The 144,179-nt window shown below is 50.2% G+C and overlaps 3 protein-coding genes and 1 long non-coding RNA gene across 5 annotated transcripts in view; all 4 read right to left on the bottom strand.

Annotated features, from left to right (window-relative positions):
- PXK (PX domain containing serine/threonine kinase like) overlaps positions 1-43,955 on the bottom strand; it is a 56,868-nt gene extending 12,913 nt beyond the window's left edge. The window contains exons 1-11 of one of the 2 annotated variants that reach the window (XM_075320667.1): positions 43,790-43,955; positions 22,522-22,572; positions 21,907-21,954; positions 10,034-10,220; positions 8,516-8,593; positions 8,358-8,431; positions 7,639-7,713; positions 6,209-6,313; positions 5,218-5,319; positions 4,378-4,539; positions 2,226-2,343 (exon numbers count right to left, since the gene is read on the bottom strand). In XM_075320667.1, coding sequence (XP_075176782.1) covers positions 2,226-2,343; positions 4,378-4,539; positions 5,218-5,319; positions 6,209-6,313; positions 7,639-7,713; positions 8,358-8,431; positions 8,516-8,593; positions 10,034-10,220; positions 21,907-21,954; positions 22,522-22,572; positions 43,790-43,891 — 1,102 coding nt within the window. In that variant the 5' untranslated portion in view covers positions 43,892-43,955. Of the gene's footprint in view, positions 1-2,225; positions 2,344-4,377; positions 4,540-5,217; positions 5,320-6,208; positions 6,314-7,638; positions 7,714-8,357; positions 8,432-8,515; positions 8,594-10,033; positions 10,221-21,906; positions 21,955-22,521; positions 22,573-39,240; positions 39,359-43,789 lie in introns of those variants that run through there. The other variant, XM_075320668.1, reaches the window with a different exon arrangement.
- A 22,562-nt stretch (positions 43,956-66,517) lies between these two features.
- Positions 66,518-67,116, bottom strand: HTD2 (hydroxyacyl-thioester dehydratase type 2). Its single transcript, XM_075320665.1, has one exon. It carries the CDS (start codon positions 67,114-67,116, stop codon positions 66,604-66,606), a length of 513 nt encoding a protein of 170 aa, XP_075176780.1. The 3' UTR covers positions 66,518-66,603.
- On the bottom strand, positions 67,098-114,781 carry RPP14 (ribonuclease P/MRP subunit p14). Its single transcript, XM_075320666.1, has 6 exons — positions 114,695-114,781; positions 101,068-101,173; positions 100,902-100,986; positions 99,279-99,355; positions 76,164-76,242; positions 67,098-67,185 (listed from the first exon to the last, which is right to left on the bottom strand). Exons 2-6 carry the CDS (start codon positions 101,157-101,159, stop codon positions 67,129-67,131), a joined length of 390 nt encoding a protein of 129 aa, XP_075176781.1. The 5' UTR covers positions 101,160-101,173; positions 114,695-114,781; the 3' UTR covers positions 67,098-67,128.
- Positions 114,782-126,681: 11,900 nt separating this feature from the next.
- Positions 126,682-136,694, bottom strand: LOC142249075 (uncharacterized). Its single transcript, XR_012724985.1, has 6 exons — positions 136,609-136,694; positions 136,346-136,367; positions 134,512-134,529; positions 132,729-132,800; positions 131,521-131,543; positions 126,682-126,760 (listed from the first exon to the last, which is right to left on the bottom strand). It is a non-coding gene; the product is annotated as an uncharacterized LOC142249075 (long non-coding RNA).
- Positions 136,695-144,179: the final 7,485 nt, after the last annotated feature.

The raw sequence follows: 144,179 nt of genomic DNA, 5'->3' as shown, positions 1-144,179 counted from the left end.
CTGATCGTTCGGCCGCCGAGAATGTGTGCGGGCGGCGGAGTGTGGGGGGTGGAGCCGTGCGGGGCCATGGCGCTGAGGATGTCAGTGCCGGGGACTGCATGGCTGGGGACAGGTGAGTGTGTGTGTGTCTCTGTGCGTGTGTACATGCGGAGTGCGGGAGGGGGTGGAGCCGAGCGGGGAAGCGTCGGGCTCCCTGCACACGTAGCCAGGGTAAATATCGGGTAACTAAGCAAAGCGCTTTGCTTAGTAACCCGATGTGTACCCTGGTTACGTGTGCAGGAAGCCAGAGAGAGCATGCGCAGCGAAAGCCTGCGGATTGCGCTGCTCAAAAAACTTTACAGGCTGCGTTCCTGCCGCCCGACGGTCAGTCGTTCCACGACTGATCAGTCAGGCAGAGGATACAATGCAGCGTCATCAGTCATAATCCGCCGCTCATACAAGTCTATGGGAACAACGTAATCCGCCAAATGGATTCCGTTGTTTACCAGAGCCGCGGATTGTGACTGATACAAATTGACGGAAATGTGAACCAAGCCTAAGGAGGCTGTTCTAGACAGAGGCGAGGAGACGCACTTTGATTGGGTACAATATTTCTTAAAGAACAAGAACGAGAAGAACAGAGTGAGAGAAGACTATCTCACGGAAAACCGGACACAAGACCACCCCTGCTCAGGTGAAGGTCAGGAAGGACGACAAGACAGGGCTGTTAGTTCTGAACTAAGCCCATAGAAATTCAAGGAAAAATAGGCAAGAAGAGAAGGATGGATTCACAAGGGGTCCGCAATGGAGCGTTAAACCCCAGATGAGGTCCCAGAGATCCACTTGAGCCGATAGAATTTTTCCCCAGTGAGCCCACATCACAGGAATAACCTGATCTGTGAACAGGAACCCCCCAAACACTCCTGATGTGTTGGGGAAGGGGGGTAAAAGGTGCTAACGGACAGACCAGAGAGACAACAAGCAGTCACACAACCCCAATCTGTGTTCCCGATCTCTAGGGGGGACGACGACCGAGAGACACAACCCCACACTGTGCTCCTGGTCTCTAGGGTGGGGGACAGAGCGACACAACCCCACACTGTGCTCCTGGTCTCTAGGGCGGGGGACAGAGCGACAACCCCACACTGTGCTTCCTGGTCTCTAGGGCGGGGGACAGAGCGACAACCCCACACTGTGCTTCCTGGTCTCTAGGGCGGGGGACAGCGACACAACCCCACACTGTGCTTCCTGGTCTCTAGGGCGGGGGACAGCGACACAACCCCACACTGTGACCCCGATCTCTAAGGGGGATGACAGAGCGAAACAACTCAACTTTGCTGCCCAATCACAAGCTGAATGTCAAATAAAAATGGAAACCATTAATAAAACAATAAAATTTAAGGTAGTAATGGGGCCACGTGCGGGACCTGTGTCTGCCTCCTACGGACACTAAGCTGAAGGTGGTCAGTCTGGCTGCGGTCCGTGGGTGAATGCTGCTGAGGAGGAGATAACATTTTTATTGGAGATTGTCAGGTTCATACACCATGATCTGCTGTGTCCCTCAGTGAAGATACGGAAACGGCCTTATAATCTCCGGATGGGTCATACACTGGCTCTGGCAACAGGAAGCTTCAATTCCTTGCCAGAGAATCAGAGGAGGAGGTTCAGAACTGAACACCCACATTTATTTTTCCTAACTCTTCGCTGACGAGTTTTCCTGCACGCAACCTCCCCCTGCACGCAACCTCCCCCTGCACGCAACCTCCCCCTGCACGCAACCTCCCCCTGCACGCAACCTCCCCCTGCACGCAACCTCCCCCTGCACGCAACCTCCTCCTCTGCTGCTGCAACATTCAGCCTCATACATGATGAATAGTTTTAGTTTTTATATATTTGGATTTCATGCATATTTTTATTCCTCCTGTGATAAAGGCTGAGCTGACAGCACAAGTCTCATCATTCAGAGTCTGAACGTTGGACCCCGCTGAGGTCAAAAAGGCAACGTTCACACCTCTATTTGTGTGTTCAGGATAACGTAACAAAAAAAACCAAACAGAACAGTTGCATCATTGTTGTAAACGGACACAAAGAGACCCCCCCAGTCAGCTCGGCCTAATTCAGTACATTGGGGTTGAGCTGCAGTACCAGGCACAGCCTATGGACGAGGGTGGCGCTGTTTCAGGATATTACCTGCCATCTTTTTTTTAAGGTTATTCATGTTGTAAAACTGCAAAAGCCGTACTCACCCACTGACATGGACGGAGCGGGGGGAAACTGGTCCACAGGTATAAAGTCGGGCGGGCGGCCGTACGTCATTTCATATAGTAAATGGCCGAAGCAGTGAACGTCAATACTTTCCAAAGTCTGCAAAACACGAGCAAAGGTCAACGGCGCATACTGGAGATAAGGATTTCCTGCAAACAGGATTGTACGTCTGTTCTCATCTGCATGGCCTGACCCCGTACACAGGAAGATATGTTACATGGGACTGCAGGTGACACCCACTACATTATCTGTACTCAGATATCACTTATGTGTGGTGTTACATGGGACTGCAGGTGACCGTTACTACATTATCTGTACTCAGAGATATCACTGTGTTATCTGTGCTGTTACATAGGACTGCAGGTGACATTATTACATTATCTGTACTCAGAAATATCACTGTGTTATCTGTGGTGTTACATGGGACTGCAGGTGACACCCACTACATTATCTGTACTCAGATATCACTTATGTGTGGTGTTACATAGGACTGCAGGTGACATTTGCTACATTATCTGTACACAGAGAGAGAGATCACTGTTATCTGTGCTGTTACATAGGACTGCAGGTGACATCTACTACATTATCTGTGCTCAGAGATATCACTATGTTATCTGTGCTGTTACATGGGACTGCAGGTGACATTACTACATTATCTGTACTCAGAAATATCACCGTTATCTGTGCTGTTACATAGGACTGCAGTTGACATCACTACATTATTTGTACTCAGAAATATCACCGTTATCTGTGCTGTTACATAGGACTGCAGTTGACATCACTACATTATCTGTACTCAGAGATATCACTGTTATCTGTGGTGTTACATAGGACTGCAGGTGACATCACTACATTATCTGTATTCAGAGAGATATCACTGTGTTATCTGTGGTGTTACATAGGACTGCAGGTGACATCTACTACATTATCTGTACTCAGAGATATCACTGTGTTATCTGTGGTGTTACATAGGACTGCAGGTGACATCTACTACATTATCTGTACTCAGAGATATCACTGTGTTATCTGTGGTGTTACATAGGACTGCAGGTGACATCTACTACATTATCTGTATTCAGAGATCACTGTGTTATCTGTGCTGTTACATAGAGGCCCCGTCACACTAAGCAACATCGCTAGCAACATCGCTGCTAACGAACAACTTTTGTGACGTTGCTAGCGATGTTGCTGTGTGTGACATCCAGCAACAACCTGGCCCCTGCTGTGAGGTCGTTGGTTGTTGCTGAATGTCCTGGGCCATTTTTTAGTTGTTGCTGTCCTGCTGTGAAGCACAGATCGCTGTGTGTGACAGCGAGACAGCAACAACTAATGTGCAGTGAGCAGGGAGCCAGCTTCTGCTGAGGCTGGTAACTAATGTAAACATCGGGTAACCAAGAAGCCCTGTCCTTGGTTACCCGATATTTACCTTTGATACCAGCCTCCGCCGCTCTCACTGTCAGTGCCGGCTCCTGCTCTGTGCACATTTAGCTGCAGCACACATCGGGTAATTAACCCCATGTGTGCTGTAACTAGGAGAGCAAGGAGCCAGCACTAAGCAGTGTGCGCTGCTCCCTGCTCTGTGCACATTTAGCTGCAGCACACATCGGGTAATTAACCCGATGTGTGCTGTAACTAGGAGAGCAGGGAGCCAGCGCTAAGCGGTGTGCGCTGCTCCCTGCACATTTAGCTGCAGCACACATCGGGTTAATTAACCTGATGTGTGCTGTAACTAGGAGACTGGGGGCTGGTCACTGGTTGCTGGTGAGCTCACCAGCAACTCGTGTAGCCACGCTCCAGCGATCCCTGCCAGGTCAGGTTGCTGGTGGGATCGCTGGAGCGTCGCAGTGTGACAGCTCACCAGCAACCTCCTAGCAACTTACCAGCGATCCCTATCGTTGTTGGGATCGCTGGTAAGTTGCTTAGTGTGACTGGACCTTAGGACTGCAGGTGACATCTACTACATTATCTGTACTCAGAGATATCACTGTGTTATCTGTGGTGTTACATAGGACTGCAGGTGACATCTACTACATTATCTGTACTCAGAGAGATATCACTGTTATCTGTGGTGTTACATGGGACTGCAGGTGACATCACTACATTATCTGTAGTCGTCCACAGCCGGGCTCTTACATTGATCTTTCTGAACTGTGTGAAGTAGGACCTGTAGAAGGACGGGAGGCCGAGCAGTGAGTTCTCCAGGTCCATCAGCCGACACGTCTCTCCTTCCAGCATGACATTAGACGCATGGAGGTGACCGTAGGGGAAGCCGCGATCATGGAGAAACTTCAGTACCTGGAGAAGTGGGGGGAAAACGGAACATTTATATTCGGGCGAGACGACGCCTCCATCCAGAGCGTTCCGGAATGATCCATGAATGATACTCGTCACCAAAATCCACCTTCCTCTCCTAAGGACAAGTGATAAATATATGGCGGCTGGGGCCTAAATGCGGTGACCCCGAGCAATTGCGGGATTAGAGCAGCTTTCATTGTCTATGGGACTGATGGAGATGTCTCACCATGCTTTACACTTCAGCTCTGCTCACTTAAAGCCAAACTACTAATGGTTAAAATTTCGACTGTCAGGCAACTACTAGATAAATATTGAGGCAGAATCAGCCTCGGTCACCTACAGGAGAATCTCTACATACAGCATAAATGATTGCAAAACCCATATAACTAAAGAAAGTGTTTATCTTTAGGGGCTTTTCCAATGTGTGGGGGTCCGACTTGCAAAATTCCTGCAATCTACAGAATAAAAATGGCAGAGGTGCTCCCGCTCATCATTTACCGTAGCATAGCGCCTCACAGACGGCTGTGGTCATGTGCGGTACGGCAGCTGGTCCCCAGTCACCAAGGACTGAACTCCACTCCTTATTCTCCTTGATAGGTGAACTAGCGGCCATTCTTTATTTGTTCTGCCCGATCATTTTTCAATCCCCCCAGCTAACCGCAGACTTATGACAAATACCTCTAAAATCTGTCTCCCGAGAGACTTGATTTGATGCAGGTCCAGCCCTTGGATTTTTCGAGGATTACAGTATTTCTTTAGAAAGGGATCTTTAGGTTTGGCCTAGAAGAGAAGACAAGTCCGGTGAATGGAGAGAAGCTAAAAATAAACCAGGAAATGCAGGTACAAAAAAAAAAAACTGAGGTCAGGATCTCGCTGCAGCATCAGCAAATGCTCCTATTCACATTAATGTGACACTCTAGCGTGAAAAACAAAACTGAGGTCAGGGTCTCGCTGCAGCATCGGCCGATCACCCCACCCCCCCCCCCCCATTCACATTAATGTAAAGTGCAGGAGTGAAAAACAAAACTGAGGTCAGGGTCTCACTGCAGCATCAGCAAATGCTCCCATTCACATTAATGTGACACTCCAGCGTGAAATACAAAACTGAGGTCAGGGTCTCACTGCAGCATCGGCCGATCACCCCCCCCCCCATTCACATTAATGTAAAGTGCAGGAGTGAAAAACAAAACTGAGGTCAGGGTCTCACTGCAGCATCAGCAAATGCTCCCATTCACATTAATGTGACACTCCAGCGTGAAAAACAAAACTGAGGTCAGGGTCTCACTGCAGCATAAGCAAATCCTCCAATTCACATTAATGTGACCCTCCAGCGTGAAAAACAAAACAGGTCAGGGTCTCACTGCAGCATCGGCCGATCACCCCCCCCCCCCCCATTCACATTAATGTAAAGTGCAGGAGTGAAAAACAAAACTGAGGTCAGGGTCTCACTGCAGCATTGGCCGATCCCCCCCCATTCACATTAATGTGACACTCCAGCGTGAAAAACAAAACTGAGGTCAGGGTCTCGCTGCAGCATCGGCAGAGTCTCCCATTCACATTAATGTAAAGCTCCAGTGTGAGGTCAGGGTCTCGCTTTTTGGGCACGTACTTTCCAATATGGTTTCTCAGGGCTACTAGGAAATAGAACAGGCGCTCAGCTCAGTGTTACCTTGTAGATCAGATCCTTTAACGTTCCCTTTTCATTGAACGGCCGGATGATGAGGGCGGAGGACTCGCTGGCTGTGGCAAACGTGACGCGGTGGATGTACGGATGCTGCAAACATATAAAAATAAAACAATCTATGAGTTTATGGAAAAATGGGACAAGATGGCAGAGTAATAACAGACGGCGAGACCCCGACCGGGAGAACAGGGAGAGACCCTAAATATGTGAGGAGCCGGAAACCTGGCTTTATGACGTCACCGCGGCTTGCTATGAATGTTCAGTGATGCCGGCGGAGCGCGAGGGTCCGGCGCCAAGAAACACAACACTGAGAATTAAGTCATCGGAAGGAACGAGGCCATTTATGAACGATACGTTCTATTTACGGCTCCTAATAAACTAATGATGTCAATGTTCCCATTCTGTGTATCCAACAAAAAGCGACACTAGACCTAAAGCCCAGGATCAAAGCTTATAAGACCCTCAAAGTCCCAGAAGGTGGTCCGGTACACGTGATGGTAAATGCTTTATATTCATCATTACAATGGAGGAACCATACAGAGCCCAGTAACGCCAACAGGACCATGATGCAGGACTGTAGGGACTGTGCCCCGTCCAGGTACATGCCCCCTGGGCCGGGAATTGTACCCAGAACATCCTTACAGGTTGTAGGGTTTAACCATCACGATGTGAGCTGCAAAGTTATGCAGCACACATGGAGGAGTGTCATGGCGGGAGGGGGAGGGTGGGGGCGGGAGACCTGGCGCGAGGGAGGGAGGGGGCGGGAGACTCGGCGCGAGGGAGGGGGCGGGAGACTCGGCGCGAGGGAGGGGGCGGGAGACCCGGCGCTAGGGAGGGAGGGGGCGGGAGACCCGGCGCTAGGGAGGGAGGGGGCGGGAGACCCGGCGCTAGGGAGGGAGGGGGCGGGAGACCCGGCGCTAGGGAGGGAGGGGGGCGGGAGACTCGGCGCGAGGGAGGGAGGGGGCGGGAGACCCGGCGCTAGGGAGGGGGCGGGAGACCCGGCGCTAGGGAGGGGGCGGGAGACCCGGCGCTAGGGAGGGGGCGGGAGACCCGGCGCTAGGGAGGGGGCGGGAGACCCGGCGCTAGGGAGGGGGCGGGAGCCCGGCACGAGGAGGGGTTTCAGCAAGTTGCGGTGCTGATATAAGGCGCCAGGGACAATAATGGGGACAGCAAGCAGCAGAGGTGCCAGGAGAGGTAATAAGAGGTGTCGATGACCCTGTAGGAGACTGCGAGCAGCGGGGGAGATCAGACCGGTGAGCACTGAGGTGCTAGTTACGTTTATCATGTCTTGGGATCTCTCCAATCCCAACCAACGTTCAATTCAGGATAAATTTGCAACACATTAAATTTGCCGGTAAAATCCGTGCGACGTGAATTGTCCGTTGCGCTCTTCCCCGGCAGCGACGTGCACTCACCGTCCACGAGGGCAGCAGTTTTATCGCGGACTGAAAGTCTTTATCCTGCAGAAACTTATCAGGACCCAAATCAGCCTAAAATGAAGAAGAAAAAAAATGTCAAAAGTTAGGGGAAAAATAACAATGCACACAAAGCAGCGCCACAAGGACGGTTTTGTATGTAAGTGGATTAACGGTGCTGGGAATCCTTTATTAAGCGGCTGAATATATTAATCTGCAGGGTGCAGGGGTCCAGCTTTGTTCCCCTCAACTGAGAACATTGCTGGATGCAACCTGAGAACTTGGACCCAGTCATGGCGAGGTACCAGTAATCATCAGAAAATGATTGGGCATGTCGGATTTCAGCATGCCCAATCCTTAGATATAGACGTTTATAACACTGGCTTATTCCACTCTCCCAATTGGGACATGCTTGTGTATGGTTGGCTTGGGATGAACAGCTAAGGCTTAAAGGGATTGTCCGCTGCTTTCATACTGATGACTGATATATAAGATTCACGTGAATGGGAGATCTCAGCAGCAGCCACTAAATGCACAGAGCTGATCAGACAGGGGGGGGTATTGGACCTGATCTTATCTTGATTGATGACTTGTCCTAAGCAAAGGTCATCAATATCCAAGTCCTGGAAGACCCCTTTAATTACCTACGTAATCCAATATAGAACCCTGTGACCTGCGTCTACCGCAGGGTACACGACGCACGTTTCTGATGCACGTACCCAGCTTAAGACGAGCGGCTCCTTTGGTTGATTCTTACACTTCATTAGGAAATATCTTTTCCGTAATCTCCAACCTACAAGAGACACAAGACGATGCAGTCACTAATGACCGACGCTTCGGGTCACTATTTGGCTCCCGATCACCTTCATGAACTCACCGATGTCCTTCAGGGGCTCAACCACCTCGAATTTGGGATCCGATCGGAAAAACATTGAAACCTGCTGCAAGGCGATTTCTGGAGAGGGAAGAATCAGAAACGTGAGGGACGTCGGCGGTGCCGGACTCTGAAGAGCTCAGCTTCAATGTAGAGAAGAAATTAAAGGGCTTGTCCAGCAGCGCCGCGCACTAGTGATGCCGATGAGGTTACGATGGAGACGAGTGCGCGATCACTGGGTCAATAGAATAGGAGACGTGCGCGGTACACGCAGATTGTGCGGGTGGAAGGAGTCGGAACGTCATCGGCACCGCTCACCTTTAATGCAGAAGTGAGGGGCGGCACACAACCCCTTTAATAAATCTTATTAATGATAATGAAAACAAGATTTGGGCTTCTGGAAGGACCGGTGTGCGGAGCAGCGGAGCCGCATCATCTGCTGCCGTTCTGTAGTTTTCCTGCAGCGCCGTGATGGTAAATCCAGGTCATAAATCGTCACTTAATGAGATGGGAACACCTCTCCCCAAATCACTGATTATATCCACTATTCATAGATAGGGGTCAGCTTGCTGATCAACTGGGGTCCGATTACTGGGATCCTCGGGTTGGAGCTCTGACACCCCCAAAACAAGACTCTGCAGCCCCGTGTTGAATGAGCAGAGACGCACAGGCTCAGCATTAGCTTCATTCATTGTCTATGGGACTGCCAGAAAGTGTCAAGCCTTGTGCTGTGCCAGCAGTCCTATAGACAATGAATGGAGAGAGTGCAGAGCCCCAATCCAGGGATGGCTGGAGGTCAGACCCCTGCAATCTAGAGGATATATTGAGATTTTGGGAATACTCCGCAATAAAAGTGGCGATATTCACATGAATATTACTGACTAATGTTACTAATATTACTATATTACTGGCTCACTCTCCTCTTAAAGAGCTTCTGCAGCAGCTGGTGTTATAAAGTTTGTGCCAAACTCTTTTTCACTACAAATGTTAATGTCAAACACTGATTTGTATCCTCCCCGCTGCCACTAAAAAAGATGTTCTGCAGCAGCTGGGTCGTCTTTTACATCCCATGTTGCTTCTAGACTCCGTGAGTTGTATAAAACCAGGTGGTCTACTGCTACTATTTGGTGAGAGGAGTCCTTAGTGCTCCCAAATCTGGCCCTCAATGATTGGGGGTGAGCTCTGGGACCCCCGCTGATCCAGAGGTGACAGAGGTGACTTCTGCTCACACATCCGCGCCATGATCATTCCTATACTGGACCCGCGCCTCTTTCATACCCTGCCCTCTTCAGTAGAAATCCCGGTGGTCAGACCTCACACATTTGTAACAGATATCCCATTGACAGCTATGGTGGAAAAAGCCTTTAAATATATGTTATCCAGCCCAAACCAAGGTGACCGGTAGGGGGGACACGAAATGAGCAGGGGGGGGGGGCCACAGGACCCCCCATTCTATAACAGATAGATACAAATACAGGACGAGGGGCTTAGAATATCCCGTCCATCGCCCCCATCACATACCAGTGTAATTAGCGGAATAGTTGCTGGGATCCAGGAATTTCTTCACTGGTTCGGAGCCGCTGAGGATGTGGTTGGCGGTGACGTGGCTCAGGTAGTCCTGGAGCCCTCTTTGCCTCTCGGCTATGAATTCGCGGTCCATGTTTCCGATCAGCTTCTTGGGAGGCAGAGGTAGACTTAACCCTGAGATCTGGAAAGAAAAGAATCAAGTTCAGAAGATCAAAATTGATTATTTTTTTTGACCTGCAAATGTTCCAGTATTACAGTACATAGTGCTGAGCTTCACGGAGAGTCAGTAACGCTGGCCTGCCGACTGCGACATGGAAAGAAGGATTGGGCGGGTGATGAGTCTCCAGACGGCCGTCAAGAACGGAGCGAGCGATGCGCTCCCAGACGACCAAGAACTGGGCGGGCGATGCGCTCCCAGACGACCAAGAACTGGGCGGGCGATGCGCTCCCAGACGACCAAGAACTGGGCGGGCGATGCGCTCCCAGACGACCAAGAACTGGGCGGGCGATGCGCTCCCAGACGACCAAGAACTGGGCGGGCGATGCGCTCCCAGACGACCAAGAACTGGGCGGGCGATGCGCTCCCAGACGGCCGTGAAGAACGAGGCGGGCGATGCGCTCCCAGACGACCATCAAGAACGAGGCGGGGGATGCGCTCCCAGACGACCATCAAGAACGGGGCGGGCGATGCGCTCCCAGACGGCCGTGAAGAACGAGGCGGGCGATGCGCTCCCAGACGACCATCAAGAACGGGGCGGGCGATGCGCTCCCAGATGACCATCAAGAACGAGGCGGGCGATGCGCTCCCAGATGACCATCAAGAACGGGGCGGGCGATGCGCTCCCAGATGACCATCAAGAACGGGGCGGGCGATGCGCTCCCAGACGACCATCAAGAACGGGGCGGGCGATGCGCTCCCAGACGACCATCAAGAACGAGGCGGGCGATGCGCTCCCAGACGACCATCAAGAACGAGGCGGGCGATGTGCTCCCAGACGACCATCAAGAACGAGGCGGGCGATGCGCTCCCAGACGACCATCAAGAACGAGGCGGGCGATGCGCTCCCAGACGACCGTGATGAACGAGGCGGGCGATGCGCTCCCAGACGGCCGTGATGAATGAGGCGGGCGATGCGCTCCCAGACTACCATCTAGAACGAGGCGGGCGATGCGCTCCCAGACGACCATCAAGAACGAGGCGGGCGATGCGCTCCCAGACGGCCGTGAAGAACGAGGCGGGCGATGCACTCCCAGACGACCATCAAGAACGAGGCGGGCGATGCGCTCCCAGACGGCCGTGAAGAACGAGGCGGGCGATGCACTCCCAGACGGCCGTGAAGAACGAGGCGGGCGATGCACTCCCAGACGGCCGTGAAGAACGAGGCGGGCGATGCACTCCCAGACGGCCGTGAAGAACGAGGCGGGCGATGCGCTCCCAGACGACCATCAAGAACGAGGCGGGCGATGCGCTCCCAGACGACCATCAAGAACGAGGCGGGCGATGCGCTCCCAGACGGCCGTGAAGAACGAGGCGGGCGATGCACTCCCAGACGGCCGTGAAGAACGAGGCGGGCGATGCGCTCCCAGACGACCATCAAGAACGAGGCGGGCGATGTGCTCCCAGACGGCCGTGAAGAACGAGGCGGGCGATGCGCTCCCAGACGGCCGTGAAGAACGAGGCGGGCGATGCGCTCCCAGACGGCCGTGAAGAACGAGGCGGGCGATGCGCTCCCAGACGGCCGTGAAGAACGAGGCGGGCGATGCGCTCCCAGACGGCCGTGAAGAACGAGGCGGGCGATGCGCTCCCAGACGGCCGTGAAGAACGAGGCGGGCGATGCGCTCCCAGACGGCCGTGAAGAACGAGGCGGGGCGATGCGCTCCCAGACGACCATCAAGAACGAGGCGGGCGATGCGCTCCCAGACGACCATCAAGAACGAGGAGGGCGATGCGCTCCTAGACGGCCGTGAAGAACGAGGCGGGCGATGCGCTCCCAGACGGCCGTGAAGAACGAGGCGGGCGATGCGCTCCCAGACGGCCGTGAAGAACGAGGCGGGCGATGCGCTCCCAGACGTATAACAGCTAATTATTCTTCAGAAAGAGAACACTTTGTGATTAATATATTGACTATAACACATCAGGATTCCCACAGGCTCTGTAGATATTCTGCCCGCCGATTGTGTATGGCCCTGAAAGGGGTCATACATTTTACCAGTATAATGCCCACAGAGGCTGGATGGGGGGGGGGGGGTGAATATTGTATACTATGTCCTGATTCTGCCTCTCACTTTATCTGGAGGAACAATCCTTAGACATCTTATCCCGATAGGGATGACCCAAGTACAGTGAGGGCTTTACAAACCAGGTGATGTCTGCTATAATTAACAATGAACGTAATGACGTACGATGATCCTAACCCAATCATTTGTGGTCAGGTGGGGGGTGAAGCCCGACATGACATACACTGGCCCCAGTGCCGGAAGTGCAGAAGAACAGCTGTGGCAGCCCAGAGCCCAGCAGAGGCCAGGCGAGAGGCCAGCAGAGGCCAGGCGAGAGGCCAGCAGAGGCCAAGCGAGAGGCCAGCAGAGGCCAAGCGAGAGGCCAGCAGAGGCCAGGCCAGAGCCCAGCAGAGGCCAAGCGAGAGGCCAGCAGAGGCCAAGCGAGAGGCCAGCAGAGGCCAGGCGAGAGGCCAGCAGAGGCCAGGCGAGAGGCCAGCAGAGGCCAGGCGAGAGGCCAGCAGAGGCCAGGCGAGAGGCCAGCAGAGGCCAGGCGAGAGGCCAGCAGAGGCCAGGCGAGAGGCCAGCAGAAGCCAGGCGAGAGGCCAGCAGAAGCCAGGCGAGAGGCCAGCAGAGGCCAGGCGAGAGACCAGCAGAGGCCAGGCGAGAGGCCAGGCGAGAGGCCAGCAGAGGCCAGGCGAGAGGCCAGCAGAGGCCAGGCGAGAGGCCAGCAGAGGCCAGGCGAGAGGCCAAGCGAGAGGCCAGCAGAGGCCAAGCGAGAGGCCAGCAGAGGCCAAGCGAGAGGCCAGCAGAGGCCAAGCGAGAGGCCAGCAGAGGCCAAGCGAGAGGCCAGCAGAGGCCAGGCGAGAGGCCAGCAGAGGCCAGGCGAGAGGCCAGCAGAGGCCAGGCGAGAGGCCACAGCAATAGCTTTTATTGCTTTCAACCTCTCTCAGTTCTCAAAAGAAACAAAAAAAAAAAAAAAAAAAAATAATACAGAAAAATGTCAGCCGACGGAATTAATGAGCATCAGCCCTGCCCCAACATTTCGGACATGTTAAATTTGCTCATCTCTAGTCCTTAAACTTTGACACCGTTCAGTAGTTGTGTCCTATAGACACAGGAAACACATGGTCATTGAAATCTTGGTTTTCCAGGAGGAACAACAGAGGAATGTGAGAACAGAAAAAAAAAATCTGAAAAATAAATAACTAGTAATAAAATGTGTTTGTTTTCATAGATTCATTTCAGTATTTAGTTTATTAAAAAAAAGAAAAAAAAAAAACCTGGGTGTGGATGTCAGGAGACCCAAAGGGCAATCACATGTAAATTTGAGGGTTTAATTAGGAAACCGAATCAAATGACTTTGAGAAAAATAAAGTCAGGTTGTTCCTAGTGATAATCATTTGTCCTCATCTAATTTCATAGAGTCACATTTCAATCAGAACCTGGAGCGGCAGAATAAAGCGGCTTTTGATCATCGCGGGACTGAAGCGCGGAGAGTAAATTTCTTTCATACCCGAAGCAAATGAGAGATGTTATCAGCGGCGCAGCTGACGCCGGCTCCGAGACCGCGGCCGAACAGCTGCTTCCAGGCGTGATAAAGAATAAATATCAACGCCCGCATCTGATGAAAGCGCGGCTCCTAATGAGAACGCGTCTGACGGATAACGTTACAGGGACAGACCTTAACATGGGCCGTTCTGCTCCGCACCGGCCCGGCTCTGTAACCTGAGCTCGCAGCGCGGTGGCACCGGCCCGGCTCTGTAACCTGAGCTCGCAGTGCGGTGGCACCGGCCCGGCTCTCTAACCTGAGCTCGCAGTGCGGTGGCACCGGCCCGGCTCTGTAACCTGAGCTCGCAGTGCGGTGGCACCGGCCCGGCTCTCTAACCTGAGCTCGCAGTGCGGTGGCACCGGCCCGGCTCTCTAACCTGAGCTCGCAGTGCGGTGGCACCGGCCCGGCTCGGCTCTGTAACCTGAGCTCGCAGTGCGGTGGCACCGGCCCGGCTCTCTAACCTGAGCTCGCAGTGCGGTGGCACCGGCCCGGCTCTGTAACCTGAGCTCGCAGTGCGGTGGCACCGGCCCGGCTCTCTAACCTGAGCTCGCAGTGCGGTGGCACCGGCCCGGCTCTGTAACCTGAGCTCGCAGTGCGGTGGCACCGGCCCGGCTCTCTAACCTGAGCTCGCAGTGCGGTGGCACCGGCCCGGCTCTGTAACCTGAGCTCGCAGTGCGGTGGCACCGGCCCGGCTCTGCAACCTGAGCTCGCAGTGCGGTGGCAATGGCCCGGCTCTGTATCCTGAGCTCGCAGTGCGGTGGCACCGGCCTGGCTCTGTAACCTGAGCTCGCAGTGCGGTGGCACCGGCCCGGCTCTGTAACCTGAGCTCGCAGTGCGGTGGCACCGGCCCGGCTCTGTAACCTGAGCTCGCAGTGCGGTGGCACCGGCCCGGCTCTGTAACCTGAGCTCGCAGTGCGGTGGCACCGGCCCGGCTCTGTAACCTGAGCTTGCAGCGCGGTGGCACCGGCCCGGCTCTGTAACCTGAGCTCGCAGTGCGGTGGCACCGGCCCGGCTCTACACCTTTGTGCTCTATTTCACAACCATCTGTCTCCAAAATCCATTTATGCAAATTAAAGGGAAGGAAAGCCCGGCCGCTCTAAGGAAGAGGCGATGAAGCGAGGGCGGCGGGATCTGAGCGATGGAAATGATCACTTCTGACAAGTGACTGAAAATCCAATTACACCTGGAACGAGGCGCATTACTGAGCGAAAATGGTGATAATTGAGCCGGCGAGCCGCGGCCGTCCTCAGCCGTGTCACCTTCACGCAGTGTCGCCTCCAGCGCAATGTCACATGGGGGTCATTTTGTAAAAAGCTTAATTAATTTTCAAAAAACAAAAGAAAAAGTGGATTCAAATTTTCTCTTAGGCCCCCTTCACACATCTGTGAAAAAACACGCACGTGTGTTACGTCCGTTTTTCGGGTCCGTTTTCCATTTTTGTGTCCTTTTTTTGTGTCCGTGTGCCATCTGTGTGAATGCCGTATGCTAGCCGTGTGTGCGTGTGGATTGTCCGTTTATGCGTGAGAGAAATAACGGACATGTGTATGTGTTGTCCGTGTGAATTTATGCGTGTTTGTGATGCACAATGTCGTTGATATATACCCGCTGACAGCAGACAGAGTCGCGCGTAGAGAATGAACTCGGGTGAACTTCACCAGACTTCATCGTCATACCGCGGCTCTGTCTGTGCCGCGTCCTGATTAGCGGTCACCCGTGAAGAACTCACCGGTGACCGCTAATCACCAGAGTGACTGAATGGAGTACCCCGCTCTCATACTCACCATTCCCCGATCCCCGGCGCGGCGCTGCACGGCTGTTCTCTAAACTCCGGCGGCTTTTACTATTTTGAAAAAGCCGGTCGCTCATTAAACAATCTCGTATTCCCGGCTTTCCCCGCCCACCGGCAAATATGATTGGTTGCAGTGAGAAACGCCCACACGCTGAGTGACAGCTGTCTAACTGTAACCAATCACAGCCGCCGGTGGGCGTGTCACTATGGAGCAGAGAAATAAATAAATTAAAAAAAAAACGGTGTGCGGTTCCCCCCAATTTTAATACCAGCCAGATAAAGCAATACGGCTGAAGGCTGGTATTCTCAGGATGGGGAGCTCCACGTTATGGGGAGCCCCCCAGCCTAACAATATCAGCCAGCAGCCGCCCAGAATTGCCGCATCCATTTGCTGCGACAGTTCTGGGACTGTACCCGGCTCTTCCCGATTTGCCCTGGTGCGTTGGCAAATCGGGGTAATAAGGAGTTAATGGTAGCCCATAGCTGCCACTAAATCCTAGATTAATCATGTCAGGCGTCTCCCCGAGATTCCTTCCATGATTAATCTGTAAATTACAGTAAATAAACACACACACCCGAAAAATCCTTTATTTGCAATAAAAAAAACACTAACACATACCCTCATTCACCACTTTATTCAGCCCGAAAAAGCCCTCCATGTCCGGCGTAATCCACGGACCTCCAGTGTCGCATCCAGCTCTGCTACATGGAGGTGACAGGAGCAGCAGAATACACCGCCGCTCCTGTCAGCTCCACGCAGCTAATGAAGGGAATAGCGCGATCAGCTGAGCTGTCACTGAGGTTACCCGCGGCCACCGCTGGATCCAGCAGTGGCCGTGAGTTACGTGACTGACAGCAGCTGATCGCGCTACTCACCTCATTTGCTGCGTGGAGCTGACAGGAGCGGCGGTGTATTCTGCTGCTCCTGTCACCTCCATGTAGCAGAGCTGGATGCGACACTGGAGGTCCGTGGATTACGCCGGACATGGAGGGCTTTTTCGGGCTGAATAAAGTGGTGAATGAGGGTACGTGTTAGTGTTTTTTATTTCTAATAAAGGATATTTCGGGTGTGTGTGTTTATTTACTGTAACTTACAGATTAATCATGGAAGGTATCTCGGGGAGACGCCTGACATGATTAATCTAGGATTTAGTGGCAGCTATAGGCTGCCATTAACTCCTTATTACCCCGATTTGCCAACGCACCAGGGCAAATCGGGAAGAGCCGGGTACAGTCCCAGAACTGTCGCATATAATGTATGCGGCAATTCTGGGCGGCTGTTGGCTGATATTGTTAGGCTGGGGGGCTCCCCATAACGTGGGGCTCCCCATCCTGAGAATACCAGCCTGCAGCCGTATGGCTTTATCTGGCTGGTATTAAAATAGGGGGGGGACCGCACGCCGTTTTTTTTAATTATTTATTTCTATGCTCCATAGTGACACGCCCACCGGCGGCTGCGATTGGTTGCAGTTAGACAGCTGTCACTCAGCATGTGGGCGTGTCTTACTGCAACCAATCATATTTGCCGGTGGGCGGGGAAAGCAGGGAATACGAGATTGATTAATAAGCGGCCGGCTTTTTCAAAAGACGAAAAGCCGCCGGAGCTTTTATAACAGCCGTGCAGCGCCGCGCTGGAGATCGGGGAACGGTAAGTATGAGAGAGGGGGGGAACTGACCGACAGACTGTGAGAGAGGGACAGATAAGACAGAGAGACCGACCGACAGACATAGAGACCGACCGACAGACTGAGGGAGAGAACGAAACAGAAAAAGAAAAAAGACCGACATCACATGAAAAAAGCACAAAACGTACAGGGAGCAAACAGATGCGTCCGTGTCACTCGGACGTGCGCACAGACCCATTGACTTTCATTGGGTCCGTGCTGCGTGTTGCGTGCTGAAAACGGACATGCTGCCGTGCAAAACGGAGACACAAACGTAGCACGCACACGGACCTTAATGAAAAACACACGTGTCCTCAGACATTAAATAACATTGGTGCACGTTTGGCCGTGTCTCCGGTATATACGGAAACGGACCAAACACGCACGTGTATCACGGACGTGTGAAGCGGGCCTTAAAGGGATTGTCCATCATCATCAAAAATCCAAACCTCTCCATTAGTTTGAAACCAGGTCCAACAAGCCATGAGGCGTTTACTTTTTAGTCATCAGGCTACTGACAACTGTGATTAGCTGCAGTGGTCAAGGGATTGGAATGGTGCGTGATTGGTCCCGGTCACGTGAGCGCTGCAGAAAATCAGGTCAGTTGATACAGAAAGGCGACTTCTTGGTTTAAGTCCAGGCAATAACCAACGGAGAGACTTGCACTTGATCCACTGGAGAGACGGCAGAGGATTGTACCTCCATCCGTGTCAGCTGGGAAGATTTTATTGTGGTCAGGGAAACCCTTTAAGAGTTGTTGAACACAACTAATGATGAGCGGGCACTACCATGCTCGAGTGCTTGTAACTAGTGATCAGCGGGCACTACCATGCTCGAGTGCTTGTAACTAATGATCAGCGGGCACTACCATGCTCGAGTGCTTGTAACTAGTGATGAGCGGGCACTACCATGCTCAGGTGCTCAGTACTGGTAACTAGTGATGAGCGAGCACTACCATGCTCGGTTGCTCAGTACTGGTAACTAGTGATGAGTGGGCACTACCATGCTCGGGTGCTCAGTACTGGTAACTAGTGATGAGCGGGCACTACCATGCTCAGGTGCTCAGTACTGGTAACTAGTGATGAGCGGGCACTACCATGCTCGGGTGCTCAGTACTGGTAACTAGTGATGAGCGGGCACTACCATGCTCGGGTGCTCAGTACTGGTAACTAGTGATGAGCGGGCACTACCATGCTCAGGTGCTCAGTACTGGTAACTAGTGATGAGCGGGCACTACCATGCTCGGGTGCTCAGTACTGGTAACTAGTGATGAGCGGGCACTACCATGCTCGGGTGCTCAGTACTGGTACCTAGTGATGAGCGGGCACTACCATGCTCGGGTGCTCAGTACTGGTAGCTAGTGATGAGCGGGCACTACCATGCTCAGGTGCTCAGTACTGGTAACTAGTGATGAGCGGGCACTACCATGCTCGGGTGCTCAGTACTGGTAACTAGTGATGAGCGGGCACTACCATGCTCGGGTGCTCAGTACTGGTACCTAGTGATGAGCGGGCACTACCATGCTCGGGTGCTCAGTACTGGTAGCTAGTGATGAGCGGGCACTACCATGCTCGGGTGCTCAGTACTGGTAACTAGTGATGAGCGGGCACTACCATGCTCGGGTGCTCAGTACTGGTACCTAGTGATGAGCGGGCACTACCATGCTCGGGTGCTCAGTACTGGTAGCTAGTGATGAGCGGGCACTACCATGCTCGGGTGCTCAGTACTGGTAGCTAGTGATGAGCGGGCACTACCATGCTCGGGTGCTCAGTACTGGTAGCTAGTGATGAGCGGGCACTACCATGCTCGGGTGCTCAGTACTGGTAGCTAGTGATGAGCGGGCACTACCATGCTCGGGTGCTCAGTACTGGTAACTAGTGATGAGCGGGCACTACCATGCTCGGGTGCTCAGTACTGGTACCTAGTGATGAGCGGGCACTACCATGCTCGGGTGCTCAGTACTGGTAACTAGTGATGAGCGGGCACTACCATGCTCGGGTGCTCAGTACTGGTACCTAGTGATGAGCGGGCACTACCATGCTCGGGTGCTCAGTACTGGTAGCTAGTGATGAGCGGGCACTACCATGCTCGGGTGCTCAGTACTGGTAGCTAGTGATGAGCGGGCACTACCATGCTCGGGTGCTCAGTACTGGTAGCTAGTGATGAGCGGGCACTACCATGCTCGGGTGCTCAGTACTGGTAACTAGTGATGAGCGGGCACTACCATGCTCGGGTGCTCAGTACTGGTAACTAATGATGAGCGGGCACTACCATGCTCGGGTGCTCAGTACTGGTAACTAGTGATGAGCGGGCACTTCCATGCTCGGGTGCTCAGTACTGGTAACTAGTGATGAGCGGGCACTACCATGCTCGGGTGCTCAGTACTGGTAACTAGTGATGAGCGGCACTACCATGCTCAGGTGCTCAGTACTGGTAACTAGTGATGAGCGGGCACTACCATGCTCGGGTGCTCAGTACTGGTAACTAGTGATGAGCGGGCACTACCATGCTCGGGTGCTCAGTACTCGTAACTAGTGATGAGCGGGCACTACCATGCTCGGGTGCTCTGTACTGGTAACTAGTGATGAGCGGACACTACCATGCTCGGGTGCTCTGTACTGGTAACTAGTGATGAGCGGGCACTACCATGCTCGGGTGCTCTGTACTGGTAACTAGTGATGAGCGGGCACTACCATGCTCGGGTGCTCAGTACTGGTAACTAGTGATGAGCGGGCACTACCATGCTCGGGTGCTCAGTACTGGTAACTAGTGATGAGCGGGCACTACCATGCTCGGGTGCTCAGTACTGGTAACTAGTGATGAGCGGGCACTACCATGCTCGGGTGCTCAGTACTGGTAACTAGTGATGAGCGGGCACTACCATGCTCGGGTGCTCAGTACTGGTAACTAGTGATGAGCGGGCACTACCATGCTCGGGTGCTCAGTACTGGTAACTAGTGATGAGCGGGCACTACCATGCTCGGGTGCTCAGTACTGGTAACTAGTGATGAGCGGGCACTACCATGCTCGGGTGCTCAGTACTGGTAACTAGTGATGAGTGGGCACTACCATGCTCGGGTGCTCAGTACTGGTAACTAGTGATGAGCGGGCACTACCATGCTCGGGTGCTCAGTACTGGTAACTAGTGATGAGCGGGCACTACCATGCTCGGGTGCTCAGTACTGGTAACTAATGATGAGCGGGCACTACCATGCTCGGGTGCTCAGTACTGGTAACTAGTGATGAGCGGGCACTACCATGCTCAGGTGCTCAGTACTGGTAACTAATGATGAGCGGGCACTACCATGCTCGGGTGCTCAGTACTGGTAACTAGTGATGAGCGGGCACTACCATGCTCAGGTGCTCAGTACTGGTAACTAGTGATGAGCGGGCACTACCATGCTCAGGTGCTCAGTACTGGTAACTAGTGATGAGCGGGCACTACCATGCTCGGGTGCTCAGTACTGGTAACTAATGATGAGCGGGCACTACCATGCTCGGGTGCTCAGTACTGGTAACTAGTGATGAGCGGGCACTACCATGCTCGGGTGCTCAGTACTGGTAACTAGTGATGAGCGGGCACTACCATGCTCGGGTGCTCAGTACTGGTAACTAGTGATGAGCGGGCACTACCATGCTCGGGTGCTCAGTACTGGTAACTAGTGATGAGCGGGCACTACCATGCTCGGGTGCTCAGTACTGGTAACTAGTGATGAGCGGGCACTACCATGCTCAGGTGCTCAGTACTGGTAACTAGTGATGAGCGGGCACTACCATGCTCAGGTGCTCAGTACTGGTAACTAGTGATGAGCGGGCACTACCATGCTCGGGTGCTCAGTACTGGTAACTAGTGATGAGCGGGCACTACCATGCTCAGGTGCTCAGTACTGGTAACTAGTGATGAGCGGGCACTACCATGCTCAGGTGCTCAGTACTGGTAACTAGTGATGAGCGGGCACTACCATGCTCAGGTGCTCAGTACTGGTAACTAGTGATGAGCGGGCACTACCATGCTCAGGTGCTCAGTACTGGTAACTAGTGATGAGCGGGCACTACCATGCTCAGGTGCTCAGTACTGGTAACTAGTGATGAGCGGGCACTACCATGCTCAGGTGCTCAGTACTGGTAACTAGTGATGAGTGGGCACTACCATGCTCGGGTGCTCAGTACTGGTAACTAGTGATGAGCGGACACTACCATGCTCGGGTGCTCAGTACTGGTAACTAGTGATGAGCGGGCACTACCATGCTCAGGTGCTCAGTACTGGTAACTAGTGATGAGCGGGCACTACCATGCTCAGGTGCTCAGTACTGGTAACTAGTGATGAGCGGGCACTACCATGCTCGGGTGCTCAGTACTGGTAACTAGTGATGAGCGGGAACTACCATGCTCGGGTGCTCAGTACTCGTAACTAGTGATGAGCGGGCACTACCATGCTCGGGTGCTCAGTACTGGTAACTAGTGATGAGCGGGCACTACCATGCTCAGGTGCTCAGCATGGTAGTATTCTAGTAAAATGTGTTCGGATTATGCTTTTTGTCTGCTTGGATTCCCCCCATGCACTTTCCTTAGACCCCTATTCTCCTGGCACAGCCTATAAGGAGAGGGTCTCTCTGTAGCCCCCGGTACTATATGTAGCCCCCGGTACCTGCAGGCTGCTGTTGAGAAGGTCAAAGTCACTGTATCTTCTGATTATCTGCAAGATACAACACAAATCACAGGTGAAGCTGAATGTTCTCTTATACATTGTTAATGTGGGGGGGGGCTGCGCCGCGGATAGGTAAAACGAGGTGGAGACAGACTTTCCCATTCCTGAGATAGGAGATGACAGTTGGTGCCTATGAGATTGTATGGAGGAGCTAGAGGCAGACCCTGACATTCTGCTGATCCGACCACTCTCCATAGAACTTTATAAGCACCAACTGTCCTCTCCTCTCTCAGTAATGGGAGAATCAATATTCACTAACGACAGATGTTACAAATAAACTGAGAATTGTAACACTGATTAGTCCAAGTGCGTCGGGGGCGGGGCTAAGGCCGCTGGACTTTATCGACGCCCCCAATGCACTTTTAGACTAATTTGCTTCTCAAAGCTCGATTTCTCATAGGATGATTTTTACTCGTGTGACGGCCTGCGGAGACAAGCCACTGGGTTTAGTAGCAAAACCGCCCCCACAGCCTCCATCTGAGGCCATAATGGAGTCACAGGGGACAAAGGAGGCTGAAAATGACTTAAGTGAAAAAATATCAATAAATGCCGCACCTGCCAGCTGTTCTCCATGGATATGCCGCGCTGCACACGTATGATGTATTCCTGCAAAACAAGAGCAGAATTGAGCACTTCATCCTGATATCCAACAAACAGCGCCACCTCTGACCGCTGGCCGTGTGCGGTACTGCATCATCTATGGACAATGATGGCGCCATTTCTGATAGAAATCTGCTTGGAATGTTTAATTGTGGACAAATCAGTCACTAGATTTCACAATGCAAACTGCAGCCCTTATTAAATAGATTCAGACCTGATGAGGCTGGAGAACTTACTCTGAAATCCACGCCAGAATGGCTGTAAAGTTCCCTTTTGAAAGCTTTCCTGTGTGATATGGTATGAAGCAATTGTGGCCAGACTCCGATAACGCTCAGCTTACTGCAGCCATTCTAATGTGGATTTCACAGTAAATACACCGGCCTCATCAGGTCTAAGACACGTTTAATAATGTATGCACTTTGTATTGTGACATCAGATGATAAATCAGCTTTACATGGACAATAAAGGGCTAATCCTGGACGGATTGTACCCGGCGCCGGCTGAGAGCGGTCACGGATCACACCTGCTGGCGCGGAATACAAGCTGCAGAATCGCCGTATTATTGTAAAATTATTTTTTTATTATTTTTCCCCCCCATACCATAAACTGTATTAGAAAATAAAAATATAAATTTTCACACCGGCCACTGAGGCTTTTTTTTTTTTTTTTATAAGACTCTTCCTATTATTTCAGGAAACAGCACACGCATATTAGCCACAATGACCAGAATCTGAACCTCTCTTGTTTTTAAGCATCTAATGTGCGTGTACAAATTTGATTGTTAAGAGAGAAGGAGCGGGGGAGCTGTGACATCGTTCATTGTGATTGGTGGATCTGTGTTATCAGATGTGTATAGAACAGGGGTGGGCAATTATTTTCCTGAGGGGCCACATGAGAGACCATGACTGGTGTATACATGCTGATATTCCCCTATATATATCATGTGCCCCCGCACAGCCCCCTCTATACAGTGTGAGCCCCCGCACAGCCCCCTCTATACAGTGTGAGCCCCCGCACAGCCCCCTCTATACAGTGTGAGCCCCCGCACAGCCCCCTCTATACAGTGTGAGCCCCCACACAGCCCCCTCTATACAGTGTGAGCCCCCACACAGCCCCCTCTATACAGTGTGAGCCCCCACACAGCCCCCTCTATACAGTGTGAGCCCCCACACAGCCCCCTCTATACAGTGTGAGCCCCCACACAGCCCCCTCTATACAGTGTGAGCCCCCACACAGCCCCCTCTATACAGTGTGAGCCCCCACACAGCCCCCTCTATACAGTGTGAGCCCCCACACAGCCCCCTCTATACAGTGTGAGCCCCCACACAGCCCCCTCTATACAGTGTGAGCCCCCACACAGCCCCCTCTATACAGTGTGAGCCCCCACACAGCCCCCTCTATACAGTGTGAGCCCCCACACAGCCCCCTCTATACAGTGTGAGCCCCCACACAGCCCCCTCTATACAGTGTGAGCCCCCACACAGCCCCCTCTATACAGTGTGAGCCCCCACACAGCCCCCTCTATACAGTGTGAGCCCCCACACAGCCCCCTCTATACAGTGTGAGCCCCCACACAGCCCCCTCTATACAGTGTGAGCCCCCACACAGCCCCCTCTATACAGTGTGAGCCCCCACACAGCCCCCTCTATACAGTGTGAGCCCCCACACAGCCCCCTCTATACAGTGTGAGCCCCCACACAGCCCCCTCTATACAGTGTGAGCCCCCACACAGCCCCCTCTATACAGTGTGAGCCCCCACACAGCCCCCTCTATACAGTGTGAGCCCCCACACAGCCCCCTCTATACAGTGTGAGCCCCCACACAGCCCCCTCTATACAGTGTGAGCCCCCACACAGCCCCCTCTATACAGTGTGAGCCCCCACACAGCCCCCTCTATACAGTGAGAGCCCCCACACAGCCCCCTCTATACAGTGTGAGCCCCCACACAGCCCCCTCTATACAGTGTGAGCCCCCACACAGCCCCCTCTATACAGTGTGAGCCCCCACACAGCCCCCTCTATACAGTGTGAGCCCCCACACAGCCCCCTCTATACAGTGTGAGCCCCCACACAGCCCCCTCTATACAGTGTGAGCCCCCACACAGCCCCCTCTATACAGTGTGAGCCCCCACACAGCCCCCTCTATACAGTGTGAGCCCCCACACAGCCCCCTCTATACAGTGTGAGCCCCCACACAGCCCCCTCTATACAGTGTGAGCCCCCACACAGCCCCCTCTATACAGTGTGAGCCCCCACACAGCCACCTCTATACAGTATGAGCCCCCACATAGCCTGCTATATACAGTATGAGCCCCCACATAGCCCCCTCTACACAGTATGAGCCCCCACATAGCCTGCTATATACAAACATCCCATACACATGAAACAAGTACATGTAACATAACCTGACAAATGACGTTTTCTGATCACAGTTTCCCCTTAAGCTGAAAAACACAAGCTTAGCTGAATTCCAGCATGTAAGTCTTTTAAGAATACCGGACCCTCCGCAGAGCTTTCCTGCTACACGAGGACGTCCGGGGCCGCAGAGCGCAGCATCCGGGGCCGCAGAGCGCAGCATCCGGGGCCGCAGAGCGCAGCACGCCCCTCGTGTACTCACATCAGATCACGGCCATCGCAGCATCCAGAGCTCAGAGCTGCCGGACGGCAGAACGGGAAGACTCTGGTGTAATTACACATACGGCTCATAGGGTGCAATGATCCAGGACTGCTCTCTGCAGCTGGAAATAGCAGGAGATGACCAGCAGCCCCTCACTGGCTATGAGGGGACCCTGTATGGCCAGTGATAAAAAAAAAACAAAGTCAGGTATCAGCCATTTGTGGCGCGTCATGGATTGGACCAGGGAGCAGTATTGAGAACAGCAGAGGACTGGCCAGGGTATATTTATTATTTTCAGTCATTGTACAGGAGGAGGAGGTGAGCTGTAACACCACCTTGTGTGAATGGTGGATCCTGTGCTATCTACTGTAAATAGCGGTGATATCAGTCATTGTACAGGAAGGGGGAGGAGGTGAGCTGTGACATCACTTATTGTGAATGGTGGATCCTGTGTTACCTCCTGTATATAGAGGTGATATTTATGGTACAGGAGGAGGTGAGCTGTGATATCACCTATGGCGGATCCTGTGTTATCAGCTGTATATAGAGGTGTTATCAGTCATTGTAAAGAAAGAGGAGGTGAGCTGTGATATCACCTATTGTGAATTGTGGATCCTGTTTTATCAGCTGTATATAGAGGTGTTGTGAGGAGGAGGAGGTGGGCTGTGACATCACCTATTGTGACTAATGGATCCTGTGTTATCTACTGTATATAGAGGTGCTATCAGTCATTACAGCTCTCCTCCTCCTTCTGTATGACTGATAGCACCTCTATATACAGCAGATAACACAGAATCCACCATTCACAATAGGGGATATCACAGCTCTCCTCCTCCTTCTGTATATCACCTATTGTGAATGGTGGATTCTGTGTTATCTACTGTATAGAAGCGATATTAGTGATTGGACAGGAAGGGGGAGGAGGTGAGCTGTGTTATCACCTATTGTGAATAATAGCTCTTGTAATACAGAAAAATTGAAAGAAAAATGACATTGATTTCAACAATCAGTGGCAGCTGCCGGTGGTGGTCTCTGGGGGTCCCCATCCTGTACACTTGCACTATAGTGCTCTTTGGCCGCACATCCGGTGTCGCAGCTAATGTCATCTTCTTGTAACCACATCCTGAAGAGTTATTTCCAGTCCTCAGGTAATAAGATGATGATTACCGGGACCCTCCCCTCCGATCCTGAGAGGGGGCTCTGAATTGCCCCCTTGGATTGGTGTTGGCCGAGCTCCTCCGGTCACTGTCAGACGAGAACAGCGCTGCACGGATGAGCGACAACGTGAGGACACGGCACAAGGAAGCCATCGGGGGGCATCGGGGGGCACCGGGGGGCGACTGCAGAGGAAGAGTCGTCCCTCATCAGCCCCACCATCGCTTTAATGTCGCACAATATACACACTGATACTTTACAAGAACGGTTTCCAACTTTTCTATGAACTCTTGGACATTGTTTCCTTAGAATTTGGTGCGGGAGAAGCCGATGTGGGGTCATCAGGTCCCGTCCTCCCGGGGGCGACCGCAGATTGTGAAATCCTGGCGCAGGGAAGGAGCAGGAAACGCCGGATTACAGCGACACTTCTGCTGAATCAGAGAAATGTGGAAACATCGGAAGAGAACGGCCTCGAAAACAGAAGAAGCTTCAACATAGGAAAGTGCAGGAAACGTGAAATCACAGAGCGGCGCGGAGCGTTTCCTGCACAGCACTGCCGGGAACACAACATGCAACCTGCGCAAGAAATTGTGCAAAATAGTAATAAAGCCGTGTAATAAACATTTATCCTGCAGGATCCATGAATTCTATTTATCGTCCATTTCAAACTGATCCCGTAAGAAAAAAAAACAAATGGATGTTACAAACGCAAGAAAAACGGATGACTATAAAACGTCCATCATGTTCTCCCCCCGCCATGTCTGTATGGAGCGTGTGCGCAGAGTATGAGCAGAGAAGGACTTTCCCCAAACTGCTCCCACAAAGCTGAAGCTACAAGTGTCCACAATGTCTTGTGCTGAAGATTTCCCTTCATTAGTGTAGACAGACACCTAAAAATACGCCCCATAACATCCTCCTCCTCCACCATCTGTACAGCGGGCACAATGCAGTCAGGGGGTGACGTCCTCCATCACCGAAACCAGACGCCTCCATCACACGCAGATAGAAAAGTGAGATCCGTCACTGCACAGAACACATCTCCTCCAGAGTCCAGTGGCGGCTTTACATGTCTTTATCCGAGGCTCCGCATTGTGCTTGGTGATGTACGGCTCGGCATTGTGCTTGGTGATGTACGGCTCGGCATTGTGCTTGGTGATGTACGGCTCGGCATTGTGCTTGGTGATGTACGGCTCGGCATTGTGCTTGGTGATGTACGGCTCGGCATTGTGCTTGGTGATGTACGGCTCGGCATTGTGCTTGGTGATGTACGGCTCGGCATTGTGCTTGGTGATGTACGGCTCGGCATTGTGCTTGGTGATGTACGGCTCGGCATTGTGCTTGGTGATGTACGGCTCGGCATTGTGCTTGGTGATGTACGGCTCGGCATTGTGCTTGGTGATGTACGGCTCGGCATTGTGCTTGGTGATGTACGGCTCGGCATTGTGCTTGGTGATGTGCGGCTCGGCATTGTGCTTGGTGATGTACGGCTCGGCATTGTGCTTGGTGATGTATGGCTCGGCATTGTGCTTGGTGATGTACGGCTCAGCATTGTGCTTGGTGATGTACGGCTCAGCATTGTGCTTGGTGATGTACGGCTCAGCATTGTGCTTGGTGATGTACGGCTCGGCATTGTGCTTGGTGATGTACGGCTTGGCATTGTGCTTGGTGATGTATGGCTCGGCATTGTGCTTGGTGATGTATGGCTCGGCATTGTGCTTGGTGATGTATGGCTCAGCATTGTGCTTGGTGATGTACGGCTCGGCATTGTGCTTGGTGATGTACGGCTCGGTATTGTGCTTGGTGATGTATGGCTCAGCATTGTGCTTGGTGATGTACGGCTCGGTATTGTGCTTGGTGATGTATGGCTCGGCATTGTGCTTGGTGATGTGCGGCTCCGCATTGTGCTTGGTGATGTGCGGCTCCGCATTGTGCTTGGTGATGTACGGCTCCGCATTGTGCTTGGTGATGTACGGCTCCGCATTGTGCTTGGTGATGTACGGCTCGGCATTGTGCTTGGTGATGTACGGCTCGGCATTGTGCTTGGTGATGTACGGCTCGGCATTGTGCTTGGTGCTGTACGGCTCGGCATTGTGCTTGGTGCTGTACGGCTCGGCATTGTGCTTGGTGATGTACGGCTCAGCATTGTGCTTGGTGATGTATGGCTCAGCATTGTGCTTGGTGATGTATGGCTCAGCATTGTGCTTGGTGATGTACGGCTCGGCATTGTGCTTGGTGATGTACGGCTCAGCATTGTGCTTGGTGATGTACGGCTCGGCATTGTGCTTGGTGATGTGCGGCTCCGCATTGTGCTTGGTGATGTGCGGCTGCAGTTGCTCCGCCATGAAGCTCATTACAGGTGCAGTGTTTGTGCTGCTGTTACCAGAGGAGATCTGGACTCGGCAGTTATGGGGGCAGCTGTAGGAACGTTTCTGCCCTTTTCTCCTCAGCACTCGGCCCCCCGCTCTGTAACATTACAGGGGTCTGTGGATGTGGCAGAAGGATAAGCACAGTATGTTAATTACTCACTGAAATGACTGATGTCTGTGGTTCTCCAGCCCCGAAATATACGTCAATGAGATATAATAAATGAGCGGTGACTCCATAATATACCTCTATGATCGGGGGGGGGGGGGGCTACTGAGCGAGCGGCAATGGTGACAAGGCCTCTCTCTTCCTCCATATAATGGGACCGTGCAGGGAGGTTTCTCGTCGCTGGCGTCTCAGGGAGATTTTATCTTTACCTGGTGATAAAAATAAGTCAAGAAAACACGACAATAAAAAAAAAAAAAAAAAGCCGTGACCGCGTGATCTCCACCTTGTGATAATGTGACTGTACGTCCTACGACCGGCGGGAGAATCCCCGAAGAGAACTCCACTGGAAACGTAAGACAAATAATTATTTTAGGAAAAAAAAAAAAAAATGTAAAAATCATCGGCAAGAGCCGGCCGCTGGTAATTGGTATTTTTTGGTTTGTTACAGTCACCTGCAGCCTGGATTTAGGATACTATTTGGAGGTGTTTGTGTCGTGCAGATCTTGCACAGCCGTGGTCTATAGTATGAAGCTAGAAGAGAATTGCGGGTCTACTTGCTGACAGTTTCCATTATAAAATTGAAACATAAAGGCCACAAACATGATGAATAATTGGCATCTTATGGAACCGACAGACTGAGCCATACATCACCAAGCACAATGCCGAGCCGCACATCACCAAGCACAGTGCCGAGCCGCACATCACCGAGCACAATGCTGAGCCGTACATCCCCAAGCACAATGCTGAGCCGTACATCACCAAGCACAATGCCGAGCCATACATCACCAAGCACAATGCCGAGCCGTACATCACCAAGCACAATGCCGAGCCGTACATCACCAAGCACAATGCCGAGCCATACATCACCAAGCACAATGCCGAGCCGCACATCACCAAGCACAGTGCCGAGCCGCACATCACCGAGCACAATGCCGAGCCATACATCACCAAGCACAATGCCGAGCCATACATCACCAAGCACAATGCCGAGCCGTACATCACCAAGCACAATGCCGAGCCGTACATCACCAAGCACAATGCCGAGCCGTACATCACCAAGCACAATGCCGAGCCATACATCACCAAGCACAATGCCGAGCCATACATCACCAAGCACAATGCCGAGCCGCACATCACCAAGCACAATGCCGAGCCATACATCACCAAGCACAATGCCGAGCCATACATCACCAAGCACAATGCCGAGCCATACATCACCAAGCACAATGCCGAGCCATACATCACCGAGCACAATGCCGAGCCATACATCACCAAGCACAATGCCGAGCCATACATCACCAAGCACAAGGCCGAGCCGAACATCACCAAGCACAAGGCCGAGCCGTACATCACCAAGCACAATGCCGAGCCGTACATCACCAAGCACAATGCCGAGCCGTACATCACCAAGCACAATGCCGAGCCGTACATCACCAAGCACAATGCCGAGCCGTACATCACCAAGCACAATGCCGAGCCGTACATCACCAAGCACAATGCCGAGCCGTACATCACCAAGCACAATGCCGAGCCGTACATCACCAAGCACAATGCCGAGCCGTACATCACCAAGCACAATGCCGAGCCGTACATCACCAAGCACAATGCCGAGCCGTACATCACCAAGCACAATGCCGAGCCGTACATCACCAAGCACAATGCCGAGCCGTACATCACCAAGCACAATGCCGAGCCGTACATCACCAAGCACAATGCCGAGCCGTACATCACCAAGCACAATGCCGAGCCGTACATCACCAAGCACAATGCCGAGCCGTACATCACCAAGCACAATGCCGAGCCGTACATCACCAAGCACAATGCCGAGCCATACATCACCAAGCACAATGCCGAGCCATACATCACCAAGCACAATGCCGAGCCGTACATCACCATGCACAATGCCGAGCCGTACATCACCAAGCACAATGCCGAGCCGTACATCACCAAGCACAATGCCGAGCCGTACATCACCAAGCACAATGCCGAGCCGTACATCACCAAGCACAATGCCGAGCCGTACATCACCAAGCACAATGCCGAGCCGTACATCACCAAGCACAATGCCGAGCCGTACATCACCAAGCACAATGCCGAGCCGTACATCACCAAGCACAATGCCGAGCCGTACATCACCAAGCACAATGCCGAGCCGTACATCACCAAGCACAATGCCGAGCCATACATCACCAAGCACAATGCCGAGCCATACATCACCAAGCACAATGCCGAGCCATACATCACCAAACACAATGCCGAGCCGTACATCACCAAGCACAATGCCGAGCCATACATCACCAAGCACAATGCCGAGCCATACATCACCAAGCACAATGCCGAGCCATACATCACCAAACACAATGCTGAGCCGTACATCACCAAGCACAATGCCGAGCCATACATCACCAAGCACAATGCCGAGCCATACATCACCAAGCACAATGCTGAGCCATACATCACCAAGCACAATTCCGAGCCGTACATCACCAAGCACAATGCCGAGCCGTACATCACCAAGCACAATGCCGAGCCGTACATCACCAAGCACAATGCCGAGCCGTACATCACCAAGCACAATGCCGAGCCGTACATCACCAAGCACAATGCCGAGCCGTACATCACCAAGCACAATGCCGAGCCGTACATCATCAAGCACAATGCCGAGCCGTACATCACCAAGCACAATGCCGAGCCGTACATCACCAAGCACAATGCCGAGCCGTACATCATCAAGCACAATGCCGAGCCGTACATCACCAAGCACAATGCTGAGCGTCAGATGGGCCACATTTGTAAGTGAAAATGATTCCTCCTTCACAATGCGAATGCGCAGATTCCCTGCTGAACTACAGCAGTGTAATATTTGACATGTGCAATAGTAGATAAAGGTAAAATCTCCCAGGTGGGTGCGCTCCTTATGACAGACAGTTCAGACCGGGGGCACGGTTGTTTCACTGGTCCAAACTGAGCGCTCTGCCAGGTCACTTGCAGAGGTAACTTTTCCTCTGCAGTTCAGGTAAGGCGCAGGGACGCTGCAGCCGACAGATGCAGAACCCACAAGCTCTAAAGGATTGAGCCTGCAAATGGCGCTCGCTCCTTGCCATACTCTGCATAGGAGGCCGATAACCTACTACTCAAAACAGTGCACTGAAAAGTAAAAATGCATCAAAACAATAAGAGGTAAATTGTGAAAGCGGCTGGGTTTATAAGCATTTTGCAATTTTAAACAAAAAATAAACAATAAAACAGCCCATTTAAATTAATCACAGAGGAAAATATGTCCAGCAGCTCGGCTGAAAAGATAAAGGCAAATACAAATAAAATAATAAAATGATGATTCTCGCGATTTTGGCCATTTCTCCTGAATGTTTACAGCTGCGAGAAATCACAACAAGCTGCGGTGAGAATTCACAGCACAGATGTTCCCAATATCAGGGTTTCTTCTCCGCTGATATTACAGGGTATTTCTGAGTATTTCTGGAGGACAGTGTATTCAGAGCACATGTGCCGCCTTCCAGGAACCTCGGCGGAAGCTGCACCCCCGATGAGACGTGACAGGCACCGAGCCCACGTGGTAAACCACGGCCACAGTCACCCACCTCCACGTCACAAGCAATAGAAACTCTGCCGACACCACAACTTCTGCTACTTATTCCTAAAAGTGAAGTTACATTTACACATCCTGGAGGAATCAACTCTCTCTGGGAGAAGTAGAACTACAGAAAGAGACCGGACTGCAGACATTACAGACATCTGCCGACTGGAGAGTATTCACATTGCATCTGTATGGGCACAGAGACGTATACCGTGCATCGCCCACGGGTTCCCTTCTGACAAATGCCCATGTTATACTTTTTCTTTTTGCTGGATGTCTCCGTTTACAATTATACTATACTATTTGCTAAAACAGAGTGAACGGCACAGACCGGAGGCGATGATGCAGCGGAGCAGCACAGACCGGATGCGATGATGCAGCGGAGCAGCACAGACCGGAGGCGATTATGCAGCAGAGCAGCACAGACCGGAGGCGATTATGCAGCAGAGCAGCACAGACCGGAGGCGATTATGCAGCAGAGCAGCACAGACCGGAGGCGATGATGCAGCGGAGCAGCACAGACCGGTGGCGATGATGCAGCGGAGCAGCACAGACCGGTGGCGATTATGCAGCAGAGCAGCACAGACCGGTGGCGATTATGCAGCAGAGCAGCACAGACCGGAGGCGATTATGCAGCAGAGCAGCACAGACCGGAGGCGATGATGCAGCGGAGCAGCACAGACCGGTGGCGATGATGCAGCGGAGCAGCACAGACCGGTGGCGATGATGCAGCGGAGCAGCACAGACCGGAGGCGATGATGCAGCGGAGCAGCACAGACCGGAGGCGATGATGCAGCGGAGCAGCACAGACCGGAGGCGATGATGCAGCGGAGCAGCACAGACCGGAGGCGATGATGCAGCGGAGTAAACCTTTGTATGTGGAGCAGAGAAGACCATTAGAGCCGGATACACAGGACGGGTGGATCAGTGGAGCCGAATGTGCAGATAGAAGTGTGGATAGCACCCAGGAACAGCAGAAGGAGTATGGAACCACACACCATGCTGCTGGAGAATGAAGGTGCTGGTAGCACCTCAGAATAGTAGAGATGAAGAGACTGGCAGATGCCTTGATACAGTAGAGTTGAGAGTGCGAAGAGCAACAGATACTAAAAAATGGTCACTTCATAGAACTTAGGTATCTGAGTGTAACCGAACCAAGTGAGAAATGAGCCTTAACTGTTTCAAAGCTTGTGGTAGCAGCCCTGCACTACTACCTGAATACTCAGGAAATGTACAGCCACCTGAGCTGGCCTTCAATGACATTATAGGTAAGCACTACCACCTTTATACTAAGGCAATGCACAGCCACCTGAGATGGCCTACAATGACAACATTTTTATAGGTAAAAACTACTACATGAATACTCAGGCAATGCAGCGCCACCAGAGCCGGCCTTGAAGGACAACATTATAGGTAAGCACTACTACCTAAATACTCAGGCATTGCACCGTCACTTGAGCCGGCCTTGTAGGAGGACATTATAGATAAGCACTACTACCTGAACACTCATTCATTGCACAGCCACTTGAGTCGGCCTTCAACAACAACATTATAGGTAAGCACTACTACCTGAATACTCAGGCAATGCACAGCCACCTGAACCGGCCGTGAATGAGGGCATTATAGGTAAGCACTACTACCTAAATACTCAGGCATTGCACCGTCACTTGAGCCGGCCTTGTAGGAGGACATTATAGATAAGCACTACTACCTGAACACTCATTCATTGCACAGCCACTTGAGTCGGCCTTCAACAACAACATTATAGGTAAGCACTACTACCTGAATACTCAGGCAATGCACAGCCACCTGAACCGGCCGTGAATGAGGGCATTATAGGTAAGCACTACTACCTGAATACTCAGGCAATGCACAGCCATCTCAGCTGGCCTTCAATAAAATTATAGGTAAGCACTACTACCTGAATACTCAGGCAATGAACAGCCACCTGAGCTGGCCTTCAATGACAACATTATAGGTAAGCACTACTACATGAATACTCAGGCAATGCACAGCCACCTGAACCGGCCGTGAACGAGGACATTATAGGTAAGCACTACTACCTAAATACTCAGGCAATGCACAGCCACCTGAGTCAGCCTTCAATTACAACATTATAGGTAAATGTAGGTTTAACCGAGTACGGACAAGCAGAGAAGGAGCCAGCTATATGGGAAAAAGACGCACTAAGGAAAATCACAAGAAATCTGAAAACCGCCATTACTCAGTGTACAGAGCACTGAACTTCCGACAACCCCTCTCATTTCCCCACGTCCTCCGGCTCCTACAGCCGCTTTGTGTTCCCCGGTTTATGCACAATGTTTAGAGCACAAGTCTCTTCCGCCGTCATCAATGCGGGAAAGCGCCGATCCACAAGTAAAGTCCTGTTATAACAGGAGAACAATCGAGACAAAAGGAGAGCTGTGCGCTTAGCCGAAACGCCGGATCACAAACACGAATATGGACGGGCGCACAAAGAGCTGCTGTCATCAGCGGGGAGAGAAGCAGCTGGAAAACGTGGCCAACGTTGCACCGAGCATCACGGCAGTTCTGGGGGGTTACACCAAGTCAGCTCTGCTCACAGATAAAGCGAAGATGTATCAAGGTCAAGGGCAGAAGTGCGCGCCGAAGAGCAGAAGTGCGCGCCGAAGAGCAGAAGTGCGCGCCGAAGAGCAGAAGAGCGCGCCGAAGAGCAGAAGAGCGCGCCGAAGAGCAGAAGAGCGCGCCGAAGAGCGCAAGCCCGCGCTGAACGGAAGAGCGCGCCGAGCAGAAGGGTGCAGGCCCGCGCCGAGCAGAAGTCCGTGTGGAGTGGACACGTCACAAAATTCACTTTCCACAGCTCTCTGCATTTCTCTTCCAGAAAGTTTCCAAAACAGCGCCACGCGCTTCACTCCATCCTCAGTCTTCCTGGTATATTGCTGTAATATCAGTGCTGTACTACAGGAGGAGATGCCAAGTCTTCACATTATGGCGAGACACATGCATGATCTCATGGGGTCTACCAATCAGAAGAGGTGCTGGGTGGGCCGGCAGGTAGTCAGTGGGCTTTGTTCCAGTGACCACTGACTATTGATGTCTGGGTCCTGTAAATCTAGATACATTTACAAACTAATGGCGATCGGTTCTTATATGCTCAGAATGGAAACTATTCTCCTGCCCACAGCAGGAAGCTCACACTGCGATCCACAAACTGTGCAGGTACCGACCCACAGGATGCACAGGCGCAATATTCTACATGGGCAGGTGGTGACAGGAGTAAAATGCAACGACAGGTGTTGTGAATGTCATCCGAGTGGATGCTGGTGTGGAGCTCCCTCTGGTGGCCAGGAATAGTAATGAAGCGGAGTCTGAATCTGTGACTCAAACAGGTGTTGGAGTTAATTGGGAATCCAGGAAGTCCTATTGCAGATCAGCCTAGAGTATTTAGGAGAGCATTTTCTGCCTGTCGGCCGCCGGTGGTGAATGTTTCCTATTACTTCTGAAGATGGCTGGGAGTTTTCCCTACAGTTTCTACCATTTAATCTGTGCCTGAATCTACTCCAGTTAAGTATACTAGTTTTTGTGCTTAGTTGCTGGAATTGCACTCAATGTTTTTTTTGCTTATTCTATTTGGTTCCATGTTTGGTTTTTTAGTTTGTGAGGATCTGTCTCTCTGCTTTTGTGAGCAGGGTAGTTCCTCCAGCAAGAAAGGAAGCTTGATCCCTGTTCATGTTTCGAGTATTTGCACTTTAGAATATTATTTGTTCTGTGATTTTGTTTCTTACCATTATATCTACAGTTCTGTTTAAAGTGTCTGGCACAAGAGTACCTGATATAGTGGGGGAGAGTCCGTGTGGTCTCAGATCTTTTTTCTATCAGGAGTTTGGTATTTTTTGCAGGTTTTTTTTGCTGGCCGCAATCAGTTATTTGGCCTGTCGTATCTAGTAAGTCGGGCCTCACCTTTGCTGATCTATATTTTCTGTGTATTGTGTTTTCTTACATCACCGTCGTTACATGTTGGGGGCTTGCTATTTCTTTGGGGACTGCTCCGAGGCAAATTAGGATTCCTCATTTCTATCTTTGAGGTGTAGCAAGTTTATCCGGCAGTGACGAGGTGTCTAGGTGTGTTAGGAACATCCCACTGCTACTTCTAGTGTTGTCCGATAGATAGGGGATTGCGGTCAGCTCAGTTTCCAACTACTCTTGTGGTTTTGTTTTTTCCTTATTAATGGGATTTTTTGTGATTGTTCACGGTTACCAGATCATAACAGACCGGATCCCAGATGTCAACAAACACCAATACTTCTATTTTTATTGGCTACGATAAAATTTCTTCGCACTTTGGACCAGTGAAATGCCGAAACCACTGGTACGAACTGTGCTCTCAGCCCCGCGCTGCAAACCTCTGCGGCATCAAAGAAGCGAAGGGACAGTGAAACTGGTCATAAATAACCTGTAAATGCTGCACTCCTTGCCTAGGACACCGGCCACTGCTGCCAGACTGCAGAGGTGGACGGTAACCTAGGCAACGAGTTGTACACCATAGAATTAAAAGTGTCTCCTCTTATTCTCGGCTGTTGCATATTATTTCCTGCACATTTGTTACACCGCCCGTTACTCAGTGTCTGCTGCTATCTATTGTGCTACGTGTTTTCCCGCCCTACATGGAGGATATGTTGCAATATCCATACAGTAACGTCGGCTCGGGGCACGGGTTCAGACACGTTTGTGATCCCAGATTCTGCGTTCTCACATCAGGACAATCAATTGTAACGAGAAACGGCCCGTGATCCGTTCTGACACGACCGACTGGTGCAGAAATAAAAAGAATCATCACTAACGGGGTCATGTTCAAGCCCCTCGTCAATCAATCAACAAGGAGGGGGGCTACAAGGAGGGTCTGTCATTGGAGGATGCGGCACTTCCAAACCTCACAGATCTCCATAGGAATTGTGCAATGCTTTGTGTCACCAGTGGTGGCGCTGCAGGGAAAAATTAACTCTTTACAGTGCATTCCTGCTGATCAGGACGCCTCGACTAACACACAGCTCAGATTTTACTTTCTCAGCCAAATTTATTAAGGGGCGCAATCTTAAAGGGCATCATCGCTTGGCATAAACATGTCATTTGTTTTTACCTGGTGTAAACGCCGCTGTTCTCCTGAATCCGGCGACGTTTTTCTTTTTTTCCTGCGTCTCTCCGTTCCTGAGATATGGCCTCCTCTTCCCGGTATATAAATGAAGTCTTGTGAGCCAAGTGGGCGTTTTATGGAAGACCACACCCCCTTAGTTAACAAGACTAGATTTGCATACAGAGAAGAGTGGGTCATATCTCAGGAATGGAAGGGCGTAGGAAGAAGGGGAAAACATTGTAGGATTCGGGAGAACAGCGGCGTTCACACCAGGTAAAAAAATGACATGTTTATGGCAAGTGATGATCCCCTTTAAGATCATGCCCCTTAAGAAACAAGAAAACATTGCTGAATTATGGAGAACAGCGGGATTTACACTACATAAATAACAAAAATCAATATTTATGGCAGGAGCTGGATCCTTTTTCGCTGGTTTGTGTTACCGAGAAGTCACAGAACTGGTTACTGACATACATGGGTAAAGTCAAGGTTGAGCTCCCCCTAGAGGCTGCAGTCGGTGGCCAGAATCACACCCCAAACTGTCAATTCATGCATACATTTCCAGGAGGAGTAACAGAGGAACAGTACTATCTGGATATAGAAGAACAAACACTCCAAAATGTTTTGGCAAATATTCTCCGACACATAACTGGACACAGAAGACGGCGCAGACCCCCTTTAAAGCTCCTCGGAATCCACCGGCAATTTACTTTGCACACTGAATATATTTCTACCAGCGTTTAGAATTGTCACTTATCACAAATGTACATTAAGGGTTAAAAATCAGGACTGAAGGAGTCACAAAGTTCAGCTCTGTAAGAAAATAATGCACAGGAAGCAAATGGAAGCCCCCCACAGCGTTCACCTCCACAGATTCCAGACCCCTCCACGCTCCGGCCCCATTCACCAGTATTCAATGAGAGATTAACCCTTTCACGTCTGCATTTTTACATCGGAAACTGAGAATTACATTACTGATATTCAAGAATACGAAAACTTAAAAAAATAAGTGAAGAGAAATATAAAAGACTTATGCCACTTATAACATCAGTATGAAGAAATAAGAATATAGCGGGGATCCAGTTTGGAGAGACTGACCTGTCACTTGCCACAAATATGTAATTTTTTTATACCTGATGTAAAAGCCGCTGTTCTCCTGAATCCGGCGATGTTTTTCTTTTTTTCCTGCGCCTCTCCGTTCCCGAGATACGGCCTCCTCTTCCCTGTATATAAATTTAGTCTTGTTCGCCAAGTGGGCGTCTTCTGGAGGACCACACCCCCTTGGCAAGAAGATTGGATTTACATACAGAGAAGAATGGGTCATATCTCAGCAACAGAGGGGCGCAGGAAAAAAAGAAAAACATCGCCGGATTCAGGAGAACGGCGGCTTTCACACCAGATTAAAAAAAATTACAACAGCGTGGCAAATCACAACCCTTCATCGGGTCCAGCGCTGGCTCCGCAACACCGCTCCACTCTGAGTGTTTTGGCTGCATGGGTGACGTCAACAAATGGATTTCATCGATATTTTGGCTTAGTTTATGCCACAAAAAAAAACAAAAAAAAAAAAACCTTTGACAGCAACGACTTCCTAAGCTCCACCCATATTCCAAAATGATGCAACAATGTTAAAAGTTAGAGATTCAGAGGTCGGAGGATGACATACGGGATATCAACCTGAAGGGGGAGGGGCCGTCACACCCCCGATGCACCACGACACTTGTTTGATCCGGACACGCCCACTGGACACTTCTGCACTCATTTGCATAAGACATTAAGCTTTTTGAGCTTCTTTTCTAAGGTCTGCAGGTGCACCAAAAACTAAGCTCTACAGAAGCAAACGGCGAGGACGGATCGTACCCGTGACACCGGCTGATGGCAACTGGTGAAAATGCTGCAAAACCAGAAAACAGATTCAATAATCCAGCACCCCAAACAATAGTCCGGTGCACGCCATCCCACACTGCGGCCCACCCCGTCCCATACTCCAGCAGGCGGGGCGCACGCCATCTCATACTCTGGCACATACTCAGGGTTACACTCCCGTCACCCCCCCCCTCCCCCGGGTCCACACTCAGGGTCACACTCCCGGCACCCCCCCCCCCCGGGTCCACACTCAGGGTCACACTCCCGGCACCCCCCCCCCCGGGTCCACACTCAGGGTCACACTCCCGGCACCCCCCCCCCGGGTCCACACTCAGGGTCACACTCCCGGCACCCCCCCCCCCGGGTCCACACTCAGGGTCACACTCCCGGCACCCCCCCCCCCCCGGGTCCACACTCAGGGTCACACTCCCGGCACCCCCCCCCCCCCGGGTCACAACTCAGGGTCACACTCCCGGCACCCCCCCCCCGGGTCCACACTCAGGGTCACACTCCCGGCACCCCCCCCCCCCCCCCCGGGTCCACACTCAGGGTCACACTCCCGGCAACCCCCCCTGGGTCCACACTCAGGGTAACACTCCCGGCAACCCCCCCTGGGTCCACACTCAGGGTCACACTCCCGGCACCTCCCCCTACCCCGGTCCACACTCAGGGTCACACTCCCGGCACCTCCCCCTACCCCGGTCCACACTCAGGGTCACACTCCCGGCACCTCCCCCTACCCCGGTCCACACTCAGGGTCACCTCCCCCTACACTCAGGGTCACCTCCCCCTACCCCGGTCCACACTCAGGGTCACCTCCCCCTACCCCGGTCCACACTCAGGGTCACCCTCCCGGCACCCCCCCCACCCCGGTCCACACTCAGGGTCACACTCCCGGCACCCCCCCCCTACCCCAGTCCACACTCAGGGTCACACTCCCGGCACCCCTCCCCCCTACCCCGGTCCACACTCAGGTTCACGTCCCCCCTACCCCGGGTCCACACTCAGGGTCACCTCCCCCTACCCCGGGTCCACACTCAGGGTCACCTCCCCCTACCCCGGGTCCACACTCAGGGTCACACTCCCGGCACCCCCCCCGGGTCCACACTCAGGGTCACACTCCCGGCAACCCCCCCGGGTCCACACTCAGGGTCACACTCCCGGCAACCCCCCCTGGGTCCACACTCAGGGTCACACTCCCGGCAACCCCCCCTGGGTCCACACTCAGGGTCACACTCCCGGCACCCCCCCCACCCCGGTCCACACTCAGGGTCACCCTCCCGGCACCCCCCCCACCCCGGTCCACACTCAGGGTCACACTCCCGGCACCCCCCCCCTACCCCGGTCCACACTCAGGGTCACACTCCCGGCACCCCCCCCCCCCCTACCCCGGTCCACACTCAGGTTCACCTCCCCCTACCCCGGGTCCACACTCAGGGTCCACACTCAGGGTCACCTCCCCCTACCCCGGGTCCACACTCAGGGTCACACTCCCGGCACCCCCCCCGGGTCCACACTCAGGGTCACACTCCCGGCAACCCCCCCCGGGTCCACACTCAGGGTCACACTCCCGGCAACCCCCCCCGGGTCCACACTCAGGGTCACACTCCCGGCAACCCCCCCTGGGTCCACACTCAGGGTCACACTCCCGGCACCCCCCCCCACCCCGGTCCACACTCAGGGTCACCCTCCCGGCACCCCCCCCCACCCCGGTCCACACTCAGGGTCACACTCCCGGCACCCCCCCCCTACCCCGGTCCACTCTCAGGGTCACACTCCCGGCACCCCCCCCCCCCTACCCCGGTCCACACTCAGGTTCACCTCCCCCTACCCCGGGTCCACACTCAGGGTCCACACTCAGGGTCACCTCCCCCCCCCCCCGGGTCCACACTCAGGGTCACACTCCCGGCACCCCCCCCCGGGTCCACACTCAGGGTCACACTCCCGGCAACCCCCCCCGGGTCCACACTCAGGGTCACACTCCCGCCACCTCCCCCTACCCCGGTCCACACTCAGGGTCACACTCCCGCCACCTCCCCCTACCCCGGTCCACACTCAGGGTCACACTCCCGCCACCTCCCCCTACCCCGGTCCACACTCAGGGTCACCTCCCCCTACCCCGGTCCACACTCAGGGTCACCTCCCCCTACCCCGGTCCACACTCAGGGTCACCCTCCCGACACCCCCCCACCCCGGTCCACACTCAGGGTCACACTCCCGGCACCCCCCCCCTACCCCGGTCCACACTCAGGGTCACACTCCCGGCACCCCCCCCCTACCCCGGTCCACACTCAGGGTCACACTCCCGGCACCCCCCCCCTACCCCGGTCCACACTCAGGGTCACCTCCCCCTACCCCGGGTCCGCACTCAGGGTCACACTCCCGGCACCCCCCGGGTCCGCACTCAGGGTCACACTCCCGGCACCCCCCGGGTCCGCACTCAGGGTCACACTCCCGGCACCCCCCGGGTCCGCACTCAGGGTCACACTCCCGGCACCCCCCGGGTCCGCACTCAGGGTCACACTCCCGGCACCCCCCGGGTCCGCACTCAGGGTCACACTCCCGGCACCCCCCGGGTCCGCACTCAGGGTCACACTCCCGGCACCCCCCGGGTCCGCACTCAGGGTCACACTCCCGGCACCCCCCGGGTCCGCACTCAGGGTCACACTCCCGGCACCCCCCGGGTCCGCACTCAGGGTCACACTCCCGGCACCCCCCGGGTCCGCACTCAGGGTCACACTCCCGGCACCCCCCGGGTCCGCACTCAGGGTCACACTCCCGGCACCCCCCGGGTCCGCACTCAGGGTCACACTCCCGGCACCCCCCCGGGTCCGCACTCAGGGTCACACTCCCGGCACCCCCCGGGTCCGCACTCAGGGTCACACTCCCGGCACCCCCCGGGTCCGCACTCAGGGTCACACTCCCGGCACCCCCCGGGTCCGCACTCAGGGTCACACTCCCGGCAGCCCCCGGGTCCGCACTCAGGGTCACACTCCCGGCAGCCCCCGGGTCCGCACTCAGGGTCACACTCCCGGCAGCCCCCGGGTCCGCACTCAGGGTCACACTCCCGGCAGCCCCCGGGTCCGCACTCAGGGTCACACTCCCGGCAGCCCCCGGGTCCGCACTCAGGGTCACACTCCCGGCACCCCCCGGGTCCGCACTCAGGGTCACACTCCCGGCACCCCCCGGGTCCGCACTCAGGGTCACACTCCCGGCACCCCCCGGGTCCGCACTCAGGGTCACACTCCCGGCACCCCCCGGGTCCGCACTCAGGGTCACACTCCCGGCACCCCCCGGGTCCGCACTCAGGGTCACCTCCCCCTACCCCGGGTTCGCACTCAGGGTCACCTCCCCCTACCCCGGGTCCGCACTCAGGGTCACCTCCCCCTACCCCGGGTCCGCACTCAGGGTCACCTCCCCCTACCCCGGGTCCGCACTCAGGGTCACCTCCCCCTACCCCGGGTCCGCACTCAGGGTCACCTCCCCCTACCCCGGGTCCGCACTCAGGGTCACCTCCCCCTACCCCGGGTCCGCACTCAGGGTCACCTCCCCCTACCCCGGGTCCGCACTCAGGGTCACCTCCCCCTACCCCGGTCCACACTCAGGGTCACCTCCCCCTACCCCGGTCCACACTCAGGGTCACCTCCCCCTACCCCGGTCCACACTCAGGGTCACACTCCCGCCACCCCCCCTACCCCGGTCCACACTCAGGGACACCTCCCCCTACCCCGGTCCACACTCAGGTTCACCTCCCCCTACCCCGGGTCCACACTCAGGTTCACCTCCCCCTACCCCGGGTCCACACTCAGGTTCACCTCCCCCTACCCCGGGTCCACACTCAGGTTCACCTCCCCCTACCCCGGGTCCACACTCAGGTTCACCTCCCCCTACCCCGGGTCCACACTCAGGTTCACCTCCCCCTACCCCGGGTCCACACTCAGGTTCACCTCCCCCTACCCCGGGTCCACACTCAGGTTCACCTCCCCCTACCCCGGGTCCACACTCAGGGACACCTCCCCCTACCCCGGGTCCACACTCAGGGTCACCTCCCCCTACCCCGGGTCCACACTCAGGGTTACCTCCCCCTACCCCGGGTCCACACTCAGGGTCACACTCCCGGCACCCCCCGGGTCCACACTCAGGGTCACACTCGTACACACCGGGCTCCTGCAGTGTCGCACTCTGTCTATAATGCGCACACGGTGACGTCACTCGGCTCTGACACTTCCTATATCCAGGTCACATGTCCGCGCTCTCCGCCGTCTCCCGGTGACCGTCGCACACTGTACACACCGGACGGTGCGGGGCGCAGATACACAGCACGGCCGGGGGTCTCCGCAGGCTCCTACCGTGTGTGACTGCAGGCTCTGGCTGGCCTCTATGGCGGCGGTGAGCGGCACCGTGTCATCCAGGAGCAGCTTGTTGGCCGCCGGTTTCTCCATGAACGCCATCCCGGCGGCGGCAGGCGGACTACTGAGCGCAGGCCCGGCAGTGCCGCGGGGCGGGGCCAGGCGCGCGGGGCGGAGCAGCGGCGACAAAGTGGGTGGAGAGAGGTGTGACTGTCACGAGGGAAAGGCGTGGCACTTGCGGGATGGGGCGTGGTTTAAAGGGATAAATGACAGCGAGCGAGTGACGGCGCGGAGGAGACGTGCGGGGTCCGGGAAGGAGGAGTGTGACCACCTGGAAGGGTGACTGTGACTGTGCCCACCTGGGAGTGTGACTGTGACTGTGCCCACCTGGGAGTGTGACTGTGACTGTGCCCACCTGGGAGGGTGACTGTGACTGTGCCCACCTGGGAGGGTGACTGTGACTGTGCCCACCTGGGAGGGTGACTGTGACTGTGCCCACCTGGGAGGGTGACTGTGACTGTGCCCACCTGGGAGGGTGACTGTGACTGTGCCCACCTGGGAGTGTGACTGTGACTGTGCCCACCTGGGAGGGTGACTGTGACTGTGCCCACCTGGGAGGGTGACTGTGACTGTGCCCACCTGGGAGGGTGACTGTGACTGTGCCCACCTGGGAGGGTGACTGTGCCCACCTGGGAGGGTGACTGTGACTGTGACCACCTGGGAGGGTGACTGTGACTGTGACTGTGCCCACCTGGGAGGGTGACTGTGACTGTGCCCACCTGGGAGGGTGACTGTGACTGTGCCCACCTGGGAGGGTGACTGTGACTGTGCCCACCTGGGAGGGTGACTGTGACTGTGCCCACCTGGGAGGGTGACTGTGACTGTGCCTGTGCCCACCTGGGAGGGTGACTGTGACACATGTATCCACTATTTTCTGCATCTGTGATTTATAGATCCGATATATGGCTCCCATAGAAGCCAATGGATTCAAACGGAGGCGCAAATAAAGGTCTGCTGGACTGAGATGGCATCAATCTCCTGCTCTGGCACATTACATGGTGAGGAAAGGTGTACCCTTCATGGCCGCCGTCATTTGCCTTGGTGGTCACAGTCGCCGTCATTTGCCCCGGTGGTCACAGTCCCCGTCGTTTGCCCCGGTGGTCACAGTCCCCGTCGTTTGCCCCGGTGTTCACAGTCCCCGTCGTTTGCCCCGGTGGTCACAGTCCCCGTCGTTTGCCCCGGTGGTCACAGTCCCCGTCGTTTGCCCCGGTGGTCACAGTCCCCGTCGTTTGCCCCGGTGGTCACAGTCTTATTCCATCAGTTTTGACATTAATTCAACAATAGAAACCCTCAATCCCCGTTTGTTTGGGACGTGTTCTGCAACGTATACAGCAATATAAAGCCAAATCCCGGATTATTATATAGGACCACAATGTTGTCTTTGGTGACCACCATTTTTTTATCTTCATTTACTTCTTTTGCTTGTTGCCATTTTGTAGGTTATATACAGAGTAACTCCTAAATATCTATAGATGCAGTTCCCCTTTAAGAGGCATTGTGTTTTACAATCAGCCGGGAGATCCAGGATATAAATGTACGGTTTTATCACTGGTCACTTCGAAGTTTACAGGTAAATGTACAGTGCTAACCACTGAGCAACTATACAGTGCTAACCACTGAGCAACTGTACAGTGCTAACCACTGAGCAACAGTATAGTGATAACCACCGAGCTATGGTACAGTGATAACCACCGAGCCATCATACAGTGCTAACCACAACACCACCGTACAGTTCTAAGCACCGAGACACTGTACAGTAATAACCACAAAGCCACCATACAGTGCTAACCACTGAGCCACCCTATAGTGCTAACTACTGACCGCTGTACAGTGCTACCCATGCGGCCACTGTTTAATGGTAACCACTGAGCCACAGTCCAGTGAAAACAATATGTGAATTTTTGTTCATTATACGTCTGAAAAATCCAAATAAAATGTGACCAAAAAATGTTATTTGCCCCAAAATTGTACCAAAAAAATCTCCAATAACGACATGAAAATAAAGTGATGGCTCGTGGAGAAGGGGAGGAAAATGCTCACCTGCTTCTCTCCAGTGCTGCATAGCCCACACCACACCACCAGCAGGCAGCATGTTCTTCATAGTATGGACACAATACAGAACCATAACATTAGTGGGCTAAAGTATATGTCTGCAACATTCCCTTTCAGCAGAGACGTGAGGGGAAGACGTCTGCCAGGCGCCGCAGCAGAGAGACAAGAGGCACACAACCAGGCGCCGCAGCAGAGAGGCAAGAGGCACACAACCTGGTACAACAGCAGAGAGACAAGAGGCACACAACCTGGTACAACAGCAGAGAGACAAGAGGCACACAACCTGGTACAACAGCAGAGACAAGAGGCACACAACCTGGTACAACAGCAGAGAAACAAGAGGCACACAACCTGGTACAACAGCAGAGAGACAAGAGGCACACAACCTGGTACAACAGCAGAGAGACAAGAGACACACAACCTGGTACAACAGCAGAGAAACAAGAGGCACACAACCAGGTACAACAGCAGAGACAAGAGGCACACAACCTGGTACAACAGCAGAGAAACAAGAGGCACACAACCTGGTACAACAGCAGAGAGACAAGAGGCACACAACCTGGTACAACAGCAGAGACAAGAGGCACACAACCTGGTACAACAGCAGAGAAACAAGAGGCACACAACCTGGTACAACAGCAGAGAGACAAGAGGCACACAACCTGGTACAACAGCAGAGACAAGAGGCACACAACCTGGTACAACAGCAGAGAAACAAGAGGCACACAACCTGGTACAACAGCAGAGAGACAAGAGGCACACAACCTGGTGCAACAGCAGAGAGACAAGAGGCACACAACCTGGTACAACAGCAGAGAGACAAGAGGCACACAACCAGGTACAACAGCAGAGAGACAAGAGGCACACAACCAGGTACAACAGCAGAGACAAGAGGCACACAACCTGGTACAACAGCAGAGAGACAAGAGGCACACAACCAGGTACAACAGCAGAGAAACAAGAGGCACACAACCAGGTACAACAGCAGAGACAAGAGGCACACAACCTGGTACAACAGCAGAGAGACAAGAGGCACACAACCTGGTGCAACAGCAGAGAGACAAGAGGTACACAACCTGGTACAACAGCAGAGAGACAAGAGGCACACAACCAGGCACCACAGCAGAGAGACAAGAGGCACACAACCAGGTACCACAGCAGAGAGACAAGAGGCACACAACCAGGTACAACAGCAGAGAGACAAGAGGCACACAACCTGGTACAACAGCAGAGAGACAAGAGGCACACAACCAGAGAGACAAGAGGCACACAACCTGGTACAACAGCAGAGAGACAAGAGGCACACAACCTGGTACAACAGCAGAGAGACAAGAGGCACACAACCAGGTACCACAGCAGAGAGACAAGAGGCACACAACCAGGTACAACAGCAGAGAGACAAGAGGCACACAACCTGGTACAACAGCAGAGAGACAAGAGGCACACAACCAGAGAGACAAGAGGCACACAACCTGGTACCACAGCAGAGAGACAAGAGGCACACAACCAGGTACCACAGCAGAGAGACAAGAGGCACACAACCAGGTACCACAGCAGAGAGACAAGAGGCACACAACCAGGTACCACAGCAGAGAGACAAGAGGCACACAACCAGGTACCACAGCAGAGAGACAAGAGGCACACAACCTGGTACCACAGCAGAGAGACAAGAGGCACACAACCTGGTACCACAGCAGAGAGAAGAGGCACACAACCTGGTACCACAGCAGAGAGACAAGAGGCACACAACCTGGTACAACAGCAGAGAGACAAGAGGCACACAACCTGGTACCACAGCAGAGAGACAAGAGGCACACGACCAGGTACCACAGCAGAGAGACAAGAGGCACACAACCAGGTACCACAGCAGAGAGACAAGAGGCACACAACCTGGTACAACAGCAGAGAGACAAGAGGCACACAACCAGGTACCACAGCAGAGAGACAAGAGGCACACAACCTGGTACCACAGCAGAGAGACAAGAGGCACACAACCAGGTACAACAGCAGAGAGACAAGAGGCACACAACCTGGTACAACAGCAGAGAGACAAGAGGCACACAACCAGGTACAACAGCAGAGAGACAAGAGGCACACAACCTGGTACAACAGCAGAGAGACAAGAGGCACACAACCTGGTACCACAGCAGAGAGACAAGAGGCACACAACCTGGTACAACAGCAGAGAGACAAGAGGCACACAACCAGGTACCACAGCAGAGAGACAAGAGGCACACAACCAGGTACCACAGCAGAGAGACAAGAGGCACACAACCAGGTACAACAGCAGAGAGACAAGAGGCACACAACCAGGTACCACAGCAGAGAGACAAGAGGCACACAACCAGGTACCACAGCAGAGAGACAAGAGGCACACAACCAGGTACCACAGCAGAGAGACAAGAGGCACACAACCAGGTACCACAGCAGAGAGACAAGAGGCACACAACCAGGTACCACAGCAGAGAGACAAGAGGCACACAACCAGGTACCACAGCAGAGAGACAAGAGGCACACAACCAGGTACCACAGCAGAGAGACAAGAGGCACACAACCTGGTACAACAGCAGAGAGACAAGAGGCACACAACCAGGTACCACAGCAGAGAGACAAGAGGCACACAACCTGGTACCACAGCAGAGAGACAAGAGGCACACAACCTGGTACAACAGCAGAGAGACAAGAGGCACACAACCAGGTACCACAGCAGAGGGACAAGAGGCACACAACCTGGTACCACAGCAGAGAGACAAGAGGCACACAACCTGGTACAACAGCAGAGAGACAAGAGGCACACAACCTGGTACCACAGCAGAGAGACAAGAGGCACACAACCAGGTACCACAGCAGAGAGACAAGAGGCACACAACCTGGTACCACAGCAGAGAGACAAGAGGCACACAACCTGGTACAACAGCAGAGAGACAAGAGGCACACAACCAGGTACCACAGCAGAGAGACAAGAGGCACACAACCAGGTACAACAGCAGAGAGACCAGAGGCACACAACCAGGTACCACAGCAGAGAGACAAGAGGCACACAACCAGGTACCACAGCAGAGAGACAAGAGGCACACAACCAGGTACCACAGCAGAGAGACAAGAGGCACACAACCAGGTACCACAGCAGAGAGACAAGAGGCACACAACCTGGTACAACAGCAGAGAGACAAGAGGCACACAACCAGGTACAACAGCAGAGAGACAAGAGGCACACAACCTGGTACAACAGCAGAGAGACAAGAGGCACACAACCAGGTACCACAGCAGAGAGACAAGAGGCACACAACCTGGTACCACAGCAGAGAGACAAGAGGCACACAACCTGGTACAACAGCAGAGAGACAAGAGGCACACAACCAGGTACAACAGCAGAGAGACAAGAGGCACACAACCTGGTACAACAGCAGAGAGACAAGAGGCACACAACCTGGTACCACAGCAGAGAGACAAGAGGCACACAACCAGGTACAACAGCAGAGAGACAAGAGGCACACAACCTGGTACAACAGCAGAGAGACAAGAGGCACACAACCTGGTACCACAGCAGAGAGACAAGAGGCACACAACCAGGTACAACAGCAGAGAGACAAGAGGCACACAACCTGGTACAACAGCAGAGAGACAAGAGGCACACAACCTGGTACCACAGCAGAGAGACAAGAGGCACACAACCAGGTACAACAGCAGAGAGACAAGAGGCACACAACCTGGTACAACAGCAGAGAGACGAGGCACACAACCAGGTACAACAGTACAGAGACGAGGCACACAACCAGGTACAACAGCAGAGAGACAAGAGGCACACAACCTGGTACAACAGCAGAGAGACAAGAGGCACACAACCTGGTACCACAGCAGAGAGACAAGAGGCACACAACCAGGTACCACAGCAGAGAGACAAGAGGCACACAACCAGGTACAACAGCAGAGAGACAAGAGGCACACAACCTGGTACAACAGCAGAGAGACGAGGCACACAACCAGGTACAACAGTACAGAGACGAGGCACACAACCAGGTACAACAGCAGAGAGACAAGAGGCACACAACCTGGTACAACAGCAGAGAGACGAGGCACACAACCAGGTACAACAGCAGAGAGACAAGAGGCACACAACCTGGTACAACAGCAGAGAGACGAGGCACACAACCAGGTACAACAGCAGAGAGATGAGGCACACAACCAGGTACAACAGCAGAGAGACAAGAGGCACACAACCTGGTACCACAGCAGAGAAACAAGAGGCACACAACCTGGTACCATAGCAGAGAGACAAGAGGCACACAACCTGGTACAACAGCAGAGAGACAAGAGGCACACAACCAGGCACCACAGCAGAGAGACAAGAGGCACACGACCAGATACCACAGCAGAGAGACAAGAGGCACACAACCAGGCACCATAGCAGAGAGACAAGAGGCACACAACCAGGTACAACAGCAGAGAGATGAGGCACACAACCAGGTACAACAGCAGAGAGACAAGAGGCACACAACCAGGTACAACAGCAGAGAAACAAGAGGCACACAACCTGGTACCATAGCAGAGAGACAAGAGGCACACAACCTGGTACAACAGCAGAGAGACAAGAGGCACACAACCAGGCACCACAGCAGAGAGACAAGAGGCACACGACCAGATACCACAGCAGAGAGACAAGAGGCACACAACCAGGCACCATAGCAGAGAGACAAGAGGCACACAACCAGGCACCACAGCAGAGAGACAAGAGGCACACAACCTGGTACAACAGCAGAGAGAAGAGGCACACAACCAGGTACCATAGCAGAGAGACAAGAGGCACACAACCAGGCACCACAGCAGAGAGACAAGAGGCACACAACCTGGTACCACAGCAGAGAGACAAGAGGCACACAACCTGGTACCACAGCAGAGAGACAAGAGGCACACAACCTGGTATAACAGCAGAGAGACAAGAGGCACACAACCAGGTACCACAGCAGAGAGACAAGAGGCACACAACCTGGTACCACAGCAGAGAGACAAGAGGCACACAACCTGGTACAACAGCAGAGAGACAAGAGGCACACAACCTGGTACCACAGCAGAGAGACAAGAGGCAGACAACCTGGTACCACAGCAGAGAGACAAGAGGCAGACAACCTGGTACAACAGCAGAGAGACAAGAGGCACACAACCTGGTACAACAGCAGAGAGACAAGAGGCAGACAACCTGGTACAACAGCAGAGAGACAAGAGGCACACAACCAGGTACCACAGCAGAAAGACAAGAGGCACACAACCTGGTACAACAGCAGAGAGACAAGAGGCACACAACCTGGTACCACAGCAGAGAGACAAGAGGCACACAACCAGGTACCACAGCAGAAAGACAAGAGGCACACAACCTGGTACAACAGCAGAGAGACAAGAGGCACACAACCAGGTACCACAGCAGAAAGACAAGAGGCACACAACCTGGTACCACAGCAGAGAGACAAGAGGCACACAACCAGGTACCACAGCAGAAAGACAAGAGGCACACAACCTGGTACAACAGCAGAGAGACAAGAGGCACACAACCAGGTACCACAGCAGAAAGACAAGAGGCACACAACCTGGTACCACAGCAGAGAGACAAGAGGCACACAACCTGGTACAACAGCAGAGAGACAAGAGGCAGACAACCTGGTACAACAGCAGAGAGAAGAGGCACACAACCAGGTACAACAGCAGAGAGACAAGATGCACACAACCTGGTACAACAGCAGAGAGACAAGAGGCAGACAACCTGGTACAACAGCAGAGAGAAGAGGCACACAACCAGGTACAACAGCAGAGAGACAAGAGGCACACAACCTGGTACAACAGCAGAGAGACAAGAGGCAGAAACCTGGTACAACAGCAGAGAGACAAGAGGCACACAACCAGGTACAACAGCAGAGAGACAAGAGGCACACAACCTGGTACAACAGCAGAGAGACAAGAGGCAGACAACCTGGTACAACAGCAGAGAGAAGAGGCACACAACCTGGTACCACAGCAGAGAGACAAGAGGCACACAACCTGGTACAACAGCAGAGAGAAGAGGCACACAACCTGGTACAACAGCAGAGAGACAAGAGGCACACAACCTGGTACAACAGCAGAGAGAAGAGGCACACAACCAGGTACAACAGCAGAGAGACAAGAGGCACACAACCTGGTACAACAGCAGAGAGACAAGAGGCAGACAACCTGGTACAACAGCAGAGAGAAGAGGCACACAACCTGGTACCACAGCAGAGAGACAAGAGGCACACAACCAGGTACAACAGCAGAGAGAAGAGGCACACAACCTGGTACAACAGCAGAGAGACAAGAGGCACACAACCTGGTACAACAGCAGAGAGACAAGAGGCACACAACCTGGTACAACAGCAGAGAGACAAGAGGCACACAACCTGGTACAACAGCAGAGAGACAAGAGGCACACAACCTGGTACAACAGCAGAGAGACAAGAGGCACACAACCTGGTACAACAGCAGAGAGATAAGAGGCACACAACCTGGTACAACAGCAGAGAGACAAGAGGCACACAACCTGGTACAACAGCAGAGAAAAGAGGCACACAACCTGGTACAACAGCAGAGAGACAAGAGGCACACAACCTGGTACAACAACAGAGAGACAAGAGGCACACAACCTGGTTCCACAGCAGAGAGACAAGAGGCACACAACCTGGTACAACAGCAGAGAGACAAGAGGCACACAACCAGGTACCATAGCAGAGAGACAAGAGGCACACAACCAGGTACCACAGCAGAGAAACAAGATGCACACAACCTGGTACAACAGCAGAGAAACAAGATGCACACAACCTGGTACCACAGCAGAAAGACAAGAGGCACACGGCCAGGTACCACAGCAGAGAGACAAGAGGCACACAACCTGGTACAACAGCAGAGAGATAAGAGGCACACAACCTGGTACAACAGCAGAGAGACAAGAGGCACACAACCTGGTACAACAGCAGAGAGACAAGAGGCACACAACCTGGTACAACAGCAGAGAGACGAGGCACACAACCAGGTACAACAGCAGAGAGACAAGAGGCACACAACCAGGTACCACAGCAGAGAGACAAGAGGCACACAACCTGGTACCACAGCAGAGAGACAAGAGGCACACAACCTGGTACAACAGCAGAGAGACAAGAGGCACACAACCAGGTACCATAGCAGAGAGACAAGAGGCACACAACCAGGTACCACAGCAGAGAGACAAGAGGCACACAACCTGGTACAACAGCAGAGAGACAAGAGGCACACAACCTGGTACCACAGCAGAAAGACAAGAGGCACACGGCCAGGTACCACAGCAGTGAGACAAGAGGCACACAACCTGGTACAACAGCAGAGAGATAAGAGGCACACAACCTGGTACAACAGCAGAGAGACAAGAGGCACACAACCTGGTACAACAGCAGAGAGACAAGAGGCACACAACCTGGTACAACAGCAGAGAGACAAGAGGCACACAACCTGGTACAACAGCAGAGAGATAAGAGGCACACAACCTGGTACAACAGCAGAGAAACAAGACGCACACAACCTGGTACCACAGCAGAAAGACAAGAGGCACACGGCCAGGTACCACAGCAGAGAGACAAGAGGCACACAACCTGGTACAACAGCAGAGAGACAAGAGGCACACAACCTGGTACCACAGCAGAAAGACAAGAGGCACACGGCCAGGTACCACAGCAGTGAGACAAGAGGCACACAACCTGGTACAACAGCAGAGAGATAAGAGGCACACAACCTGGTACAACAGCAGAGAGGCAAGAGGCACACAACCTGGTACAACAGCAGAGAGACAAGAGGCACACAACCTGGTACAACAGCAGAGAGACAAGAGGCACACAACCTGGTACAACAGCAGAGAGATAAGAGGCACACAACCTGGTACAACAGCAGAGAAACAAGACGCACACAACCTGGTACCACAGCAGAAAGACAAGAGGCACACGGCCAGGTACCACAGCAGAGAGACAAGAGGCACACAACCTGGTACAACAGCAGAGAGACAAGAGGCACACAACCTGGTACAACAGCAGAGAGACAAGAGGCACACAACCTGGTACAACAGCAGAGAGACAAGAGGCACACAACCTGGTACAACAGCAGAGAGACAAGAGGCACACAACCTGGTACAACAGCAGAGAGACAAGAGGCACACAACCTGGTACAACTGCAGAGAGACAAGAGGCACACAACCTGGTACCACAGCAGAGAGACAAGAGGCACACAACCTGGTACAACAGCAGAGAGAAGAGGCACACAACCAGGTACCACAGCAGAGAGACAAGAGGCACACAACCAGGCACCACAGCAGAGAGACAAGAGGCACACAACCTGGTATAACAGCAGAGAGACAAGAGGCACACAACCTGGTACAACAGCAGAGATACAAGAGGCACACAACCTGGTACAACAGCAGAGAGACAAGAGGCACACAACCTGGTACAACAGCAGAGAGAGAAGAGGCACACAACCAGGTACCACATCAGAGAGACAAGAGGCACACAACCTGGTACAACAGCAGAGACAAGAGGCACACAACCAGGCACCACAGCAGAGAGACAAGAGGCACACAACCTGGTACCACAGCAGAGAGACAAGAGGCACACAACCAGGTACAACAGCAGAGAGAAGAGGCACACAACCAGGTACAACAGCAGAGAGAAGAGGCACACAACCAGGTACAACAGCAGAGAGACAAGAGGCACACAACCAGGTACAACAGCAGAGAGAAGAGGCACACAACCAGGTACAACAGCAGAGAGAAGAGGCACACAACCTGGTACAACAGCAGAGAGACAAGAGGCACACAACCTGGTACCACAGCAGAGAGAAGAGGCAGACAACCTGGTACAACAGCAGAGAGAAGAGGCACACAACCAGGTGCTGCAGCAGAAAGGCGAGGGGATCGCTACAAAGTGCCGAAGCAAAGAGACAAGAGGCACTTGACCAGGCACCACAACACAGGGACCAAGGACACACTACCATGTGCTGCATGAGAAAGGCGAGGGGATCGCTGTTAGGCGTCACAGCAGAGGGGGCTCGATGCCAGGCGCCGGAGCTGAAGGTGGGCCGAAGAAGCAGTTGCTGAAAAACGCTGCTAGGCGCTGCAATATAGGCAAGGGGATCGCTGCTAGGCGCTGCAATAGAGAGGCGTGGGGACCGCTGCCTGGCACTGCAATAGAGAGGCGAGGAGACCGCTGCCAGGCGCTGCAATAGAGAGGCGAGGGGACCGCTGCCAGGCGCTGCAATAGAGAAGCGAGGAGACCGCTGCCAGGCGCTGCAATAGAGAGGCGAGGGGACCGCTGCCAGGCGCTGCAATAGAGAGGCGTGGGGACCGCTGCCAGGCGCTGCAATAGAGAGGCGAGGGGACTCCTGCCAGGCGCTGCAATAGAGAGGCGAGGGGACTGCTGCCAGGCGCTGCAATAGAGAGGCGAGGAGACTGCTGCCAGGCGCTGCAATAGAGAGGCGAGGGGACTGCTGCCAGGCGCTGCAATAGAGAGGCGAGGGGACTGCTGCCAGGCGCTGCAATAGAGAGGCGAGGGGACTGCTGGCAGGCGCTGCAATAGAGAGGCGAGGAGACTGCTGCCAGGCGCTGCAATAGAGAGGCGAGGGAACTGCTGCCAGGCGCTGCAATAGAGAGGTGTGGGGACCGCTGCCAGGCGCTGCAATAGAGAGGCGAGGGGACAGCTGCCAGGCGCTGCAATAGAGAGGCGAGGGGACAGCTGCCAGGCGCTGCAATAGAGAGGTGTGGGGACCGCTGCCAGGCGCTGCAATAGAGAGGCGTGGGGACCGCTGCCCGGCGCTGCAATAGAGAGGCGAGGAGACTGCTGCCAGGTGCTGCAATAGAGAGGCGTGGGGACCGCTGCCAGGCGCTGCAATAGAGAGGCGAGGGGACCGCTGCCAGGCGCTGCAATAGAGAGGCGTGGGGACCGCTGCCCGGCGCTGCAATAGAGAGGCGAGGAGACTGCTGCCAGGTGCTGCAATAGAGAGGCGAGGGGACCGCTGCCAGGCGCTGCAATAGAGAGGCGAGGGGACCGCTGCCAGGCGCTGCAATAGAGAGGCGAGGGGACTGCTGCCAGGCGCTGCAATAGAGAGGCGAGGGGACCGCTGCCAGGCGCTGCAATAGAGAGGTGTGGGGACCTCTGCCAGGCGCTGCAATAGAGAGGCGAGGGGACAGCTGCCAGGCGCTGCAATAGAGAGGCGTGGGGACCGCTGCCCGGCGCTGCAATAGAGAGGCGAGGAGACTGCTGCCAGGCGCTGCAATAGAGAGGCGTGGGGACCGCTGCCAGGCGCTGCAATAGAGAGGCGAGGGGACTGGTGCCAGACGCTGCAATAGAGAGGCGAGGGGACTGCTTCCAGGCGCTGCAATAGAGAGGCGAGGGGACCGCTGCCAGGCGCTGCAATAGAGAGGCGAGGGGACCGCTGCCAGTTGCCACAGCAGAGGCAGAAGTGACAGTTGGCAGGCGCTTCAGCTGAGCGATGTGCTTCCAGGCACCGCAGGAGAGGAGCGCACTACAGGTGCCACAGCAGAGCTGCGCCCAGCCAGAAACATGCAGAGCAGTATGCTGCAGACACCACAGGAGAGGGACACGAAGAACACTGCCAGGTGCAGTATGTGACAGTATGTACAACTCCATGTTAGGCCTCTTTCACACGTCCGTGCCTCTGGTACGTGTTTGGCAGTTTCCGCACGTACCGGAGACACGTACACACGTAGACCTAGGTATTCCTATGGTTTTGGACAAACGTAAGTATTTGCGCACGGAACGTGTGTCCGTTCCGTACTGACGTGTGTGCGTGTGTTTCTCACATCGATATGTCCGTTTTCTCTCCGGCATCACGGGTGTCACACGGAACACACACGGACCACACGGACGACATGTGTCTGTGAGAAAAAAAAACAAAACTTTACTCACCTTCTCCTGCCCTCCTGTCTCTGCCGCTGCTGTCACTTGCTTCCGACCCCCGCTCATTATGCTCATTGCATATTCACTTCACTGCGGCCGGAAGCAGCAGCAGCAGCAGCGGGGAGTCGGCAGGACCGGAGACCGAAGCTCAGCACCACGGACAGTGACGCCAGGGGCAGGTGAGCAGAAAGATCCCGTTCTCCGTGTGTTATCACGGATAACACACGGAGAACACACGTGTGCCATACACACAGCACACCGAGGGCAATCCGCACCTATGACACGTCCATGAAACACGTGCGTGAGAAAAGAATGGACACCACACAGACGGACACAGACCATCCTAGTGACGTCCATTTTTCTGGATACAATTATATCATGTATACGGGTGGAACACTGACAAAACACGGGTGGCACACTGACAGCACACAGGTGGCACACTGACAGCACACAGGTGTCACACTGACAGCACACGGGTGGCACACTGACAGCACACGGATGGCACACTGACAGCACACGGGTGGCACACTGACAGCACACGGGTGGCACACTGACAGCACACAGGTGGCACGTGAGAAAACAGCACCCACTCGCATAGCACTCACATGACACATGGATACCACTCAACCTACTTTCCTAGAAGGGAATGGGACGATCGTGTGACTCCAGCCTGACATTGGGCCGAGTGCGGTGAGAAATTTTCTCGCATTGCACTCGTCTGAGTCACACACTCGTCTGAGCGTACCCTTAGGTTGTATAACACGAGACACGGCCGCCATCACATCCCCAGGGGTCTCTCTTGGGTTCTAAACATTCTGAGTTTTTATTTAGTTCAAAATCTGTCACTCAATTTTTCCAGAATTTCTATTGGCCGATCTGCCGGCTCCAGAGCTGTGAATTGGGGGCGGCCATTGATTGCATATTTGCCTTTTATAGGACTATGGGGTACTTTGCACGTTGCGACATCGCTACTGCGATCTCGTCGGGGTCAAATCGAAAGTGACGCACATCTGGCGCCGGTAACGATGTCACAACGTGTAGAGCCTAGATGCGCCAATAAACGATCGCAAAAGCGTCGTAAATCGGCGATCTGTGTAGTGTCGGTCATTTTCATAATGTCGCACCAATAGGAGATACGATGTTGTTCCTCGTTCCTGCGGCAGCGCACATCGCTGTGTATGAAGCCGCAGGAGCGAGGAACATCTCCTTACCTGCTTCCACCGCCAATGTGGAAGGAAGGAGGTGGGCGGGATGTTTACGTCCCGCTCATCTCCGCCCCTCCGCTTCTATTGGCCGCCTGCCGTATGGCGTCGCTGTGACGCCACACGACGCGCCCCCTTAGGAAGGAGGCGGGTCGCCGGCCAGAGCGACGTCGCAGGGCAGGTAAGTGCGTGTGAAGCTGCCGTAGCGATAATGTTCGCTACGGCAGCTATCACAAGATATCGCATATGCGACGGGGGCGGGTACTATGGCTAGCGATGTCGCAACGTGCAAAGTACCCCTAAGTCCTCTACTTTGTAACTAGACAAGGAAACTGAGCGCCGACATCTGTGCACGGTGGGCTCAGAATGGAATGTTCATGTCTGTTCTCACTGTGGTGACATCATGGGTTTATGACATCATAGAATATGCAAATTGCAGCTGACCACACCCAATGACTAAATAAAGATGTCACGCCCACTTGCCTATGTCATCACTTTGTGATGTCACAATGATCAAAGGATGTAAAACTCCGCTCCCGGGAGCTTAGCGGCCATTTTTCCCTTTACAAAGGAACAGGATGATGGAGCAGAACTATACTGGCAAGAAGGAAGAAAGTGCAGCCCTTGGAATAGAAGCCGTGGAGCGCGGCGCCTTTACTGGCTTTTTGGATAGTAACCAGGATAAGAATGCCCCATTGTCACCAAAAGAAAAAAGAGGCGCTGGAAGGCGACGCAGGAGCGTGAGCATCGTGAGAACCTGGCGGCCGTATAACTGCTCGTTATCTATTGATATCATGTAAACCTTTGGTGGGTAATTTATCAAGGCTGGGGCTTTTCTGCACCAACCTTCATGAAGCGCCCCCTGGAGGAAGATCTTCTTTCACTTTTGTGGCCTAAATTATACTGAGCTCCGCTGACTCAAAAGTGTTGTGCCCAAGACCATGAAAGAAGAAACTAATATTAAGCCCGCTTTACACGCTGCAATGTATCTTACGATGTGTCGGCGGGGTCACGTCGTAAGTGACGCACATCTGGCATCGTAAGGTATGTTGTAGCGTGTGACAGCGACGTGCAATTGCAATTGAACGAAAAACCGTTCATCACACGCACGTCGTTCATTCCTGACGAATTGAACGTCAGATTGTTCCTCGTACCCGGGCTAGCGCACATCGCAGTGTGTGACACCCCGGGAACGATGAACAGATCTCACCTGCCTCCTGCGGCTCCTGGCCCACAATGCGGAAGGAAGGAGGTGGGCGGGATGTTTACGTCCCGCTCATCTCCGCCCCTCCGCTTCTATTGGCCGGTTGCTGCGTGACGTCGATGTGACGCCGAACGTCCCTCCCACTCCAGGAAGTGGACGTTCGCCGCCCACATCGAGGTCGTATGGATGGGTAAGTACGTGTGACGAGGGGTTAATCGTTTGTGCGGCACGTTCAACAAATTGAACGTGCCGCACATACGATGGGGGCGTTGCAAATCGCATACGATATCGTATGCAAAATTGCAACGTGTAAAAGCAGGCTTTAGAGTTATAAGTTGTTTGTTCATTTGCACAAAGTCTTGTTAGTATCAATAGTTGGGGTTTATTTCAGTTGAGGTTGTTTTGACCTCACTAGTCTGAAGCTCGCTCCTCCGGCTCCGGCCAGCAGCTACTCTGTAGAGGCAACCCTGGGCCTGTGGCAAGTCTTTATCCCTGTGCAGGGGTGTAATGGTGATGGCCAGGGTTCCTTAAGGAACCTGCATAATGGAGAGGCTTGTGCCAAGTCTGTTTAAAGAAGCCTTCTTGAGCTCATGGCCTTAGACAGACCCCAATATTAGGAAAAAAAGGAGTAGGACCATTTCCATTAGGGTTAGTTCAACCACTCCTAGTATCAAGCTCCTAAATCCCTTTGTCCAAAGGAAATTTTTACTGAGTGAGCAAGGAGATTACGGGACTCTCTGCCACATGATCTTGTAATTAAAATGTTCATGGAGGCCCGTGCGCCTTTCTTAAATAATTCCAGGTTATTGGTACTGTAGTCTGTTATGGGACGTTGATCCAGGGAACTAGTCTGATTGCCGGATGTGGAGTCGGGAAGGAATTTTTCCCCCAATATGGGTCAATTGTCATTTGCCTCTTGGGGTTTTTGCCTTCCTCTGGATCAACACATTAGTTTTTAGGTTGAACTTGTATCTTTCAACCTTAAGGCTATGAAACTGTCCCTCTATTGAGGTTCAATGTATTCCAGGTTCCTTTGGGACCAGCAAAAATGGGGTGTTTTAGTCAAATCTGTGCCAGGAAGCCTTTTTGAGCCAAATGTCTCAGAAAGCGTCTAATATTTAGGAAAGTAGCATTAGTTAGAATTTATTTTAGTGAGAATTGGCTGACCCCCTCTAGCCTCAAGCTTGCTTCTCCGACCAGCAGATACTTGTAGATGCAATCCTGTCTCTGTGATAAGTCTTTATCACTGTACAGCAGTGTACGATTGAAATCCAGGGTTCCAAAGGAACCTGAAGGATAGAGAGTCTAGTGCCACGCCAGTCTGAGCAAGCATTTTTCAGCCGATGGCCTCAGTTAGGTCCTACTAAGAGGGTAGCATTAGGTTAGCATAAGGTTTATTCACTTAGGGTTGAATCAACTAGTCTAGCCTCAAGCTTGCTCCCCCGGCCAGCAGCTACTCTGTAAATGCAACCCTGGGCCTGTGGTAAGTCTTTATCCCTGTACAGGGGTGTAGTGGCGACGACCAGGTCTCCTTAAAGGACCTGCAGAATGGAGTGGCTTGCGCCAAGTCTGTCCGAGGAAGCCTTTTTGAGCTGATGGCCTCTAGCCTCAAGCTTGCTCCTCCGGCCAGCAGCTACTCTGTAGATGCAACCCTGGGCCTGTGGTAAGTCTGTATCCCTGTACAGGGGTGTAGTGGCGACGACCAGGTCTCCTTAAAGGACCTGCAGAATGGAGTGGCTTGCGCCAAGTCTGTCCGAGGAAGCCTTTTTGAGCTGATGGCCTCTAGCCTCAAGCTTGCTCCTCCGGCCAGCAGCTACTCTGTAAATGCAACCCTGGGCCTGTGGTAAGTCTGTATCCCTGTACAGGGGTGTAGTGGCGACAGCCAGGTCTCCTTAAAGGACCTGCAGAATGGAGTGGCTTGCGCCAAGTCTGTCCGAGGAAGCCTTTTTGAGCTGATGACCTCTAGCCTCAAGCTTGCTCCTCCAATCAGCAGCTACTCTGTAGATGCAACCCTGGGCCTGTGTTAAGTCTTTATCCCTGTATAGGGGTGTAGTGGCGACGGCCAGGTCTCCTTAAAGGACCTGCAGAATGGAGTGGCTTGCGCCAAGTCTGTCCGAGGAAGCCTTTTTGAGCTGATGGCCTCTAGCCTCAAGCTTGCTCCTCCGGCCAGCAGCTACTCTGTAGATGCAACCCTGGGCCTGTGGTAAGTCTTTATCACTGTACAGGGGTGTAGTGGCGACGGCCAGGTCTCCTTAAAGGACCTGCAGAATGGAGTGGCTTGCGCCAAGTCTGTCCGAGGAAGCTTGCTTGAGCTGATGGCCTCAAGCTTGCTCCTCCAGCCAGCAGCTACTCTGTAGATGCAACCCTGGGCCTGTGGTAAGTCTTTATCCCTGTACAGGGGTGTAGTGGCGACGGCCAGGTCTCCTTAAAGGACCTACAGAATGGAGTGGCTTGCGCCAAGTCTGTCCGAGGAATCCTTTTTGAGCTGATGGCCTCTAGCCTCAAGCTTGCTCCTCCGGCCAGCAGCTACTCTGTAGATGCAACCCTGGGCCTGTGGTAAGTCTTTATCCCTGTACAGGGGTGTAGTGGCGACGGCCAGGTCTCCTTAAAGGACCTGCAGAATGGCATGGCTTGCACCAAGTCTGTCCGAGGAAGCCTTTTTAAGCTGATGGCCTTAGACAGATCCCAACAGTTAGGGAAAAAGCTTTAAGTAGCTTATTTCCATTAGGGTTAATTCAACCACTCTTAGTATCAAGCTCCTAAATCACTTTGTCATAGGAAATTTTTACTGTGTGAGCAAACAGATTATGGATCTCTCTGCCACATTATCTTACGTTCATGGAGTCCTGTGCGCCTTTTTTGAATATATTTGCAGGTTATTGGCACTAGATTTTGTTATGGGACGTTGATCCAGGGAACTAGTCTGATCGCCAAATGTGGAGTGGGGAAGGAATTTTTCCCCTAATGTGAGGCAATTTCCATTTGCCTCTTGGGGTTTTTGCCTTCTTCTGGATCAACACATTAGCTTTTAGGCTGAACTTTTGTCTTTCAACCTTCAAGCTATGAAACTGTTTCTGAGGCTGACGGCCTCAGACAGATCCCAACATTCAGGGAAAAGAAAACTATAGTTATAAGGTGGGGGGATTAAAAGTAAAGCTACAGAAACATAAATTAAAATTCCCCAATAATATAATAAAATAAAGCAAAAGTATTAACCTGTCCGGGTCACAGAAACTAATGCAGTGACATGTTCTGTGATCCGGGTGGATAAATACTGTTGCTCTTCTATATTAAACATAGGAAATTTTGGGGAATTTTAATTTTTTCCTGTGTCTTTGCTTTTAATGTTAGGGTAGGGACTCGCAAGACATGAGGACCCTTGACGTGGGTTGCGAGCTTTGTGTATTTTGGCCAAAATATCAACCACTGCCACATAAATTTATTATATTTTTTCTCCACGCTATATTTATTTGTATACAGGCGCTGGACACTTCATGTGTATGACCGGCGCCCTATACAAGCGTAATTTTAATACTGAGAAGAACTTATGAATTTTTTGGGAATCTGAATTCCCTATTTTGTGGCTTAGCTTTTAATTTTACTATAAGGACTCACAAAACAATGAGGACCCTTGACGTGGGTTGCAAGGTTGTGTATTTTGGCCAAAATATCGACCAATACCTCATATATTAATTATTTATCCTTTGTACGTTATATATATCCTGGGATTCTTTTGCGTCACCTTTATATTTTCTTTGCAACTTGGGATCTTTTCTGGCTCATGACTAAGTGGTATTTTTGCCAGTACATTTGCCCTTTAGTAAGATGTCGACATTACGGAGCTGGTGGATGTCACAGACCTTGCGCTCCTCCACTTTCCGTATGAGGAGGCCCCACAGATGCTCCATAGGGTATAGGTCTGGAGACGCTCTGCCAGTCCAGCACCTTTACCCTCAGTTTCTTTAGCAAGGCATTGGTTGTCTTGGAGGTGTTTGGGGTTATCATATTGGAATATGAAGGGACACAGGACATATTGGCATTCATGGTTCCCTCAGTGACCTGTGGCCCCCACAACTGGCAGCACTCATGCAGCCCCAAACCATGACCCCTCCACCACCATGCCTGACTGTAGGCAGGACACACTTGTCTTTGTATTCCTTACCTGGTTGCCTCCACACACGCTGACACAATATGAACCAAATAAGATTTTTTTTGGTCTTATCAAACCACAGGATGATTCCAGTAATCCATGTCCTTAGTCTGCTTGCCTTCAGCAAACTGTTTACGGCTTTCTTGTGCATCATCTTTAGAAGAGGCTTCCTTCTGGGACCACTGCCATTCAAAACAATGTGATGCAGTGTATGGTTTCAGCACCGACAGGTGACCCCACCCCTGTAACCTCTGCAGTGTGCGGCGTATGGTCTAAGTACTGACAGGCGGACCCCCCACCCCTGTAACCTCTGCAGTGTGTGGCGTATGGTCCGAGCACTGACAGGAGGACCCCCAACCCTGAAACCTCTGCAGCAATGCTGGCAGCACTCTTGCATCTATTCTGTACAGACGACCTCTGGATATGATGCTGAGCTCATACACTCAGCTCCTGTGGTCGGCCATGGTGAGTTTTGTTCTGAGAGGATCCTGTCTGGTTATACCACTGTATGGTCTTGGCCACCGCGCTGCAGCTCAGGTTCAGGGTGGTGACAATTTTCTTATAGCCTCGGCCATCTTTATGTAGACTAAGGATTCTTGTTTTCAGATCCTCAAAAAATTCTTTGCCATGAGGAGCCATGTTGAACTTCCAGTGACCGGTATGAGAGAGTGTGTGAGCGATATCAAATGTAACACACCTGCTCCTTCAGTCACATTGGAGACCTTGTAACACTAATGAGTCACATGACACCGGGGAGGGAAAATGGATCATTGGACACAATTTGGCCAATTTCACTTGGTAGGGTGTACTCACTTTTGTGCCAGTGGTTTAGACATTAATGACTGTGTGTTGAGTTATGTAGAGGGCACCAAGGACACTGTTACACAAGCTGCACACTGACACTGTACATTGCATTAAAGTGTCAGATCTTCAGTGTTGTCCCATGAAAAAATGTAATAAAATATTTACAAAAATGTGAGGGGTGTACTAATTTTTGTGATAGTGTGTGTGTGTATGTATGTGTATATATAATATATATAATTACCAGTGACCACACTGCATTTTCTTCCTTGTTTCTCATTTTTTTTTGTTTGAATAATGAATTATGATTAATAAAATGTGGATAATTTACAAATCTTGTTATCTATTTATTATCAGTCTGTTTCTCTTAGGGAGCCATTTTTAGGTTTATAGGAGTTCCAAATAATCTGAAGGCTGCGATTAGTTATCAGCTGATCATTAAAAGTGATCGACTGGGACTGAGTGACGTGACATAGAGAGGAGAACAGAACTAGTGTAACAGGAGACAAGTCCGGAGACGCTGCAGCAATGGAAGACAACTCCGCAGACGCTGTAGCCAAGAAAGACAACTCCAGAGAATATGCTATCACCAGAGATGCTGCAGCCAATGGAGACAACTCCAGAGATGCTGCAGCCAATGGAGACAACTCCAGAGATGCTGCAGCCAATGGAGACAACTCCAGAGATGCTGCAGCCAATGGAGACAACTCCAGAGATGCTGCAGCCAATGGAGACAACTCCAGAGATGCTGCAGCCAATGGAGACAACTCCAGAGATGCTGCAGCCAATGGAGACAACTCCAGAGATGCTGCAGCCAATGGAGACAACTCCAGAGATGCTGCAGCCAATGGAGACAACTCCAGAGATGCTGCAGCCAATGATGACAACTCCAGAGATGCTTCAGCCAATGATGACAACTCCAGAGATGCTTCAGCCAATGATGACAACTCCAGAGATGCTTCAGCCAATGGAGACAACTCCAGAGATGCTGCAACCACCAAAGATGCTGCATCCAATGAAGACAACTCCGGAGAAGATGCTATCACCAGAGATGCTGCAGCCAATGGAGACAACTCCAGAGATGCTGCAGCCAATGGAGACAACTCCAGAGATGCTGCAGCCAATGGATACAACTCCAGAGATGCTGCAGCCAATGGATACAACTCCAGAGATGCTGCAGCCAATGGATACAACTCCAGAGATGCTGCAGCCAATGATGACAACTCCAGAGATGCTTCAGCCAATGATGACAACTCCAGAGATGCTTCAGCCAATGATGACAACTCCAGAGATGCTTCAGCCAATGATGACAACTCCAGAGATGCTTCAGCCAATGGATACAACTCCAGAGATGCTGCAACCACCAAAGATGCTGCATCCAATGAAGACAACTCCAGAGAAGATGCTATCACCAGAGATGCTGCAGCCAATGATAACTCCAGAGATGCTTCAGCCAATGGAGACAACTCCAGAGATGCTTCAGCCAATGGAGACAACTCCAGAGATGCTGCAGCCAATGGAGACAACTACAGAGATGCTTCAGCTAATGGAGACAACTCCAGAGATGCTTCAGCCAATGGAGACAACTCCAGAGATGCTTCAGCCAATGGAGACAAGTCCAGAGATGCTTCAGCCAATGGAGACAACTCCAGAGATGCTTCAGCCAATGGAGACAACTCCAGAGATGCTTCAGCCAATGGAGATAACTCCAGAGATGCTTCAGCCAATGGAGACAACTCCAGAGATGCTGCAGCCAATGATGACAACTCCAGAGATGCTGCAGCCAATGATGACAACTCCAGAGATGCTGCAACCACCAAAGATGCTGCATCCAATGGAGACAACTCCGGAGATGCTGCTATCACTGGAGATGCTGAAGCCAATGGAGACAACTCCAGAGATGCTGCAACCAAAGATCCTGCATCCAATGGAGACAACTCCAGAGATGCTGCAACCAAAGATCCTGCATCCAATGGAGACAACTCCAGAGATGCTGCAATCACCGGAGATGCTGCAGCCATGGGAGAGAAGTCCGGAGATGCTGCTATCAGTGGAGATGCTGCCGCCACGGGAGACAACTCCGGTGACGCTGCCGCCATTGGAAACTTGCAAAGTGAGAATTCACAGTCCAGCCTTGCGACAGTATACTTTTCGTGTGCATTAAAGTCACAGTTGCAAGTCTCATGATCCAATCTTTCAGCACCAAATACGCCTACGGTTCTGCTGGTTCAGGTCCAAACACCCTTGTTTAGATTAAGAATTGCAGCCATAAGGCAGATGAGTAAATCCGTCATTGATGAATACTCACTACACATCTGTAATTAATAATCAACATTTTTTTTTTTATGAAAATATTCTGTGCCGGGGACATCAAGCAAAAGATAAAATAATCCTAAACCTAAAGAATATCACACAAAGTCTCCTACTGTTGGTAAACCAGGAATGAGCACTTTCACTGTCCCTTCCATGACGGTCCGGCCACCATCGGCGGCCACACACGATACACTGATGAACGCCAGTGATTTCTTTAGCGCTTTTACTTGCGCTCTTGCTACGACCTCTTCCCCAGCGTGAAGCGGTGCCGGGAAGCGAATGTCCTGGGAAAGGAGCACACAGCCATCCCCCAGCAGCTTCGTGCCCAACACTGCGGACACCAGGCCGTTGAGGAGAACCCCATGTACGACGGGTTTTCCAAATCTTGTGTTCTTGGCAAAGTTCTCATCCAGGTGCAGAGGATTAGTGTCGCCCGTCAGCTCCGAGAAGAGATTGACGTCATTCTGAGTGAAGGTCTTGGCGATCTCGGCGCTGTCTCCCACCTGCAGGTGCGACCGTCTCCGGATCAGATCATTGAAGCAACTGAACGTGGAAAGTTTGGAGGAAACGGCAGAAGATCGTCCACCGGTGACCAAGTGACGGAGCATCCTGAGGAACGTCTAGTCCAGGACTAGTTCTCTGCTGTTACCGGCCAAAGCCAAGAGGAACGGGGATGTCTGACGGAGAAGGGACAGGATAGGTTATAGCTCGGCATCTACAACATCAAATATCATTACACAGAATCTTGTGAGGACGGAGTCATTACATAGTGTTCCGCGAGTTTCACATCTTCCATCAGTTTTTGGGGAGCAGATAGACAAGTACCCCATGTTATACAATTTCTAATGTCAGTAATGAAATGCAAAAATGTAAAAAAAAAACACAAGACAAAAAAAACAAAAAACCACTGATTTTGGTGTTAAAAATAAGGTTCAACCCTCCTAAGCCGTCTATACGGACAGGCAGGTCATAGAAAGGTGAATACAATGATACCTTGTTATCTGCGATCCGATGTCTTAGAAGAAAAACATGGATTTCTCTGGAATATGTAAATGAGCTGTTTGGATCTTTGGGCCAGAAATAGATCTCCCCGACAATCTGTATCCAGGGATTATTTTATATGAAAGGAGAGGTTACCAGTGTGAGACATGTAATGACTGACAGTCCGCGCTCCTGATCTATATGTTTCATACTGGTACCTCAGCCGTTCATGTAAAATAAGCTCTGGAGGCAGATTCTCGAGCCTCATTCAGACAAGTGAACTTACCGTCCGTATACTGTTTGTTGGCCTGTCTGCAGCAAGCTGCCAGCTATACAGGCCAGAGGAGGCCTGAAGTGTATGTGTGCCAGGGCACTGACGGGATATGGTACTTTGACAAAGGCATCGCGCAGGCTGGGGGCACCAAAGGTGGCAGTGCATCGCATGTAACAAGACTTGTCAGAAAAGTACAGTGCCTTGCGAAAGTATTCGTCCCCTTGAATTTTTCAACCTCTTCCCACATTTCAGGCTTCAAACAAAGATAAAAATGTTAATGTTCTGGTGAAGAATCAACAACAAGTAGACAAAATTGTGAAGTAGAACGATATTTATTGCTTATTTTAAACTTTTGTAAAAAAGAATAAACTGAAAATTGGGGCGTGCAATATTATTCATCCCCTTTACTTTCAGTGCAGGAAACTCACTCCAGAAGTTCATTGAGGATCTCTGAATGCTCCAATGTTGTCCTAAATGACTGATGATGATAATATAATCCCCTGTGTGTAATCAAGTCTCCGTATAAATGCCCCTGCTCTGTGATAGTCTCAGTGTTCTGTGTAAAGCGCAGAGAGCATCATGAAGACCAAGGAACACAACAGGCAGGTCCAGGATACTGTTGTGGAGAAGTTTAAAGCCGGATTTGGTTACAAAAAGATTTCCACAACTTTAAACATCCCAAGAAGCACTGTACAAGCGATCATATTGAACTGGAAGGAGCATCATACCACTGCAAATCTACCAAGACCCGGCCGTCCATCCAAACTATCATCTCACACAAGGAGAAGACTATCAGAGAGGCAGCCAAGAGGCCTATGATCACTCTGGATGATCTGCAGAGATCTACTGAGGTGGGAGAGTCTGTCCATAGGACAACAATCAGTCGTACACTGCACAAATCTGGCCTTTATGGAAGCAAGAAGAAAGCCATTTCTCAAAGATATCCATAAAAAGTGTTATTTAAAGTTTGCCACAAGCCACCTGGAGACACCAAACATGTGGAAGAAGGTGCTCTGCTCAGAGGAAACCAAAATCAAACTATTTGGGCACAATGCCAAACGATATGTTTGGCGTAAAAGCAACACAACTCATCACCCTGAACACACCATCCCCACTGTCAAACATGGTGGGGGCAGCATCATGGTTTAGGCCTGCTTTTTTTTCAGCAGGGAAAAGGAAGATGGTTAAAATTGATGGAAAGATGGATGGAGCCAAATACAGGACCATTCTTGAAGAAAACCTGTTGGAGTCTGCAAAAGACCCGAGACTGGGACGGAGATTTGTCTTCCAACAAGACAATGATCCCAAACATAAAGCAAAATCTACAATGGAATGGTTCACAAATAAACGTACCCAGGTGTTAGAATGGCCAAGTCAAAGTCCAGACCTGAACCCAATTGAGAATCTGTGGAAAGAGCTGAAAACTGCTGTTCACAAACGCCTCCATCCAACCTCACTCAGCTCCAGCTGTTTACAAAGAAAGAATGGGCGAGAATTTCAGCCTCTCCATGTGCAAAACTGATAGACACATAACCCGAGCAACAGCAGCTGTAATTGCAGCAAAAGGGGGCACTACAAAGTATTAACTTAAAGGGGATGAATAATATTGCACGCACACATTTTCAGTTATTTAGTTCTTATAAAAGTGTAAAATAAGCAATAAATATCGTTCAACTTCACAATTGTGTCACTTGTTGTTGATTCTTCACCAGAACATTAACATTTTTATCTTTAGGTTTGAAGCCTGAAATGTGGGAGAAGGTTGAAAAATTCAAGGGGGATGAATACTTTCGCAAGGCACTGTATATATGAAGGAAAGGACCCTTTAGTCCCAGCTTTTTCTAGTTACTCCCTGCACACAGGACACAATTCACATGAAAAACAGAAATTGCATTATACAATGAGATACAGGATCCCTGTGGAGGGCGGGGGACATCGTGCAGAGGTCACAAAAAGAGGAAACTAAATTAAATGTATATATCAGAGCCGCCCCAGCAACAGGTGCAGGGAAAAAAATAGTAAAGAAGGGAATTTTGTTTACTTACCGTAAATTCCTTTTCTTCTAGCTCCAATTGGGAGACCCAGACAGTGGGTGTATAGCTACTGCCTCTGGAGGCCGCACAAAGAACTACACTTAAAAGTGTAAGGCCCCTCCCCTTCTGGCTATACACCCTCCCGTAGGAGTACGGATTCCTCAGTTTTAGTACCAAAGCAAGGAGGAGGAAAGCCAATAACAGTTTCAAAAACAAATTCAATCCGATAACAAGATCGGAGAACTTAAGAAACAACATGAACAACATGTGCACCCGAAAAACGAAACCCTAAGAACAAATAGGGCGGGTGCTGGGTCTCCCAATTGGAGCTAGAAGAAAAGGAATTTACGGTAAGTAAACAAAATTCCCTTCTTCTTTTTCGCTCCTAATTGGGAGACCCAGACAGTGGGACGTCCAAAAGCAGTCCCTGGGTGGGTAAAAAGATACCACATGAACGGGCTGTCAGACAGCCCTTTCCTACAGGTGGGCCACCGCCGCCTGAAGGACCTGTCTACCTAGGCTGGCATCTGCCGAAGCGTAGGTATGCACTTGATAGTGTTTGGTAAACGTGTGCAGACTCGACCAGGTAGCCGCCTGGCACACCTGCTGAGCCGTAGCCTGATGCCGCAATGCCCAGGACGCACCAACGGCTCTGGTAGAATGGGCCTTCAGTCCAGATGGAATCGGAAGCCCAGCAGAACGGTATGTGTGAAGAATTGGTTCCTTGATCCACCGCGCCAGGGTGGATTTGGAAGCTTGCGATCCCTTATGCTGACCAGCGACTAGGACAAAGAGCGCATCAGAACGGCGTAGAGACGCCGTGCGAGAAATGTAAATCCTGAGTGCTCTCACCAGGTCCAACAGATGTAAACATTTTTCAAATTGGTGAACTGGATGCGGACACAAAGATGGCAAAGTGATATCCTGATTGAGATGAAAGGAAGAAACCACCTTGGGAGAAAACTCTGGAATTGGACGCAGTACTACCTTGTCTTGGTGAAACACCAGGAAGGGAGATTTGCAAGATAACGCCGCTAGCTCGGACACTCTTCGAAGAGACGTGACCGCCACAAGAAAAACTACTTTTTGTGAAAGCCGAGAAAGGGAAACCTCTTTCAAAGGCTCGAAAGGCGGCTTCTGGAGAGCAATGAGAACCTTGTTCAGATCCCAGGGTTCCAATGGCCGTCTGTAAGGAGGAACGATATGACAAACTCCTTGGAGAAACGTGCGTACTTTAGAAAGTCGTGCCAAGCGCTTCTGAAAGAATACGGATAGCGCGGAGACTTGACCCTTAAGAGAGCTAAGCGACAAACCTTTTTCCAACCCAGACTGCAGGAAGGAAAGAAAAATTGGCAATGCAAATGGCCAGGGAGAAAACCCTTGAGCCAAGCACCAAGCTAAGAATATCTTCCACGTCCTGTGATAGATCTTAGCTGAGGATGGTTTTCTAGCCTGTCTCATTGTGGCAACAACTTCATGAGATAAACCCCGCTAGGATCCAGGACTCAGTGGCCACACAGTCAGGTTCAGGGCCGCAGAATTCAGATGGAAAAACGGCCCTTGAGACAGCAAATCTGGACGGTCTGGTAGTGCCCACGGTTGGCCTACCGTGAGATGCCACAGATCCGGGTACCACGACCTTCTTGGCCAGTCTGGAGCGACGAGAATGGCTCGATGGCAGTCGGACCTGATTTTCCGGAGAACTCTGGGTAACAATGCTAGAGGTGGGAACACATAGGGGAGTCGGAATTGCGACCAATCCTGAACCAAGGCGTCTGCCGCCAGCGCTCGGTGATCGTGAGACCGTGCCATGAAAACTGGGACCTTGTTGTTGTGCCGTGACGCCATCAGATCGACGTCCGGCGTCCCCCAGCGGCAACAGATCTGCTGAAACACGTCCGGGTGAAGGGACCATTCTCCTGCGTCCATGCCCTGGCGACTGAGAAAGTCTGCTTCCCAGTTTTCCACGCCTGGGATGTGAACTGCGGATATGGTGGACGCTTTGCTTTCCACCCACTTCAAAATCCGCCGGACTTCCTGAAAGGCTTGGCGACTGCGTGTTCCCCCTTGGTGGTTGATGTACGCCACCGCCGTGGAATTGTCCGACTGAATCCGAATCTGCTTGCCTTCCAGCCATTGTTGGAAGGCTCGCAGAGCAAGGTAGATTGCTCTGATTTCCAGAACATTGATCTGCAGGGTGGACTCTTCCTGAGTCCACGTCCCCTGAGCCCTGTGGTGGAGAAACACCGCTCCCCACCCTGATAGGCTCGCATCCGTCGTGACCACTGCCCAGGACGGAGGAAGGAACGACTTTCCCTGTGACAATGAGGTGGGGAGAAGCCACCAACGCAGAGAGTCCTTGGCAGTCTGAGAGAGGGAGACAGTCCTGTCGAGGGACGTCGACTTCCCGTCCCATTGGCGGAGAATGTCCCATTGTAGAGGGCGCAGATGAAACTGCGCGAACGGGACCGCCTCCATTGCTGCTACCATCTTTCCTAGGAAATGCATGAGGCGCCTCAGTGAGTGCGACTGGCTCTGAAGGAGAGACTGCACTCCTGTCCTTAGCGAACACTGCTTGTCCAGTGGAAGCTTCACTATCGCTGAGAGAGTATGAAACTCCATGCCAAGATAAGTCAGAGATTGGGTCGGGATGAGATGCGACTTTGGAAAGTTGATAATCCACCCGAAACTCTGGAGAGTGTCTAGTGCCACCTTCAGACTGTGTTGGCATGCCTCTTGAGAGGGTGCCTTTATAAGCAGGTCGTCTAGATACGGGATGACCGAGTGGCCCTGCGAGTGCAGAACAGCTACTACTGCTGCCATGACCTTGGTGAAGACCCGGGGGCTGTTGCCAGACCGAAAGGTAACGCTACGAACTGCAGGTGTTCGTCGTGTATGACGAAGCGTAGGAAACGCTGATGCTCTGGCGCAATCGGCACGTGGAGATACGCATCTTTGATATCTATTGATGCTAGAAAATCTCCTTGAGACATTGAGGCTATGACGGAGCGTAGGGCTTCCATCCGGAACCTCCTGACTTTTACGTGTCTGTTGAGCAACTTTAGATCCAGGACGGGTCGATACGATCCGTCCTTTTTTGGGACTACAAACAGATTGGAGTAAAAACCGTGACCTTGTTCCTGAAGAGGGACGGAGATCACCACTCCTTCCGCCTTTAGAGCGGCCACCGCCTGCAACAGAGCATCGGCTCGGTCTGGTGGTGGAGAAGTTGTGAAGAAACGAGTTGGCGGACGAGAACTGAACTCTATCCTGTACCCGTGAGACAGAATATCCCTCACCCAACGGTCTTTGACGCGTGACAGCCAAATGTCGCCAAAGTGGGAAAGCCTCCCACCGACCGAGGGTGTGGGAATCGGAGACTGCAAGTCAGGAGGACGCCGTCTTGGCAACGGTTCCTCCGGCTGTCCTTTTTGGGCGTGACTGAGACCTCCAAGAATCTGAGCGTCTCTGGTCTTTTTGAGTCTTTTTTGACGAGGCGAATTGGGACCTGCCCGGTCCTCGAAAGGACCGATAACCAGACTGACCCTTCCTCTGTTGGGGTTTGTTTTGTCTGTGTTGCGGTAAGGATGAGTCCTTACCCTTGGAGTGTTTGATTATTTCATCCAAACGCTCTCCAAACAATCGGTCACGAGAAAAAGGCAAATTGGTTAAGCACTTCTTGGAATGAGAATCTGCTTTCCAATGTCTCAACCACAGGGCCCTACGCAAAACAACGGAGTTGGCTGACGCCACTGCCGTGCGGCTTGTAGCGTCAAGAACAGCATTAATCGCGTACGACGCGAATGCCGACATTTGCGAGGTCAATGGTGCTACCTGCGGGGCAAATGCACGTGTGACTGAGTCGACTTGCACAAGCCCGGCTGAGATAGCTTGGAGTGCCCATACGGCAGCAAAAGATGGCGCTAACGACGCTCCAATCGCTTCATAGATGGATTTCAGCCAGAGCTCCATCTGCCTGTCAGTGGCATCTTTAAGTGCCGCTCCATCTTCAACTGCAACCAAGGATCTAGCTGCAAGCCTGGAAATTGGAGGATCCACTTTTGGACACTGGGTCCAACCCTTGACCACCTCAGGGGGAAAAGGATAGCGTGTATCTTTAAGCCGTTTAGAAAAACGCCTTTCCGGATAAGCGTGGGGTTTCTAGATTGCGTCTCTAAAGTCAGCGTGGTCCAGAAAAGTGCTTAATGTACGCTTAGGATATCTGAAATGGATTTTCTCGTGCTGCGAAGCTGACTCCTCTACAAGAGGAGCTGGTGGAGAAATATTTAACATCTTATTGATGGACGCTATAAGATCATTAACTATGGCGTCACCATCTGGTGTATCTAGATTGAGAGCGGTCCCAGGATCAGAATCCTGATCAGTGACGTCCGCTTCATCACCCATAGATTCATCTCGCTGGGATCCTGACCATTGAGATGAATGTGAAGGCCCCTCATAGCGAGCCCGCTTAGGTTGCCTGGGGCCATTGTTCGAGTCAGAGTCTTCACCCTGAGGTGTATGTGCCCGTCCCGGAGCTTGGAGGTAATTCAGCTGAGGGGGACCAGGGGGCAATGATTGCACAGTGTCCGTGGCCTGAAGTACAGGCCTAGCTCGCAATGCGTCAAGAATTTGTGACATAGTGAGAGACATTCTGTCAGCAAAAGCTGTAAACTCAGTTCCTGTCACCTGGACAGCATTCACAGGTGGTACACCCTGGGTCACGTCCAGCAGAGGTCCCGACTGTGCAAGCGCCGCAGGCGGTACAGGAAGCATATAATGTCTGTGCCTTGGCACCCTTGCGTTTTGCGGACGACATGCTGTTGGCTCTCTGCAATGTGAGAGAGTCTATAGCCAAAGGGCGACAAGCGCTATGCAGTACAAAGTATTTGCAGGAACAAAATACTAAGATTACTACTGGCACAAGAGGGGGTGAGCCCAAAGGGCTGCTTACCGCCCGCTGAATAGCGGGTAAGAGGCGCAGAATTCCTTGTCTGGGTCTCCCCGGCTCCCCTCTGCAGCTCAGCGTGTCAGCAGGAATGGCTGCCGGCGTCTGTGGAGAGGGGCGGTCCGTGGGAGTTCCCAAACAAAAGTGCGGGAAACAGTGTCCCCTCTGTGCCTATTGTGAGGGCTGGAGTATGTAAAAACGACTCCAGCCCTCAGCGCTGATGCACTGACCAGCGTCCCGCCCCTCTCCTGACTGGCAGGTCCGGGGGCGGGAACGAACGGAAATAGGCCGCAAAAGCCGGGGACTCGAGTTATCAGCGCGGCCGCCGTAAAAGCGCGGCCCGCGCTGAAGTCCCCGGCGCACCACAAGTGCCAGCCGCGCCGCAGTCCCAGCGGCCGGCGCGACCTTTTCCCAAAAGTGTGCCTGCTTCAGCGAAGCTGAATGAGGCTATGGCACAAGCGCCGCAGCGCTGATGTCCCCGGCGCACTACAACACCCAGCATGCTGCGGTGTGAGCGCCAAATGCACGGGGACACAGAGTACCTTGAGGAAGCAGGGCCATGTCCCTGATGTACTCTGCTCCATCCAGCGTCTTCTCCAGGGGCTGTAGATGGAGCACGGTCTCAGTGCCTGGAGACCAGTAATCCCACTTCACCCAGAGCCCTGTAAAAAGGGATGGGGAAGGAATCAGCATGTGGGCTCCAGCCGCCGTACCCGCAATGGGTACCTCAACCTTACAAACACCTCCGACATACAGTGGGGTGAGAAGGGAGCATGCTGGGAGCCCTGTATGGGCCCTCTTTTCTTCCATCCGACATAGTCAGCAGCTGCTGCTGACTAAAAACAATGGAGCTATGCGTGCGTGTCTGACCTCCTGCGCACAAAGCTAAAACTGAGGAATCCGTACTCCTACGGGAGGGTGTATAGCCAGAAGGGGAGGGGCCTTACACTTTTAAGTGTAGTTCTTTGTGCGGCCTCCAGAGGCAGTAGCTATACACCCACTGTCTGGGTCTCCCAATTAGGAGCGAAAAAGAAAGCTTCCTTAATGCTGATATATATATATATATATATATATATACACATATATATATATATACACATGTCTAAATATAAATATTATATATGTATATATATAAATATTATATATATATAAATAAAATTATATATATATATATATATATATATATATATATATATATATATATATATATATATATATAATATATATATAATATATATATATATTATATATATATATATTAAAGGTGGATGTAGCAGCCCCAGGTCCTCTGTGCCATAGATGCTTACTATCAGCTATGCAGCAAGACTACAAAAACAAGTCGGCCCGGTGTCGGTGTGTTGTTGCGGTCACACATCGCTGCAGACACAGTCACCAGATCCGGGCTCAATGGGAATTTACCTGGAGCACACGAATGCCGCACGGCAGGCCCTGGTATTGTCCCAGCAGGGTCAGAGACGTCCACAGCTTCACCAGACCGCTGCAAGAAAAGATCAGACCCTGCTACAACTAATACGGATAAAATACACAAAAATACAGAATGCAGCAGACACAATTTATTCTACAGATGATACAGCTGTTATTACACAAGAACGTCCAAAACCCCCTGCACTAAAAAACAGTAAAGACCAGAGAAAACAGACATGAAAAAATGCTCCTCACATGTGTCAGCTATTACCTTCCATAATACAAGATTCAAATTTTTCCCTTATCAGACTGTCCCTCCCAGTAATATAGGCTGGATGTGAGGTCTGTGTGTCTCTCCCAGTAATATAGGCTGGATGTGAGCTCTGTGTGTCTCTCCCAGTAATATAGGCTGGATGTGAGCTCTGTGTGTCTCTCCCAGTAATACAGGCTGGATGTGAGCTCTGTGTGTCTCTCCAGTAATATAGGCTGGATGTGAGCTCTGTGTGTGTCTCCAGCAATATAGGCTGGATGTGAGCTCTGTGTGTCTCTCCCAGTAATATAGGCTGGATGTGAGCTCTGTGTGTCCCTCCCAGTAATATAGGCTGGATGTGAGCTCTGTGTCTCTCCCAGTAATACAGGCTGGATGTGATCTCTGTGTTTCTCTCCCAGTAATATAGGCTGGATGTGAGCTCTGTGTCTCTCCCAGTAATATAGGCTGGTTGTGAGCTCTGTGTCTCTCCCAGTAATACAGGCTGGATGTGAGCTCTGTGTGTCTCTCCCAGTAATATAGGCTGGATGTGAGCTCTGTGTCTCTCCCAGTAATACAGGCTGGATGTGAGCTCTGTGTGTCTCTCCCAGTAATATAGGCTGGATGTGAGGTCTGTGTGTCTCTCACAGTAATATAGGCTGGATGTGAGCTCTGTGTCTCTCCCAGTAATACAGGCTGGATGTGAGCTCTGTGTGTCTCTCCCAGTAATACAGGCTGGATGTGAGGTCTGTATGTCTCTCACAGTAATATAGGCTGGATGTGAGGTCTGTGTGTCTCTCACAGTAATATAGGCTGGATGTGAGGTCTGTGTGTCTCTCCCTGTAATATAGGCTGGATGTGAGCTCTGTGTTTCTCTCCCTGTAATATAGGCTGGATGTGAGCTCTGTGTGTCTCTCCAGTAATATAGGCTGGATGTGAGCTCTGTGTGTCCCTCCCAGTAATATAGGCTGGATGTGAGCTCTGTGTGTCTCTCCCAGTAATATAGGCTGGATGTGAGCTCTGTGTGTCTCTCCCAGTAATATAGGCTGGATGTGAGCTTTGTGCGTCTCTCCCAGTAATATAGGCTGGGTGTGAGCTCTGTGTGTCTCTCCCAGTAATATAGGCTGGATGTGAGCTCTGTGTGTCTCTCCCAGTAATATAGGCTGGATGTGAGCTCTGTGTCTCTCCCAGTAATACAGGCTGGATGTGAGCTCTGTGTGTCTCTCCCAGTAATATAGGCTGCATGTGAGGTCTGTGTGTCTCTCCCTGTAATATAGGCTGGATGTGAGCTCTGTGTGTCTCTCCCTGTAATATAGGCTGGATGTGAGCTCTGTGTGTCTCTCCAGTAATATAGGCTGGATGTGAGCTCTGTGTGTCCCTCCCAGTAATATAGGCTGGATGTGAGCTCTGTGTGTCTCTCCCAGTAATATAGGCTGGATGTGAGGTCTGTGTGTCTCCTACTAATATAGGCTGGATGTGAGCTCTGTGTGTCTCTCCCAGTAATATAGGCTGGATGTGAGGTCTGTGTGTCTCTCCCTGTAATATAGGCTGAATGTGAGCTCTGTGTGTTTCTCCAGTAATATAGGCTGGATGTGAGCTCTGTGTGTCCCTCCCAGTAATATAGACTGGATGTGAGCTCTGTGTGTCTCTCCCAGTAATATAGGCTGGATGTGAGCTCTGTGTGTCTCTCCCAGTAATATAGGCTGGATGTGAGGTCTGTGTGTCTCCTAGTAATATAGGCTGGATGTGAGCTCTGTGTGTCTCTCCCAGTAATATAGGCTGGATGTGAGCTCTGTGTGTCTCTCCAGTAATATAGGCTGGATGTGAGCTCTGTGTGTCCCTCCCAGTAATATAGACTGGATGTGAGCTCTGTGTGTCTCTCCCAGTAATATAGGCTGGATGTGAGGTCTGTGTGTCTCCTAGTAATATAGGCTGGATGTGAGCTCTGTGTGTCTCTCCCAGTAATATAGACTGGATGTGAGGTCTGTGTGTCTCTCCCTGTAATATAGGCTGGATGTGAGCTCTGTGTGTCTCTCCCAGTAATATAGGCTGGATGTGAGCTCTGTGTGTCTATCTCCCAGTAATATAGGCTGGATGTGAGCTCTGTGTATCTCTCCCAGTAATATAGGCTGGATGTAAGCTCTGTGTCTCTCTCCTAGTAATATAGGCTGGATGTGAGCTCTGTGTATCTCCCAGTAATATAGGCTGGATGTGAGGTCTGTGTATCTCCCAGTAATATAGGCTGGATGTGAGCTCTATGTATCTCCCAGTAATATAGGCTGGATGTGAGGTCTGTGTCTCTCCCAGTAATATAGGCTGGATGTGAGCTCTGTGCGCCTCTCCCAGTAATATAGGCTGGATGTGAGCTCTGTGTATCTCCCAGTAATATAGGCTGTATGTGAGGTCTGTGTCTCTCCCAGTAATATAGGCTGGATGTGAGCTCTGTGTGTCTCTCCCAGTAATACAGGCTGGATGTGAGGTCTGTGTGTCTCTCCCAGTAATATAGGCTGGATGTGAGCTCTGTGTGTCCCTCCCAGTAATATAGACTGGATGTGAGCTCTGTGTGTCCCTCCCCCCCGTAATATAGGCTGGATGTGAGCTCTGTGTGTCTCTCCCAGTAATATAGGCTGGATGTGAGCTCTGTGTGTCTCTCCCAGTAATATAGGCTGGATGTGAGCTCTGTGTGTCTCTCCCAGTAATATAGGCTGGATGTGAGCTCTGTGTGTCTCTCCCAGTAATATAGGCTGGATGTGAGCTCTGTGTGTCTCTCTCCTAGTAATATAGGCTGGATGTGAGCTCTGTGTGTCTCTCCCAGTAATATAGGCTGGATGTGACGTCTGTGTGTCTCTCCCAGTAATATAAGCTGGATGTGAGCTCTGTGTGTCTCTCCTAGTAATATAGGCTGGATGTGAGCTCTGTGTGTCTCTCCTAGTAATATAGGCTGGATGTGAGCTCTGTGTGTCTCTCCCTGTAATATAGGATGGATGTGAGCTCTGTGTATCTCTCCCTGTAATATAGGCTGGATGTGAGCTCTGTGTGTCTCTCCAGTAATATAGGCTGGATGTGAGCTCTGTGTGTCTCTCCCAGTAATATAGGCTGGATGTGAGGTCTGTGTGTCTCCTAGTAATATAGGCTGGATGTGAGGTCTGTGTGTCTCTCCCAGTAATATAGGCTGGATGTGAGGTCTGTGTGTCTCTCCCTGTAATATAGGCTGGATGTGAGCTCTGTGTGTCTCTCCAGTAATATAGGCTGGATGTGAGCTCTGTGTGTCCCTCCCAGTAATATAGACTGGATGTGAGCTCTGTGTGTCTCTCCCAGTAATATAGGCTGGATGTGAGCTCTGTGTGTCTCTCCCAGTAATATAGGCTGGATGTGAGGTATGTGTGTCTCCTAGTAATATAGGCTGGATGTGAGCTCTGTGTGTCTCTCCCAGTAATATAGGCTGGATGTGAGCTCTGTGTGTCTCTCCAGTAATATAGGCTGGATGTGAGCTCTGTGTGTCCCTCCCAGTAATATAGACTGGATGTGAGCTCTGTGTGTCTCTCCCAGTAATATAGGCTGGATGTGAGGTCTGTGTGTATCCTAGTAATATAGGCTGGATGTGAGCTCTGTGTGTCTCCCAGTAATACAGGTTGGATGTGAGGTCTGTGTGTCTCCTAGTAATATAGGCTGGATGTGAGCTCTGTGTGTCTCTCCCAGTAATACAGGCTGGATGTGAGGTCTGTGTGTCTCTCCCAGTAATATAGGCTGGATGTGAGCTCTGTGTGTCCCTCCCAGTAATATAGACTGGATGTGAGCTCTGTGTGTCCCTCCCCCCCGTAATATAGGCTGGATGTGAGCTCTGTGTGTCTCTTCCAGTAATATAGGCTGGATGTGAGCTCTGTGTGTCTCTCCCAGTAATATAAGCTGGATGTGAGCTCTGTGTGTCTCTCTCAGTAATACAGGCTGGATGTGAGGTCTGTGTGTCTCTCCTAGTAATATCGACTGGATGTGACGTCTGTGTGTCTCTCCCAGTAATATCGACTGGATGTGACGTCTGTGTGTCTCTCCCAGTAATATAGGCTGGATGTGAGCTCTGTGTGTCTCTCACAGTAATATAGGCTGGATGTGAGCTCTGTGTGTCTCTCCCAGTAATATAGGCTGGATGTGAGCTCTGTGTGTCTCTCCCAGTAATATAGGCTGGATGTGACATCTGTGTGTCCCTCCCAGTAATATAGGCTGGATGTGAGCTCTGTGTGTCTCTCCCAGTAATATAAGCTGGATGTGAGCTCTGTGTCTCTCTCCTAGTAATATAGGCTGGATGTGAGCTCTGTGTGTCTCTCCCAGTAATATAGGCTGGATGTGACGTCTGTGTGTCTCTCCCAGTAATATAAGCTGGATGTGAGCTCTGTGTGTCTCTCCTAGTAATATAGGCTGGATGTGAGGTCTGTGTCTCTCCCAGTAATATAGGCTGGATGTGAGCTCTGTGTGTCTCTCCCAGTAATATAGGTTGGATGTGAGCTCTGTGTGTCTCTCCCAGTAATAAAGGCTGGATGTGAGCTCTGTGTCTCTCTCCTAGTAATATAGGCTGGATGTGAGCTCTGTGTGTCTCTCCCAGTAATATAGGCTGGATGTGAGCTCTGTGTGTCTCTTCTAGTAATATAGGCTGGATGTGAGCTCTGTGTGTCTCTCCTAATAATATAGGCTGGATGTGAGGTCTGTGTCTCTCACAGTAATATAGGCTGGATGTGAGCTCTGTGTGTCTCTCCCAGTAATATAGGCTGGATGTGAGCTCTGTGTCTCTCTCCTAGTAATATAGGCTGGATGTGAGGTCTGTGTGTCTCTCCTAGTAATATAGGCTGGATGTGAGCTCTGTGTATCTCCCAGTAATATAGGCTGGATGTGAGCTCTGTGTATCTCCCAGTAATATAGGCTGGAAGTGAGCTCTATGTATCTCCCAGTAATATAGGCTGGATGTGAGGTCTGTGTATCTCCCAGTAATATAGGCTGGATGTGAGCTCTATGTATCTCCCAGTAATATAGGCTGGATGTGAGCTCTGTGCGCCTCTCCCAGTAATATAGGCTGGATGTGAGCTCTGTGTATCTCCCAGTAATATAGGCTGGATGTGAGGTCTGTGTATCTCCCAGTAATATAGGCTGGATGTGAGGTCTGTGTGTCTCTCCTAGTAATATAGGCTGGATGTGAGCTCTGTGTATCTCCCAGTAATATAGGCTGGATGTGAGCTCTGTGTATCTCCCAGTAATATAGGCTGGATGTGAGCTCTGTGTATCTCCCAGTAATATAGGCTGGATGTGAGCTCTATGTATCTCCCAGTAATATAGGCTGGATGTGAGGTCTGTGTATCTCCCAGTAATATAGGCTGGATGTGAGCTCTATGTATCTCCCAGTAATATAGGCTGGATGTGTGGTCTGTGTCTCTCCCAGTAATATAGGCTGGATGTGAGCTCTGTGCGCCTCTCCCAGTAATATAGGCTGGATGTGAGCTCTGTGTATCTCCCAGTAATATAGGCTGGATGTGAGGTCTGTGTATCTCCCAGTAATATAGGCTGGATGTGAGGTCTGTGTATCTCCCAGTAATATAGGCTGGATGTGAGGTCTGTGTATCTCCCAGTAATATAGGCTGGATGTGAGCTCTGTGTGTCTCTCCCAGAAATACAGGCTGGATGTGAGGTCTGTGTGTCTCTCCCAGTAATATAGGTTGGATGTGAGCTCTGTGTGTCTCTCCCAGTAATATAGGCTGGATGTGAGCTCTGTGTCTCTCTCCTAGTAATATAGGCTGGATGTGAGCTCTGTGTGTCTCTCCCAGTAATATAGGCTGGATGTGAGCTCTGTGTGTCTCTCCTAGTAATATAGGCTGGATGTGAGCTCTGTGTGTCTCTCCTAATAATATAGGCTGGATGTGAGGTCTGTGTCTCTCACAGTAATATAGGCTGGATGTGAGCTCTGTGTGTCTCTCCCAGTAATATAGGCTGGATGTGAGCTCTGTGTCTCTCTCCCAGTAATATAGGCTGGATGTGAGCTCTGTGTGTCTCTCCCAGTAATATAGGCTGGATGTGAGCTCTGTGTGTCCCTCCCAGTAATATAGGCTGGATGTGAGCTCTGTGTCTCTCCCAGTAATACAGGCTGGATGTGAGCTCTGTGTGTCTCTCCCAGTAATATAGGCTGGATGTGAGGTCTGTGTGTCTCCCAATAATATAGGCTGGATGTGAGCTCTGTGTGTCTCTCCCAGTAATATAGGCTGGATGTGAGCTCTGTGTCTCTCCCAGTAATATAGGCTGGATGTGAGCTCTGTGTCTCTCCCAGTAATACAGGCTGGATGTGAGCTCTGTGTGTCTCTCCCAGTAATATAGGCTGGATGTGAGGTCTGCGTGTCTCCCAGTAATATAGGCTGGATGTGAGCTCTGTGTGTCTCTCCCAGTAATATAGGCTGGATGTGAGCTCTGTGTCTCTCCCAGTAATACAGGCTGGATGTGAGCTCTGTGTGTCTCTCCCAGTAATATAGGCTGGATGTGAGGTCTGTGTGTCTCTCACAGTAATATAGGCTGGATGTGAGGTCTGTGTGTCTCTCCCTGTAATATAGGCTGGATGTGAGCTCTGTGTGTCTCTCCCTGTAATATAGGCTGGATGTGAGCTCTGTGTGTCTCTCCAGTAATATAGGCTGGATGTGAGCTCTGTGTGTCCCTCCCAGTAATATAGGCTGGATGTGAGCTCTGTGTGTCTCTCCCAGTAATATAGGCTGGATGTGAGCTCTGTGTGTCTCTCCCAGTAATATAGGCTGGATGTGAGCTTTGTGCGTCTCTCCCAGTAATATAGGCTGGGTGTGAGCTCTGTGTGTCTCTCCCAGTAATATAGGCTGGATGTGAGCTCTGTGTGTCTCTCCCAATAATATAGGCTGGATGTGAGCTCTGTGTGTCTCTCCCAGTAATACAGGCTGGATGTGAGCTCTGTGTGTCTCTCCCAGTAATATAGGCTGGATGTGAGGTCTGTGTGTCTCTCACAGTAATATAGGCTGGATGTGAGGTCTGTGTGTCTCTCCCTGTAATATAGGCTGGATGTGAGCTCTGTGTGTCTCTCCCTGTAATATAGGCTGGATGTGAGCTCTGTGTGTCTCTCCAGTAATATAGGCTGGATGTGAGCTCTGTGTGTCCCTCCCAGTAATATAGGCTGGATGTGAGCTCTGTGTGTCTCTCCCAGTAATATAGGCTGGATGTGAGGTCTGTGTGTCTCCTACTAATATAGGCTGGATGTGAGCTCTGTGTGTCTCTCCCAGTAATATAGGCTGGATGTGAGGTCTGTGTGTCTCTCCCTGTAATATAGGCTGGATGTGAGCTCTGTGTGTCTCTCCAGTAATATAGGCTGGATGTGAGCTCTGTGTGTCCCTCCCAGTAATATAGACTGGATGTGAGCTCTGTGTGTCTCTCCCAGTAATATAGGCTGGATGTGAGCTCTGTGTGTCTCTCCGAGTAATATAGGCTGGATGTGAGGTCTGTGTGTCTCCTAGTAATATAGGCTGGATGTGAGCTCTGTGTGTCTCTCCCAGTAATATAGGCTGGATGTGAGCTCTGTGTGTCTCTCCAGTAATATAGGCTGGATGTGAGCTCTGTGTGTCTCTCCCAGTAATATAGGCTGGATGTGAGGTCTGTGTGTCTCCTAGTAATATAGGCTGGATGTGAGCTCTGTGTGTCTCTCCCAGTAATATAGGCTGGATGTGAGGTCTGTGTGTCTCTTCCTGTAATATAGGTTGGATGTGAGCTCTGTGTGTCTCTCCCTGTAATATAGGCTGGATGTGAGCTCTGTGTGTCTCTCCCAGTAATATAGGCTGGATGTGAGCTCTGTGTGTCTCTCCCAATAATATAGGCTGGATGTAAGCTCTGTGTGTCTCTCCTAGTAATATAGGCTGGATGTGAGGTCTGTGTCTCTCCTAGTAATATAGGCTGGATGTGAGGTCTGTGTATCTCCCAGTAATATAGGCTGGATGTGAGCTCTGTGTATCTCTCCCAGTAATATAGGCTGGATGTAAGCTCTGTGTCTCTCTCCTAGTAATATAGGCTGGATGTGAGCTCTGTGTATCTCCCAGTAATATAGGCTGGATGTGAGCTCTGTGTATCTCCCAGTAATATAGGCTGGATGTGAGCTCTATGTATCTCCCAGTAATATAGGCTGGATGTGAGGTCTGTGTATCTCCCAGTAATATAGGCTGGATGTGAGCTCTATGTATCTCCCAGTAATATAGGCTGGATGTGAGGTCTGTGTCTCTCCCAGTAATATAGGCTGGATGTGAGCTCTGTGCGCCTCTCCCAGTAATATAGGCTGGATGTGAGCTCTGTGTATCTCCCAGTAATATAGGCTGGATGTGAGGTCTGTGTCTCTCCCAGTAATATAGGCTGGATGTGAGCTCTGTGTGTCTCTCCCAGTAATACAGGCTGGATGTGAGGTCTGTGTGTCTCTCCCAGTAATATAGGCTGGATGTGAGCTCTGTGTGTCCCTCCCAGTAATATAGACTGGATGTGAGCTCTGTGTGTCCCTCCCCCCCGTAATATAGGCTGGATGTGAGCTCTGTGTGTCTCTCCCAGTAATATAGGCTGGATGTGAGCTCTGTGTGTCTCTCCCAGTAATATAGGCTGGATGTGAGCTCTGTGTGTCTCTCCCAGTAATATAAGCTGGATGTGAGCTCTGTGTGTCTCTCCCAGTAATATAGGCTGGATGTGAGCTCTGTGTGTCTCTCTCCTAGTAATATAGGCTGGATGTGAGCTCTGTGTGTCTCTCCCAGTAATATAGGCTGGATGTGACGTCTGTGTGTCTCTCCCAGTAATATAAGCTGGATGTGAGCTCTGTGTGTCTCTCCTAGTAATATAGGCTGGATTTGAGGTCTGTGTCTCTCCCAGTAATATAGGCTGGATGTGAGCTCTGTGTGTCTCTCCCAGTAATATAGGTTGGATGTGAGCTCTGTGTGTCTCTCCCAGTAATATAGGCTGGATGTGAGCTCTGTGTCTCTCTCCTAGTAATATAGGCTGGATGTGAGCTCTGTGTGTCTCTCCCAGTAATATAGGCTGGATGTGAGCTCTGTGTGTCTCTCCTAGTAATATAGGCTGGATGTGAGCTCTGTGTGTCTCTCCCTGTAATATAGGATGGATGTGAGCTCTGTGTGTCTCTCCCTGTAATATAGGCTGGATGTGAGCTCTGTGTGTCTCTCCAGTAATATAGGCTGGATGTGAGCTCTGTGTGTCCCTCCCAGTAATATAGGCTGGATGTGAGCTCTGTGTGTCTCTCCCAGTAATATAGGCTGGATGTGAGGTCTGTGTGTCTCTCCAGTAATATAGGCTGGATGTGAGCTCTGTGTGTCCCTCCCAGTAATATAGACTGGATGTGAGCTCTGTGTGTCTCTCCCAGTAATATAGGCTGGATGTGAGCTCTGTGTGTCTCTCCCAGTAATATAGGCTGGATGTGAGGTCTGTGTGTCTCCTAGTAATATAGGCTGGATGTGAGCTCTGTGTGTCTCTCCCAGTAATATAGGCTGGATGTGAGCTCTGTGTGTCTCTCCAGTAATATAGGCTGGATGTGAGCTCTGTGTGTCCCTCCCAGTAATATAGACTGGATGTGAGCTCTGTGTGTCTCTCCCAGTAATATAGGCTGGATGTGAGGTCTGTGTGTCTCCTAGTAATATAGGCTGGATGTGAGCTCTGTGTGTCTCCCAGTAATACAGGCTGGATGTGAGGTCTGTGTGTCTCCTAGTAATATAGGCTGGATGTGAGCTCTGTGTGTCTCTCCCAGTAATACAGGCTGGATGTGAGGTCTGTGTGTCTCTCCCAGTAATATAGGCTGGATGTGAGCTCTGTGTGTCCCTCCCAGTAATATAGACTGGATGTGAGCTCTGTGTGTCCCTCCCCCCCGTAATATAGGCTGGATGTGAGCTCTGTGTGTCTCTTCCAGTAATATAGGCTGGATGTGAGCTCTGTGTGTCTCTCCCAGTAATATAAGCTGGATGTGAGCTCTGTGTGTCTCTCCAAGTAATACAGGCTGGATGTGAGGTCTGTGTGTCTCTCCTAGTAATATCGACTGGATGTGAGCTCTGTGTGTCTCTCCAGTAATATAGGCTGGATGTGACGTCTGTGTGTATCTCCCAGTAATATAAGCTGGATGTGAGCTCTGTGTGTCTCTCCTAGTAATATAGGCTGGATGTGAGCTCTGTGTGTCTCTCCCAGTAATATAGGCTGGATGTGACGTCTGTGTGTCTCTCCCAGTAATATAAGCTGGATGTGAGCTCTGTGTGTCTCTCCTAGTAATATAGGCTGGATGTGAGGTCTGTGTCTCTCCCAGTAATATAGGCTGGATGTGAGCTCTGTGTCTCTCCCAGTAATATAGGTTGGATGTGAGCTCTGTGTGTCTCTCCCAGTAATATAGGCTGGATGTGAGCTCTGTGTCTCTCTCCTAGTAATATAGGCTGGATGTGAGCTCTGTGTGTCTCTCCCTGTAATATAGGCTGGATGTGAGCTCTGTGTGTCTCTCCTAGTAATATAGGCTGGATGTGAGCTCTGTGTGTCTCTCCCTGTAATATAGGATGGATGTGAGCTCTGTGTGTCTCTCCCTGTAATATAGGCTGGATGTGAGCTCTGTGTGTCTCTCCAGTAATATAGGCTGGATGTGAGCTCTGTGTGTCCCTCCCAGTAATATAGGCTGGATGTGAGCTCTGTGTGTCTCTCCCAGTAATATAGGCTGGATGTGAGGTCTGTGTGTCTCTCCAGTAATATAGGCTGGATGTGAGCTCTGTGTGTCCCTCCCAGTAATATAGACTGGATGTGAGCTCTGTGTGTCTCTCCCAGTAATATAGGCTGGATGTGAGCTCTGTGTGTCTCTCCCAGTAATATAGGCTGGATGTGAGGTCTGTGTGTCTCCTAGTAATATAGGCTGGATGTGAGCTCTGTGTGTCTCTCCCAGTAATATAGGCTGGATGTGAGCTCTGTGTGTCTCTCCAGTAATATAGGCTGGATGTGAGCTCTGTGTGTCCCTCCCAGTAATATAGACTGGATGTGAGCTCTGTGTGTCTCTCCCAGTAATATAGGCTGGATGTGAGGTCTGTGTGTCTCCTAGTAATATAGGCTGGATGTGAGCTCTGTGTGTCTCCCAGTAATAAAGGCTGGATGTGAGGTCTGTGTGTCTCCTAGTAATATAGGCTGGATGTGAGCTCTGTGTGTCTCTCCCAGTAATACAGGCTGGATGTGAGGTCTGTGTGTCTCTCCCAGTAATATAGGCTGGATGTGAGCTCTGTGTGTCCCTCCCAGTAATATAGACTGGATGTGAGCTCTGTGTGTCCCTCCCCCCCGTAATATAGGCTGGATGTGAGCTCTGTGTGTCTCTTCCAGTAATATAGGCTGGATGTGAGCTCTGTGTGTCTCTCCCAGTAATATAAGCTGGATGTGAGCTCTGTGTGTCTCTCCAAGTAATACAGGCTGGATGTGAGGTCTGTGTGTCTCTCCTAGTAATATCGACTGGATGTGAGCTCTGTGTGTCTCTCCAGTAATATAGGCTGGATGTGACGTCTGTGTGTCTCTCCCAGTAATATAAGCTGGATGTGAGCTCTGTGTGTCTCTCCTAGTAATATAGGCTGGATGTGAGCTCTGTGTGTCTCTCCCAGTAATATAGGCTGGATGTGAGCTCTGTGTGTCTCTCCCAGTAATATAGGCTGGATGTGAGCTCTGTGTGTCTCTCCCAGTAATATAGGCTGGATGTGAGCTCTGTGTGTCTCTCCCAGTAATATAGGCTGGATGTGACATCTGTGTGTCCCTCCCAGTAATATAGGCTGGATGTGAGCTCTGTGTGTCTCTCCCAGTAATATAACCTGGATGTGAGCTCTGTGTCTCTCTCCTAGTAATATAGGCTGGATGTGAGCTCTGTGTGTCTCTCCCAGTAATATAGGCTGGATGTGACGTCTGTGTGTCTCCCAGTAATATAGGCTGGATGTGAGCTCTGTGTGTCTCTCCCAGTAATATAGGTTGGATGTGAGCTCTGTGTGTCTCTCCCAGTAATATAGGCTGGATGTGAGCTCTGTGTCTCTCTCCTAGTAATATAGGCTGGATGTGAGCTCTGTGTCTCTCTCCTAGTAATATAGGCTGGATGTGAGCTCTGTGTGTCTCTCCCAGTAATATAGGCTGGATGTGAGCTCTGTGTGTCTCTCCTAGTAATATAGGCTGGATGTGAGCTCTGTGTGTCTCTCCTAATAATGTAGGCTGGATGTGAGGTCTGTGTCTCTCACAGTAATATAGGCTGGATGTGAGCTCTGTGTGTCTCTCCCAGTAATATAGGCTGGATGTGAGCTCTGTGTCTCTCTCCTAGTAATATAGGCTGGATGTGAGGTCTGTGTGTCTCTCCTAGTAATATAGGCTGGATGTGAGCTCTGTGTATCTCCCAGTAATATAGGCTGGATGTGAGCTCTGTGTATCTCCCAGTAATATAGGCTGGATGTGAGCTCTATGTATCTCCCAGTAATATAGGCTGGATGTGAGGTCTGTGTATCTCCCAGTAATATAGGCTGGATGTGAGCTCTATGTATCTCCCAGTAATATAGGCTGGATGTGAGGTCTGTGTCTCTCCCAGTAATATAGGCTGGATGTGAGCTCTGTGCGCCTCTCCCAGTAATATAGGCTGGATGTGAGCTCTGTGTATCTCCCAGTAATATAGGCTGGATGTGAGGTCTGTGTATCTCCCAGTAATATAGGCTGGATGTGAGCTCTGTGTGTCTCTCCCAGTAATACAGGCTGGATGTGAGGTCTGTGTGTCTCTCCCAGTAATATAGGTTGGATGTGAGCTCTGTGTGTCTCTCCCAGTAATATAGGCTGGATGTGAGCTCTGTGTCTCTCTCCTAGTAATATAGGCTGGATGTGAGCTCTGTGTGTCTCTCCCAGTAATATAGGCTGGATGTGAGCTCTGTGTGTCTCTCCTAGTAATATAGGCTGGATGTGAGCTCTGTGTGTCTCTCCTAATAATATAGGCTGGATGTGAGGTCTGTGTCTCTCACAGTAATATAGGCTGGATGTGAGCTGTGTGTCTCTCCCAGTAATATAGGCTGGATGTGAGCTCTGTGTCTCTCTCCTAGTAATATAGGCTGGATGTGAGGTCTGTGTGTCTCTCCTAGTAATATAGGCTGGATGTGAGCTCTGTGTATCTCCCAGTAATATAGGCTGGATGTGAGCTCTGTGTATCTCCCAGTAATATAGGCTGGATGTGAGGTCTGTGTGTCTCTCTCCTAGTAATATAGGCTGGATGTGAGCTCTGTGTATCTCCCAGTAATATAGGCTGGATGTGAGCTCTATGTATCTCCCAGTAATATAGGCTGGATGTGAGGTCTGTGTATCTCCCAGTAATATAGGCTGGATGTGAGCTCTATGTATCTCCCAGTAATATAGGCTGGATGTGAGGTCTGTGCCTCTCCCAGTAATATAGGCTGGATGTGAGCTCTGTGTGTCTCTCCCAGTAATACAGGCTGGATGTGAGGTCTGTGTGTCTCTCCCAGTAATATAGGCTGGATGTGAGCTCTGTGTGTCCCTCCCAGTAATATAGACTGGATGTGAGCTCTGTGTGTCCCTCCCCCCCGTAATATAGGCTGGATGTGAGCTCTGTGTGTCTCTTCCAGTAATATAGGCTGGATGTGAGCTCTGTGTGTCTCTCCCAGTAATATAAGCTGGATGTGAGCTCTGTGTGTCTCTCCAAGTAATACAGGCTGGATGTGAGGTCTGTGTGTCTCTCCTAGTAATATCGACTGGATGTGAGCTCTGTGTGTCTCTCCAGTAATATAGGCTGGATGTGACGTCTGTGTGTCTCTCCCAGTAATATAAGCTGGATGTGAGCTCTGTGTGTCTCTCCTAGTAATATAGGCTGGATGTGAGCTCTGTGTGTCTCTCCCAGTAATATAGGCTGGATGTGACGTCTGTGTGTCTCTCCCAGTAATATAAGCTGGATGTGAGCTCTGTGTGTCTCTCCTAGTAATATAGGCTGGATGTGAGGTCTGTGTCTCTCCCAGTAATATAGGCTGGATGTGAGCTCTGTGTCTCTCCCAGTAATATAGGTTGGATGTGAGCTCTGTGTGTCTCTCCCAGTAATATAGGCTGGATGTGAGCTCTGTGTCTCTCTCCTAGTAATATAGGCTGGATGTGAGCTCTGTGTGTCTCTCCCAGTAATATAGGCTGGATGTGAGCTCTGTGTGTCTCTCCTAGTAATATAGGCTGGATGTGAGCTCTGTGTGTCTCTCCCTGTAATATAGGATGGATGTGAGCTCTGTGTGTCTCTCCCTGTAATATAGGCTGGATGTGAGCTCTGTGTGTCTCTCCAGTAATATAGGCTGGATGTGAGCTCTGTGTGTCCCTCCCAGTAATATAGGCTGGATGTGAGCTCTGTGTGTCTCTCCCAGTAATATAGGCTGGATGTGAGGTCTGTGTGTCTCTCCAGTAATATAGGCTGGATGTGAGCTCTGTGTGTCCCTCCCAGTAATATAGACTGGATGTGAGCTCTGTGTGTCTCTCCCAGTAATATAGGCTGGATGTGAGCTCTGTGTGTCTCTCCCAGTAATATAGGCTGGATGTGAGGTCTGTGTGTCTCCTAGTAATATAGGCTGGATGTGAGCTCTGTGTGTCTCTCCCAGTAATATAGGCTGGATGTGAGCTCTGTGTGTCTCTCCAGTAATATAGGCTGGATGTGAGCTCTGTGTGTCCCTCCCAGTAATATAGACTGGATGTGAGCTCTGTGTGTCTCTCCCAGTAATATAGGCTGGATGTGAGGTCTGTGTGTCTCCTAGTAATATAGGCTGGATGTGAGCTCTGTGTGTCTCCCAGTAATACAGGCTGGATGTGAGGTCTGTGTGTCTCCTAGTAATATAGGCTGGATGTGAGCTCTGTGTGTCTCTCCCAGTAATACAGGCTGGATGTGAGGTCTGTGTGTCTCTCCCAGTAATATAGGCTGGATGTGAGCTCTGTGTGTCCCTCCCAGTAATATAGACTGGATGTGAGCTCTGTGTGTCCCTCCCCCCCGTAATATAGGCTGGATGTGAGCTCTGTGTGTCTCTTCCAGTAATATAGGATGGATGTGAGCTCTGTGTGTCTCTCCCAGTAATATAAGCTGGATGTGAGCTCTGTGTGTCTCTCCAAGTAATACAGGCTGGATGTGAGGTCTGTGTGTCTCTCCTAGTAATATCGACTGGATGTGAGCTCTGTGTGTCTCTCCAGTAATATAGGCTGGATGTGACGTCTGTGTGTCTCTCCCAGTAATATAAGCTGGATGTGAGCTCTGTGTGTCTCTCCTAGTAATATAGGCTGGATGTGAGCTCTGTGTGTCTCTCCCAGTAATATAGGCTGGATGTGAGCTCTGTGTGTCTCTCCCAGTAATATAGGCTGGATGTGACATCTGTGTGTCCCTCCCAGTAATATAGGCTGGATGTGAGCTCTGTGTGTCTCTCCCAGTAATATAACCTGGATGTGAGCTCTGTGTCTCTCTCCTAGTAATATAGGCTGGATGTGAGCTCTGTGTGTCTCTCCCAGTAATATAGGCTGGATGTGACGTCTGTGTGTCTCTCCCAGTAATATAAGCTGGATGTGAGCTCTGTGTGTCTCTCCTAGTAATATAGGCTGGATGTGAGGTCTGTGTCTCTCCCAGTAATATAGGCTGGATGTGAGCTCTGTGTGTCTCTCCCAGTAATATAGGTTGGATGTGAGCTCTGTGTGTCTCTCCCAGTAATATAGGCTGGATGTGAGCTCTGTGTCTCTCTCCTAGTAATATAGGCTGGATGTGAGCTCTGTGTGTCTCTCCCAGTAATATAGGCTGGATGTGAGCTCTGTGTGTCTCTCCTAGTAATATAGGCTGGATGTGAGCTCTGTGTGTCTCTCCTAATAATATAGGCTGGATGTGAGGTCTGTGTCTCTCACAGTAATATAGGCTGGATGTGAGCTCTGTGTGTCTCTCCCAGTAATATAGGCTGGATGTGAGCTCTGTGTCTCTCTCCTAGTAATATAGGCTGGATGTGAGGTCTGTGTGTCTCTCCTAGTAATATAGGCTGGATGTGAGCTCTGTGTATCTCCCAGTAATATAGGCTGGATGTGAGCTCTGTGTATCTCCCAGTAATATAGGCTGGATGTGAGCTCTATGTATCTCCCAGTAATATAGGCTGGATGTGAGGTCTGTGTATCTCCCAGTAATATAGGCTGGATGTGAGCTCTATGTATCTCCCAGTAATATAGGCTGGATGTGAGGTCTGTGTCTCTCCCAGTAATATAGGCTGGATGTGAGCTCTGTGCGCCTCTCCCAGTAATATAGGCTGGATGTGAGCTCTGTGTATCTCCCAGTAATATAGGCTGGATGTGAGGTCTGTGTATCTCCCAGTAATATAGGCTGGATGTGAGCTCTGTGTGTCTCTCCCAGTAATACAGGCTGGATGTGAGGTCTGTGTATCTCTCCCAGTAATATAGGTTGGATGTGAGCTCTGTGTGTCTCTCCCAGTAATATAGGCTGGATGTGAGCTCTGTGTCTCTCTCCTAGTAATATAGGCTGGATGTGAGCTCTGTGTGTCTCTCCCAGTAATATAGGCTGGATGTGAGCTCTGTGTGTCTCTCCTAGTAATATAGGCTGGATGTGAGCTCTGTGTGTCTCTCCTAATAATATAGGCTGGATGTGAGGTCTGTGTCTCTCACAGTAATATAGGCTGGATGTGAGCTGTGTATCTCTCCCAGTAATATAGGCTGGATGTGAGCTCTGTGTCTCTCTCCTAGTAATATAGGCTGGATGTGAGGTCTGTGTGTCTCTCCTAGTAATATAGGCTGGATGTGAGCTCTGTGTATCTCCCAGTAATATAGGCTGGATGTGAGCTCTGTGTATCTCCCAGTAATATAGGCTGGATGTGAGGTCTGTGTGTCTCTCTCCTAGTAATATAGGCTGGATGTGAGCTCTGTGTATCTCCCAGTAATATAGGCTGGATGTGAGCTCTATGTATCTCCCAGTAATATAGGCTGGATGTGAGGTCTGTGTATCTCCCAGTAATATAGGCTGGATGTGAGCTCTATGTATCTCCCAGTAATATAGGCTGGATGTGAGGTCTGTGCCTCTCCCAGTAATATAGGCTGGATGTGAGCTCTGTGTGTCTCTCCCAGTAATATAGACTGGATGTGAGCTCTGTGTGTCCCTCCCCCCCGTAATATAGGCTGGATGTGAGCTCTGTGTGTCTCTTCCAGTAATATAGGCTGGATGTGAGCTCTGTGTGTCTCTCCCAGTAATATAAGCTGGATGTGAGCTCTGTGTGTCTCTCCCAGTAATACAGGCTGGATGTGAGGTCTGTGTGTCTCTCCTAGTAATATCGACTGGATGTGACGTCTGTGTGTCTCTCCCAGTAATATCGACTGGATGTGACGTCTGTGTGTCTCTCCCAGTAATATAGGCTGGATGTGAGCTCTGTGTGTCTCTCCCAGTAATATAGGCTGGATGTGAGCTCTGTGTGTCTCTCCCAGTAATATAGGCTGGATGTGAGCTCTGTGTGTCTCTCCCAGTAATATAGGCTGGATGTGAGCTCTGTGTGTCTCTCCCAGTAATATAGGCTGGATGTGACATCTGTGTGTCCCTCCCAGTAATATAGGCTGGATGTGAGCTCTGTGTGTCTCTCCCAGTAATATAAGCTGGATGTGAGCTCTGTGTCTCTCTCCTAGTAATATAGGCTGGATGTGAGCTCTGTGTGTCTCTCCCAGTAATATAGGCTGGATGTGACGTCTGTGTGTCTCTCCCAGTAATATCGACTGGATGTGACGTCTGTGTGTCTCTCCCAGTAATATAAGCTGGATGTGAGCTCTGTGTGTCTCTCCTAGTAATATAGGCTGGATGTGAGGTCTGTGTGTCTCTCCTAGTAATATAGGCTGGATGTGAGCTCTGTGTATCTCCCAGTAATATAGGCTGGATGTGAGCTCTGTGTATCTCCCAGTAATATAGGCTGGATGTGAGCTCTATGTATCTCCCAGTAATATAGGCTGGATGTGAGCTCTGTGTCTCTCTCCTAGTAATATAGGCTGGATGTGAGCTCTGTGTGTCTCTCCCAGTAATATAGGCTGGATGTGAGCTCTGTGTGTCTCTCCTAGTAATATAGGCTGGATGTGAGCTCTGTGTGTCTCTCCTAATAATATAGGCTGGATGTGAGCTCTGTGTCTCTCACAGTAATATAGGCTGGTTGTGAGCTCTGTGTGTCTCTCCCAGTAATATAGGCTGGTTGTGAGCTCTGTGTGTCTCTCCCAGTAATATAGGCTGGATGTGAGGTCTGTGTGTCTCTCCTAGTAATATAGGCTGGATGTGAGCTCTGTGTGTCTCTCCTAGTAATATAGGCTGGATGTGAGCTCTGTGTGTCTCTCCTAATAATATAGGCTGGATGTGAGCTCTGTGTCTCTCACAGTAATATAGGCTGGTTGTGAGCTCTGTGTGTATCTCTCCCAGTAATATAGGCTGGATGTGAGCTCTGTGTCTCTCTCCTAGTAATATAGGCTGGATGTGAGGTCTGTGTGTCTCTCCTAGTAATATAGGCTGGATGTGAGCTCTGTGTATCTCCCAGTAATATAGGCTGGATGTGAGCTCTGTGTATCTCCCAGTAATATAGGCTGGATGTGAGCTCTATGTATCTCCCAGTAATATAGGCTGGATGTGAGGTCTGTGTATCTCCCAGTAATATAGGCTGGATGTGAGCTCTATGTATCTCCCAGTAATATAGGCTGGATGTGAGGTCTGTGTCTCTCCCAGTAATATAGGCTGGATGTGAGCTCTGTGCGCCTCTCCCAGTAATATAGGCTGGATGTGAGCTCTGTGTGTCTCTCCCAGTAATATAGGCTGGATGTGAGCTCTGTGTGTATCTCCCAGTAATATAGGCTGGATGTGAGCTCTGTGTATCTCCCAGTAATATAGGCTGGATGTGAGGTCTGTGTATCTCCCAGTAATATAGGCTGGATGTGAGCTCTGTGTGTCTCTCCCAGTAATACAGGCTGGATGTGAGCTCTGTGTGTCTCTCCTAGTAATATAGGCTGGATGTGAGCTCTGTGTGTCTCTCCTAATAATATAGGCTGGATGTGAGGTCTGTGTATCTCTCCCAGTAATATAGGCTGGATGTGAGGTCTGTGTGTCTCTCCCAGTAATATAGACTGGATGTGAGGTCTGTGTCTCTCACAGTAATATAGGCTGGATGTGAGCTCTGTGTGTCTCTCCCAGTAATATAGGCTGGATGTGAGCTCTGTGTCTCTCTCCTAGTAATATAGGCTGGATGTGAGGTCTGTGTGTCTCTCCTAGTAATATAGGCTGGATGTGAGGTCTGTGTCTCTCCCAGTAATATAGGCTGGATGTGAGCTCTGTGTGTCTCTCCTAGTAATATAGGCTGGATTTGAGCTCTGTGTGTCCCTCCCAGTAATATAGACTGGATGTGAGCTCTGTGTGTCTCTCCTAGTAATATAGGCTGGATGTGAGCTCTGTGTGTCTCTCCCAGTAATATAGGTTGGATGTGAGCTCTGTGTGTCTCTCCCAGTAATATAAGCTGGATGTGAGCTCTGTGTTTCTCTCCAAGTAATACAGGCTGGATGTGAGGTCTGTGTGTCTCTCCCAGTAATATAGGCTGGATGTGAGCTCTGTGTCTCTCCCAGTAATATAAACTGGATGTGAGCTCTGTGTGTCTCTCCCAGTAATACAGGCTGGATGTGAGATCTGTGTGTTCCCCCAGTAATATAGTCTGGATGTGAGGTCTGTGTGTCCCTCCCAGTAATATAGGTTGGATGTGAGCTCTGTGTGTCTCTCCCAGTAATATAGGTTGGATTTGAGCTCTGTGTGTCTCTCCCAGTAATATAGGTTGGATTTGAGCTCTGTGTGTCTCCCAGTAATATAGGCTGGATGTGAGGTCTGTGTGTCCCTCCCAGTAATATAGGCTGGATGTGAGCTCTGTGTGTCTCTCCCAGTAATATAGGCTGGATGTGAGGTCTGGGTGTCTCTCCCAGTAATATAGGCTGGATGTGAGCTCTGTGTGTCTCTCCCAGTAATATAGGTTGGATTTGAGCTCTGTGTGTCTCTCCCAGTAATATAGGCTGGATGTGAGGTCTGTGTGTCCCTCCCAGTAATATAGGTTGGATGTGAGCTCTGTGTGTCTCTCCCAGTAATATAGGTTGGATTTGAGCTCTGTGTGTCTGTCCCAGTAATATAGGCTGGATGTGAGCTCTGTGTGTCTCTCCCAGTAATATAGGTTGGATATGAGGTCTGTGTGTCTCTCCCAGTAATATAGGTTGGATTTGAGCTCTGTGTGTCTGTCCCAGTAATATAGGCTGGATGTGAGCTCTGTGTGTCTTTCCCAGTAATATAGGTTGGATATGAGGTCTGTGTGTCTCTCCCAGTAATATAGGCTGGATGTGAGCACTGTGTTTCTACGCTGCGCCTGTTTTTACTACTCATATATTTGCACAGCTTCTATCCTGCACTATTTTTTTCTTGTGTATAGCCAGTTTTTCTCCCATCCCCATGCTTATTTTGCATTTTGGAAGCAAATGAACAAATGAAATTCTGTTCTATGACGTCTTTATGTACATACTAGCTGTACTACTGCTCTATCCTTCAAGCCACACATCCAAGCCCTCTTCAACTCATGCCGGTTACAACTCAAAAATATCTCCCGGATCTGTGCTTTCCTTAACCAAGAATCAGCAAAAACATTAGTGCATGCCCTCATCATCTCCCGCCTCGACTACTGCAACCTCCAGCTCTCTGGCCTCCCTTCCAACACTCTTGCACCCCTCCAATCTATCCTAAACTCTGCGGCCCGCCTAATCCACCTCTCCCCTCGCTACTCCCCAGCCTCGCCACTCTGCCAATCCCTTCACTGGCTTCCCATCGCCCAACGACTCCAGTTCAAAACATTAACCATGACATACAAAGCCATGCACAACCTGTCTCCTCCCTACATCTGTGACCTAGTCTCCCGGTACCTACCTGCACGCAACCTCAGATCCTCACAAGATCTCCTTTCTGCTCCCCTCTTATCTCCTCTTCCCACAATCGCGTACAAGATTTCTCCCGTGCATCCCCCATACTCTGGGAATGCTCTACCTCAGCACATCAGACTCTCCACTACTGTGGAAAGCTTTAAGAGGAACCTCAAGACCCACCTCTTCCACCAAGCCTACAACCTACAATAGCCCTCAGCCCAGTAGACCACTGCTACTGCAGCTCTGTCCTCACCTATTGTACCATCACCCATTCCCTGTAGACTGTGAGCCCTCACGGGCAGGGTCCTCTCTCCTCCTATACCAGTCTGTTTTGTAGTGTTAATGATTGTTGTACGTATACCCTCTTTCACTTGTAAAGCGCCATGGAATAAATGGCGCTATAATAATAAATAATAATAATAAATAATAATAATAATACTACCCGGCTTCGCACAGGTTAATAACTGTTGTTAACAAAATAGAATGTATTAACATTCCCGGGATAGTAACGGTCTCTCTGTTTCTCTCCCATTCTCTGTCTGTCTCCCCCTCTGTATATATCTCTCTGTCTCTTTCCCTGTCTGTGTCTGACTGTCTCTTTCTCCGTCTGTCTCAATCTCTTTCCCTGTCTGTCTGTCTGTCTCTTTCCCTGTCTGTCTCTTTCCCTGTCTGTCTCTTTCCCTGTCTGTCTCTTTCCCTGTCTGTCTCTTTCCTTGTCTGTCTCTTTCCCTCTCTTTCCTTGTCTGTCTCTTTCCCTCTCTTTCCCTGTCTGTCTCTTTCCCTCTCTTTCCCTGTCTGTGTCTTTCCCTCTCTTTCCCTGTCTGTGTCTTTCCCTCTCTTTCCCTGTCTGTGTCTTTCCCTCTCTTTCCCTGTCTGTCTCTTTCCCTGTCTGTCTCTTTCCCTGTCTGTCTCTTTCCTTGTCTGTCTCTTTCCCTCTCTTTCCCTGTCTGTCTCTTTCCTTGTCTGTCTCTTTCCCTCTCTTTCCCTGTCTGTCTCTTTCCCTCTCTTTCCCTGTCTGTCTCATTCCCTCTCTTTGCCTGTCTGTGTCTTTCCCTCTCTTTCCCTGTCTGTGTCTTTCCCTCTCTTTCCCTGTCTGTGTCTTTCCCTCTCTTTCCCTGTCTGTGTCTCTTTCCCTGTGCCTGTCTCTTTCCCTGTGCCTGTCTCTTTCCCTGTGCCTGTCTCTTTCCCTGTGCCTGTCTCTTTCCCTGTGCCTGTCTCTTTCCCTGTGCCTGTCTCTTTCCCTGTGCCTGTCTCTTTCCCTGTGCCTGTCTCTTTGTCTGTTTACCTGTCTTTGTCTGTCTCTTATCCTATTTGTCTCGTTCCCTGTCTGTCTGTTTCCCTGTGTCTGTCTCTGTCTTTGTCTGTCTCTTAATCTGGCTTTTTCTTTCCCTGTCTGTCTCTTTCCCTGTCAGTCTGTCTCTTTGTCTGTGTCTGTCTCTTTGTGTCTGTCTCTTACCCTGTCTATGTGTGTTTCTTACCCTGTCTGTGTCTGCCTCTTTCCCTGTCTGTGTCTGTCTCTTTCCCTGGCTGCATTGTGACACCCCAACATTCCATTTAAGGGCGTGGCTGTGCATTCTTCTGAAGTTCTGGCTGCACTGTGGCTCCCAGCTCCATTTGCTTTAATGGAGGCAGGTTTTTTGGTGAATATCTGTAACGGGGTTAAAATTTCCCCTCAAAACATAGCCTATGGCGCTCTCGGGGTCCAGAAGTGTGAGTGTGCAAAATTTTGTGGCTGTAGCTGCGACGGTGCAGATGCCAATCCCGGACATACATACACACATACATACATACACACATTCTGCTTTATATATTAGATTTAATATCTTTGAGATACAGACAAGAAATTAATTAAGATTTCATTGATATCTGTTACATTTTACCTATTGACCGCTGCTATTTACCTGCTCTTGATCCTCAGTATGGCGCTCAGAGTCTTTTCATCATATTTTAACAAATCTAAGGGGAAGGAAACTCCGACCTGAGAACACAGGACACAAGGAGCAAATGAGAATGTACAACAATTACAATGAGGGTCATTAACGGAAACAGTCCAAATGTGTCTCCTTTTGCATCTCTACGCCCATATCTTGGGTGGAAGCAACGGCTTCCATTTCTTATTTGGGACCCACTTGTTTTATTTTTTGTATGGATTAGAAGAGACCACACTGCACGTGCAATAGGAGGAAAATGCAAACCTACACCCGGTCCCCCTCCCTCTGCAGGGTCCGCAGCGGCTGCGTTTCATTCCTATATGTTATTTGTATGTCCATTGCTAAAAGCCTAAAATGCAATTATCTCAGCTTTGCTTCTCCTAAACATCCCGACTGTGCAGGAGACGCCTAAATAAAGAAGCACAGAGTATGTGCACAGCATTAATCCTGCAGACATAATCCGGTTGGTAAAATCTTGGATGTCCATATAATGCCTGGATACCAGCGGTCACACAGTGTAAAAATGAGGCTATGTCTATAGGGGGTTTTTTTTGGGGGGGTTATAGCAGATATATTCCAAAATCCTCCTCTAAAACCACTTAAAAAACGCTTGAAATATTCTTCCCATTCACTTCTATGGGAAATCTACTTTGATGCCTCTATCAGATTTTCAAGCATTATATATTTATTAAAATAATTTTTGGAAAAAATGCAAGTCACTTCTCCAAAGTGGATCCTGATGGAATCTGCTCTAAGCAGGCGCCGTCCAATCAAAAAGCTGCAAATGAAAAAAAAACCTCTTTCAAAACTTTGTCAGGAAACTAAAAACTCCCCCAAATAAGAGACATTTCTTGAAGCGGTTTTAGCTTGAGGTTTTAAAAAGTAAGTGTGAACGTCGCCTGAATGGAGAGAGGGGAATAAGCCGCTGCCAGACCCTTCTGATGACTTAGGGCATGAAGACAATCGGCATGCCTAATCCTTTTTATCTTCCTAACATAGGCTGATGTTGGTTCGTCCTAACAGGACACTCCAGAGTCCAGCTAGCCTCAGTCTATAAAGCTAACCATCACATAGAATGAATGTCCCCTGTAATGCCCTTGGTGTCGCAGAGGAGAAATGTTTCCCAACTGCGGTATATTCTCCGCAGTAAGGGTTCGGTCCCATTTGCGTTTTGCACGCATAAAACATCGCATTGCTCTCACTCTAGTGCAAAACTATGGGGCAGCGTCCATCTGTGATTGATTTCTCATGCCATATCGGTCTGAGAAATGAATCACAGCACGATGCACTTGGCAGCAAGTCTTGCCTCGCGCTCCCCCCATACAAGTCTATGGGAGCGTGTGAAACATCGCACTGCACTCTCGTGTCATCTGACTGCAGTGAAATGTACGCAGACACAGACAGCGAAGGAGATGGGGAGAAAGTGCTCCCTCCCTCTTCTCCACAGCTGTGATCCAATCGCAAGATCACATCACAGTCGCATGATCCTCGGCTGATGCACGCAGCAGAGGGTCAATAGCGTATCGCTTCTGATCTTCGCGCAAGTGGAACCGTACCCTAAAAGTGAGAAAACAACAGATTACTATACATTACCTCTCCGTGCAAATCCTTTAATGCCGAGAGAATCAATGACTTGAACTGAGCTGCAGAAAGCTTGGGGGGCTTGTCCTGGAAAACCCTGTAGGTAATACACGGTCCATTATACGCGGAGGGTCAAGACGTTTTATTTAGTGTAAAAAGAGGTTTAATAGATCCTCACAGCTGAGTCTTCAGATAATGATACTCGGAGCCGTTCTTCAGCACGATCCTCTGGTAGGTGGTGGCGTCTGCAGGTCGGGGCCTCGCTTCCATTCTTACAAAATCCGCTTAAAGAAGAGAAGAAATATTAAGTCATCACAATCACAAATGTAAAACTCATGACGCTAAAGACTGATCACAGACGTGGTTAGTTACTCATTGTGCAGGAAATACATATACTGTATATATCATCACTCTGGACCAGTAGATGGTGCCCGTATCCTTCCTGGTGGATCTCATCTGCAGTACATCATATGATATACAGAAAATATATATATATATATATATATATATATATATATATATATATATATATATATATGTGAGGCAAACCCTGGGATATGAAGATGAATTATGACTTCCAGTCATAATCGCTCTCATCACTCCATGGCAGTGCCCCCTCCCTTCTTGTTCTCAATGTCCACCATCTGGGAAGGTGTCACCTCCCACTTACACCTCCAACAGCCATCTCCTGTGATATGGAAATGAGATGATGTGGGAACAATGGACACAGGATGACTCCCTGCCGTGACCCTGTAGTAGGGGCTGCTATCTAATTAGCAAGGCTATGGAAGTATCCAGACAGAACGACTCCAGTCAAAAAATGGTTCATATCTCGCAAGCCATATTTCCGATAAATATGGCAACCATAAAAATGGTGTCTCCGCATGCGGACGATGCTGGCACACCCTTTTTATGGGAGCAGGACCTGGGGAAATACCCCAGGCGTGATATCAGCCAATGGGGAACTAGTAGACAAGTCATGAAACCTCTCATTCTGTAGCTAAATTCATAACTGTCACAATGAGAGCATTGGCGTCCGCCTACGACGCTCCCAGGCCAAGTTATGGCCATATTCCATGTTGTGGATTTTGTCCATAACTCCAGCCAGGGGTGGAGCAGTGCTCCCTCTGAGGTCACTAAGGTAGGAGGGGACCTGGATTTGCCCAGGTTGATAACCCTACTTCGGCCATTTTCCAGTGTTCTTTCGCTGGGGGTCACGTGCAGGAAACATCTGTGGGAGTTCCTAGAAACCTGGTCTACAGCGCCCCCCTGTGGCCAGACGCACAAGGTAACTGATTGAATTGCATACCTGTTTGTAAACCATGCTTTATCTGTAACTGTACTCTGACATATGTATATTCTGTAGATTCCCTATTGTATATATTGTAGTTTCTAGTGTGCTTTAGGCTGATTAAATTATATAATTAATCTTGGGCTGCTCTGTTATCTCGATCTTGAATCCCACGTCTGTGTGTTCGGCTAATAGTTACCGTGAAGCGGTTGGTGGCAGCGAGTTGTGCCAAGGATTATTGTGGGGAGGCCAGTGAGATTCGGGGAGGTTTTATATATTCCGCCCGCGGAGGTCGGGGGAATATATACCCTACTCTCACCGGGGACCCTTCAATAATCGGCATAAGTAGTATAGCGGCCTCCTTGCTTATTGTCGGGCAATTCCATAATTGGCCTGACTATAAGAGGGGCGCTAGAGAGCGCGTCACGTGCTCTGTCTGTCGGTCGGGAGGTATAAAGGAGGGGTGACACCCACTTGTTACCCCCCGATTGTGACGTACTGGTAGCCAGCGCGGGGGATTTCTGAGTGACCCCCCGGTGGTTCGTGACATATTGGTGGCATAGCGGTGGGATCGAGATAATAGTGTGTGTGAGTGTGAGACCCATACTCCCAGACACTAAAGACTGCCTGCAGCAGCTGTGGCTGCTGGGGTCTTCAGACTAGCTCAACACTAGAGTGTCAGAGTGCAGATACTGTAAGGTGTGTGGAGGCATCAGGTGTCAGTTCTGTGTCAGTGACCAAAAGTCTGCAAGAATGGCTGATGGCACCAGGAGCAGAGCTATGCAACTGGCCAATGCTAAAGCAGGAGCCGAAGAGAGGGAGGACGGTGCTGTGGACAGTAATGAGGAGGTTGCCCACGAGTCCTCCAGGAGCTCGACGCCAGAGAACAGCTCTGCAGAGGACATTGCACAACCTGGCACTGCTGGACAAGATGAGGAGCAGCTCACCCAAGGGTCCTCAACGAGCCAGATGCCAGCCCTCCGCTCTGCAATGGACAGTGAATCACCAGGCTCCGCAGCGGGCCGCAGATCACCACGTGCCATTCCACCGAGCCTGGGAGGCTCGGATAGCCTTCTTCAAATGGCTATGGCCCTTCTCCAGGCTGGAGACCGGGGTACCTACGAGATACTCATGGCCGAGCGTGAGCGACAGGCAGCGCGTGACGCTGAGGCTGCGGAGCGGCAAGCAGTGCGTGAGGCTGCGGAGCGGCAAGCAGCACGTGAAGAGCGCCAGGCAGAGCGTGACTACCAGCTGCAGCTAGCTCAGCTCCGGCCCTCATCAGCCACACGTGACCTTCAAGACACCAAACTTCCAAAGGTCCGTGTTGAGGACTTCCCAGTGCTGGAGAAGGATGGAGACTTGGACTCTTTCTTGACTGCTTTTGAACGGACTTGCCTGCAGCACCATCTGGACAAGGACCAGTGGGCCAAATACCTGACCCCCCGTTTAAGGGGTAAGGCCCTGGATATCCTTGGGGACTTGCCTGCTGAGGCAGATCAGGGCTACGACACCATCAAGCGGGCCCTGATCCAACAGTACAACCTCACTCCAGAGTCCTACCGCAAGAAGTTCCGGAGCCTACAGAAGGGACCAAAGGACTCCTGGGCTGACCACCGGCGGGCACTTGCCCGAGCTGCCGACCACTGGACCCAAGGCCTGCAGCTTTCCACCGGACCGGAGATCCTGGACTTGTTCATCACGGAGCAACTCTTGTGGAACTGCCCTGAGGATCTCCGCCAGTTCATCCGAGACCAGAAGCCAAAGGGGTCCACGGCTACAGCTGCCCTGGCCGATGACTACACCAACAATCGGGCTCCTGAGGCCAGGAGAGCAGCCACCAGCGGCACCTGGAGAGGGGGTAAGATGAACTCTGCGACTGCCCCACCTGCCCCTAGACTGCAGGGGGTGTCCCCCTCAACTCCCCTCTCCAGGCCCGTGGCAGAACCAAGACGGTGCCACCAGTGCAACCTACCTGGACACTTCAAGGCCATGTGCCCTCAGCGTCCCAAGGCCCCGGCCCCGTCCCCGTCCCAAGGGCCGCCCAAGGTGTATTGTGTGGGTGGGGGTGGTGGTAGGTCCCTGGACAGCTTCCAACCTGTCACCGTCGGCCGGTCTGTGACCATAGGACTGCGAGACAGCGCCTCGGAGGTGACTCTGGTGCGGCCTGAGATGGTGTCCCCCCAAGACTTGATCCCTGGAAAAACCCTCGCTGTCTCCGGGATTGGAGGCATTGACCCGGCGCTGCCTGTTGCTGACATTTATGTGGACTGGGGCGCAGGGCGAGGGGTGAGGGAGGTGGGGGTAACTGATCGGATCCCCGCAAACGTGCTACTTGGGACAGATTTGGGGCAGATAACCTCCCAGTTTGGGCCCCCACCAAGGGCTGAACCTTCAGCCAGTACGGTCATGACTCCTGACAATGTTAATGTGTTATCTATGAATGATGTGAGAGAGGGGGGAGTGAACTCTGATATTTCTGCTTGCACAGACACCATAGACACACACACAGCTGCAGCTGTGACAGGGGAGGGGGTCAGAGAAAGGTGTGACAATGCCTCTACAAGTAATCAGCCTGTGAGCTGGGATCTGTTGCCCTCTGCAGGGATAAGCAGAGAGCATGGTGCTGCAGGGGGAGGACCAGTGTGTGGGGTGGGGGCTTCCACAGCAAATGTGGGGTCCCCAGAGATTTCACAGCGGGGTTCTGTTGCTGCAGGAGGGGAACAGGCAGGTGAGATTGGGGCCGGTCCAGGAGCGGAAGTGCTCCCAGGTAAGATCTCGGTGCATGGTTCCCCCACAACCGGGGTGTCAGGAAGCCAGGTAGGTCTGCCTGAACCGGCGACTTGGTCAGGAACGGAGGAGGAGCAGGCACGACCCACGGTCGCAGCGGCTGTGGCCGCTGTCACCCGCAGTGGGAGTGCTGGAAGCCAAGGGGCCTCCCAGAGGTCCGATAGCTCTTCCCCTTCTGACCCAGTGGCAGCCGAGTCAGGTGGAGGCCAGGACACAGGTCCCGGGGTACTGACCGAAGATGTGACAGTCTCGTCGATTCTGGCCACATCTAGTCAGGGGTTTCAGGCAGCGTTAGAAGCTGACGACAGCCTGAAAGCTCTTAAGGAGCAGGCGGCACAGCCTCCCTCGGACTCGGACCCGGAGCGAGTGGTCTGGGACCAAGGACGGCTGTACCGGGCCACGGTCCAGCAGGGTTCACCGGAGGCGTGGCCCAGGGACCGACAGTTGGTGGTACCCTATCCGTTCCGGACGGAGTTGTTGCGGATCGCACATGAGATTCCGATGGCCGGACACCTAGGGATCGCTAAGACCAAGGCCAGGTTAAACCAGCATTTCTACTGGCCAAAAATGGGGGCCGATGTGGCTGCCTACTGCCGTTCGTGTGAAACCTGTCAGAGAGTGGGGAAGGCGGGGCCACGCCCCAAAGCCCCACTGGTATCTCTGCCCATCATCGATGAGCCTTTCAGGAGGGTGGCTGTGGATCTGGTCGGCCCGCTGGCCATCCCCAGCAGCTCCGGGAAACGCTTCATACTGACGGTAGTGGACTATGCCACCCGGTACCCAGAAGCAGTGGCCTTGTCGTCCATTCGGGCTGACAAGGTGGCCACCGCATTGCTGGAGATTTTCTCCCGAGTGGGTTTTCCCCAGGAAATGCTCACTGACCGGGGGACCCAATTCATGTCCCAGCTGATGGAGGCCCTCTGTAAGCAAGTCCAGGTGCGACATCTGGTGGCCAGCCCGTACCATCCACAGACTAATGGCCTGTGCGAGCGGTTTAATGGCACCTTAAAGCAGATGCTTAAGATGTTGGTCGACTCCCATGGGCGTGACTGGGAGCGGTATCTCCCACACCTGTTATTTGCTTACCGGGAGGTTCCACAGGCCTCAACAGGATTCTCACCGTTTGAGCTCCTGTACGGGCGACGTGTGCGGGGCCCCCTGGCTCTGGTGAAAGAGGCTTGGGAAGGGGATTTGGCCACCCCTGGAGTGTCGGTTATCGAGTATGTCATGCGCTTCCGGGACAAAATGCAGGCCTTGACGCAACTGGTACACGACAATATGGCTCAAGCCCAGGCCGATCAGAAGCGTTGGTACGACCAGAACGCTTGTGAGAGGACCTACCAAGTGGGTCAAAAGGTGTGGGTACTGGTCCCCGTACCACAGGACAAGCTTCAGGCAGCCTGGGAAGGCCCATACCTCGTGTACCAGCAGCTCAACCCTGTGACGTACCTGGTCACCCTGGACCCTGCCCGTGGAAGGCGGAAGCCCTTCCATGTGAACATGATGAAGGCACATCATGAGCGGGAGGCATGTGCGCTCCCCGTGTGCAACCTGCCCGAGGAGGGAGAAGCGGAAACCCTCTTGGATATGCTAGCCCAGGTTAGGGCAGGCGGATCCATTGAGGATGTGGAGGTTGGCCACCAGCTCTTGGAGGACCAACGGTCCCAGCTGTGGGCCACCCTACACCCCTTCCGGGGGTTGTTTACCAACCAGCCCGGAAGGACTGACTTGGCTGTCCATCACGTGGACACTGGGGATCATCCCCCGATCCGGCGTTCAGCATATCGGGTCTCCCTGGAGGTGCAGCAACACATGCGCCAGGAGATTGACGAGATGCTGAAGCTGGGGGTGATCCAGGCATCCAACAGCGCTTGGGCCTCGCCTGTAGTCCTCGTCCCTAAGAAGGACCGAACCACTCGGTTCTGCGTGGACTACAGGGGGCTCAATGCTGTCACGGTCGCCGATGCGTACCCAATGCCACGCATCGATGACCTGCTCGATCAGTTGGCCGGGGCTCAGTACCTGACCATCATGGATCTGAGCCGGGGATATTGGCAGATCCCCCTGACTCGCAAGGCCAGGGAACGCTCTGCCTTTATTACCCCATTTGGACTGTACGAGTCCACGGTGATGCCATTCGGGATGAGGAATGCCCCTGCCACTTTCCAGCGGATGGTCAACACCCTGCTCAAGGGACTTGAAGGGTACGCGGCCGCGTACCTGGATGACATTGCCGTCTTCAGTCCCACCTGGGAAGATCACCTACAGCATCTAGCACAGGTGCTCAGGCGGATCCACCAGGCAGGTTTGACCATCAAGCCGGGAAAGTGTCAGCTGGCCATGAGCGAGGTCCAGTACCTCGGTCACCGGGTAGGCGGGAGAACACTGAAGCCCGAGCCTGAGAAAGTGGAAGCCATCGCATCCTGGCCCACCCCCAGGACCAAGAAGCAGGTGATGTCCTTCTTGGGGACCGCTGGGTACTATAGGAGGTTTGTTCCATGCTATAGTAGCCTGGCAAAGCCCTTGACGGACCTCACCAAGAAGAAGCTGCCCTCTGCAGTCGATTGGACAATGGACTGCGAGACAGCCTTCCGGGCCCTAAAGGACGCCCTGTCCAGCCCGCCCGTGCTACAGGCAGCCGACTTCACGCGGCCGTTTGTAGTACAGACCGACCCCAGTGACTTCGGCCTCGGTGCGGTGCTCAGCCAGGTGGACTCTGCGAGCCAAGAGCACCCAGTCTTGTACCTGAGCAGGAAGCTGTTACCAAGGGAAGTGGCCTATTCCACGATGGAGAAGGAGTGCCTGGCCATAGTGTGGGCCCTGCAGCGTCTGCAACCCTATCTATACGGGCGCCACTTCATCGTGGAGACGGACCACAATCCCCTCAGCTGGTTGCACACCGTCTCTGGGACGAATGGGCGATTGTTGCGATGGAGCCTTGCGCTCCAGCAATACAACTTCACCATTCACCACAAAAGGGGCCGTGACCACGGTAACGCAGACGGGCTGTCCCGACAAGGAGAGGTCGCGGACGGGCGCACGGGGGAACACCGGAGTGTGCTGCCCCCTAGCGCCCTCAAAAGGGGGGAGGTGTGAGGCAAACCCTGGGATATGAAGATGAATTATGACTTCCAGTCATAATCGCTCTCATCACTCCATGGCAGTGCCCCCTCCCTTCTTGTTCTCAATGTCCACCATCTGGGAAGGTGTCACCTCCCACTTACACCTCCAACAGCCATCTCCTGTGATATGGAAATGAGATGATGTGGGAACAATGGACACAGGATGACTCCCTGCCGTGACCCTGTAGTAGGGGCTGCTATCTAATTAGCAAGGCTATGGAAGTATCCAGACAGAACGACTCCAGTAAAAAATGGTTCATATCTCGCAAGCCATATTTCCGATAAATATGGCAACCATAAAAATGGTGTCTCCGCATGCGGACGATGCTGGCACACCCTTTTTATGGGAGCAGGACCTGGGGAAATACCCCAGGCGTGATATCAGCCAATGGGGAACTAGTAGACAAGTCATGAAACCTCTCATTCTGTAGCTAAATTCATAACTGTCACAATGAGAGCATTGGCGTCCGCCTACGACGCTCCCAGGCCAAGTTATGGCCATATTCCATGTTGTGGATTTTGTCCATAACTCCAGCCAGGGGTGGAGCAGTGCTCCCTCTGAGGTCACTAAGGTAGAAGGGGACCTGGATTTGCCCAGGTTGATAACCCTACTTCGGCCATTTTCCAGTGTTCTTTCGCTGGGGGTCACGTGCAGGAAACATCTGTGGGAGTTCCTAGAAACCTGGTCTACAGCGCCCCCCTGTGGCCAGACGCACAAGGTAACTGATTGAATTGCATACCTGTTTGTAAACCATGCTTTATCTGTAACTGTACTCTGACATATGTATATTCTGTAGATTCCCTATTGTATATATTGTAGTTTCTAGTGTGCTTTAGGCTGATTAAATTATATAATTAATCTTGGGCTGCTCTGTTATCTCGATCTTGAATCCCACGTCTGTGTGTTCGGCTAATAGTTACCGTGAAGCGGTTGGTGGCAGCGAGTTGTGCCAAGGATTATTGTGGGGAGGCCAGTGAGATTCGGGGAGGTTTTATATATTCCGCCCGCGGAGGTCGGGGGAATATATACCCTACTCTCACCGGGGACCCTTCAATAATCGGCATAAGTAGTATAGCGGCCTCCTTGCTTATTGTCGGGCAATTCCATAATTGGCCTGACTATAAGAGGGGCGCTAGAGAGCGCGTCACGTGCTCTGTCTGTCGGTCGGGAGGTATAAAGGAGGGGTGACACCCACTTGTTACCCCCCGATTGTGACGTACTGGTAGCCAGCGCGGGGGATTTCTGAGTGACCCCCCCGGTGGTTCGTGACAATATATATATATAAATATAATATAATATGAGAGATATTATATATATGTATATACATATATATATATATATATATATATATATATATGTATATGTATATATATATATATATACATACATATACAGAGTGTGTGTGTGTGTGTGTGTGTGTGTGTGTGTGTGTGTGTGTGTGTGTGTGTGTGTGTGTGTGTGTCCGGGATTGGCATCCGCACCGTCGCAGCTACAGCCACAAAATTTTGCACACTCACACTTCTGGAACCCGAGAGCGTCATAGGCTATGTTTTGAGGGGAAATTTTAACCCCGCTCTTTACAGTTATTCACCAAAAAACCTGCCTCCATTAAAGCGAATGGAGCTGGGAGCCACAGTGCAGCCAGAACTTCAGAAGAATGCGCAGCCACGCCCTTATATATGGAATGTTGGCGTGTCACAATGCAGCCAGGGAAAGAGACAGACACAGACAGGGAAAGAGGCAGACAGACAGGGTAAGAGACAGACACAAAGAGACAGACACAGACAAAAAAACAGACTGACAGGGAAAGAGAGGGAAGAGACAGAGAGGGAAAGAGACAGACAGGGAAAGAGACAGACAGGGAAAGAGACAGACAGGGAAAGAGACAGACAAAGAGATAGAGAGAGAGACAGAGAGATATATACAAAGGGGGAGACAGACAGAGAATGGGAGAGAAAGAGAGAGACAGTTACTATCCCGGGCAGCGCTGGGTGCTATGTTATGAGGCGAAATTTTAACCCCGCGCGTTCCAATTTACCAATCAATTTTGCCCCTATCTACATAATGGGGAAAAAGTGAAATGAAAAGTGTTGGGGGCAAATTGACAGCTGCCAGATGTGAACAAGGGGGGCTTAAAGAATGAGAGTGATGGCGCCAAAGAGTATATACCGTACAGTTGCTAATGTGGGGCCCCAACATGGGATACTCACCACACTCGGGGATATGAACACACACACACAAAATGCGCCACACACTACCACGTGCTTGAACACATAAACCACCCTCAGCACACATCTCACCACACATACACCAACCTCACCACATAATCGCCCTAAACACACAAGTCTGGTATTATCCTTCAAAAATAAAAATCTGATTAATAAGCAGCCAAACTACAAAAACAACAAATGTACCACATAGGAAATACGGCAGCTGTCAGTCACATGACCTGTCTATATGTGTATGTGTGAGCTAATATATACTGTCAGGGGGGAGGGCTTTCTGTTGCCTGGAGATTTATCAGGCTGCCAATAGCAACCAATCACAGCTTAGCTTCTATTTTGCAACAGTTAAGTAATCTGAGCTCTGATTGGTTAATATAGGCAACAATCTAATAATTACATTTATATCTGTTTTGTGGTGTTTGTGTGCAGAATACATTTTTGATAATACATTCTATTTTGTTAACAGCAGTGATTAACCCGGGCGAAGCCGGGAGTACAGCTAGTATATATATATATATATATATATATATATATATATATATATACACATACACACACATACACACAGAAAAAAAAATAAAAATATATATATATATATATATAGCACAGACCGAAAGTTTGGACACACCTTCTCATCTCTAGAACAACTGTTAAGAGGAGACTTTGTGCAGCAGCCTTCATGGTAAAATAGCTGCTAGGAAACCACTGCTAAGGACAGGAACAAGCAGAAGAGACTTGTTTGGGCTAAAGAATACAAGGAATGGACATTAGACCAGTGGAAATCTGTGCTTTGCTCTGATGAGTCCAAATTTGAGATCTTTGGATCCAACCACCGTGTTTTTCTAGAAAAGGTGAACGGATGGACTTTACATGGCTGGTTCCCCCCGTGAAGCATGGAGGAGGGGGTGTGATGGTGTGGGGGGTGCTTTGCTGGTGACACTGTTGGGGATTTATTCAAAACTGAAGGCATACAGAACCAGCATGGCTACCACAGCATCTTGCAGCGGCGTGCTATTCCATCTGGTTTGCGTTTAGTTGGACCATCATTTATTTTTCAACAGGACAATGACCCCAAACACACCTCCAGGCTGTGTAAGGGCTATTTGACTAAGAAGGGGAGTGATGGGGTGCTGCGCCAGATGACCTGGCCTCCACAGTCACCAGACCTGAACCCAATCGAGATGGTTTGGGGTGAGCTGGACCGCAGAGTGAAGGCAAAAGGGCCAACAAGTGCTAGGCATCTCTGGGAACTCCTTCAAGACTGTTGGAAAACCATTTCCAGTGACTACTTCTTGAGGCTCATCAAGAGAATGCCAAGAGTGTGCAAAGCAGTAATCAAAGCAAAAGGCGGCTACTTTGAAGAACCTAGAATATAAGACATATTTTCAGTTGTTTCACACTTTTTTAAGTATTTCATTCCACATGTGTTAATTCAGAGCTTTGATGCCTTCAATGTGAATCTACAATTTTCAGAGTCCTGAAAATAAAGAAAACTCTTTGAATGAGAAGGTGTGTCCAAACTTTTGGTCTGTACTGTATGTAATATATATATATATATATATATATATATATATATATATATATATATACACATACATACACACACATACATACACACACACACACAGTATATGTCTGTATATCATATGACGTACCGCAGGTGAGATCCACCAGGAAGGATATGGGCAACACAACATCTACTGATCCAGAGTGGTGATCACTTGCATATATAAAGGCATTAGTAAGTAAAGGATAGAGTAATCAGTAATAAAGAGGATTTCCAGCTTTAGAAAATCCATGTCCCCACTGCAAATGGTTTAAAAAAAACAACAAAGAAAGCAAACTGTGCTTTACTCACCCTCCCTGGGTCCAGCACTGAGTCTCTACTGCACCTGGTGTCTGGTATTGTCTGTAGCCAATCCATGAACTCCGCAGCTCAGGACAAGTTAAGGTCACGAGCTGCAGCACTACTGGCATAACAATAACAGAGATCGGTATCAGACACTGAGAATCAGCACGGGACCTGGGGAAGGTGAGTAAAGGATTTTTCTTACTATATATTATTTTTATTTTTTTTAATAAACTGCACATGAGGGCAGGAGATTTCCAAAAACAAAAAATCTCTGTGAGTCTTGCACATCCATAACACACGCAATGCAATCCTGAATGACCGGACCCGACGTGCGTTTTCTCTTTTATGCCCCTTCGTCTTGGCTCTAATGGATACCTTGATAATAGACTGCACCCCCGATCTGTGACAGTGACCCATCTGCAGGTGACAGCAGTTCTATCTACTGTACAAGTCCTGTAGATTGGGACCACACGGACGGCCGCCTGCACCTGGAGGACATTTTTCCCACCGGGCCATCATTTGCAGAATTTTTAAAATAAAATTAGGTCACCATTGACTACTAAGGGGAGGTGGGGATGCAGTCACATGCAGCCGGATGAGCCAGGGGGGAATCTGGAGGTCCTGGTGGCTTCTCCTGGTTATCAGCCGTCAGAGCGGCCAGATACTCCCTCCTATGGGTCATCCTTTGGGGTGAGGCTTCACACTGCGACTGGACATGCGGGCGACACTCTGCCCACCCACAGCGCAGGGAAGCCGAATGTGAGCGGATCACCAAAGATCACACAAAAAGCAAGAGCCCCTGGAAAGGCTCCATATTTCACCCTTTGCATTAATCGAGCGGCCATGTCCCCACGTACTGCAAACACCGCCAGATTTATACTCACTCTATAGCGCTTTCATCCTATTTCTGCGCCACTCCGGTGCTGCGGCGCCACCTTATGGCCATAACTGCTGACTGGCTGGAAGTCATAAGCTCTCAATGCAAGTCTATGAGAACCTGAATGAGGCCCCCATAGACTTGTATTGAGTTGCGACCTCCGTCGCCTCCATGACATACTGGAGCTACCGACACAAATCACCAAGACCGATGTGGATAGAAGGTGAAGACGCAGGAGAGTGAGAATAAGGTGAGAGCCTCACATCGCATCACATCACCCGGCACAGCCGCACGCCCTGCTGACAGGAGCAGGTCACCTGCATGTATTTCTATGCAGCTGAGACGCTCCTGTCCAGACAGTGCGCGGCCATACCGGGTGATGCGAGTCTCCTGAAAGTGTGAAGGGGGCCTTAGGCTAGTTTCACACTTGCGCTATTTTGACGCAAACGGAATCCGTCACTAATGTAGTACAGTTCATTTATTTACAGTGGAAGCGTGTTACTATGGCGCGTGTGTGTCATGCAGTACCCGCTTGTGTCCACACGATGTCGCGCTTCCACAGTAAATAAATGAACTGTACTACATTAGTGACGGATTCCGTTTGCGTCAAAATAGCGCAAGTGTGAGTGGGCCCTAAGACAGAGGGCTTGCATTTACAGCATAACTACAGAGTTGGGGGGGGGGGGGTAAATGCTGAGGTGGGCTTACAGACTCTAAGAAACTTCTGCACTAAACTGCTGTTTCAAATCTGAACCAAAAATGAACAAAAAAGGAAAAAAACAAAAAACAAAAACGGAAAAAAACAAAAAACAAAACCACACCAGATTGCTATTGCTTGTTTTGGTGCGGACACCTTGCTTGGTAAGCTTCTATTGTGTAAGTTAAAATGAACCTGCCCATGCAGATTTAGTGATAATCTGCTGGTAAATAAAGTCTAAACATGTTCAAGCTGACTTGGAGGCTGCAGGGAGAAAATAAATTATATTCTCCCTGCAGCTGCTCTTTCACCTGGGTGGCTATAATTGCTCCTCCTACACCTTGATTGACAGCCTGGTGTGCTGTATAGCGAGCGGCGGCTGTTACAGCCCCCTGCTCTGCCCAAATGGCTGGAAGTGAGGGGCTGCAGGGAGAATATAACTTCATTTTCTCCCAGCTGCCTCTGAGTGTTTAATAATTTTCTCCCGCTTCCAGGACGCCGGCTGAATGTTTAACGAGCAGTTTACTATGATGTCTGCAAGTAAGCGGTGTTCTATTTTGTTTTTTTAGCAGACACGTTCCCTTTTTCACTTCCATGGAGGCCGCCATTTACTCATATTAGAAAATATAGGCTGTAGCAGCAAGAACGGTGACTGCGAAATATACAGCCGAGCCGTAGGGTGAGAGGAAAGTAAAAACATGTCTGCCATGGCGCCCTTCACATGACGCAGCATATGTACATGAGCAGCTCCCTCCTGGCCACATAGTGGGGGGCACAGAGCAGGAGACCCCATCTCTGGGACTTCCTACATGCCCCAGTAGGATAGAAGGACCAGGCAGAGGCCATTGCACAACCCCTTTAATTATGAGCAAAAGCCCCTGAGTGACCACCCACAATAATAAGTCCTAAGGGTTCCACTAAACATTAAAAGCCACGAGTAATAAACCACTCACCAGCATATTCCCCGAGCAATCAGCCTGTAACCACCTGTATATTCCCTTCAAGGCGATACAAGTTTTAGGTCGGCGGCCATATTTGAGAAGACCAAAACGCATAGACGAGAAATGATTTGTCTCAGCAAAGATGGCGCGGGATGTGGAGACATCTTGGTAAGGTCCCTGCATCCTCTATGGTCTCCTGTGCGCTGTGTAACTTTCCCCCGGAAACTGTACCTTGTTAGTAACGTTCCTAATCGCAGCTGCCAAACACTGTAGTATACTGCTCTCTGGTGGACAAATGGAGTAAGTGCAGGTAGTGATAATCTATCACAGCCCCTAGATTTCTTTGTACCGCTCTAATTCTTTACAATATGTGGACATCATATAAAGATGTTATATATTTGTATTACTTTAGAACAGCTGAATTGTTTGCCGAGATTTGCTTTTACCAATTAGACTTTATTATTTTCAAATGTGTAAATATTAGCATTGAAATTACTACTAGGGATGAGCAGACGCATGGCAGTTTGGTTCGGGACCTGGACTTGACCCCGAACCCCTTAAGTCAAAGGGGACCCAAACTTTGGTGCTGTAAAATGGTCGTAGTAAGGGATGGAGAGCTGGAGTAATCTTAGTGGGAGGTTATTTGGCCTTTTCCAGCCTAAAAATTAGGCTACATTCACACATCAGTTTTTTTCCATCAGGCACAATCCGGCAAAAACATGAAAAAACGGATCCGGCGTCTGTTGCCGCCGTATCAGTTTTCCCCCCATAGACTTTCATTAGCGCCGGATGGCCTTGCAATTCATCCGGTTTTTGCTGGATCCGGCAAAATTTACTTGTCCGGCGACCGGATGAAATGTTGAAGTGAACGTTTTTGTGTCCGGCAAGAAAAACGGATTTTTTTTTTTATAATGGAAGTCTATGGACACCGGATTCGGCGTAATGCGGCAAAAAACGGATCCGGCCGCTGGATCAGTTTTTTTTTTAAACTGAGCATGCTCAGTATCACACCGGATCTGTCAAAAAACTGAAGGAACTGATCAGTTTTTTCGCCGGATCGTGCCTAATGCCAAAAAAATGATGCGTGAACATAGCCTTACAGCCCGCAACCTCCCCTAAAGTGGTGGCTCCATTAGATGCTCCCATTGTGGTGCTTTACCAGGCTCTTCCTGATTGCACTGGTATGGCGGCAATTGGGGCAATGCTCTTGAAGTGGATGTCAGCTGTGAATTGGCAGCCTGGATCAGGCCTAGGGGTTGGTAATAAAAAGGAAACTATCAGGCACCCCCATTACTAACCCAGTAAGGGTATGTGCGCACGTTGCGTTCTGCCGTGACAAATATTCTGCAGCGTTTTGTCACTGCATGTGCTTTTCAAAACGAAGCCAAAACGCTGCATTTTGGAATAATTTTGAATGCAGAATGGATGCTGAATTCATGCGTCCTCGATGCTTGCTCTGCCTGAGGGCTCTTCTCCACTGGCGTTTTTTTTTCTTCAAATTCCATCGCATGGAGAAACGGATTGCAATCTGTCAAAGGGTTTCATATGATGCTGTCTCCATTTCCCCGTTTTTTTCCAGACTCTACACAGGCTCTCCTTGTAATCGCAGCATGCTGCAATTTGATGCGATTCTCAGCTCTCTCACCCCCATGCAATCCTATGGGGGTGAGAAAAAAGTCAGAATCTGGGTGGCATGCGCATGTCACACGGATCCTGACACTTGCATACCGCGTCAGACTGGCTACCGGAGGAATCTCCAGTAATACCAGGCCTGGCCGCGGTTACATGCACTGAACCCCGGAGCTGTCCCCTGAGCTCCAGAGTGCAGCCTGAACAGCGAGCGCCGAGTGATGGATTCCCCGGAGATTGCTGTTCAGGTCAGCACAGCTGCGGACAGACCGGGCTGATCTCTGGAGCTTAGATTACAGCTCCGGAGCTCAGTGCAGGTGACCGCGGCCAGGACTGGTTTTACAGGAGATTTCTCCCGTAGCCAGTCCACCGATGCTTACCTAAAAACTCACATAGCACTCGCATGACGCTCACATGTCATACGGATGCTATGTGAGGAAAAAAACACACACCGTCCGTACGCAGATCACACGCAGATCACATGCAGTATACTCGACTCACATTTTGAGCCGAGTATCGCTGTGATTTTTTTATACGCCAGTGGAGAAGAGACCTTAGGCTAGAAACACATCTATGCGAGTAAAATCAGTCCGAGTTGGCTGAAAAAAACTCGGCTGATTTCAGTTCACGTTAGGTCAGAGTGCAACGCAAGTGCGATGCTTTTTTTTAATTATTTCAAGGATAGCAGAGTGTGTGTAATGCGTGTTTGATGCGTATGGGATCCATTTTTACTATGTCATCTGCCATTCAGCGCTGCTACATGGCCGCTGACAGCAGACACAGACAGAGCCAAACGATCAGAATGAACTCGGGTGAACTTCACCCGACTTCATTGTCATACCGCGGCTCTGTCTGTCACGTCCTGATTAGCGGTCACCCGTGAAGGACTCACCGGTGACCGCTAATCCCCTGAGTGACTGAATTGAGCAGCGTGATTAGTGCTGCTGTCACTCAGGTTACACGCAGCTAGCTGGATCCTCCCCCCCGTGACTGCAACTTACCTGTGACTTCATCGCTGTCACTCGGGCGACTTGCTGTCCCTGTTGGAGGATCCAGCGGTGGCCGTGAGTAACCTGAGTGACATCTTCAGCTGATCGCGATACTCACCTCAGTTGCTGCGTGGAGCTGATAGGAGCGGCGGTGACTTCTGCAGCTCCTGTCCCCTTCATGTAGCAGAGCTGAGAGCGTCGCGGGACCTCCGTGGATTACGTTGGACAAGGATGGGTTATTTGGGGACTTAATAAAGTGGTGAACGAGGGTATTTGTTTTATTTTATCATTTCAAATAAAGGATTTTTCACTGTGTGTGTTTATTAACTTTAATTTACAGGTTAATCATTGGGGGTGTCTCATAGACGCCTGCAATGATTAATCTAGGACTTATTGTCAGCTATGGGCTGCCATTAACTCCTTATTACCCCGATTGCCAATGCACCAGGGCAAATCGGGAAGACCCGGGTACTGTCCCAGAACAGTCGAATCAAATGGATGCAGCAATTCTGGGCGGCTGGTGGCTGCTATTGTTAGGCTGGGGGGCTCCCCATAACGTGGAGCTCCCCATCCTGAGAATACCAGCCTTTATCTGGCTGGTATTAAAATCGGGGGGGGGGGGACCGCACGCCGTTTCTTTGTTTTTTTTTTTTAAATGTAGAGCATAGACATGCCCACCGGCTGCTGTGATTGGTTGCAGTCAGACACGCCCCCACGATGAGTGACAGCTGTCTCAATGCAACCAATCATAGGTGCCGGTGGGCGTGGAAATTAGGGAATATGAGATTGAATAATGTGCAGCCGGCTTTTTCGAAAGAGGAGAAGCCGCCAGAGCAGTGTGAACGCCGTGCAGCGCCGCGCCGGGGATCGGTGAGTATGAGAGAGGGGGGCAGAGGGATAGACCAACATGGACAGAGAGTGAGGGACAGAGCTAGTGGCCGACCGACAGCCCAATCGACAGAGAGAGAATAGAGACCGAGAGGGAGAGACCGACTGACAGAGAATAGTGATTGACAGACATTGGGAGACATCACTCGTTTCCAGTGTTTTAGGAAACATGCGAGAAATGTATTTAGAAAATCGGATGTCACTAGGATGGTGTGAGTGCCGTCCCGTGACATCCGATTTTTTTTTTTTTTTTTTTACATGCTCCCATAGACTTGCATTGGAGAGACTCGTAGTAGAAACTCGCAAAAAAGCAGCATGCTGTGATTTATTTATTTATTTTTTTCTCAGCCCGATTTGGACTGAGAAAAAATCTCAAATGCGGGCTGAATCATTCACTAACATGTGTCCGATTCCAATGCGAGATTTTCTCACATTGATCTACTGCGAGAAACTCGCAAGTGAGAATCCGCCCTTAGACAGAGTGGGAAAAGCATCCAGAACGCGCAAAAGAAGTGACATGTTGCTTTTTTGAACGCATCGATTTTGTAAAAAATTTGACATCCAAAATGCAACATGCGAATGGCATTTTCTTAATTCTTACAGACTTTGACTTTAGACTGGGGACGTACAACGCATGCGTTTACGCTGCAATTTAAAACGCTGCATAAACGTATGAAAAAACGCAACGTGCGCACACAGCCTAAGTGTAGAGCTTAAAAAAAAAAAGAAAAAAAACAAAACCATTTGACATCTGAAGGGTCAAACACAAAGGCTGCATGCGCACATTGTGTCGTGTCCCTGCAGGGATTTGACAGCACATGTGTGCATCAAATCGCTGCAGAAACACTGCGTAATGAATGCAGTGTTTCTGCAGAAAAAATGGCGATTTCATGCGCTCTGGATGCAGCCTCTCCCATAGACAGAGCGGGGGCTGCATCCAAAGCACACGAAAGAAGTGACATGTTGCTTTTTAGAACACAGCGATTTGGAACAAAATTTTGGCATCCAAATCGCTGCGCTCTCAAACGCAACGTGCGCACCTCTCATGCACAATCTACATAGATTGTGCTGGGGACGCAGGCCGCATGCATTTACGCTGCGGTGCAATATGCAGCGTAAATGCATGAAATTCGGCAATGTGCGCATGAGCCCAAACTCAGCATTTCTGCTGCATTGAACACAATTTAAGTCAAACCAAACTAGTGATGTCATGAAAGCTTCTGAACTATGCGGGTTATTTTCTCTTTCTTATAGATTGAGCCTGAAAAAAAAATGTGTGTGTGTGTGTGTGTGTGTATAATATATATATATATATATATATATATATATTTTTATATATATATATTTTTATATAATATATATATATAAAAATATGTGTGTGTGTATATATATATATATATATATATATATACATATACACACATATATATATATATATATATATATATATATATGTGTATATGTATGTGTGTATATGTATGTATATATATGTATATATTTATACATATATATTTATATATATATATTATATAAAAATATATGTGTGTATATATATATATATATATATATATATATATATACACACATACATACATATACATATACACATTATATATATATATATGTGTATATATATATATATATATGTGTGTATATGTATATATGTGTATATATGTGTGTATGTGTGTGTGTATATATATATATATATATATATATATATATATATTATTTTTCTTATATATATATATATATTTTTTTTTTATATATATATAATATTTATATTATTTTTTTTTTATTTTTTTTTAATTAATTAGTGGTACCTTGGTTTGAGAGCGTTTTGCAAGACAAGCAAAGCTTTTTCCAAATTTGTAACTTGGTTTAAGAGCAATGCTTTGCAATAAGAGCAAATCCTCACCGTGCACACCTCTGATTCTGTTCTTTCACCACGCTCTGACCCGCTCTGGAGGTAACTTTCTGCTCATATGTACTGTATACAGTATACTATTGCACAGTACTGTATATAATATAGCATTTCTATCAATTTGCATTTGTGGATACAGTATTGTACTTTCTTTCTGCTAACCAGTGCAGCACATTGCTTATACTGAATCTCTCGAACGCCAATAATTTTATTGTACGCTAATGTGCAGTTTAATTTGCTTTTGTTTACTGTACTGTAATAATTCTATATGAATATGTGACGCCCTGGGCAAGACAGGGGTCACAGGTAACTACACCACCACACCCTACACCCCGGTCAGGCACATCAAAGCTAAACCAAAAACCCTTGTTGCCTTCCTCCAGGGGCTGATGTTCACACCAGGGGGTGGGCCAGGCGGTTGGTCCCACCCACCGAGGAGTTCACAGTCCTGGAGGCGGGAAAAGCAGACCGTCTAGTTTTGACAGGGAAAGTGAAAGGAAGGAAAAGGTGGCAGTAGAGCAACAGTGAGACTGCGTCCGGGTGTGTGCCCCGGACAGAGACAGCAAGGTTAGCAGACGGCGGTGACCGTCTGCAGGAGTGGCTAATCAGAGTTGCCATAAGGACCGTGGACGGGCGGTGGCCCGGCGGTACCGGACCGGTACACTAAGAGAGGTCAGCACCATTGGCAGGGGCCTTTTGGACCCCGGCAAGGCTTGGAGTCGCCGTACAATTTGCCAAATCCGTAAGTGAAGGGGACCTCCTGGGTTTCCAAACAACTAAGTCCCGATTGAAGGCAACAGTCCAACCGTATGAGAGAGACACCGCCACCACCAGGGCACCAGTTTCTCAGGGCCAGCGCCTGCGGGCAAAGAGGGGCTCCTCCGGACCATATCCAAGCCGGGGAGCGGGTTACCGGTGGGAACCCATTGGAACCAACAACAGTACTAGGTACAGGAAAAGAGACAGTCACCGTTAACTACCGGGGAAGAGCAATAGCAGCCGTCCGTGGAAACCGTCTTTCCAGCCGTGTGTTTTACCGTGAACTGTGTCAATGTCTCAGGCTGAGTGAGTACCACCGTGCCGTGAGGCACAGCGCTGCCCCCGCGACCCTGCACCTCGCCAGGCCCCGCAACCCGCCTGCTACCATCTATCCTTACCCCATCACTGGGCCCCGGGACAACCACCCCCTACCCACGGAGGGGAGAACTAACAACGTGGCTGCTCACTGTTACAACTCCTGGGATCCCCATACAGAGCAGCGGTGGTGTCAACCCTATCACCACAACCGTGGGTGGCGTCACAGACAAACACTAACTCCCCCACCAACAAATCAACCCCCCTTTCACTCACGGGCGAGGAGCGCCGCTAGAGGCCCCGGGATCTGGCCGACCGCTCGAGCCACCACAGAGGAGCAGCCAGACCCGAGCAGAGGGAGAGCGCGGCGTCCCCTCCTCCGCCCGCGACAAATACAGTACATTATTTTGTATTACTGTAATAAGTTTGTATAAATACAGCAAATATTTTTGGGTTCTGGAACGAATTGTCTGCATTTCAATTATTTCCTATGGGAAAACTAGCTTTGATATAAGAGTAACTTGGTTTAAGAGCAAACGCCCGGAACCAATTATACTCGTAATCCAAGCTTCCACAGTGTATAATCTCTCTCCTCATTAGGACACATGTTAAAACTAAAGTCAGGACTGATCTCTTATCTTCTGGGACGGTTCCCCAAATTTTCACCTATTTCTCTGGACCTGGGAGGGGTAGGCGATAGGACATCACACGTATAAATGAGATTTCTCATTCTCTTAGGCCAGTTTCACACATCCTTCTTTTTGCCGGTTTCGCGGATGCGGCGCGCTCCCGTACAGTGCAACAAGCGCCAGTCACGTGCTGTCATGTGACCGGCGCATGTGACCCGGAAGTTACAGCGCTGTCATTGTACTGTATTCACTGCGCCGGATCCGCGAAACCAGCAAAAAGAAGGATGTGTGAAACTGGCCTTAAATGGTGAAATTGCAAAGTCCTTGTAAACAAATGACTTTGCAGTGCTCATCTTATTAACAATCCTCGGAAGGAGTTTGTTACATAAGGCACTTATTACCGATGTAACTGGACACTTTGGAGGTGGCCGGTTTCCAAAGCAAAGAGCGAGCGGCTGCAGACTGTTTGCTGTACAGCATGTGACAGTCATGTTTCCATTGAGTAATTATATGAAGAGCGGATGTTACAGTAGGATCTTGACATTGGGATCCCAGAGACTGATATTCGTGGCTTAGGCGCCACATTGCACCACTAGGCTATGTCCGCATGTTTGCGTTCTGATAGACAAATAAAATGCAACATTTTGACAGTAGTAAACACTGCGTGTGCTTTTAAAAAAAAAAAAAAATTGCATCTAAAACACTGCATTTTGGATGCGTTCTGGATGCCTTTTTGACGTTGCGCTCACACAGACAGAGAGAGAGAGTGGGTGGAAAATGCAACCAAAACGCACAAAAGAAGTGACATTTTTGAAACGCATAGATTTTGGCAAATATTTGACACGCTCCGTTTCAAAAAGCAAAGTGCGCATGGAATTTGCTGACTTCTCATAAAGTTTTTTTGGGGACGCAGAACGCATGTATTTGACAATGACACGCTGCAGTTTGAAACGCAGCCAAAACACAGGAAAAATGTGCACACAGCCCACAGGCCGGTTTACACGCAGCGAGCGTACCCGCCCCCGTCGGTTGTGCGTCACGAGCAAATCACTGCCCGTGGCGCACAACATCACTTACACCCGTCACACTACTTACCTGCCTAGCGTCGTCGCTGTGGCCGGCGAACCGCCTCCTTTCTAAGGGGGGGGGGCGGTTCGTGCGGCGTCACAGCCGCGTCACTAAGCGGCCGTGCAATAGGGGCGGAGATGAGCGGGACGTAACATCCCGCCCACCTCCTTCCTTCCTCATTGCCGGTGGACGCAGGTACAGTGTTGTTCCTCGTTCCTGCGGTGTCACACGTAGCGATGTGTGCGGCAGCAGAAATGACGAACAATCTGCGTCCTGCAACAGCAACGATAATTGGGAACTGGACAGCGTGTCAACGATAAGGTGAGTAAAATTGCTCGGTAACGGTCGTTCGTGTGTTTCACACACAACGACGTCGCTAACGAGGCCGGATGTGCGTCACGAATTCCGTGTCAGCGATGTCGTTGCGTGTAAAGCGGCCTTTAGGCTATGTGCGCACTAGAAATGTGAAGTTTCTCAAGAAAATTTCTTGAGAAACTTCTGCCAGTGAAAGATTTCCGGACCTGCGGAAAAAATCCGCATGCGGATTTGCCGCGGATTTACCGCGGATTTACCGCAGGTTTGTCCCTGCAATAAATAATAAAGATAATCGATAGACAGATAATGGATAGAGGGAAAGATGGATAGATGAATAGATAGATAGATAGAGGGATAGATAGATAGATAGATAGATAGAGGGATAGATAGATAGATAGATAGATAGATGGATAGATAGAGGGATAGATAGAGGGATAGATAGATAGAGGGATAGATAGATAGAGGGATAGATAGATAGATAGATAGATAGAGGGATAGATAGATAGAGGGATAGATAGATAGATAGAGGGATAGATAGATAGATAGAGGGATAGATAGATAGATAGATAGATAGAGGGATAGATAGATAGAGGGATAGATAGATAGAGGGATAGATAGATAGAGGGATAGATAGATAGATAGATAGAGGGATAGATAGATAGATAGAGGGATAGATAGATAGATAGATAGATAGATAGATAGATAGAGGGATAGATAGATAGAGGGATAGATAGATAGATAGAGGGATAGATAGATAGATAGATAGATAGAGGGATAGATAGAGGGATAGATAGAGGGATAGATAGATAGATAGATAGATAGAGGGATAGATAGATAGATAGATAGATAGATAGATAGATAGAGGGATAGATAGATAGATAGAGGGATAGATAGATAGATAGATAGAGGGATAGATAGATAGATAGATAGATAGATAGATGGATAGAGGGATAGATAGATAGATGGATAGATAGATAGAGGGATAGATGGATAGATAGATAGAGGGATAGATAGATAGATAGATAGAGGGATAGATAGATAGATAGAGGGATAGATAGATAGATAGATAGATAGATGGATAGATAGAGGGATAGATAGATAGAGGGATAGATAGATAGATAGATGAGAAAAACCTATATAATGTTCCACCTCCCTGCATTTTCTAAGCTGGCACCCTTTAGTGACTTTCATGTGGCACTAAAGGGTGCTTAGCCTTGTATTTAGCCATAAAATAAATAAATAATTAAAAAAAAACGACGTGAGGTCCCCCCATTTTTTGTAGCCAGCTAGGGTAAAGCAGACGGCTGCAGCCTGCAGACCACCGCTGGCAGCTTCACCTTGGCTGATAATCCAAAACAGTGGGCACCCCACGCTGTTATTTTAAATTATATAAATAATTTAAAACAAAAAACGTGCGGTCCCCCCCATATTGGATCACCAGCCAAGGTAAAGCGGACAGCTGGGGTCTGATATTCTCAGACTAGGGAGGTCCACTGTTATTGGACACTCCCCAGCCTAAAAATATCAGGCCGCAGCCGCCCCAGAAGTGGCGCATCCATTAGACGTGCCAATCCTGGCGCTTTGCCCCAGCTCATCCCGCGCCCTGGTGCGTTGGCAAACGGGGTAATATATGGGGTTGATGCCAGATGTGTAATGTCACCTGGCATCAAGCCCTGGGGTTGGTGAGGTCACGCGTCTATCAGATACCCGACATCACCAACCCAGTCAGTAATAATTAAAAAATAGACAAAAAAAGTTTTATTTGAAAAAACACTCCTCACATAGCCTCTTTAACCAATTTATTGAAAAGAACAATCAATCCACGTCCGGCGTAATCCAATAAGGGGGGGGGGGGGGGGGGGTCCCACGGCGATCCTTACCATAGTCACTGTCCCAGTCAATGAAGAACAGAATGTTCCCCATTGGCTGGGAGAGCAATGCAGTGACCTGAGCTAACATCAATAGGTCAGCTCAGGTCACTGCAGGGGATGACGAGCGCTGCCATCAGGAGCATAGATGAGATCATTACCTTCTGTGATCATCTCCTGTACTGCTGACGTCAGCGCTGTCACTGACTTCTATGCCCGCCGCGTTGTCAGAAGTATCGCGAGAGCCCGTGACGTCACCGCTAGTGACAGTCTCGGGCCGCTCGCGAGACGGGCATAGACAGCAGTGACCGCGGTGACGTCAGGAGGCAGGAGATCGTCACAGCAGGTAATGATCTCACCTCCTGACAGCAGCGATCGTCATCCCCGCGGCTCCCAGCACTGCAGAATGTCAGTGTCTGCCTGCGCTGCCGCGTGACAGGCTGCTGACACTGCGGGCAGACACTGACACCCTGCAGTGCAGGCAGCCGCGAGGCCGGAGCAGGACACAGACTGCACGGGCACCTGGAGGTCGCACGGAAGCGCTTCTGTGCGGCGTCCAGGGAGTGTGACGTGTGTTTACTCTGCTCCGCCTCCTCTTCCTGGCATAATGACATCACTTCCTGCAAAACCGCAGGCAGCGATGAGCATTCCCGCAGGTAATTCGCGGCTATTCCGGTGGTATACCGCACATCATTGCTACCTGCGGAATACGCCCGGAATACCCCAGGTACCTGCGGAAATTAATGGACATGCACATTTTCTCAAGAAAGTTTCTCGAGAAAATTTTCTCAAGAAATTTTCTTGAGAAAAATCCGCACAGTGCGCACAGCTATTTTTTTTTCTCATTGAATTTCATGGGAAATGTCTGCACAAAGATTGCAGACATTTCTCAAGAAATTTCCGGGGCAAATCCGCGGGTAAATCCGCAGGTAAAAAGCTCTAGTGCGCACATAGCCTTAGGCTATCTTCCAACAATGAGTTTTTGATGTTGCAGAATTTTTGCACCTAATATGTAAAATTCAGTTACTTGCATTTTTGTTTGTTTTTGTTTAAATTGCACTTTTATGTTTTTTGTGGGTTTTTTTTGTTTGTTTTTGGGGGTTTTTTGTCTCTTCTTGGTGTCAGGCTTTAAAGCTGTTTTTGTTTTTGATACTTGTTGGAATTTGACTTTAACAAGTCTTTGATACACTTATGTGCAGATTTCATTTGTTTTTTTACCTCTGGATTTTCCGCATCTAATATAAGTCTATGAGAATTCAGAAAAGCTGTGCACACATTGCTTCTTTTTTGCCTGCCGTTTGGGTGCAGAAAAAAGAAGCAGCGAGTCAATTCTTTTCTGCGTTTCACCCTGCGTCTTTGCCATTGAATATAGTGAAATAATGCATGTGTTTTTTATGCATTTTTTATTTATTTTTATTTTTGCTCAAGAAACAAAACTTCTCTGTACGCACATAGCCTTTCTGATAAATGCAGCATGAAATTGTGTTCATCTTTAGACATCTAAAATGATTAAAAAAAATTTGTGACTTAATGCAGCAATAATTCAATAAAGAGTTTTTGGGTTTTTTTGTTTTTAATTAATGAAGTAAAGAATAAATAGAATCTTTAGTTCTCAGTTGTACATTGTAAATTAAACTCCAATCCGTTAATTTTCTTACAGATCTTCAAATATTTTCATTTATTCACATTTGTTTTATCTGCAAAATAATATTAAATATATAATTAAATAATAAATATAACTAATGGTAAATATAATTAAACACAATACTAATAGTAAATTAGATAATAAAACATCTCCTGGCATTAAGCCTTTAAATATACAATTATATAACTTTTGACTGAATGTATCAACTAAAGAGGACCCCCTTGGTTTTGAGTTTTGTTTTTTTTTTTTTGTTTATACTTTTTTGGCATTATGCAAACTCCATCCAAAAAAAAAAAACAAACAATCTGATACACTATTCAGTGCTGATGGTGGAAAAAAACCATTTTATGCCCGCATATTCTGCTTTATATTTGTGATTGTATCAAAGAGTTAATCTCCTCTTCCTAAAATGAGTAAAATTATAAAGTGTTTGTAAACAAACAAGCAATTTACCACTTATTAAAAACTAGCCGTACTACCCGGCTTCGCCCGGGTTAATAACTGTTGTTAACAAAATAGAATGTATTAACATTCCCGGGATAGAATGTATAAAAGGAATGTATCAACGCCCGGGATAGTAACTGTCTCTCTGTTTCTCTCCCATTCTCTGTCTCCCCATTTGTATATATCTCTCTATCTCTCTCTCTATCTCTTTGTCTGTCTGTCACTTTCAGTGTCTGTCTCTGACTGTCTGTCTCTTTCTCCGTCTGTCTCAATCTCTTTCCCTGTCTGTCTATCTATCTCTGTCACTTTTCCCTATCTGTCTCTTTCCCTCTCTTTCCCTCTCTTTCCCTCTGTCTCTTTCCCTGTGTCTGTCTCTGTCTCTTTGTCTGTGTCTGTCTCTTTACCTGTCTTTGTCTGTCTCTTACCCTGTCTGTCTCTTTCCCTCTCTTTCCCTGTCTGTCTGTTTCCCTGTGTCTGTCTCTGTCTCTTTGTCTGTGTCTGTCTCTTTACCTGTCTGTGTCTCTCGCTTTCCCTGTCTGTCTCTTTCCCTGTCAGTCTGTCTCTTTGTTTGTGTCTGCCTCTTTCCCTGTCTGTGTCTGTCTCTTACCCTGTCTGTCTCTTTCCCTCTCTTTCCCTGTCTGTCTGTTTCCCTGTGTCTGTGTCTGTCTCTTTACCTGTCTGTGTCTCTCGCTTTCCCTGTCAGTCTCTTTCCCTGTCAGTCTGTCTCTTTGTCTGTGTCTGCCTCTTTCCCTGTCTGTGTCTGTCTCTTTCCCTGGCTGCATTGTGACACGCCAACATTCCATATAAGGGCGTGGCTGCGCATTCTTATGAAGTTGTGGCTCCCAGCTCCATTCGCTTTAATGGAGACAGGTTTTTTGGTGAATAACTGCAAAGCGCGGGGTTAAAATTTCCTCTCAAAACATAGCCTATGACGCTCTCGGGGTCCAGAAGTGTGAGTGTGCAAAATTTTGTGGCTGTAGCTGCGACGGTGCAGATGCCAATCCCGGACATACACACACACACACACACACACACACACACATTCAGCTTTATATATTAGATCTCAGTTTTCAAGAAAGAAGGATTTTAATTCTATAGTTCATTGTTAGTGATGGGCAAATTGTAACTATTCATGTTTGGATAATGGTTGACGAATATCGAGGACTATTCTAGTATTCGTCATGACAATAAAAATGCGCTTTTTTTCTCCATTGAGTTGCATTAGGTTTCTTTTTCGTGATGAATACCGAAATAGAACTTAGGGATTTATTACACATAATCCAAACACGATTAGTTACCATTTGCCCACCGCTATGTTTTGCTGGTTGGCTTGAATACCGACCACCGTCGTTGGCTTCCAGTGGTGGCCGATCACTACACTAGGAGTGCGGCGCTTGCAAACTTTTTGCTATAAACTCCTAAATGCCGCTCCAAAGAGGCCGGGTCACTTCATGTTCCCCGCGCTACTCCAATGCTGCAAACGGAGAACAATGGTCCGGGATTTGGCCACTTGTGACTTCTACAAGAGAAGTAGATACAATTGTATGCAGTCTGGACAATGCTCTGTGAGCCAAACAGCCCGGACTGCAGATTGCTATATTGTGGCCAAACTACTAGACACAATAATAAATGTCTGAGAAAATGCCATATATGCAGATATAAATAATGAACAAACTCCAGGTATAATATGTTTCCTATAAGCAACAGTGGAGCAATAAGTCCAACAATTGAGAGAAATTAAAAAAAAAATGCAAATTTTTTCTTAAACACTTAGACATAAAATATATAACCCCTGAGGAAGCCCTATGGGAAACGCGCATCGGGGCCCATGGTCGTAATCCTCTCTTACCCCTAAACAGGACAAAATGGGTGAGTGAGCGCTTTCCGCACTAGCAATAAATCTTAATTTATAGAATGTCCAGTGTATAACTATTAGTAGGTATCTATATAGGATTTACTTTGCTTTTTAGCTTGGTCTGGTTGGATTGCATGTTGTGACCAGCTTCTGCCATAGAAGCACTTTAAAAGGATACATGTATATTAATATCTGGTGGACACTGTTAACCTAGATGGCATATTGATGCTTTGTCACATATATCCAAGTCCTACTAAGTGTGATGGGTGGGGATGTTGGGATGTACTGTCTGTTTTCACCTGAGCTCCTTTGATATCTTTATCTTGAATGTTTTGGGGTTCTTTACCAGATACAATAGTGTAGCTTCTAATAAAGGGTGAAGAATAATGACCATTTCCATGGGGTGAGGAATCACTTTCTGATCCCAGAATTCTTGAGATTGGCAGTCTGCAACCCCAGAAGAAGCGGTTCTGAATGGAGTGGTGTGGTGAGATTGGGATCTGCAACCCCAGAAGAAGCGGCTCTAAATGGAGTGGTGTGGTGAGGTTGGGAGTCTGCAACCCTAAAAGAAGCAGCTCTGAATGGAGTGGTGTGGGGAGGTTGGGAGTCTGCAACCTTGGAAGAAGCGGCTCTGAATGGAGTGGTGTGGTGAGGTTGGGAGTCTGCAACCTTGGAAGAAGCGGCTCTGAATGGAGCGGTGTGGTGAGGTTGGGAGTCTGCAACCCCAGAAGAAGCAGCTCTGAATGGAGTGGTGTGGTGAGGTTGGGAGTCTGCAACCCTAAAAGAAGCAGCTCTGAATGGAGCGGTGTGGTGAGGTTGGGAGTCTGCAACCCCAGAAGAAGCAGCTCTGAATGGAGCGGTGTGGGGAGGTTGGCAGTCTGCAACCCTAAAAGAAGCAGCTCTGAATGGAGCGGTGTGGTGAGGTTGGGAGTCTGCAACCCCAGAAGAAGCGGCTCTGAATGGAGCGGTGTGGTGAGGTTGGGAGTCTGCAACCCCAGAAGAAGCATCTCTGAATGGAGCAATGTGGTGCATGCCCGGGCTCCGCTCCATTAATGGGACTGTCCGGAGATCAGCGAGGACAGAACTCCACTTTCTCCTTTTATTTTACTAACCAAATGGGCACAATCCTCAACTCTTAAGGGATTCTTACTAAGGGAAAGCCCCCCCCCCCCTCTTGGCTAACAAGCCTTGAATTCTATATAAGAGTCCACTGTTCCGGAACAGAAAGGTGCAGAAACTAAATAAAAACGACACCAGATTCTGGAGTAAAAGCAGAATTTAGACGGGATAATACTGTGCCACCCCGTGTTCGGCTACAACCGAGCCGCTCGGGTCCAGACCTTGAGTGGGTGGCTCGAGGATCTCCGGACCCGGGGGTCCTGCAGTCACTCCGACCAGTAAGGGGTTGGCGGTTTGGGGACGTAAGTGTACGGCCGGAGCCGTGTTTTAAGTTCGTGACGCCACCCACGGGATGTGGTGAAGGTGGACACCACCGCTGCAGTTACGGGGCACCCGGGGGAGATGGTATGCAGCAAATTGTTAACCCCTCCGTGGGCAGGGATGGTGGCCCCGGGACTCGTTGGGGGTGTTTTGATGGTGCAGGGAGATGGGCGGCTGGAGGGCACTGGTGTACTCACTATTAGAATGAAACACTCGAGCCTCTGGTAAACCAAGATGATGGTGATCGGTGCCCGCAGTCGGGTTCCCCCACCCGGTTGGTGGTCTCTGCCTTTCTCCTGCACCTGTTTGAGTTGTTGGACTACCTGCGCTTGCAGTGTCAGGAGTCCGCTCCCCGGCTTGTGGTTGTCGGAGGAGCCCTTTGCCCGCAGACGCTGGCCTGTGGGATCTCTCTGCCGTGGCGGTGGCTTTCTATCCCCCTTGTTGGGCTGTTGTCTTCTATGAGGGACTTTGAGTGGGAAAGGACCTAAAGTCCAGACCTCAATCAGTTAATTAACTCAGTCCAGTAGTTTCTAGACCTCGTTTCAGGGTCTGAGTACCCCCTCTTGTGCTCTGGTTTCCGAGTCGGTTCCCCGGGTCGGTACCAGCGGGCCACTACCCTGTCCCGGTCCATCACGGTTCCACTGAGCCGTCTTCCCGGCTCCTGCAGGCTGAGGCCACCGTATTCCTCCTAGCCAAAGGTGCCCGGGCTCCAACCCCGGCACCTGTCAGACTGTCACACAGGCCTCACCTCCTCCACTGCACTCTCAGAACAAACTCCTTTTGTGAACTGCCTTGTTTTTCCTCCCTCAGGCTCTCTGAACTCCTCGGTGGGTGTGGTCAACCGCCTGGCCCCGCCCCTTGGTGTGTTCATCCAGCCCTGAGCGAGGTAACTAGGGTGTTATGTGGTTGGCTGGTGTTACCTAGTGAGGGACTGGTGTTGTGCGGGGCTCTATCTGTGACTACCTGGCTAGTCCAGGGCGTCACAATACAATTATATAGATGGTAATTGACCTCTCTAGCACCGGTCTGGTACAGATAACGCAGCACTGACTGCATATGATCGTCCTACTTACCGCTCATCCTATTGTTTGCATGTCTAAAAAAAAACAAAACAATAGATTACTACAAATATAGATACAATAAAGTAATGTAAAGGGGATGCAAGGAAATTATCGTAACTCCTATAGGAATGAATGAGCGAGACATGATAGCGGAGCACGTGAGGCGCTATTATTGATAAAGACAATACTAAGGACCAGGGGGTATACACTGCGAGTGGAAGAAAAGAGATTCCGACAGCTAAATAGGAAAGGGTTCTTTACAGTTAGAGCAGTCAGATTGTGGAATGCCGACCACAAGAGGTAGTAATGGCCGATACTATAGCAACTAAATAGGAAAGGGTTCTTTACAGTTAGAGCAGTCATATTGTGGAATGCCGACCACAAGAGGTAGTAATGGCCGATACTATAGCAACTAAATAGGAAAGGGTTCTTTACAGTTAGAGCAATCAGACTGTGGAATGCCGACCACAAGAGGTAGTAATGGCCGATACTATAGCAACTAAATAGGAACGGCTTCTTTACAGTTAGAGCAATCAGACTGTGGAATGCCGACCACAAGAGGTAGTAATGGCCGATACTATAGCAACTAAATAGGAAAGGGTTCTTTACAGTTAGAGCAGTCAGATTGTGGAATGCCGATCACAAGAGGTAGTAATGGCAGATACTATAGCAACTAAATAGGAAGGGTTCTTTACAGTTAGAGCAGTCAGATTGTGGAATGCCGACCACAAGAGGTAGTAATGGCAGATACTATAGTAACTAAATAGGAAAGGGTTCTTTACAGTTAGAGCAGTCAGACTGTGGAATGCCAACCACAAGAGGTACTAATGCCAGATACTATAGCAACGGCTTCTTTACAGTTAGAGCAGTCAGACTGTGGAATGCCGACCACAAGAGGTAGTAATGGCAGATACTATAGCAGCTTTATATCAGGGCTGGATGATTCCTCAGTGCACAACATTGTGGGTTATAAATGAGTTAGGGACAAAATGTATAATTGGTGGAGGAGGGGGAACTAGATGGACCTAGGTCTTTTTTCAACCTAAATAACTATGATGTCGGAGGAGCCATCTATCCTGCATTCATCACACATCCTATGTTATAAATATGCAAGATGATCATGTCTGGCATCTAATACTTTGGCAATAAGTGGTAACACCATATTAGTATATATTCTGCAGGACTAGGACCATCGGATATAATCCCGAGGCCAGGCTTACCGATCTACCTCTTCCGGCATCTCGTCATCCATTGCAGATTCATCGGACACATGGGTGGTCTGAGTCGGGGGTCTGTGTTATTATCAGAGAGATAAAAAGTTAACCAATCTTAACCACAAATGATAAGACCTAGGACATTTTTTTTCCCCCTTTTACTTTTATACATGTTTTTGGGGCTCAAATTCATTTTTGCTTTTCGGCTTCATTAAAAGTTTTGCACCATTTGGCTTTTTTTGTTTCCGGCACATTCAACTTTTAAAGGGGTTTTCCAGGACTTTTCCGTTGATGACCTATCCTTTACTATAGGTCATCAATATCTGATTGGCCGGGGTCCTGAGCTTCGCACCTCGACATATCAGCTGGTGCTATTGATTAGAATATGGTGTACAGTCCTGGGCTGCATTATGCTGTGCCGTGCAACGCCGCAGCCGAGTGCTTCCGGCAAACCCCCTATCTGTGAAAGGGAAAAAACCAAAGAGTAACAAACTCCTCCATTACATAGCAGGCAGATAATAAATGCAGGCAGCAATATAGTGCAACACAGCAGCTATGGAAGGCACATGGTGCAAAATTACTAATAAAACCGAGTTGCAGAAGTGATTGCTTACACCCAAATAAATGCATTTCAATTAACAAAAACATCGCTTAATACATACGTGAAGCAAACTATTGCATATTAAAGTGCTGTGGAACATGTTGGCGCTATATAAATAAAAAATATTATTTTTTTTATTATTATTATTATTATTATTATTATTATTATTATTATTATTATTAGATATAACTGTGCACATGCATCACTTAACCACTAGATGGTGCTATGTCAGTGTATATCCTACACATAGCACAATATATAAGGTAAATTATATAAATTTATTTATGTATCAATTTCTATTTAAAAATAAAAAAAAAAATGTCCAGAAACGAGTGCATTGGTTCAGTGTCGTGTGCATCAGGGGGGACTTTGTGGGTTGGATCTTCGGTACTGATTGCTCCTCTCTGCTGCCGCATTTAACACTATGGGTTTTTTTTGCCTTGCTGTGGATCAACATGTTAGGTTAGGTCATGGGTTGAACTCGATGGACTTAAGTCTATCGTCAACCTTCATAAAACTATGGCCGGCGCATGCGTAGTATAATGTTTAAATTTTTCTCTAACTCCTCAATAAAAGGACGCCGGAATCAGCGCATGCGCGCACCGCGATCTCCGGCACTATTTTGAAGACGTCGTAAAGATGAATATGAGCGGTGACAGCGCATGCACAGATTAATTATTTTCTTGATCAGCGCATGCGTCACCGTTCATAGTCAGAGGGGATAAATTTTAACCGCTTCATGACCGAGGACGTAACGGTACGTCCTAAATCATGAAGGGGTAAAACTCATGGTTTCATTTAAAAGTTCAACTTGTTCTGCAAAAAAACAAGTCCTCATATGCTAAGATTGATGGAAAAATAAAAAAAGTTACGGCTCTCGGAAGAAGGGGAGGAAAAAAACAAAAAACGTAAAATTGCCCAGGGGATAAACAGAGGGGAGGAATCATTACTGGTGACTGGACACAAAGTCCTGCCACGTTGCACCCGACACTCAACCAGTGCACTCATTTCTGCACCTTCGATAACTTTTTTTTTTTTTTTCCCCAATCTAAACTGAAGGGATGATTTGATTCCCCATCCTATCGCCAGTATGGACCAACTGCACTTAATATGGGGAAATCCTGCTGGATGGGTCCCTTAAATAAAATAATAATAATGTACATTATCATGATGAATAACGGATCCTACCTGCCCTCACTGTCATTCCTAAATGTAGAGAAAATAAGGAGAAATAAAGACAGACCAATACATCAATCGCACATTAATGATCTCCTTTTTTTATTCAATAGTAACAATATATAAAATTATTATTTTTATTATTTATTATAAAATCATTTGCCGTCTTAAAATTATCTGCTGCCCTGCAATCTTCCGCTATCCTGGAATCATCCACTGACCCTGAAATCATGCGCTGCTCTGAAATCATCCGCCGACCCTGAAATCATCCGCCGACCCTGGAATCATCCACTGACCCTGAAATCATGCGCTGCTCTGAAATCATCCGCCGACCCTGGAATCATCCGCCAACCCTGGAATCATCCGCCGACCCTGAAATCATCCGCCGACCCTGGAATCATGCGCTGCTCTGAAATCATGCGCTGCTCTGAAATCATGCGCTGCTCTGAAATCATGCGCCAACCCTGAAATCATGTGCTGCTGTGAAATCATCTGCCGACCCTGAAATCATCTGCCGACCCTGAAATCATCCACTGACCCTGAAATCATGCGCTGCTCTGAAATCATGCACTGACCCTGAAATCATGCACTGACCCTGAAATCATGCACTGACCCTGAAATCATCCACTGACCCTGAAATCATCCACTGACCCTGAAATCATGCGCTGCTCTGAAATCATCTGCCGACCCTGAAATCATGCACTGACCCTGAAATCATGCGCTGCTCTGAAATCATCCACTGACCCTGAAATCATGCACTGACCCTGAAATCATCCACTGACCCTGAAATCATCCACTGACCCTGAAATCATGCGCTGCTCTGAAATCATCCGCCGACCCTGAAATCATGCACTGACCCTGAAATCATGCGCTGCTCTGAAATCATCCGCCGACCCTGAAATCATGCACTGACCCTGAAATCATGCGCTGCTCTGAAATCATCCGCCGACCCTGAAATCATCCGCCGACCCTGAAATCATCCGCCAACCCTGAAATCATCCGCCGACTCTGAAATCATCTGTCATGCCTTAAGTGGGCTTTACATGCTATGACATTGCTCAAGTGATCTCGTTGGGGTCTCGGAATTGGTGACGCACATCCGGTCGCTTTAGCGATGCCGTTGCATGTGACACCTATAAGCGATTTTGCATCGTCGCAAAAACGCGCAAAATCGCTCATCAGTGACATGGGGGTCCATTCTCAAATATCGTTACTGCAGCAGTAACAAAGTTGTTCCTCGTTCCTGCAGCAGCACACATCGCTCCGTGTGACACCGCAGGAACGAGGAAGCTCTCCTTACCTGCGTCCCGGCCACAATGCGGAAGGAAGGAGGTGGGCGGGAAGTTCGTCCCGCTCATCTCCGCTCCTCCGCTTCTATTGGGCGGCGGTTCAGTGACGCTGCTGTGACGTCGCTGTGACGCTGAATGAATCGCCCCCTTAGAAAGGAGGCGGTTCGCCGGTCACAGCGACGTCGCAGGGAAGGTAAGTCCGTGTAACTGGTCCGGGCGATGTTGTGATACACGGGCAGCGATTTGCCCGTGTCGCACAACCGATGGGGGTAGGTACCCACGCTAGCGATATCGGTACCGATATCGCAGCGTGTAAAGCAGCCTTAAGGCTGCTGCTACATTGCAGAATGTGGCAAATTGACTCAATTTCACTTATCAAAGAATCAAGTCACCGTGTAGCCCCACCCTACAGGACTATGGTGATATGTTATATAAAAGTATCCACATTCCATAGGTAGTGAAAAAATAATAATATTGCAATAAATTAAATACTACTGCAGTAATAGAAGAAAAAGAATAGAATATAGAGTGTTACAATGTAATAAATCATGTCTCACCAGTCTGCAGCTCCCCTTGCAACTGAAAGAAACAACATTTCCAAATATTTGTCATTCTAATATAACTTAAATATACATACATACATACATACACACACACACACACTATATTATATATATATATATATATATATATATATATATATATATATATAAACACGTGGACACTTAGGAGAGGCAATTGCAGCTGATAAATACGGCAGAAATCTTTGCCAGACCGAGGAAATGGAAACATTAGTGCAAATCTATAATGTCCCTCTCACCAGTGTCCGCTGATGGCCCGCAGCCCATGTCTGTAACGTGTCACTGGTTCCCAGGAAGCCTCGTCTATTCCTGGGGCCGTGTCATTCCTGAGCTGGGATTTAACAGATACTGATCTTAAAGAAAATTAATTAATATCGGTGATTACGGTAGAGACCTGATTGGGGGGAGACACTAAGAGGAAGGGCGATGTGCGCACACAGAGTGTCTGGTTGCAGAGGTTCTGCACCAATTCTGTATCTCTCGGCAGAAAAAACGCGGCTTTTCTTGCTTTGGTTTCAGTACAATATTCTGTGTAAAACATAAAAATCACTTTATAATACTCACCTAAGGTGCGGTGCAGACTGGTCGGATGGCTGTCTCCGTTCTCTGGTACTGGCACCTCCTCTTTCGGCCATCTTTGTCGTCCTTCTTCGGAAGCCTGGGTGCATGACGCATTCTACGTCATCCACACTAGCCGGCATTGAGGTCTGGTCTGAGTAGGGCAGATCTAAGTATTGTAGTTCGCCTGCGCAGGACCTCAATGCCGGCGAGTGTGGATGACGTAGGATGCATCATGCGCCCAGGCTTCAGAAGAAGGAGGACAAAGATGGCCAAAAGAGGAGGCGCCAGAACCGGAGAACGGAGACACCCATCTGACCAGTCTGCACCGCACCGACCATTTAGGTGAGTATTATAAAGTGATTTTTATGTTCTACACAGCGCCCTGGGCTCTTATATACAGGATTCTAACATGCTATATATAAGAGCCCACTGGTGGTTGCCGCAGCTTATAGGGCCCAAATCTGGTGACAGGTTGCCTTTAATGGCTGGTAGTTGCCACCTACCTGACTGTTTTGCCTTTCAATGATCTCTCCTGTGTTAAAGCGGTCACAGACCCCTCCTGGCACCGATTCTCAGGTTTCCTGTGACGTCACATCAACAGGGCACTTCCTTCTTTTCCACTCTGACGGGCCGTCACTGCCGATGTCATGCTTATTGACGGCTAGTTCATGCTAAAGTAGCAGGGAGCCGGCTGTCAATCAAAATTACATTGGCAGTGGTCCCCTATCAACAAAGCGTAAGAGAAGGAACTGCTCTGCCGAAACAACGTCACCGGATGCAGGGAGAGGCAGTGAATTGATCTGGAAATTGGATTAAAAGCAACCATATTTTTTTTTTGGGGGGGGGCGAAGGGGACAATTGGTCAACAAAAAGTATGAAAACGCCCATATAGCACATGAAACCATTATATTATCTGCAAAAACATGAACCTCACTACAAAGTATTGCCTGCGATGCGCCAACTCGTTTGTTCAGAAGACCACATGAAATGTTTGGTCTTTTTATCATTTCAATGTATATTTTTGATGTCCATAAAAAATGATATTGTAGATGTAAAAAAAAAATATATGTTCCAAGCCGTTTTCTATGTAATCTTTAAAAATGGATGGGGTCCTTATACATAGATTGTTTTTCTTATTTTGTGCACCTATAGAAATTTATGAGCGAGTCATCTGATAAATGGAGTTATGTGACCGGCCACATTGCTTTACATTGATCCGTGTTTTGCATAAGGCGGTATTCACACATCGCTTTTTGCGCACGGACTGTCTGCAGGTCTCCTGCCTGGAATGACCAGTGTTGTATAAGGCTATGAGCCGCGGGCGGTTATGTGAATGCGGCTGAAGTGTGGGTGACCGGTGTACTAATCACGACGACTGATCGGCAATCCTGCAGCCGCCCGGCCATCGTATAATGTGAGTCATGTATAAAAGCTGCATTGAGTTTTATGGTTCTGATCTGTGAAAGTCTCAATAACATAAGGCAAAATGACAGATACACTGGGACAAAGTGCAGAACGGCGATCTGTGCGGCAGGTCAGCCATGCCGAGGAGGCAGCCGAGTTTATCACTATCACACTAGGGCAGGGGTTAGGAAGCCGACACAACCACCATGTGTCCCAGTCATCTCTACACAGTTGGTTTTCCCGAGCTCTATAAAAGTATACAGTGGACCCTCGGATAACGAATAACCCAGTTAGCGAGTATTTCGCCTAACGAGCAAAGCTTGCTGTAAATTTGTAACTCGGTTTACGAGCAAGTTTTGCCGTACGAGCAAAATACTCACCGCACACACTTCCGGTTCCGTACTTTCACCGCGCTCCTAACCCGCTCTTGCAGTCCGCACAAACACACACAAACACACACACACACAAACTCGCACGCATACACACATACTGTATTATGCTCACCTTACCTTTCGTTCCATTGCCGGCCTGATGGTTCTTGTAGTCCGCCGGTACATCGCGACGAGAGAGGAATCCTCGCGGTGAACTGCAAGATCCATGAGGCCGGCGATGGAACGGAAGATAAGGTGAGCACAATATGTGTACCTTCCGTTCCATCGCCGGCCTCCTGGGTCTTGTAGTTTGCCGGTACAGGATGTGTATCGGCAAGCATAGCGACGAGGCAGGAACTTCCGCTGTCAGCCGCTACTCAAAGGCAGCACGCTGACCAATCAGAGGCAAGCGGCTCCTGCCTTTGACGTCAGCGCTCTGGCAGCGGAAGTTCCTCCCTCGTCGTGACGATTACCCGATACAAATCCTGTACCGGCGAACTGCAAGTCCCAGGAGGCCGGAGATGGAATGGAAGGCAAGGTGAGCATAATATATGTGTGTGTGTGTGCGTGTTTGTACGTGTGTGGAATGGCACAATAGGGACCAGGATGGGACATTTAACAAGTTGTGGAATGAATTGTCTGCATTGCAATGATTTCCTATTGGAAATCTTGCTTTGCTGAACGACTAACTTGGTTAACAAACCACTCCCAGAATGGATTGTTCTCGTTAACTAAGGTTCCACTGTAACTAACTGGATTTTTGCTGATTTTTTTTGGATATCATATACAGTCATGGCCAAAGGTGTTGGCACCCTTGAAATTGTTCCAGAAAAAAGAGAATTTTGTTTACTTACCGTAAATTCTTTTTCTTATAGTTCCGACATGGGAGACCCAGACCATGGGTGTATAGCTTCTGCCTCCGGAGGACACACAAAGTACTACACTAAAAGTGTAGCTCCTCCCTCCAAGCATATACACTCCCCGGATGACAAATCCAACCAGTTTAGTGCAAAAGCTGAAGGAGGACATCCACCCATAAGTAGAGATAGAGTAAAACCCGGAATAACCGGAACCTCTGTCTACAACAACAGCCGGTGAAAACACACAGAACAAGAAAGCTGCCAACAGGCAACAGGGAGGGTGCTGGGTCTCCCATGTCGGAACTATAAGAAAAAGAATTTACGGTAAGTAAACAAAATTCTCTTTTTCTTCATCGTTCCTTATGGGAGACCCAGACCATGGGACGTCTCAAAGCAGTCCATGGGTGGGAATAAACAGAAACTGAGAAGTAGGCAAACCTAACTTCACAAATGGGCGACAGCCGTCCGAAGGATGTGTCTGCCCAAGCTCGCATCTGCCGAAGCATGAGCATGCACTTGGTAGTGCTTCGAAAGGGTGTGCAGACTAGACCAAGTGGCAGCCTGACAGACCTGCTGAGCCGTAGCCCAAGAGGCACCGACAGCTCTGGTCGAGTGCGCCTTAATCCCCGGCGGGGGAGGCATCGGATATGGCCGACCTAATCCAACGAGCTAGGGTCGGTTTAGAAGCCGAGAGACCCTTGCACTGACCTGTGGTCAGCACAAAAAGAGAGGTGCACCGCCTAAGAACAGCGGTGCGTGACACATAGATCCGGAGCGCCCGCACCAAATCTAAAGCATGCAACGCTTACTCAAAGCGATGCACAGGGGCCGAACAAAGGGAAGACAATGAAATGTCCTGGATAAGGTGGAAAGAAGACAACACCTTAGGGAGAAGGCCCGGAGTCGGATGGAGAACCACCTTGTCTTGGTGAAAAAAACCAAAAAGGGTGACTCCGAAGAGAGCACAGTCAAATCAGAGACTCTCCTGAGAGAAATTATGGCCACCAGAAAAAACACTTTCCTGTGAAAGACGAAACAACGAAACCTCCCTAAGAGGCTCAAAGGGGGGTTTCTGTAAGGCCGTGAGGACCAGATTAAGGTCTCAGGGATGCAGAGGCCGCCGGTAAGGCGGAATGATGTGAGATGCGCCCTGCATGAAGGTGCGCACCTGGGCCAGCCGGGCGATACGCCGCTGGAGCAACGCTGACAGAGCCGAGACCTGTCCCTTGAGGGAATTGAGGGACAGTCCTAGCTGCAGACCGGACTGTAGAAAGGACAGGATGGTCGGCAAGTAAAAACGGCCAAGGGGCATGGCCGGAAGAACGACACCAGGACAGGAAAATTCTCCAAGTCCTGTGGTAAATCCTGGCCGAGGAAGACTTCCGAGCCTGAGTCATAGTGAAGATGACCTCGGAAGGAATGCCTGAAGCCATAAGGATTCAGGGCTCAAGAGCCACGCCGTCAATCTGAGAGCCGCAGAATTCTGGCGGAAAAACGGACCCTGTGAGAGAAGGTCTGGCCGGTCCGGGAGATGCCACGGCACCTCTACGGACAGACGGAGCAGGTCTGGGAACCAAGCTCGCCTGGGCCAGTCTGGGACGATGAGTACGACCCGACGGCCCTCCATTCTGATCTTGCGCAGGACTCTGGGCAAGAGAGCTAGGGGGAAACACATAGGCCAGACGGAACTGAGACCAATCTTGAACCAGCGCGTCCGCTGCCAAGGCCTCAGGATCGTGGGAGCGAGCCACATAAACCGGGACCTTGTTGTTGTGCCGGGATGCCATTAGATCCACTTCCGGAGTGCCCCGCCTGCAGCAGATTGACCGGAACACTGCCGGATGCAGGGCCCACTCGCCGCTGTCCACGGTTTGACGGCTGAGATAATCTGCCTCCCAGTTTTCAACGCCTGGGATGTGGACTGCGGATATGGTGGACTTGGAGTCCTCTGTCCACTGAAGGATACGTTGAACTTCCAATATTGCTAGGCGGCTGCGAGTCCCGCCTTGGTGATTGATGTAGGCAACTGCTGTCGCGTTGTCTGACTGGACTCGAATGTGCTTGCCCACCGACAGATGGTGAAAAACTACGAGAGCTAGGAGTACAGCCCTGATTTCCAGCACATTGATCGAGAGGGCTGATTCGGATGGAGTCCAAGTGCCCTGTGCTCAGTGGTGGAGAAACACTGCTCCCCAGCCGGATAGACTGGCATCCGTGGTGAGAATCACCCAGGACGGGGCCAGAAAGGAGCGTCCCTGGGACAGAGAGAGGGGCCGAAGCCACCACTAAAGAGAGCTCCTGGTCTGTGGCGACAGAGCCACCAGCCTGTGCAAGGAAGAGGTCCGCTTGTCCCAACAGCGGAGAATGTCCAGCTGCAGGGGACGCAGATGGAACTGGCAAAGGGAACCGCTTCCATTGACGCCACCATCTGACCCAGCACCTGATGGAATGACGGCGGAGCCTCAGCAGAGAGCGAACCGCCAGATGAAGGGACTGCTGTTTGACTAAGGGCAGCTTCACAAGTGCCAGCAGAGTCTCGAATTGCATCCCTAGGGACGCAAGGTCCTGGGTCGGAGTCAGAGTGGACTTGCAAGCGTGACGAGAGTGAGCGAGACACTCCGCTGAGAGTGAGCGAGACACTCCGCTGACAGTCTGCACTGGATGAAGCCTTGCTAGAAGGTCGTCCAGGAAAGGAATCACTACCAACCCCTGGAGGTGCAGAACCGCAACCACTGCTGCCATGACCTTGTGAATACACGAGGGGCCGTGGCTAACCCGAAGGGGAGAGCCACGAATTGGAAATGTTCCTCTCCGATAACAAAACGTAGCCAACGCTGGTGTGAAACTGCGGTTGGCACAAGCAGAAAGACATCTCTGATGTCGATGGATGCTAAGAAATCTCCTTGGGTCATTGACTGATCGCAGAGATTCCATGCAAAAATGCCGCACCTGACATGCTTGTTGAGAAGCTTGAGCTCCAGGTCGGAAAGCACCGTCCTTTTCGGGGACTAGGAAAAGATTTGAGTAGAAATCTCAGAACCGTTCCCAGTCGGGAACTGGTACAATTACTCCATTGGCCTGCAAGAATGCCATGGCCTGTGAGAAGGCGGCGGCCTTGGAGCAGGGGGGAGTTGACAGAAAAAATCTGTTTGGCGGGCTGGATAGAATTCTATTCTGTAGCCGTGGGAGATGGTAACCCACACCCACTGATCGACGACGTGTTGAAACCACACGTCACCCAAGTGGGAGAGCCTGCCACCGACCAAAGGACGTTGCTGGCGCGGCCAGATAATCAAGAGGAGGCTGCCTTGGTGGCAGCAGCTCCTGCGGACTTCTGAGGACGCGGCTTCATGCGCCAGTTGGTTTACGGACCTTGGCTGAGTTACTGGACGAGGTCGAGGGCTTACAGGACGACCAGATAGAGGAACGAAAGGAACGAAACCTCGACTGGTTCCTGCCCTGGACAGGTTTCCTGGGTTTGTGGCATGGAAGTACTCTTCCTGCCAAAAAACGTCCGTAATAATTTCATCCAGTTGTTCACCGAATAGACTGGTCCCAGCAAAGGTAACCCAGCAAGGAACTTCTTAAGAAGCATCTGCCTTCCACTCTCGAAGCCACAGGAGCCTGCGGATAGCGAGGGAAGTAGCCGAGGCCACCGCAGTGCGGTGACAGTCTCCAGCGTGGCAGACATGGCATAGGATGAAAAGACTGAAGCCTAGAAGTTAAGGCAAACATTTCGGGCATAAAGTCCCTAGGTGAGGGGATGCATCTCCTCCAGAGAAGCAGAGATGGCTTTGAGAGCCCGCACTGCTGCAAAAGATGGGGAGAACGAGGCCCCTGCCGCCTATATAGACTTGGCCAGAAGGACAACCTGGCGGACAGTGGGATCCTTAGAGAGGAGCCGTCAGCCACTGATACAACTGTCCGGGCTGAAAGCCTAGACACCGGAGGGTCCACCCTTGGTGAATGAGCCCACTCCTTGACCACCACTGGTGGAAGGGGGAAACAGTCATCAGAACCACGCTTTGGGAAGCGTCTGTCAGGATAGGCTCTGGGCTTGGTCACAGTGGGCTGACAAACTGGAGTGGTTAAGGAACACACTCCTTGTTCTCTTAAGGTATACTGATGCCTTCCTGCCAGAGTGGAATGCACCCCTGATACAGGCTGATTGAGGTCCAGTACAAATATAATGGACGCAATCAAATCATTAGCATCTGCGTCACCTTCGGACAGATCAATGTACATGACGTAGCGTCCGAGCCCCTAGTAAAAGCATCCTCCTCGTCCTGCGAGTCGGCTCGTGAATCAGAGCTGCGGGACGAGGAAGGAAAGGGGACCCTGCGTCTCCATTTTAGGAGGACGGGGTCTGAGACAAGATGAAGAATCCTCTGTGAGCTTTGCTGAGCGAGCCGTAGCAGCAGAAGCGCCCTGAGAAGGGGGCTGATGCATGCTCAGCAGTGTCCGGGACAGCTGTCCCCTGGAGAGAGGGATTCTGCCCAAACCGGGGGATCAGCCACCGGAGCCGGAGCAGCCGGTGGGACCACTGGGGATGAGCCTCCAGGCTGAGGCACCACTATGTTAGAGCAGGCATCACAATGTGGTTATGTGCTCGGT

Source organism: Anomaloglossus baeobatrachus, chromosome 8 (genome assembly GCF_048569485.1).
Source record: "Anomaloglossus baeobatrachus isolate aAnoBae1 chromosome 8, aAnoBae1.hap1, whole genome shotgun sequence".
NCBI lineage: Eukaryota > Metazoa > Chordata > Amphibia > Anura > Aromobatidae > Anomaloglossus > Anomaloglossus baeobatrachus.
Note: the sequence above shows the minus strand (reverse complement) of the source record. Positions and strands in the feature narration are given on the sequence as shown.

Excerpts from the sequence above, each read along its gene's own strand:
- HTD2 (XM_075320665.1), bottom strand. The coding sequence starts at position 67,116 with ATGCTCCGTCACTTGGTCACCGGTGGACGATCTTCTGCCGTTTCCTCC.
- RPP14 (XM_075320666.1), bottom strand. The coding sequence starts at position 101,159 with ATGGAAGCGAGGCCCCGACCTGCAGACGCCACCACCTACCAGAGGATC. Across the intron at positions 100,987-101,067 it reads CATTATCTGAAGACTCAGCT|GGTTTTCCAGGACAAGCCCC; the intron begins GTGAGGATCTAT and ends TATTACCTACAG. Across the intron at positions 99,356-100,901 it reads TAAAGGATTTGCACGGAGAG|GTCGGAGTTTCCTTCCCCTT; the intron begins GTAATGTATAGT and ends CTGTGTTCTCAG.